Below are 144,179 nucleotides of genomic sequence, written 5' to 3'. Positions count from 1 at the left end.
GCAGCCGCTTGTGTCACTCTGATGCTCTTCAATGAGTTTCTATTAGACATTGGGATGCGTCCCAAACGGAACCCTATTTACTAGTGCCGTATGGGAGGAGCCCACTGCGTCTGGGTAAACCTGCCCTCTACAGTCTGTTAATATCACAGAATGGGTTATTTAGTAAAGATCAAGCCCAGCAGAAAAATATTGGCAGTCTATTTACAATTAATTAACAGCTTGTTGCTGTTTATAACTAACTCCCTTATAATGGCAGTCTGCAAGTTAGCCAAGGTTTAGATCAGAGGAGCTGTTACCAACACAACACAACTGTTACCAACACAACACAACTGTTACCAACACAACACAACTGTTACCAACACAACTGTTACCAACACAACTGTTACCAACACAACACAACTGTTACCAACACAACTGTTACCAACACAACACAACTGTTACCAACACAACACAACTGTTACCAACAACTGTTACCAACACAACTGTTACCAACACAACACAACTGTTACCAACACAACTGTTACCAACACAACACAACTGTTACCAACACAACTGTTACCAACACAATACAACTGTTACCAACACAACACAAATGTTACCAACACAACTGTTACCAACTCAACTGTTACCAACAAAGCTGTTACCAACACAACACAACTGTTACCAACACAACACAACTGTTACCAACACAACTGTTACCAACAGAACTGTTACCAACACAACACAACTGTTACCAACATAACTGTTACCAACACAACTGTTACCAACACAACTGTTACCAACACAACTGTTACCAACACAACTCTTACCAACACAATACAACTGTTACCAACACAACACAACTGTTACCAACACAACTGTTACCAACTCAACTGTTACCAACAAAGCTGTTACCAACACAACACAACTGTTACCAACACAACACAGCTGTTACCAACACAACTGTTACCAACACAACTGTTACCAACACAACACAACTGTTACCAACACAGCTGTTACCAACACAACTGTTACCAACACAACTGTTACCAACACAACACAACTGTTACCAACACAACGGTAGTGACGGCCATGGCGAGTACAATGGAGAAAGTCTTTATGCGTAGAGAATAGCCAATGTCCGTCAGTAACTGAACCTTCTATTCAACTATTGGACATTTCAATTACTACCACCTGTTGACCTGTTGACCTGTTGTGGAGCTAGATAATAGTAAGGAGCGGTGACGTAATGATCCAGATGAATAATAAGCGTGAGAATGTTCTCTTCAATTCTTGTGGTGTTTCCTGACAGACTGTTTTCATAGTAATGTCTTGATTTACAACAGCATGATTCTTTTGTAAAACTGTACGTTGTTCTTTTAAAATGTTCCCATAGGGACTACTGACTGTTGGTCATTTTCACTTGACACACTGGAATACTAACTGCTGTGGCAGTTTTAAACCTGATTGACAGGGATAGTATTTTCTGAATGTGGCACCTAATCTTCCTCCCTATCCCTCTTTTCAGAAAATATGAAAAGAGAGGAGAATTATCTGTCCATATTACTTGGGAGGGAGCTAGATAATGGACCCAGCTGTAAGTACCAGATCTTTTTAGTCAGACATTTTCACTCAGCCTCACAGCCTCAGAATCATGATTTCTACCTTTGTCTTTTCTACCTGAACAGAATAATATAATTACTGGGAGCTGAATGAGGCAAAGCTTCAACACAACAGGATAAAAGGAAAACATTACTGGCTCATGAAGGTAGTCAACAGATGCAGTGGGAGTGTGTTTAATTTTTAATTTCACTTAGTTTATTATCTTTTTCACTTGCTTTGGCAATATAAACATATGTTTGAGAGAGAGAGAGAGAGAGAGAGTGAGAGAGACCAGTTAGTCAGGCTGATTGACGTAGTATGTAGATCTGGTTAAAGTGACTATGCATATATGATGAACAGAGAGTAGCAGTAGCGTAGAAGAGGGGTTGGTGGGTGGCGGGACACAATGCAGATAGCCCGGTTAGCCAATGTGCGGGAGCACTGGTTGGTCGGGCCAATTGAGGTAGTATGTACTTGAATGTATAGTTAAAGTGACTATGCATATATGATAAACAGAGAGTAGCAGCAGCGTAAAAAGAGGGGTTGGGGGGGGGGACACAATGCAAATAGTCCGGGTAGCCATTTGATAACCTGTTCAGGAGTCGTATGGCTTGGGGGTAAAAACTGTTGAGAAGCCTTTTGGTCCTAGACTTGGCACTCCGGTACCGCTTGCCATGCGGTAGTAGAGAGAACAGTCTATGACTGGGGTGACTGGGGTCTTTGACAATTTTTAGGGCCTTCCTCTGACACCGCCTGGTGTAGAGGTCCTGGATGGCAGGCAGCTTAGCCCCAGTGATGTACTGGGCCATACGCACTACCCTCTGTAGTGCCTTGCGGTCAAAGGCCGAGCAATTGCCATACCAGGCAGTGATGCAACCAGTCAGGATGCTCTCGATGTTGCAGCTGTAGAACCTTTTGAGGATCTGGGGACCCATGCCAAATCTTTTTAGTTTCCTGACGGGGAATGGGTTTTGTCGTGCTCTCTTCACGACTGTCTTGGTGTGTTTGGACCATGTTAGTTTGTTGGTCATGTGGACACCAAGGAACTTGAAGCTCTCAACCTGCTCCACTACAGCCCTGTCAATGTGAATGGGGGCGTGCTCGGTCCTCCTTTTCCTGTAGTCCACAATCATCTCCTTAGTCTTGGTTACGTTGAGGGATAGGTTGTTATTCTGGCACCACCCGGCATGGTCTCTGACCTCCTCCCTATAGGCTGTCTCGTCATTGTCGGTGATCAGGCCTACCACTGTTGTGTCATCTGCAAACTTAATGATGGTGTTGGAGTCGTGCCTGACCATGCAGTCGTGGGTGAACAGGGAGTACAGGAGGGGGCTGAGCACACACCCCTGGGGAGCTCCAGTGTTGACGATCAGCGTAGCAGATGTGTTGCTACCTACCCTCACCACCTGGGGGCGGCCCATCAGGAAGTCCAGGATCCAGTTGCAGAGGGAGGTGTTTAGTCCCAGGATCCTTAGCTTAGTGATGAGCTTTGAGGGTACTATGGTGTTGAACGGTGAGCTGTAGTCAATGAATAGCATTCTCACATAAGTGTTCCTTTTGTCCAGGTGGGAAAGGGCAGTGTGGAGTGCAATAGAGATAGCATCATCTGTGAATATGTTAGGGCGGTATGCAAATTGGAGTGGGTCTAGGGTTTCTGGGATAATGGTGTTGATGTGAGCCATTACCAACATTTCAAAGCACTTCATGGCTACAGAATTGAGTGCTACGGGTCTGTATTCATTTAGGCAGGTTACCTTTGTGTCCTTGGTCACAGGGACTATTGTGGTCTGCTTGAAACGTGTTGGTATTACAGAATCAATCAGGAACATGTTGAAAATGTCAGTGAAGACACCTGCCAGTTGGTCAGCACATGCCCGGAGCACACGTCCTGGTAATCCGTCTGGCCCCGCAGCCTTGTGTATGTTGACCTGTTTAAAGGTCTTACAAACATCAGCTGCGGAGAGCATGACCACACAGTCGTCCGGAACAGCTGATGCTCTCATGCATGCCTCAGTGTTGTGTGCCTCGAAGCGAGCATAGAAGTGATTTATCTCGTCTGGTAGGCTCATGTCACTGGGCACCTCGCGGCTGTGCTTCTCTTTGTAGTCTGTAATAGTTTGCAAGCCCTGCCACATAAGATGAGCGTTGGAGCTGGTGTTGTATGATTCAATCTTAGCCCTGTATTGACGCTTTGCCTGTTTGATGGTTTGTCACAGGGCATAGCAGGATTTCTTGTAAGCTTCCGGGTTAGAGTCCCGCACCTTGAAAGCTGCAGCTCTACCCTTTAGCTCAGTGTGAATGTTGCCTGTAATCCATGGATTCTGGTTGGGGTATGTACGTACAGTCACTGTGGGAACAACATCCTCGATGCACACCAGTGACTGATGTGGTGTACTCCTCAATGCCATTGGAAGAATCCCGGAACATGTTCCAGTCTGTGATAGCAAAACATTCCTGTAGTTTAGCATCTGCTTCATCTGACCACTTTTTTTATAGACTGAGTCACTGGGGCTTCTTGCTTTAATTTGTGCTTGTAAGCAGGAATCACGAGGATAGAGTTGTGGTCGGATTTACCAAATAGAGGGCGAGGGAGAGCTTTCTACTCGTCTCTGTGTGTGGAGTACAGGTGATCTAGAATTTTTTCCCTCTGGTTGCACATTTAACATGTTGATAGAAATTTGGTAGAACTGATTTAAGTTGCCCTGCATTAAAGTCTCCGGCCACTAGGAGCGCCGCCTCTGGGTGAGTGGTTTCCTGTTTGCTTATTTCCTTATACAGCTGACTGAGTGCCAGCATCTAGTGCCAGCATCTGTCTGTGGTGGTAAATAAACAGCCACGAAAAGTATAGCTGAAAACTCTCTAGGCAAGTAGTGTGGCCTGCAATTTATCACAATATACTCTACTTCAGGAAAAAAATCTAGAGACTTCCTTAGATTTCGTGCACCAGCTGTCGTTTACAAATATGCACAGACCGCCCCCCCTCGTCTTACTGTGCTGTTCTATCTTGCCAGTGCAGCGTATATCCCGCTAGCTGAATATCCATGTCATCATTCAGCCACGATTCTGTGAAACATAGAATATTACCGTTTTTGATGTCCCGTTAGGATACAGGTAGGATATTCGTGATCGTACCTCGTCTAATTTATTGTCCAATGATTGCACGTTGGCGAGTAGTATTCACGGTAAAGGCAGCTTTCCCACTCGCCTTCTCCGGGTCCTGACCAGGCATCTGGCTCTTTGTCCTCTGTACCTGCGTCGCTTCCTCTTGCAAATAACGGGGATGCTGGCCCTGTTGGGTGTTTGGAGAATGTCTTGTGCATCTTGCTTGTTGAAGAAAAAATCTTTGTCTAATCCGAGGTGATCGCTGTCCTGATATCCAGCAGCTCTTTTTTGCCGTAAGATACGGTTGCAGAAACATTATGTACAAAATAAGTTACAAATGACGCGAAAACCCCCCACATAATAGCACAATTGGTTGGGCGCCCATAAAACTGCTGCCATTTCTTCCGGCGCCATTTTAGAATAGAGAGATGAACCTGGAGAAGAGTCCTCTAAGCAAGCTGGTCCTCGGGCTCTGTTCACAAACACAAACACGCCCCAGGACAGCAACACAATTAGACCAAACCAAATTTACATTTTACATTTAAGTCATTTAGCTGACGCTCTTATCCAGAGCGACTCATGAGAAAACAAAAAGATAGTTACTTGACACATTGGAAAGAAGTAACAAAAAAACTGAGCAAACTAGAATGCTATTTGGCCCTAAACAGAGAGTACACAGTGGCAGAATACCTGACCACTGTGGCTGACCCAAACTTAAGGAAAGCTTTGACTATGTACATTCTCAGTGAGCATAGCCTTGCTATTGAGAAAGGCCGCCGTAGGCAGACCTGGCCCTCAAGAGAAGACAGGCTATGTGCACACTGCCCACAAAATGAGGTGGAAACTGAGCTGCACTTCCTAACCTCCTGCCCAATGTATGACCATATTAGAGACACATGTTTCCCTCAGATTACACAGATCCAAAAAGAATTTGAAAACTAACCTGATTTTGAAAAACTCCCATATCTACTGGGTGAAATACCACAGTGTGCCATCACAGCAGCAAGATGTGTGGCCTGTTGCCACAAGAAAAGGGCAACCAGTGAAGAACAAACACCATTGTAAATACAACCCATTTTTATGCTTATTTATTTTCCCTTTTGTACAGTACTTCAACCATTTGTACATCGTTACAACACTGTATATATATATATGTACATAATATGACATTTGTAGAGTCTTTATTATTTTGGAACTTCTGTGAGTGTAATGTTTACTGTTCATTTTTATGTTTATTTCACTTTTGTATATGATCTACTTTACTTGCTTTGGCAATGTTAACATATGTTTCCCATGCCAATAAAGCCCCTTGAATTGAATTTATACATTTTGGTCTTTCAAGGAGGGGAAGAGCATACTGACCCTTAACCATTGTCTTGGGCCATTTGCAGCCAGAGGTGATAGAGAGCACATAGGTTTGGGCTGAGCCTACACTAAAGTCCTAATATCTTTTAGTGGGATGGGACCTGCCCTGTCCAGAGCCCTCTGTGGTAGACCAGACCATTCCAATATTCCGGGAGATAGCCCTTGGCTTGAGTAAGCCATCGATCAGTGTCTGGGACCTGTGTGAACACAATACTGACATTTATAGTCAGGCCCAGTGATTCATCAGGACCGAAACAAGATCAGGCTGTAATCAATCATGACTGCAACAGGACTGGGTTGACTCAGCCATTCATTGGGCTCTCTTTCGCTCTCTAATGGAATCCGGTCAGCCAGGGAAGACATACAGTTTTGGGCAAAGATCCACTGTGGAATCAAAAATGAAAATCAATAATTAGGGAACATGTTTTAGATCAGGACTGCATTTTGAGTCTGGTTTCTTGAGGGCATTTTTCTAAAGAATACAGTACATGGCCAAAAGTATGTGGATCCCTGCTCGACAAACATCTCAATCTAAAATCATGGGCATTAATATGGAGTTGGTGCTATAATAGCCTCCACTCTTCTGGCAAGGCTTTCCACTAGATGCTGGAACATTACTGCAGGGACTTGCTTCCATTCAGTCAAAATAGCATTAGTGAGGTCAGACACTGATGTTGGGCGATTAGGCCTGGCTCGCAGTGAGAGTTCCAATTCATTCCAAAGGTATTTTAGGAGGTTGAGGTCAGGGCACTGTGCAGACCAGTCAAGTTCTTCCACACCGATCTCGACAAACCGTTTCTGTATGGACCTCGCTTTGTGCACGTGGGCATTGTCATGGTGAAACAACAAAGGGCCTTCCCCAAACTGTTGCCACAAAGTTGGAAGCACAGAATCATTTAGAATGTCATTGTATGTGGAGCGTTAATATTTTTCCTTCACTGGAACTAAGGGGCCTAGCTCAAACCATGAAAAACATATGTCCTGTATTACTAAATGAGTTGAGTTTACAAACCACACACAAGTCAGAGTTATATTTTACATTCCATCTTAAATTATATGAGCTTCACCATAGCCCTTTTGACTCTCAGATCAATTCAGTGTCTATAAATGAATTCTCTGAGAGTCCCTACAAAACAATTCTTAGTATCTTTTATAGCCAAGACACACCCCTCTCAACTCACATGACGAACCACAGATCTTAGGAACAGTTCACAAAGAACATTATACTTGAAAGAGGAGTATCCCATAGCTAGATAGCATTAGCTATAAATTATCGTTCAGTTTGGTCTCCTAATACGAGATTCTAATCTCGTTCTTGGTACCACTTAGTACGAAAACATTACCTCATCCAATGGCATATATCATTTGTCAATTCTAGATATGCCCATCTCAAATACACCCCCTCCTGGACAAGCTCAGAAAGGGGAGTGATTATCTAGGTCATATACCAGGTCAAGATTCATACATCAGAGGGGTAATACAATGATTCCAGACACTTCCATACTCCTCCCCCCAATGGGAAAAGAAGGGAGTGACTAGCATACAGACATAGTGGAGCCCTTCTCCCTTTCTGATATTCTGCATATTATGAAAATAAATAAAACATCTTATTTATCTATGTTACCTAACTAATTCTGATTCAGCTACGACACATCCCCAGACCATTATTCCTCCTCCACCGGACTTTACAGTTGGCACTATGGATTCGGGCAGGTAGCGTTCTCCTGTCATCCACCAAACCCAGATTCGTCCGTCGGACTGCCAGATGGTGAAGCGTTGTTCATCACTCCAGAGAACGCGTTTCCACTGCTCCAGAGTCTTAAGGCCCCACTCCCCCCTATCTGAGATATCTACTGCAGCCCTCATCCTCCACATACAACACCCGTTCTGCCAGTCACATTCTGTTAAAGGTCCCCAAAGCACACACATCGCTGGATCGCTCCTCTTTTCAGTTCGCTGCAGCTAGCGACTGGAACGAGCTGCAACAAACACTCAAACTGGACAGTTTTATCTCAATCTCTTCATTCAAAGACTCAATCATGGTCACTCTTACTGACAGTTGTGGCTGCTTCGCGTGATGTATTGTTGTCTCTACTTTCTTGCCCCTTGTGCGTTTGTCTGTGCAAAAATAATGTTTGTACCATGTTTTGTGCCGCTACCATGTTGTGTTGCTACCATGCTGTGTTGTCAGGTGTTGCTACCATGTTGTTGTCATGTTGTGTTGCTACCATGCTGTGTTGTCATGTGTTGCTGCAATGCTATGTTGTTGTCTTAGGTCTCTCTTTATGTAGTGTTGTGTTGTCTCTCTTGTCGTGATGTGTGTTTGACGTATATTTTATTTTTAATCCCCGTCCTCGCAGGAGCCCTTTTGCCATTTGGTAGGCCGTAATTGTAAATAAGAATTTGATCTTAACTGACTTGCCTAGTTAAATAAAGGTTAAATAAATAAAATGTCCAATGGTGGCGAGCTTTACACCCTTCCAGCCGGCGCTTGGCATTGCACATTATGATCTTAGGCTTGTGTGCGGCTGCTCGGCCATGGAAACCCATTTTATTAAGCTCCCGACGAAGAGTTATTGTGCTGATGTTGATTCAAGAGGTAGTTTGGAACTCGGTAGTGAGTGTTGCAACCGAGGACAGACGATTTTTACACAGTGCGCGCTTCAGCACTCGGCGGTCCTGTTCTGTGAGCTTGTGTGGCCAACCACTCCTCGTCTGAGCTGTTGTTGCTCCTAGAAGGATCCACTTAACAAAAACAGCACTTACAGTTGACCGGGGTAGCTCTAGCAGGGCAGAAATTTGACGAACTGACTTGTTGGAAAGGTGGCATCCTATGACGGTGCCACATTGAAAGTCACTGAGCTCTTCAGTAAGGGCCATTCTACTGCCAATGTTTGTCTAGGGATATTGCAAGGCTGTGTGCTCGATTTTATACACCTGTCAGTGACTGGTGTGGCTGAAATAGCTGAATCCACTAACTTGAAGGGGTGTCCACATACTTTTGTAGTGTATTTATGATCTAAACACAGCTGCAGTAAAAAGCTGAAGGTAAACGTCACTGACGTATGTGTCCAGCTGTTGTACTACAGCTCCTGTCTTATCAATACCATTAAATCCTTTAAAGGTTCAATAATGCAGAAATCGCTCCGCCAAATTTGACTGAGATCATGTCTCATGACGGCCGGTGTGTCGGTAATATGTGACACTGCGATAGCCCTACGTCTAACACACTTCCACAGCTCAGTACTGAGTTCATCAGGAAGCGTATAGGAGATGTTGTTCCCACTGTGACTATTAAAACCCAAACCAGAAACCGTGGACACGATTAGGGTCTGTATTCAATCAGATCCGATTTATCCCACATCCGCATAGCTGTTGTTTTGGCGGTGTCGAAGGTGGAACCGCATTAGAGCTGTCAAATCCACATGTGGCTTCTGGCATTATACCTAAAGCGGACATTGCCATTGGCTGCAAGGTGTCGCATTAAGAGAAATCCCATACAACCTTGTTTACAAGTTTGAACACTGGAATGTGAGATATAATCTACACCTCGATTAGGCTGATAGAAATCCTCATTATTTAGTTTAATGATTAAACAGGTCCAAACCAACCCCTAATAGGAGAGATTAAACAGGTCCAAACCAACCCCTAATAGGAGAGATTAAACAGGTCCAAACCAACCCCTAATAGGAGAGATTAAACAGGTCCAAACCAACCCCTGCTAGGAGAGATTAAACAGGTCCAAACCAACCCCTAATAGGAGAGATTAAACAGGTCCAAACCAACCCCTGCTAGGAGAGATTAAACAGGTCCAAACCAACCCCTAATAGGAGAGATTAAACAGGTCCAAACCAACCCCTAATAGGAGAGATTAAACAGGTCCAAACCAACCCCTGCTATGAGAGATTAAACAGGTCCAAACCAACCCCTGCTAGGAGAGATTAAACAGGTCCAAACCCACCCCTAATAGGAGAGATTAAACAGGTCCAAACCAACCCCTAATAGGATAGATTAAACAGGTCCAAACCAACCCCTAATAGGATATATTAAACAGGTCCAAACCAACCCCTAATAGGAGAGATTAAACAGGTCCAAACCAACCCCTAATAGGAGAGATTAAACAGGTCCAAACCAACCCCCAATAGGAAGATTAAACAGGTCCAAACCAACCTCTAATAGGAGAGATTAAACAGGTCCAAACCCACCCCTAATAGGAGACATTAAACAGGTCCAAACCAACCCCTAATAGGAGACATTAAACAGGTCCAAACCCACCCCTAATAGGAGACATTAAACAGGTCCAAACCAACCCCTAATAGGAGACATTAAACAGGTCCAAACCAACCCCTAATAGGAGAAATTAAACAGGTCCAAACCAACCTCTAATAGGAGAGATTAAACAGGTCCAAACCCACCCCTAATAGGAGACATTAAACAGGTCCAAACCAACCCCTAATAGGAGAAATTAAACAGGTCCAAACCAACCTCTAATAGGAGAGATTAAACAGGTCCAAACCCACCCCTAATAGGAGACATTAAACAGGTCCAAACCAACCCCTAATAGGAGACATTAAACAGGTCCAAACCCACCCCTAATAGGAGACATTAAACAGGTCCAAACCCACCCCTAATAGGAGACATTAAACAGGTCCAAACCCACCCCTAATAGGAGACATTAAACAGGTCCAAACCAACCTCTAATAGGAGAGATTAAACAGGTCCAAACCCACCCCTAATAGGAGACATTAAACAGGTCCAAACCAACCCCTAATAGGAGAAATTAAACAGGTCCAAACCAACCTCTAATAGGAGAGATTAAACAGGTCCAAACCCACCCCTAATAGGAGACATTAAACAGGTCCAAACCCACCCCTAATAGGAGACATTAAACAGGTCCAAACCCACCCCTAATAGGAGACATTAAACAGGTCCAAACCCACCCCTAATAGGAGACATTAAACAGGTCCAAACCCACCCCTAATAGGAGACATTAAACAGGTCCAAACCCACCCCTAATAGGAGACATTAAACAGGTCCAAACCAACCTCTAATAGGAGACATTAAACAGGTCCAAACCAACCTCTAATAGGAGACATTAAACAGGTCCAAACCCACCCCTAATAGGAGACATTAAACAGGTCCAAACCCACCCCTAATAGGAGACATTAAACAGGTCCAAACCCACCCCTAATAGGAGACATTAAATAGGTCCAAACCCACCCCTAATAGGAGACATTAAACAGGTCCAAACCAACCTCTAATAGGAGAGATTAAACAGGTCCAAACCCACCCCTAATAGGAGACATTAAACAGGTCCAAACCCACCCTTAATAGGAGACATTAAACAGGTCCAAACCCACCCCTAATAGGAGACATTAAACAGGTCCAAACCCACCCCTAATAGGAGACATTAAACAGGTCCAAACCCACCCCTAATAGGAGACATTAAACAGGTCCAAACCAACCTCTAATAGGAGACATTAAACAGGTCCAAACCAACCTCTAATAGGAGACATTAAACAGGTCCAAACCCACCCCTAATAGGAGACATTAAACAGGTCCAAACCCCCTCCTAATAGGAGACATTAAACAGGTCCAAACCCACCCCTAATAGGAGACATTAAACAGGTCCAAACCCACCCCTAATAGGAGACATTAAACAGGTCCAAACCAACCTCTAATAGGAGAGATAAAACAGGTCCAAACCCACCCCTAATAGGAGACATTAAACAGGTCCAAACCCACCCCTAATAGGAGACATTAAACAGGTCCAAACCCACCCCTAATAGGAGACATTAAACAGGTCCAAACCAACCTCTAATAGGAGACATTAAACAGGTCCAAACCAACCTCTAATAGGAGACATTAAACAGGTCCAAACCCACCCCTAATAGGAGACATTAAACAGGTCCAAACCCACCCCTAATAGGAGACATTAAACAGGTCCAAACCCACCCCTAATAGGAGACATTAAACAGGTCCAAACCCACCCCTAATAGGAGACATTAAACAGGTCCAAACCAACCTCTAATAGGAGAGATTAAACAGGTCCAAACCCACCCCTAATAGGAGACATTAAACAGGTCCAAACCAACCCCTAATAGGAGACATTAAACAGGTCCAAACCCACCCCTAATAGGAGACATTAAACAGGTCCAAACCCACCCCTAATAGGAGACATTAAACAGGTCCAAACCAACCTCTAATAGGAGAGATTAAACAGGTCCAAACCCACCCCTAATAGGAGACATTAAACAGGTCCAAACCAACCCCTAATAGGAGACATTAAACAGGTCCAAACCCACCCCTAATAGGAGACATTAAACAGGTCCAAACCCACCCCTAATAGGAGACATTAAACAGGTCCAAACCAACCTCTAATAGGAGAGATTAAACAGGTCCAAACCCACCCCTAATAGGATATATTAAACAGGTCCAAACCAACCCCTAATAGGATATATTAAACAGGTCCAAACCCACCCCTAATAGGAGAGATTAAACAGGTCCAAACCCACCCCTAATAGGAGACATTAAACAGGTCCAAACCCACCCCTAATAGGAGACATTAAACAGGTCCAAACCCACCCCTAATAGGAGACATTAAACAGGTCCAAACCCACCCCTAATAGGAGACATTAAACAGGTCCAAACCAACCTCTAATAGGAGAGATTAAACAGGTCCAAACCCACCCCTAATAGGAGACATTAAACAGGTCCAAACCCACCCCTAATAGGAGACATTAAACAGGTCCAAACCCACCCCTAATATGAGACATTAAACAGGTCCAAACCCACCCCTAATAGGAGACATTAAACAGGTCCAAACCAACCTCTAATAGGAGACATTAAACAGGTCCAAACCAACCTCTAATAGGAGACATTAAACAGGTCCAAACCCACCCCTAATAGGAGACATTAAACAGGTCCAAACCCACCCCTAATAGGAGACATTAAACAGGTCCAAACCAACCTCTAATAGGAGAGATTAAACAGGTCCAAACCCACCCCTAATAGGAGACATTAAACAGGTCCAAACCCACCCCTAATAGGAGACATTAAACAGGTCCAAACCCACCCCTAATAGGAGACATTAAACAGGTCCAAACCCACCCCTAATAGGAGACATTAAACAGGTCCAAACCAACCTCTAATAGGAGACATTAAACAGGTCCAAACCAACCTCTAATAGGAGACATTAAACAGGTCCAAACCCACCCCTAATAGGAGACATTAAACAGGTCCAAACCCACCCCTAATAGGAGACATTAAACAGGTCCAAACCCACCCCTAATAGGAGACATTAAACAGGTCCAAACCCACCCCTAATAGGAGACATTAAACAGGTCCAAACCAACCTCTAATAGGAGAGATTAAACAGGTCCAAACCCACCCCTAATAGGAGACATTAAACAGGTCCAAACCCACCCCTAATAGGAGACATTAAACAGGTCCAAACCAACCTCTAATAGGAGAGATTAAACAGGTCCAAACCCACCCCTAATAGGAGACATTAAACAGGTCCAAACCCACCCCTAATAGGAGACATTAAACAGGTCCAAACCCACCCCTAATATGAGACATTAAACAGGTCCAAACCCACCCCTAATAGGAGACATTAAACAGGTCCAAACCAACCTCTAATAGGAGACATTAAACAGGTCCAAACCAACCTCTAATAGGAGACATTAAACAGGTCCAAACCCACCCCTAATAGGAGACATTAAACAGGTCCAAACCCACCCCTAATAGGAGACATTAAACAGGTCCAAACCAACCTCTAATAGGAGAGATTAAACAGGTCCAAACCCACCCCTAATAGGATACATTAAACAGGTCCAAACCCACCCCTAATAGGAGACATTAAACAGGTCCAAACCCACCCCTAATAGGAGACATTAAACAGGTCCAAACCCACCCCTAATAGGAGACATTAAACAGGTCCAAACCAACCTCTAATAGGAGACATTAAACAGGTCCAAACCAACCTCTAATAGGAGACATTAAACAGGTCCAAACCCACCCCTAATAGGAGACATTAAACAGGTCCAAACCCACCCCTAATAGGAGACATTAAACAGGTCCAAACCCACCCCTAATAGGAGACATTAAACAGGTCCAAACCCACCCCTAATAGGAGACATTAAACAGGTCCAAACCAACCTCTAATAGGAGAGATTAAACAGGTCCAAACCCACCCCTAATAGGAGACATTAAACAGGTCCAAACCCACCCCTAATAGGAGACATTAAACAGGTCCAAACCCACCCCTAATAGGAGACATTAAACAGGTCCAAACCCACCCCTAATAGGAGACATTAAACAGGTCCAAACCAACCTCTAATAGGAGACATTAAACAGGTCCAAACCAACCTCTAATAGGAGACATTAAACAGGTCCAAACCCACCCCTAATAGGAGACATTAAACAGGTCCAAACCCACCCCTAATAGGAGACATTAAACAGGTCCAAACCCACCCCTAATAGGAGACATTAAACAGGTCCAAACCCACCCCTAATAGGAGACATTAAACAGGTCCAAACCCACCCCTAATAGGAGACATTAAACAGGTCCAAACCAACCTCTAATAGGAGAGATTAAACAGGTCCAAACCCACCCCTAATAGGAGACATTAAACAGGTCCAAACCAACCCCTAATAGGAGACATTAAACAGGTCCAAACCCACCCCTAATAGGAGACATTAAACAGGTCCAAACCAACCCCTAATAGGAGACATTAAACAGGTCCAAACCCACCCCTAATAGGAGACATTAAACAGGTCCAAACCCACCCCTAATAGGAGACATTAAACAGGTCCAAACCAACCTCTAATAGGAGAGATTAAACAGGTCCAAACCCACCCCTAATAGGAGACATTAAACAGGTCCAAACCAACCCCTAATAGGAGACATTAAACAGGTCCAAACCCACCCCTAATAGGAGACATTAAACAGGTCCAAACCCACCCCTAATAGGAGACATTAAACAGGTCCAAACCAACCTCTAATAGGAGAGATTAAACAGGTCCAAACCCACCCCTAATAGGATATATTAAACAGGTCCAAACCAACCCCTAATAGGATATATTAACCAGGTCCAAACCCACCCCTAATAGGAGAGATTAAACAGGTCCAAACCCACCCCTAATAGGAGACATTAAACAGGTCCAAACCCACCCCTAATAGGAGACATTAAACAGGTCCAAACCAACCTCTAATAGGAGAGATTAAACAGGTCCAAACCCACCCCTAATAGGATATATTAAACAGGTCCAAACCCACCCCTAATAGTTAAACAGGTCCAAACCCACCCCTAATAGTTAAACAGGTCCAAACCCACCCCTAATAGGAGACATTAAACAGGTCCAAACCCAACCCTAATAGGAGACATTAAACAGGTCCAAACCCACCCCTAATAGGAGAGATTAAACAGGTCCAAACCAACCCCTAATAGGAGACATTAAACAGGTCCAAACCCACCCCTAATAGGAGACATTAAACAGGTCCAAACCCACCCCTAATAGGAGACATTAAACAGGTCCAAACCCACCCCTAATAGGAGACATTAAACAGGTCCAAACCCACCCCTAATAGGAGACATTAAACAGGTCCAAACCAACCTCTAATAGGAGAGATTAAACAGGTCCAAACCCACCCCTAATAGGAGACATTAAACAGGTCCAAACCCACCCCTAATAGGAGACATTAAACAGGTCCAAACCAACCTCTAATAGGAGAGATTAAACAGGTCCAAACCCACCCCTAATAGGAGACATTAAACAGGTCCAAACCAACCTCTAATAGGAGACATTAAACAGGTCCAAACCCACCCCTAATAGGAGACATTAAACAGGTCCAAACCCACCCCTAATAGGAGACATTAAACAGGTCCAAACCCACCCCTAATAGGAGACATTAAACAGGTCCAAACCCACCCTGTTATGCTGGTGAATGCGGACCCAAAAGCGACGTAATAGAAACAGAGTCTTTATTCCAGTATTAAACAAACAATGATTCTCCTGGATATTATCAAAGGTAAATCCAAAACAGGAAACTGAAATCCTCTCGTCAGTAGAGAGGAACGACTGGAGACGCGACCACAGACTGCAGGTCGCTTCAGGAAGGCACAGGCCGTAGCTGACATAGACACCTGCTCACACGCAGCATCTGAAGAAGGCAAAAACACGACAGGGCGGAACAAGGACACAGAACAGCAAACATCAAACAAGAATCCGACAAGGACAGAAGCGGAAAACAGAGGGAGAAATAGGGACTCTAATCAGAGGGCAAAATAGGGGACAGGTGTGAAAGAGTAAATGAGGTCGTTAGGAGAATGAGAAACAGCTGGGAGCAGGAACGGAACGATAGAGAGAGAGAGCGGGAGAGGGAGAGAGGGAGGAGGAGAGAGAGGGATAGAAAGAGGGAAAGAACCTAATAAGACCAGCAGAGGGAAGCACAGGGACAAGACATGATGATCAAAGACAAAACATGACAGTACCCCCCCACTCACCGAGCGCCTCCTGGCGCACTCGAGGAGGAACCCTGGCGGCAACGAAGGAAATCATCAATCAACGAACGGTCCAGCACGTCCCGAGATGGAACCCAACTCCTCTCCTCAGGACCGTAACCCTCCCAATCCACTAAGTACTGGTGACCACGTCCCCGAGAACGCATGTCCATGATCTTCCGTACCTTGTAAATAGGTGCGCCCTCGACAAGGACGGGGGGGGGGGGAGGGAAGACGAACGGGGGCGCGAAGAAAAGGCTTGACACAAGAGACATGGAAGACAGGGTGGACGCGACGAAGATGTCGCGGAAGAAGCAGTCGCACAGCGACAGGATTGACGACCTGAGAGACACGGAACGGACCAATGAACCGCGGAGTCAACTTGCGAGAAGCTGTCGTAAGGGGAAGGTTACGAGTGGAAAGCCACACTCTCTGACCGCGACAATACCTAGGACTCTTAATCCTACGTTTATTGGCGGCTCTCACAGTCTGCGCCCTGTAACGGCAAAGTGCAGACCTGACCCTCCTCCAGGTGCGCTCACAACGTTGGACAAAAGCCTGAGCGGAGGGAACGCTGGACTCGGCGAGCTGGGACGAGAACAGAGGAGGCTGGTACCCAAGACTACTCTGAAATGGAGATAGCCCGGTAGCAGACGAAGGAAGCGAGTTGTGAGCGTACTCAGCCCAGGGGAGCTGTTCTGCCCAAGACGCAGGGTTTCGAAACGAAAGGCTGCGTAATATGCGACCAATCGACTGATTGGCCCTTTCTGCTTGACCGTTAGACTGGGGATGAAACCCGGAAGAGAGACTGACGGAAGCACCAATCAAACGACAGAACTCCCTCCAAAACTGTGACGTGAATTGCGGGCCTCTGTCTGAAACGGCGTCTAACGGGAGACCATGAATTCTGAACACATTCTCAATGATGATTTGTGCCGTCTCCTTAGCGGAAGGAAGCTTAGCGAGGGGAATGAAATGTGCCGCCTTAGAGAACCTATCGATAACCGTAAGAATCACAGTCTTCCCCGCAGACGAAGGCAGACCGGTAATAAAGTCTAAGGCGATGTGAGACCAAGGTCGAGAAGGAATGGGAAGCGGTCTGAGACGACCGGCAGGAGGAGAGTTACCTGACTTAGTCTGCGCGCAGTCCGAACAAGCAGCCACGAAACGGCGCGTGTCCCGCTCCTGAGTAGGCCACCAAAACTGCTGGCGAATAGAAGCAAGCGTACCCCGAACGCCGGGGTGGCCAGCTAACTTGGCAGAATGAGCCCACTGAAGAACAGCCAGACGAGTAGAGACAGGAACGAACAGAAGGTTACTAGGACAAGCGCGCGGCGACGCAGTGTGAGTGAGTGCTTGCTTTACCTGTCTCTCAATTCCCCAGACAGTCAACCCGACAACACGCCCTTCAGGGAGAATCCCCTCGGGGTCGGTAGAAGCCACAGAAGAACTAAAGAGACGGGATAAGGCATCAGGCTTGGTGTTCTTATTTCCCGGGCGATAGGAAATCACGAACTCGAAACGAGCGAAAAACAACGCCCAACGAGCTTGACGTGCATTAAGTCGTTTGGCAGAACGGATGTACTCAAGGTTCTTATGGTCAGTCCAAACGACAAAAGGGACGGTCGCCCCCTCCAACCACTGTCGCCATTCGCCTATGGCTAAGCGGATGGCGAGCAGTTCGCGGTTACCCACATCATAGTTGCGTTCCGATGGCGACAGGCGATGAGAAAAGTAAGCGCAAGGATGGACCTTATCGTCAGACTGGAAGCGCTGGGACAGAATGGCTCCCACGCCCACCTCTGAAGCGTCAACCTCGACAATGAATTGTTTAGTGACGTCAGGAGTAACAAGGATAGGGGCGGATGTAAAACGCTTCTTGAGGAGATCAAAAGCTCCCTGGGCGGAACCGGACCACTTAAAGCAAGTCTTGACAGAAGTCAGAGCTGTGAGAGGGGCAGCCACTTGACCGAAATTACGAATGAAACGCCGATAGAAATTAGCGAAACCGAGAAAGCGCTGCAACTCGACACGTGACTTAGGAACGGGCCAATCGCTGACAGCCTGGACCTTAGCGGGATCCATCTGAATGCCTTCAGCGGAAATAACAGAACCGAGAAATGTGACAGAGGAGACATGAAAGGCGCACTTCTCAGCCTTCACGTAGAGACAATTCTCTAAAAGGCGCTGGAGTACACGTCGAACGTGCTGAACATGAATCTCGAGTGACGGTGAAAAAATCAGGATATCGTCAAGGTAAACGAAAACAAAGATGTTCAGCATGTCTCTCAGTACATCATTAACTAATGCCTGAAAGACAGCTGGAGCATTAGCGAGACCGAACGGCAGAACCCGGTATTCAAAATGCCCTAACGGAGTGTTAAACGCCGTTTTCCACTCGTCCCCCTCTCTGATGCGTACGAGATGATAAGCGTTACGAAGGTCCAACTTAGTAAAGAACCTGGCTCCCTGCAGAATCTCGAAGGCTGACGACATAAGGGGAAGCGGATAACGATTCTTAACCGTTATGTCATTCAGCCCTCGATAATCCACGCAGGGGCGCAGAGTACCGTCCTTCTTCTTAACAAAGAAAAACCCCGCTCCGGCGGGAGAGGAAGAAGGCACCACGGTACCGGCGTCGAGAGAAACAGACAGATAATCCTCGAGAGCCTTACGTTCGGGAGCCGACAGAGAGTATAGTCTACCCCGAGGGGGAGTGGTCCCCGGAAGGAGATCAATACAACAATCATACGACCGGTGAGGAGGAAGAGAGTTGGCTCTGGACCGACTGAAGACCGTGCGTAGATCATGATATTCCTCCGGCACTCCTGTCAAATCACCAGGTTCCTCCTGAGTAGAGGGGACAGAAGAAACAGGAGGGATAGCAGACATTAAACACTTCACATGACAAGAAACGTTCCAGGATAGGATAGAATTACTAGACCAATTAATAGAAGGATTATGACATACTAGCCAGGGATGACCCAAAACAACAGGTGTAAAAGGTGAACGAAAAATCAAAAAGGAAATGGTCTCACTGTGGTTACCAGATACTGTGAGGGTTAAAGGTAGTGTCTCACATCTGATACTGGGGAGAGGACTACCATCTAAGGCGAACATGGGCGTGGGCTTCCCTAACTGTCTGAGAGGAATGTCATGTTTCCGAGCCCATGCTTCGTCCATAAAACAACCCTCAGCCCCAGAGTCTATCAAGGCACTGCAGGAAGCAGCCGAACCGGTCCAGCGTAGATGGACCGACAAGGTAGTACAGGATCTTGATGGAGAGACCTGAGTAGTAGCGCTCACCAGTAGCCCTCCGCTTACTGATGAGCTCTGGCTTTTACTGGACATGACATGACAAAATGTCCAGCAGAACCGCAATAGAGGCAAAGGCGGTTGGTGATTCTCCGTTCCCTCTCCTTAGTCGAGATGCGAATACCTCCCAGCTGCATGGGCTCAGTCTCTGAGCCGATGGGAGGAGATGGTTGAGATGCGGAGAGGGGAAACACCGTTAACGCGAGCTCTCTTCCACGAGCTCGGTGACGAAGATCTACCCGTCGTTCTATGCGGATGGCGAGTGCAATCAAAGAGTCCACGCTGGAAGGAACCTCCCGGGAGAGAATCTCATCCTTAACCTCAGCGTGGAGTCCCTCCAGAAAACGAGCGAGCAACGCCGGCTCGTTCCAGTCACTGGATGCAGCAAGAGTGCGAAACTCTATAGAGTAATCCGTTATGGATCGATCACCTTGACATAGGGAAGCCAGGGCCCTGGAAGCCTCCTTCCCAAAAACTGAACGATCAAAAACCCGTATCATCTCCTCTTTAAAGTTCTGATAAACGTTAGAACACTCAGCCCTTGCCTCCCAGATAGCTGTGCCCCACTCCCGAGCCCGACCAGTAAGGAGTGATATGACGTAAGCGATCCGAGCTCTCTCTCTTGAGTATGTGTTGGGCTGGAGAGAGAACACAATATCACACTGGGTGAGAAAGGAGCGACACTCAGTGGGCTGCCCAGAGTAACATGGTGGGTTATTAACCCTAGGTTCCGGAGACTCGGAAGACCAGGAAGTAGCTGGTGGCACGAGACGAAGACTCTGAAACTGTCCTGAGAGATCGGAGACGTGAGCGGCCAGGGTCTCAACGGCATGACGAGCAGCAGACAATTCCTGCTCGTGTCTGCCGAGCATTGCTCCCTGGATCTCGACGGCAGTGTTGCGAGAATCCGTAGTCGCTGGGTCCATTCTTGGTCGGATTCTTCTGTTATGCTGGTGAATGCGGACCCAAAAGCGACGTAATAGAAACAGAGTCTTTATTCCAGTATTAAACAAACAATGATTCTCCTGGATATTATCAAAGGTAAATCCAAAACAGGAAACTGAAATCCTCTCGTCAGTAGAGAGGAACGACTGGAGACGCGACCACAGACTGCAGGTCGCTTCAGGAAGGCACAGGCCGTAGCTGACATAGACACCTGCTCACACGCAGCATCTGAAGAAGGCAAAAACACGACAGGGCGGAACAAGGACACAGAACAGCAAACATCAAACAAGAATCCGACAAGGACAGAAGCGGAAAACAGAGGGAGAAATAGGGACTCTAATCAGAGGGCAAAATAGGGGACAGGTGTGAAAGAGTAAATGAGGTCGTTAGGAGAATGAGAAACAGCTGGGAGCAGGAACGGAACGATAGAGAGAGAGAGCGGGAGAGGGAGAGAGGGAGGAGGAGAGAGAGGGATAGAAAGAGGGAAAGAACCTAATAAGACCAGCAGAGGGAAGCACAGGGACAAGACATGATGATCAAAGACAAAACATGACACACCCCTAATAGGAGACATTAAACAGGTCCAAACCAACCTCTAATAGGAGAGATTAAACAGGTCCAAACCCACCCCTAATAGGAGACATTAAACAGGTCCAAACCCACCCCTAATAGGAGACATTAAACAGGTCCAAACCCACCCCTAATAGGAGACATTAAACAGGTCCAAACCCACCCCTAATAGGAGACATTAAACAGGTCCAAACCAACCTCTAATAGGAGACATTAAACAGGTCCAAACCAACCTCTAATAGGAGACATTAAACAGGTCCAAACCCACCCCTAATAGGAGACATTAAACAGGTCCAAACCCACCCCTAATAGGAGACATTAAACAGGTCCAAACCCACCCCTAATAGGAGACATTAAACAGGTCCAAACCCACCCCTAATAGGAGACATTAAACAGGTCCAAACCAACCCCTAATAGGAGACATTAAACAGGTCCAAACCCACCCCTAATAGGAGACATTAAACAGGTCCAAACCCACCCCTAATAGGAGACATTAAACAGGTCCAAACCAACCTCTAATAGGAGAGATTAAACAGGTCCAAACCCACCCCTAATAGGAGACATTAAACAGGTCCAAACCAACCCCTAATAGGAGACATTAAACAGGTCCAAACCCACCCCTAATAGGAGACATTAAACAGGTCCAAACCCACCCCTAATAGGAGACATTAAACAGGTCCAAACCAACCTCTAATAGGAGAGATTAAACAGGTCCAAACCCACCCCTAATAGGATATATTAAACAGGTCCAAACCAACCCCTAATAGGATATATTAAACAGGTCCAAACCCACCCCTAATAGGAGAGATTAAACAGGTCCAAACCCACCCCTAATAGGAGACATTAAACAGGTCCAAACCCACCCCTAATAGGAGACATTAAACAGGTCCAAACCCACCCCTAATAGGAGAGATTAAACAGGTCCAAACCCACCCCTAATAGGAGACATTAAACAGGTCCAAACCCACCCCTAATAGGAGACATTAAACAGGTCCAAACCAACCTCTAATAGGAGAGATTAAACAGGTCCAAACCCACCCCTAATAGGAGACATTAAACAGGTCCAAACCCACCCCTAATAGGAGACATTAAAAAGGTCCAAACCCACCCCTAATAGGAGACATTAAACAGGTCCAAACCCACCCCTAATAGGAGACATTAAACAGGTCCAAACCAACCTCTAATAGGAGACATTAAACAGGTCCAAACCAACCTCTAATAGGAGACATTAAACAGGTCCGAACCCACCCCTAATAGGAGACATTAAACAGGTCCAAACCCACCCCTAATAGGAGACATTAAACAGGTCCAAACCCACCCCTAATAGGAGACATTAAACAGGTCCAAACCCACCCCTAATAGGAGACATTAAACAGGTCCAAACCAACCTCTAATAGGAGAGATTAAACAGGTCCAAACCCACCCCTAATAGGAGACATTAAACAGGTCCAAACCAACCCCTAATAGGAGACATTAAACAGGTCCAAACCCACCCCTAATAGGAGACATTAAACAGGTCCAAACCAACCCCGAATAGGAGACATTAAACAGGTCCAAACCCACCCCTAATAGGAGACATTAAACAGGTCCAAACCCACCCCTAATAGGAGACATTAAACAGGTCCAAACCAACCTCTAATAGGAGAGATTAAACAGGTCCAAACCCACCCCTAATAGGAGACATTAAACAGGTCCAAACCAACCCCTAATAGGAGACATTAAACAGGTCCAAACCCACCCCTAATAGGAGACATTAAACAGGTCCAAACCAACCTCTAATAGGAGAGATTAAACAGGTCCAAACCCACCCCTAATAGGATATATTAAACAGGTCCAAACCAACCCCTAATAGGATATATTAAACAGGTCCAAACCCACCCCTAATAGGAGAGATTAAACAGGTCCAAACCCACACCTAATAGGAGACATTAAACAGGTCCAAACCCACCCCTAATAGGAGACATTAAACAGGTCCAAACCCACCCCTAATAGGAGACATTAAACAGGTCCAAACCAACCTCTAATAGGAGAGATTAAACAGGTCCAAACCCACCCCTAATAGGATATATTAAACAGGTCCAAACCCACCCCTAATAGTTAAACAGGTCCAAACCCACCCCTAATAGTTAAACAGGTCCAAACCCACCCCTAATAGGAGACATTAAACAGGTCCAAACCCACCCCTAATAGGAGACATTAAACAGGTCCAAACCCACCCCTAATAGGAGACATTAAACAGGTCCAAACCCACCCCTAATAGGAGACATTAAACAGGTCCAAACCAACCTCTAATAGGAGACATTAAACAGGTCCAAACCAACCTCTAATAGGAGACATTAAACAGGTCCAAACCCACCCCTAATAGGAGACATTAAACAGGTCCAAACCCACCCCTAATAGGAGACATTAAACAGGTCCAAACCCACCCCTAATAGGAGACATTAAACAGGTCCAAACCCACCCCTAATAGGAGACATTAAACAGGTCCAAACCAACCTCTAATAGGAGAGATTAAACAGGTCCAAACCCACCCCTAATAGGAGACATTAAACAGGTCCAAACCCACCCCTAATAGGAGACATTAAACAGGTCCAAACCAACCCCTAATAGGAGAGATTAAACAGGTCCAAACCCACCCCTAATAGGAGACATTAAACAGGTCCAAACCAACCCCTAATAGGAGAAATTAAACAGGTCCAAACCAACCTCTAATAGGAGAGATTAAACAGGTCCAAACCCACCCCTAATAGGAGACATTAAACAGGTCCAAACCCACCCCTAATAGGAGACATTAAACAGGTCCAAACCCACCCCTAATAGGAGACATTAAACAGGTCCAAACCCACCCCTAATAGGAGACATTAAACAGGTCCAAACCCACCCCTAATAGGAGACATTAAACAGGTCCAAACCCACCCCTAATAGGAGACATTAAACAGGTCCAAACCAACCTCTAATAGGAGACATTAAACAGGTCCAAACCAACCTCTAATAGGAGACATTAAACAGGTCCAAACCCACCCCTAATAGGAGACATTAAACAGGTCCAAACCCACCCCTAATAGGAGACATTAAACAGGTCCAAACCCACCCCTAATAGGAGACATTAAACAGGTCCAAACCCACCCCTAATAGGAGACATTAAACAGGTCCAAACCAACCTCTAATATGAGAGATTAAACAGGTCCAAACCCACCCCTAATAGGAGACATTAAACAGGTCCAAACCCACCCCTAATAGGAGACATTAAACAGGTCCAAACCAACCTCTAATAGGAGACATTAAACAGGTCCAAACCAACCTCTAATAGGAGACATTAAACAGGTCCAAACCCACCCCTAATAGGAGACATTAAACAGGTCCAAACCCACCCCTAATAGGAGACATTAAACAGGTCCAAACCCACCCCTAATAGGAGACATTAAACAGGTCCAAACCCACCCCTAATAGGAGACATTAAACAGGTCCATACCAACCTCTAATAGGAGAGATTAAACAGGTCCAAACCCACCCCTAATAGGAGACATTAAACAGGTCCAAACCCACCCCTAATAGGAGACATTAAACAGGTCCAAACCCACCCCTAATAGGAGACATTAAACAGGTCCAAACCCACCCCTAATAGGAGACATTAAACAGGTCCAAACCAACCTCTAATAGGAGACATTAAACAGGTCCAAACCAACCTCTAATAGGAGACATTAATCAGGTCCAAACCCACCCCTAATAGGAGACATTAAACAGGTCCAAACCCACCCCTAATAGGAGACATTAAACAGGTCCAAACCCACCCCTAATAGGAGACATTAAACAGGTCCAAACCCACCCCTAATAGGAGACATTAAACAGGTCCAAACCAACCTCTAATAGGAGACATTAAACAGGTCCAAACCAACCTCTAATAGGAGACATTAAACAGGTCCAAACCCACCCCTAATAGGAGACATTAAACAGGTCCAAACCCACCCCTAATAGGAGACATTAAACAGGTCCAAACCCACCCCTAATAGGAGACATTAAACAGGTCCAAACCCACCCCTAATAGGAGACATTAAACAGGTCCAAACCAACCTCTAATAGGAGAGATTAAACAGGTCCAAACCCACCCCTAATAGGAGACATTAAACAGGTCCAAACCCACCCCTAATAGGAGACATTAAACAGGTCCAAACCCACCCCTAATAGGAGACATTAAACAGGTCCAAACCCACCCCTAATAGGAGACATTAAACAGGTCCAAACCAACCTCTAATAGGAGACATTAAACAGGTCCAAACCAACCTCTAATAGGAGACATTAAACAGGTCCAAACCCACCCCTAATAGGAGACATTAAACAGGTCCAAACCCACCCCTAATAGGAGACATTAAACAGGTCCAAACCCACCCCTAATAGGAGACATTAAACAGGTCCAAACCCACCCCTAATAGGAGACATTAAACAGGTCCAAACCAACCTCTAATAGGAGAGATTAAACAGGTCCAAACCCACCCCTAATAGGAGACATTAAACAGGTCCAAACCAACCCCTAATAGGAGACATTAAACAGGTCCAAACCCACCCCTAATAGGAGACATTAAACAGGTCCAAACCAACCCCTAATAGGAGACATTAAACAGGTCCAACCCCACCCCTAATAGGAGACATTAAACAGGTCCAAACCCACCCCTAATAGGAGACATTAAACAGGTCCAAACCAACCTCTAATAGGAGAGATTAAACAGGTCCAAACCCACCCCTAATAGGAGACATTAAACAGGTCCAAACCAACCCCTAATAGGAGACATTAAACAGGTCCAAACCCACCCCTAATAGGAGACATTAAACAGGTCCAAACCCACCCCTAATAGGAGACATTAAACAGGTCCAAACCAACCTCTAATAGGAGAGATTAAACAGGTCCAAACCCATCCCTAATAGGATATATTAAACAGGTCCAAACCAACCCCTAATAGGATATATTAAACAGGTCCAAACCCACCCCTAATAGGAGAGATTAAACAGGTCCAAACCCACCCCTAATAGGAGACATTAAACAGGTCCAAACCCACCCCTAATAGGAGACATTAAACAGGTCCAAACCCACCCCTAATAGGAGACATTAAACAGGTCCAAACCAACCTCTAATAGGAGAGATTAAACAGGTCCAAACCCACCCCTAATAGGATATATTAAACAGGTCCAAACCCACCCCTAATAGTTAAACAGGTCCAAACCCACCCCTAATAGGAGACATTAAACAGGTCCAAACCCACCCCTAATAGGAGACATTAAACAGGTCCAAACCCACCCCTAATAGGAGACATTAAACAGGTCCAAACCCACCCCTAATAGGAGACATTAAACAGGTCCAAACCAACCTCTAATAGGAGACATTAAACAGGTCCAAACCAACCTCTAATAGGAGAGATTAAATGGTCCTCAACACAATCTGAACAAACATCAAAGATGTTTATGTTGTACTGACCAGGTCCCATTGGTGCCCAGCCTCTTGGTGTGTTGTACTGACCAGGTCCCATTGGTGCCCAGCCTCTTGGTGTGTTGTACTGACCAGGTCCCATTGAGGCCCAGCCTCTTGCTGTGTTGTACTGACCAGGTCCCATTGGTGCCCAGCCTCTTGGTGTGTTGTACTGACCAGGTCCCATTGGTGCCCAGCCTCTTGGTGTGTTGTACTGACCAGGTCCCATTGGTGCCCAGCCTCTTGGTGTGTTGTACTGACCAGGTCCCATTGAGGACCAGCCTCTTGGTGTGTTTTACTGACCAGGTCCCATTGGGACCCAGCCTCTTGGTGTGTTTTACTGACCAGGTCCCATTGGTGCCCAGCCTCTTGCTGTGTTGTACTGACCAGGTCCCATTGGTGCCCAGCCTCTTGCTGTGTTGTACTGACCAGGTCCCATTGGGACCCAGCCTCTTGGTGTGTTTTACTGACCAGGTCCCATTGGTGCCCAGCCTCTTGCTGTGTTGTACTGACCAGGTCCCATTGGTGCCCAGCCTCTTGCTGTGTTGTACTGACCAGGTCCCATTGGGACCCAGCCTCTTGGTGTGTTTTACTGACCAGGTCCCATTGGTGCCCAGCCTCTTGCTGTGTTGTACTGACCAGGTCCCATTGGGACCCAGTCTCTTGCTGTGTTGTACTGACCAGGTCCCATTGGTGCCCAGCCTCTTGGTGTGTTGTACTGACCAGGTCCCATTGGGACCCAGCCTCTTGCTGTGTTGTACTGACCAGGTCCCATTGGTGCCCAGCCTCTTGGTGTGTTTTACTGACCAGGTCCCATTGGTGCCCAGCCTCTTGGTGTGTTGTACTGACCAGGTCCCATTGGGACCCAGCCTCTTGCTGTGTTGTACTGACCAGGTCCCATTGGGACCCAGTCTCTTGCTGTGTTGTACTGACCAGGTCCCATTGGGACCCAGTCTCTTGCTGTGTTGTACTGACCAGGTCCCATTGGGACCCAGTCTCTTGCTGTGTTGTACTGACCAGTCCCATTGAGGCCTAGCCTCTTGGTGTTTTACTGACCAGGTCCCATTGAGGCCCAGCCTCTTGGTGTGTTTTACTGACCAGCTCCCATTGAGGAACAGCCTCTTGGTGTGTTGTACTGACCAGCTCCCATTGAGGCCCAGCCTCTTGGTGTGTTTTACTGACCAGGTCCCATTGAGGCCCAGCCTCTTGGTGTGTTGTACTGACCAGATCCCATTGAGGCCCAGCCTCTTGGTGTGTTGTACTGACCAGGTCCCATTGAGGCCCAGCCTCTTGGTGTGTTGTACTGACCAGGTCCCATTGAGGCCCAGCCTCTTGGTGTGTTGTACTGACCAGATCCCATTGAGGCCCAGCCTCTTGGTGTGTTTTACTGACCAGGTCCCATTGAGACCCAGCCTCTTGGTGTGTTGTACTGACCAGGTCCCATTGAGGCCCAGCCTCTTGGTGTGTTGTACTGACCAGATCCCATTGAGGCCCAGACTCTTGGTGTGTTGTACTGACCAGGTCCCATTGGTGCCCAGCCTCTTGGTGTGTTGTACTGACCAGGTCCCATTGAGGCCCAGCCTCTTGGTGTGTTTTACTGACCAGGTCCCATTGAGGCCCAGCCTCGTGGGGTTTTACTGGGATCTTTAGAAACACCCGGATCCAATTTGTACAATACATAATTAATTTCCATGGCAACACAAAGTGAATTGTGCCGTATCAAGCGACACATACGCTGTGAAAGTCTTTGGAGACGAATGTTCACATATGGCTGAATGGATAGATGTTCTTAATTGACAGCAGTGTATGGTGACATTAATTGTAAGCCTGAGACAGAATGTTTTCTGTTCCTGTCACATCTAATTCATCACATACCTCCTGTGGCGGGAACAAAATTATGAAATATTATCACATATTTTCTTCTGGTATGTTCCTTTCGCTAAGCGCTTCTATAGTACGGCAAGTATTTCAGACAGACAGACAAAACTAACAAAACAAGGTTTGAATCTTTAGGGAGAGAGAAAAACCTTAAGTGTTTCACAGTAGGAGTGCTGATCTAGGATCAGGTCCCCCTGTCCTTGTAGGCCGTCATTGTAAATAAGAATTTGTTCTTAACTGACTTGCTTGGTTAAATAAAGGTAAAAAAAAAATAAAAAAAAAAATGTATTGTCAACCTTCTACAGTGGAGCTCAATCAATCTGTCTGCTGTTAGGGATGAAGGACATGAATGTTTTAATGTTCTCCTTCAACACAATCATTCACAACAAACTAATAGCAAGAAATTCAGTGTCCAGCGTAGGTTAGTGAAAGCATAGGAGCAACCAATTTAGATATTTTTTTATTTACTGAAAGACTGTACATGTCATTTTGCTTACAGTGTAAAAGGTCGTGATTCGATTGATGTTAAAGTTAAAAAGAGAAAGGAATGAAATACAAGTATGGTAAAATCACTGGGTGGGAAAACTGTCAATAGCATCCACACAAAATGAATCACTATGCTATAATGACAATGTGACCACCTGACTTCAAACCAGGAAGAAGAAGAAAAAACGAAAAATCTGCCATTTAAAAAAGGATCATGAAAGATTGAAAAGTCTTGCCTATTGACCAAAACTTGTTTTAAGAAAAAAAAGGTATGAAATATGTAGTAGACTTTTATAATATAACATAAATACAGGAAATATTAAAACTATTCACAAGTCAAAAGTATAAAAAAAATCTGAACATAGCCATGTGTAGCCTAGATGTATATTTAAGGATCCAACCCTTTTTTTTTTGCCTAAAATGACATACCCAAATCTAACTGCCTGTAGCTCAGGACCTGAAGCAAGGATATGCATATTATTAATACAATTTGAAAGGAAACTCTTTGAAGTTTTGTGGAAATGTGAAATGAATGTAGGAGAATAGAACACATTCGATCTGGAAAAAATAACATGTTTTTTTTCATCATCTTTGAAATGCAAGAGAAAGGCCACAATGTATTATTCCAGTTCAGGTGCAATTTAGATTTTGGACACTAGATGGCAGCAGTGTATGTGCAACGTTTTACATTGATCCAATGAACTATTGCATTTCTGTTCAAAATGTTGTATCAAGACTGCCCAAATGTGCCTAATTGGTTTATTGAAACAAGTTCATAACTGTACACTCTCCTCAACAATAGCATGGTATTCTTTCACTGTAATAGCTACTGTAAATTTGACAGTGCGGTTTAAGCTTTCTGCCCATATCAGATATGTCTATTTCCTGGGAAATGTTGTTTTTACTTACAATGTCATGGCTAATCACATTAGCACACGTTAGCTCAACCGTTCCGCGCGGGGGGGGGGGGGGGGGGGACCGATCCTGTAGCTGTACCATGATACACTCTATCTCATGATAGAACATAGCCATGTTTTGCCTAGATGTTTAACATGGTACAGCTATCTCATGACAGAAAAACAATCACGTACTAATAGTCAATTGATAAAATAAACAACACATGTACAGTCATTTTTGTGAACAAACACACACAGTACACACAATACACACAGTACATACAGTACACAACCATAAGAAAATAGACAGCAATTTTTGGCAAAAGGAAATTGAAGTATGTATACATTTTATACAGCTATATTTTTTCATAATTTGAATATAATAACACGAAACAGTTAAGTCTTGCAACACACACGTTAGCAGGTTTTAGTCATCCTGAATTTATGTGTATATTTTTCAAGCAGCAGCGGTATGGGCGGCCATCTTGCCTGCGGTTTTGACTCGAGTTTGATTTTAAAGTGCTGGTGTGTGTCGCTGTGTCCTTTGTGATAGTTAAGTGCATTAGTGAGCAAATACAAAAATATCGTTTTCAAGGGGCAACATAACAGAGACGTCGATAATATGCTCTGTTCTTCTCTACTGATGGAAAAGACACAAAATTATTATTTAGAAATGATAAATAAGAACCTATTTGACCAACATTGTGGGGAAATGGATGAATCACCTCCATGGGGAAATCCTCTCTGCTTCAGCGGATAGTGGCATCTGGGACACAGCAGATCATGTCGTGTAATGAAGAGTCCAGTCGATTCAAGTTGATTCCAGTTGATTTTCTTCATTGGGGGATTTAGTCCCAAAATAGATGAAATCAATGGAGAAAACCAGCAAGGCCTTTCCCATCATGCTATTGAGGAGTTTTACCTGACTGCTGTATAGGCCACGATACAGGGACTTAACAGACAACAACACTAACAGACCTCATACAGTAGCCATGCATAATGAGTTGGTGTTGCATCTTGACTATTCCATATTTTTTTGATTGGACGGTGACGAGCTATTTGATTTTTGATTGGACGGTGAAGAGCTATTTGATTTTTGATTGGACGGTGAAGAGCGGGGATGTCCAATGGGTTTGCCAAACGGCTCATTCAGCGTCATGTGACCTCAGCGAAGGCGATGTGATTCTAAAAAAAAAAGGAGGAAAGACAACAGTAACGTAATAAAGATGAGTTACAGAGGGGAAAAAAAGTTATTTTCGTTTTTTTCTCTGAAGAAATTGGGGGTTGAATAGAATGGGGGGTTGAATAGGGTGGGTGAATGGGGGGAGTTAATAGGGGTGAATGGGTGGGAATGGGGGGTTGAATAGGGGGTTTAATAGGGGTGAATTTGGAGGGTGAATGGGTGGGTTAATAGGGGTGAATAGGGTGGGTTAATATGGGTGAGTAGGGTGGGTGAATGGGGGGGTTAATAGGGTGGGTGAATGGGGGGGTTAATAGGGTGGGTGAATGGGGGTGTGCGGAGAGTACTCTAGCTATATGCTACCTTGATAATCTAGATCAACTGTCATATAACCCCTCTCTGTGTCAGATGCAGGATTCATATGGCATTCAAAGAGTATTCTTAATCACTTTACACAACAACACTTATAATTAATAAGGTTTTAGGAATGCTTCATTAAACCCTTAAATGTGGTAGTTTGTTTAAAATGGGACTGAAGACTGCTGCAGTTATTTGTTTCAGTGTTGCTGGGTAAAGACTGAGAGGAGGGAGTCACCCCACCACAGTCTGACTGATGTAGTACAAGAGGTTGGTAATGCCTCACATCTAAGGTTAATTAACATAAACACATTGAACATCTCTTGGCTTCCTAAACATAGCCAACCAGCCATTGACGCAGACCTTTGGAACATCTACATGTTAAAAAGTATAATAAACCCATGTAATATAGACTACACCATAACATTAAATCCAATATTTATTTTAGACAGGTCTAAAGAAACATGATATGAAGAAAATGTAATCAATTTCATTAGAACAGAATAACAGAATAGCGTCCTTGTCCTTATGTTAGGTCCTGATCTGGCTACACCATATGACTGTGGGCTACACTAGTTCATTAAGCAGACAAGATTTGCTTAGAATTCCGTGGCATTATTTTATAGTATTTTATAGTATTTAATAGTATGTTATATTATTTTATAGCATTTAATAGTATGAATACTACAATTGAACTTCGCTGAATAATAGAAAGGATACTTTCTCCAAACTATTCGAGGAAGTGCGTACCTGCGGCTATTCTGTGTTGAGCGGTTATTAACAAAGAAACAGGTACTCCTGTATGCTTCATTTAGAACTATTTATGCAACTTTAGTTGTTTTTTCAAATATTGGGCAATATTTTTTGATTTTTTAAATTCATTCTATGGCTGCATGATGTGGCTAGTTTGATAAAAGTCGTATGATAGGCATGAGCTCTACTTAGTTTTTTTGCGAAGGCTGCACACATTTCATCAGTCTCTCATTCACAATTTGACAAGCACTTGATAATGCCTCGAATTTCCCGGCGGCATCCCATTTGTGTGGCCGTAATGCCCCCTAAAAAAATACATGTATTTTGCGGCCAGTGTCCATTGTGCCCTTGTGCTGAATATAATAATTATAATTCCTTTCTCCCGTCTGCATGCTCAGAAGTACCTCTCACTCACATGGCTCTCTCAGATATCTCAGTTGTTATTAGCCAATGCCTGTGACGTGATCGGGTCCTTCTCACAGGCAATCTCAGGTACTTCCCACAGGCTACAAGTGAAGACAGACACATCGGGGCATGCGTCCTTATCAAATTCCGAGGCACATATTGAAGATGTTAGAAGAACTGTCCATATTTGCACGATTCTTCGTCTGCCTACAAGATGAGTAGGCCTAACAAACAGCAAAAGCACTAGCCTATGTTAATCTACTATCCCCCATAGTACAACAGTTGACCTATTCTATTCCAAACATAGTCTGGGACAGTTGTGGAACACGATAGATCCCAAAATAATACAACCACTATCCTCAAGAAACCTTTTAAAATCAATGAGGCTGATGCAACAGATCAGAACTTTTAGCTTAACATTTTGATCAACTATTAAGCTATTTCTTCACATTATAAGTACTGCAATGCACACACATACATGTCATCTATGCACTTAAATAGTGAATGGAGGTCGCTTTTCCTAAGGTTCATTTTAATGCCACCAAGGTAGCTTATTACTCCTGTTGTAAAGAGAAGCAATGTGCTTAATAATAGGAAAGTAGATACATAAATATAGTAGGCCTAGCCTACAGAAAGCTGATGGGATCCTCCTCTTTTTAATAGAGGCCATCACTCTTGATCTTTCTCGCAATCATTTCATAGCCTATCGAAATGTTGCGCAACATGAGCTCATGGGTTCTCATTAAGTGTTTTATTCGATTTTCGAAAACATTTGCATTGATGTCAGAGTGATTAGAGGGACAATAGAGTGCTGAGTACCACTACTAATGACCATCAGCAGCATAAGAGCTTGGAGAAGCCTTGTTACCGTGACTAAATCATCACGTTGGAGTTTACTGTGATCATGACTCATGACCGCCGGTGTGGCGGTAATGTGGTCACGGTAACAAGCTTAGTCACATCACATAATTCATAGCACCGCTCACTAACTAGTCGCTATATAACAGTATGAACAAATGTTCTTGAGCACCTGAGACATTGAGAACGCTGAGTAACTAACTACTACCTCACTACAGTAGACATTGAGAACGCTGAGTAACTAACTACTACCTCACTACAGTAGACATTGAGAACGCTGAGTAACTAACTACTACCTCACTACAGTAGACATTGAGAATGCTGAGTAACTAACTACTACCTCACTACAGTAGACATTGAGAACGCTGAGTAACTAACTACTACCTCACTACAGTAGACATTGAGAACGCTGAGTAACTAACTACTACCTCACTACAGTAGACATTGAGAACGCTGAGTAACTAACTACTACCTCACTACAGTAGACATTGAGAACGCTGAGTAACTAACTACTACCTCACTACAGTAGACATTGAGAACGCTGAGTAACTAACTACTACCTCACTACAGTAGACATTGAGAACGCTGAGTAACTAACTACTACCTCACTACAGTAGACATTGAGAACGCTGAGTAACTAACTACTACCTCACTATAGTAGACATTGAGAACGCTGAGTAACTAACTACTACCTCACTACAGTAGACATTGAGAACGCTGAGTAACTAACTACTACCTCACTACAGTAGACATTGAGAACGCCGAGTAACTAACTACTACCTCACTACAGTAGACATTGAGAACGCTGAGTAACTAACTACTACCTCACTACAGTAGACATTGAGAAAGCTGAGTAACTAACTACTACCTCACTACAGTAGACATTGAGAAAGCTGAGTAACTAACTACTACCTCCCTACAGTAGACATTGAGAACGCTGAGTAACTAACTAATACCTCACTACAGTAGACATTGAGAACGCTGAGTAACTAACTACTACCTCACTACAGTAGACATTGAGAAAGCTGAGTAACTAACTACTACCTCACTACAGTAGACATTGAGAACGCTGAGTAACTAACTACTACCTCCCTACAGTAGACATTGAGAACGCTGAGTAACTAACTACTACCTCACTACAGTAGACATTGAGAACGCTGAGTAACTAACTACTACCTCACTACAGTAGACATTGAGAACGCTGAGTAACTAACGACTACCTCACTACAGTAGACATTGAGAACGCTGAGTAACTAACGACTACCTCACTACAGTAGACATTGAGAACGCTGAGTAACTAACTACTACCTCACTACAGTAGACATTGAGAACGCTGAGTAACTAACGACTACCTCACTACAGTAGACATTGAGAACGCTGAGTAACTAACTACTACCTCACTACAGTAGACATTGAGAACGCTGAGTAACTAACTACTACCTCACTACAGTAAAACAGCTCTGAAGAACTTGATGCAGTGGAAAAACAGGACCCACAGGTCAATATTGTGGTTGGCAGGAAGGGATTATAATACATTTTCACCAACCACAGTAAGATAACTATGTGAGTGAGTCACTGGTAGAGAAAGACACAGTATTGTCAGGGTCAGTGCTCTGCTTCCACACAACACAGCCTCATGGAAACTGGGGTATTGCATGTTCTCTTTAATGCATTATTTTATGCCAACAGTACACTCTTCCAATTGACTGGTTTTCACTAAAAAGTATATAATTCAGAGAATATATTGATGTGTATCGGTGCATGATATAGTGCTAAGTTTATTCATTACATTAGTAGGGGAGAGTGGGGTAAGTTATGCCCTTTTTTTACATTCAGCATCCCTCCGTCAAGGGAAATATAGTATTCTCTCTGACAAAGATATATACATATATTTCAGGATGTTGTGTTTCCCTGGAAATAATCTGAATTCATGTAAATATTACAGTTTTGAAAACAGAAAAAAGTTTGTCCAATAAAAGTGGAATGGGGTAAATTAAGCATATTGACAGGGTACATTCCGGTACTGAATGAAGTATTACCACTACCGTTTTAAAAACACAATTCGTCATAATCAGAAAACACTTTTTTGTCTTTTAATAATTTGAATCATCTTTTCAACATAAGCTTAACACATAAGAAATAAGTTTTAAAAAAAAAGTTTAACATAGACCAGGCCCTGTTGTTTCTTCATGTCCCAGCGATAATGCCTGAGAAGAAAACACTTCAATTTGCTCGCCTTGCCATTGGCAAACGTTTTGGCTATATTGCCTCGCACATCTACAAGAAGGCACTTTCATGCTAGGTTCAGGACCTCATACTGAAGCTTATAGAGACCCCAACTGATGTAGAGAACAATAAAAAAAATATCTACTTTGGTTCAGATACAAGCATCATGAAACCTGTAACACGATAAATTAATTTGACTTGGTGAAAATATGTTTTTATTTGGACCTACTGTATCTTGCTTAACACTTTTTAAATGTGGTTTCTTCCTTCACAGACTCACAGAATTATTATTATTATTTGACCTTATTGGTCCTGGTCAAAAGTAGTGCACTACCCTATTGGCCCTGGTCAAAAGTAGACCTTTCGACCTTTCATCAACAAACTGTTTTCTCCCACAGGACTGGCTCTTACTGGGTGTGTTTTGCTTGTCGCACCATTCTACATAAACCTTAGACACTACCGTGTGTGAAAAGTCCAGGAGGCCGTTTCTGAGATACTGGAACCGGCACTGGCACCGACGATCACACCACGCTCAAAGTCACTTAGGTCACTTGTTTACTCCATACTAACGTTCAATGGAACAGTAACTGGATGCCTGTCTGCCTGCTTTACATAGCGAGCCACGTGACCCACCGTCTGTACGAGCGATCCATTTTCGTGAAAGGGGCGGTGTACCTAATAAACTGGACGATGAGTGTGTATACTTGTACAGAGTATTCTCAAATTCCACTCAGATTAGTTGTCATTAGCCTAGTAAAATCACATGTTCACGTAAACCAGTGTGATAACACTTCAAATGGACAACTAGTGTGACCCATATTCCTGAGTTCAAAATGTTATTTATATGCTAAAAACAACATTGGTTAGAGTGTGACAGTATAGAAATCCTATACTTTACAGTGCATTTGGAAAGAATTCAGACCCCTTTGACTTTTTCCACATTTTCTTATGTTACAGAGTTATTCTGAAATTGATTAAATCGTTTCCCCCCCTCATCAATCTACACACGATACCCCATAATGACAAAGCAAAATGTTTTTTTTAGACAAGAAAACTGAAATATCACATTTACATAAGTATTCAGACCCTTTACTCAGTTCTTTGTTGAAGCACCTTTGGCAGCGAGTACAGCCTCGCGTATTCTTGGGTATGACGCTACATTGTTTCATTTAGTCCATTTTAGAATAAGTCTGTAACGTAACAAAATGTGGAAAAAGTCAAGGGGTCTAAATACTTTTCAGAATGCACGGTATATCCATAATGTACATAGGGTAGTGGACAGTGTGTTTCTACAGGGTGTAGGGTGTTTCTACAGGGTGTAGTGTGTTTCTACAGGGTGTAGTGTGTTTCTACAGGGTGTAGTGTGTTTCTACAGGGTGTAGTGTGTTTCTACGGGGTGTAGGGTGTTTCTACAGGGTGTAGGGTGTTTCTACAGGGTGTGTTTCTACAGGGTGTAGGGTGTTTCTACAGGGTGTAGGGTGTTTCTACAGGGTGTAGGGTGTTTCTACAGGGTGTAGTGTGTTTCTACAGGGTGTAGTGTGTTTCTACAGGGTGTAGTGTGTTTCTACAGGGTGTGTTTCTACAGGGTGTGTTTCTACAGGGTGTGTTTCTACATGGTGTAGTGTGTTTCTACAGGGTGTAGTGTGTTTCAACAGGGTGTGTTTCTACAGGGTGTGTTTCTACAGGGTGTGTTTCTACAGGGTGTAGTGTGTTTCTACAGGGTGTAGTGTGTTTCTACAGGGTGTAGTGTGTTTCTACAGGGTGTGTTTCTACAGGGTGTAGGGTGTTTCTACAGGGTATAGTGTGTTTCTACAGGGTGTAGGGTGTTTCTACAGGGTGTAGGGTGTTTCTACAGGGTGTAGTGTGTTTCTACAGGGTGTAGGGTGTTTCTACAGGGTGTAGTGTGTTTCTACAGGGTGTGTTTCTACAGGGTGTGTTTCTACAGGGTATAGTGTGTTTCTACAGGGTGTAGTGTGTTTCTACAGGGTATAGTGTGTTTCTACAGGGTGTAGGGTGTTTCTACAGGGTGTAGTGTGTTTCTACAGGGTGTGTTTCTACAGGGTGTGTTTCTACAGGGTGTAGGGTGTTTCTACAGGGTGTAGTGTGTTTCTACAGGATGTGTTTCTACAGGGTGTGTTTCTACAGGGTGTGTTTCTACAGAGTGTAGTGTTTTTCTACAGGGTGTAGGGTGTTTCTACAGGGTGTAGTGTGTTTCTACAGGGTATAGTGTGGTTCTACAGGGTGTAGGGTGTTTCTACAGGGTGTAGTGTGTTTCTAAAGGGTGTAGTGTGTTTCTACAGGGTGTGGTGTGTTTCTACATGGTGTGTTTCTAAAGGGTGTAGTGTGTTTCTACAGGGTGTAGTGTGTTTCTACATGGTGTGTTTCTAAAGGGTGTAGTGTGTTTCTACAGGGTATAGTGTGGTTCTACAGGGTGTAGGGTGTTTCTACAGGGTGTAGTGTGTTTCTACAGGGTGTAGGGTGTTTCTACAGGGTGTAGGGTGTTTCTACAGGGTGTAGTGTGTTTCTACAGGGTGTAGTGTGTTTCTACAGGGTGTGGTGTGTTTCTACATGGTGTGTTTCTAAAGGGTGTAGTGTGTTTCTACAGGGTGTAGTGTGTTTCTACAGGGTGTAGGGTGTTTCTACAGGGTGTAGTGTGTTTCTACAGGGTGTAGTGTGTTTCTACAGGGTGTAGGGTGTTTCTACAGGGTGTAGTGTGTTTCTACAGGGTGTGTTTCTACAGGGTGTAGTGTGTTTCTACAGGGTGTAGTGTGTTTCTACAGGGTGTAGTGTGTTTCTACAGGGTGTGTTTCTACAGGGTGTAGGGTGTTTCTACAGGGTGTAGTGTGTTTCTACAGGGTGTGTTTCTACAGGGTGTGTTTCTACAGGGTGTAGGGTGTTTCTACAGGGTGTAGTGTGTTTCTACAGGATGTGTTTCTACAGGGTGTGTTTCTACAGGGTGTGTTTCTACAGAGTGTAGTGTTTTTCTACAGGGTGTAGGGTGTTTCTACAGGGTGTAGTGTGTTTCTACAGGGTATAGTGTGGTTCTACAGGGTGTAGGGTGTTTCTACAGGGTGTAGTGTGTTTCTACAGGGTGTAGTGTGTTTCTACAGGGTGTGGTGTGTTTCTACATGGTGTGTTTCTAAAGGGTGTAGTGTGTTTCTACAGGGTGTAGTGTGTTTCTACATGGTGTGTTTCTAAAGGGTGTAGTGTGTTTCTACAGGGTATAGTGTGGTTCTACAGGGTGTGGGGTGTTTCTACAGGGTGTAGGGTGTTTCTACAGGGTGTAGGGTGTTTCTAAAGGGTGTAGTGTGTTTCTACAGGGTGTAGTGTGTTTCTACAGGGTGTGGTGTGTTTCTACATGGTGTGTTTCTAAAGGGTGTAGTGTGTTTCTACAGGGTGTAGTGTGTTTCTACAGGGTGTAGGGTGTTTCTACAGGGTGTAGTGTGTTTCTACAGGGTGTAGTGTGTTTCTACAGGGTGTAGGGTGTTTCTACAGGGTGTAGTGTGTTTCTACAGGGTGTGTTTCTACAGGGTGTAGTGTGTTTCTACAGGGTGTAGTGTGTTTCTACAGGGTGTAGTGTGTTTCTACATGGTGTGTTTCTACAGGGTGTAGTGTGTTTCTACAGGGTGTAGTGTGTTTCTACAGGGTGTAGTGTGTTTCTACAGGGTGTAGTGTGTTTCTACAGGGTGTGTTTCTACAGGGTGTAGGGTGTTTCTACAGGGTATAGTGTGTTTCTACAGGGTGTGTTTCTACAGGGTGTAGGGTGTTTCTACAGGGTGTAGGGTGTTTCTACAGGGTGTAGTGTGTTTCTACAGGGTGTGTTTCTACAGGGTGTAGTGTGTTTCTACAGGGTATAGTGTGTTTCTACAGGGTGTGTTTCTACAGGGTGTAGGGTGTTTCTACAGGGTGTAGGGTGTTTCTACAGGGTGTGTTTCTACAGGGTGTAGTGTGTTTCTACAGGGTGTAGGGTGTTTCTACAGGGTGTAGTGTGTTTCTACAGGGTGTAGTGTGTTTCTACAGGGTTTAGTGTGTTTCTACAGGGTATAGTGTGTTTCTACAGGGTGTAGTGTGTTTCTACAGGGTGTGTTTCTACAGGGTGTAGTGTGTTTCTACAGGGTGTAGTGTGTTTCTACAGGGTGTAGTGTGTTTCTACAGTGTATAGTGTGTTTCTACAGGGTGTATGGGGTGTTTCTACAGGGTGTAGGGTGTTTCTACAGGGTGTAGGGTGTTTCTACAGGGTATAGTGTGTTTCTACAGGGTGTAGGGTGTTTCTACAGGGTGTAGTGTGTTTCTACCGGGTGTAGTGTGTTTCTACCGGGTGTAGGGTGTTTCTACAGGGTGTAGGGTGTTTCTACAGGGTGTAGTGTGTTTCTACAGGGTGTGTTTCTACAGGGTGTAGTGTGTTTCTACAGGGTGTAGGGTGTTTCTACAGGGTGTAGGGTGTTTCTACAGGGTGTAGTGTGTTTTTACAGGGTGTTTCTACAGAGTGTAGTGTGTTTCTACCGGGTGTAGGGTGTTTCTACAGGGTGTAGGGTGTTTCTACAGGGTGTAGGGTGTTTCTACAGGGTGTAGTGTGTTTTTACAGGGTGTTTCTACAGAGTGGAGTGTGTTTCTACAGGGTGTAGTGTGTTTCTACAGGGTGTAGTGTGTTTCTACAGGGTGTAGGGTGTTTCTACAGGGTGTAGTGTGTTTCTACAGGGTGTGTTTCTACAGGGTGTAGTGTGTTTCTACAGGGTGTAGGGTGTTTCTACAGGGTGTAGTGTGTTTCTACAGGGTGTAGTGTGTTTTTACAGGGTGTTTCTACAGAGTGGAGTGTGTTTCTACAGGGTGTAGTGTGTTTCTACAGGGTGTAGTGTGTTTTTACAGGGTGTTTCTACAGAGTGGAGTGTGTTTCTACAGGGTGTAGGGTGTTTCTACAGGGTGTAGGGTGTTTCTACAGGGTGTAGTGTGTTTTTACAGGGTGTTTCTACAGAGTGGAGTGTGTTTCTACAGGGTGTAGTGTGTTTCTACAGGGTGTAGTGTGTTTCTACAGGGTGTAGGGTGTTTCTACAGGGTGTAGTGTGTTTTTACAGGGTGTTTCTACAGAGTGTAGTGTGTTTCTACCGGGTGTAGGGTGTTTCTACAGGGTGTAGTGTGTATCTACAGGGTGTAGGGTGTTTCTACAGGGTGTAGTGTGTTTCTACAGGGTGTAGGGTGTTTCTACAGGGTGTAGGGTGTTTCTACAGGGTGTAGTGTGTTTCTACAGGGTGTAGTGTGTTTCTACAGGGTGTAGTGTGTTTCTACAGGGTGTAGTGTGTTTCTACAGGGTGTAGGGTGTTTCTACAGGGTGTAGTGTGTTTCTACAGGGTGTAGGGTGTTTCTACAGGGTGTAGTGTGTTTCTACAGGGTGTAGTGTGTTTCTACAGAGTGTAGTGTGTTTCTACAGGGTGTATTGTGTTTCTACAGGGTGTAGTGTGTTTCTACAGGGTGTAGGGTGTTTCTACAGGGTGTAGGTGTTTCTACAGGGTGTAGGGTGTTTTTACAGGGTGTTTCTACAGGGTGTAGTGTGTTTCTACAGGGTGTGGTGTGTTTCTACAGGGTGTAGTGTGTTTCTACAGGGTGTAGTGTGTTTCTACAGGGTGTAGGGTGTTTCTACAGGGTGTAGTGTGTTTCTACAGGGTGTAGGGTGTTTCTACAGGGTGTAGTGTGTTTCTACAGGGTGTGTTTCTACAGGGTGTAGTGTGTTTCTACAGGGTGTAGTGTGTTTCAGCATGGTGTGTTTCTACAGGGTGTAGGGTGTTTCTACAGGGTGTGTTTCTACAGGGTGTAGGGTGTTTCTACAGGGTGTAGTGTGTTTCTACAGGGTGTAGTGTGTTTCTACAGGGTGTAGTGTGTTTCTACAGGGTGTAGTGTGTTTCTACAGGGTGTAGTGTGTTTCTACAGGGTGTAGTGTGTTTCTACAGGGTGTAGTGTGTTTCTGCAAGGTGTAGTGTGTTTCTACAGGGTGTGTTTCTACAGGGTGTAGTGTGTTTCTACAGGGTGTGTTTCTACAGGGTGTAGGATGTTTCTACATGGTGTAGTGTGTTTCTACAGGGTGTAGGGTGTTTCTACAGGGTGTAGGGTGTTTCTACAGGGTGTAGTGTGTTTCTACAGGGTGTAGTGTGTTTCTACAGGGTGTAGTGTGTTTCTACAGGGTGTAGGGTGTTTCTACAGGGTGTACAGGGTGTAGGGTGTTTCTACAGGGTGTATGGTGTTTCTACAGGGTGTAGGGTGTTTCTACAGGGTGTGTTTCTACAGGGTATAGTGTGTTTCTACAGGGTATAGTGTGTTTCTACAGGGTTTAGTGTGTTTCTACAGGGTGTAGGGTGTTTCTACAGGGTATAGTGTGTTTCTACAGGGTTTAGTGTGTTTCTACAGGGTGTAGGGTGTTTCTACAGGGTGTAGGGTGTTTCTACATGGTGTGTTTCTACAGGGTGTAGGGTCGAGTAGGGAATAGTGTACAGGGTTGAATACCTGCAATGTGATGTACTTCTCCAGTGGGCTCTCCACTCTAGACATGTTCTCCTGTGGGGGGTCTTCACCAGTCAGTAACAGCTTGCCTTTGAAGTTATGCAACACACACACCACCTAGAACACACAGCAGGGAGAGACAGGAGTTATACACCATCTAGAACACACAGCAGAGCGAGACAGGAGTTATACACCACCTAGAACACACAGCAAGGAGAGACAGGAGTTATACACCATCTAGAACACACAGCAGGGAGAGACAGGAGTTATACACCATCTAGAACACACAGCAGGGAGAGACAGGAGTTATACACCATCTAGAACACACAGCAGAGAGAGACAGGAGTTATACACCATCTAGAACACACAGCAGAGAGAGACAGGAGTTATACACCATCTAGAACACACAGCAGAGAGAGACAGGAGTTATACACCATCTAGAACACACAGCAGAGAGAGACAGGAGTTATACACCATCTAGAACACACAGCAGAGAGAGACAGGAGTTATACACCATCTAGAACACACAGCAGAGAGAGACAGGAGTTATACACCATCTAGAACACACAGCAGAGAGAGACAGGAGTTATACACCATCTAGAACACACAGCAGAGAGAGACAGGAGTTATACACCATCTAGAACACACAGCAGAGAGAGACAGGAGTTATACACCATCTAGAACACACAGCAGGGAGAGACAGGAGTTATACACCATCTAGAACACACAGCAGAGAGAGACAGGAGTTATACACCATCTAGAACACACAGCAGGGAGAGACAGGAGTTATACACCATCTAGAACACACAGCAGAGAGAGACAGGAGTTATACACCATCTAGAACACACAGCAGAGAGAGACAGGAGTTATACACCATCTAGAACACACAGCAGGGAGAGACAGGAGTTATACACCATCTAGAACACACAGCAGAGAGAGACAGGAGTTATACACCATCTAGAACACACAGCAGAGAGAGACAGGAGTTATACACCATCTAGACCATACACCAGAGAGAGACAGGAGTTATACAGCACATAGAATACACAGCAGGGAGAGACAGGAGTTATACACCATCTAGACCATACAGCAGAGAGAGACAGGAGTTATACAGCACCTAGAATACACAGCACGGAGAGACAGGAGTTATACACCATCTAGAACACACAGCAGAGAGAGACAGGAGTTATACACCATCTAGAACACACAACAGGGAGAGACAGGAGTTATACACCAATTTACAACAACAAATATTATGGATTTTTCTGACCACCGTACGACCAGCTGGTCATAATTGTGACCTTTATCTGACCAGATGGTAATAATTTAAACCTCTATCTGACCAGTTGGTCAAAATTGTGATCTATTTCTGACCAGCTGGTCATAATTGTGACAACTATATTATGTCCTATATTACTTAGCCTGCAGGTCATAGTTAAGACCTCATCCTAACCTGGTAATGACCAGCTGACTACAGCGTATTAACTACGTACAGTATTACCTACAGACGATAGCAGTTGGATACAGAAAACATTGTTCATGACATTTCTATCTGTTTCCATAGCAACTAATTAAAGTTTAAATCTGCAAAATAGTCTTACATTTAAAATAGATCCAGCGATGACACAAACTAATCTACATCACCATTTTTTTGCATATCTGATTATACAGTAATTATACCATAATTCACCCACGGACACAGAAAGACTGGGACACAGAACATATACAGGCAGATTATTTTATTTGATTAATGATTAAAAAGAGTGGTGGGAGGGGTCAGATCCTCATCAAGGACCTCTGAGCACAGAGGGGGCGATCCCGGAGCGTATTGGCCATCTTGAAGAGTGGGAGGGGTCAGATCCTCATCAAGGACCTCTGAACACAGAGGGGGCGATCCCGGAGCGTAGTGGCCATCTTGAAGAGTGGGAGGGGTCAGATCCTCATCAAGGACCTCTGAACACAGAGGGGGCGATCCCAGAGCATAGTGGCCATCTTGAAGAGTGGGAGGGGTCAGATCCTCATCAAGGACCTCTGAACACAGAGGGGGCGATCCCGGAGCGTAGTGGCCATCTTGAAGAGTGGGAGGGGTCAGATCCTCATCAAGGACCTCTGAACACAGAGGGGGCGATCCCGGAGCGTAGTGGCCATCTTGAAGAGTGGTGGGAGGGGTCAGATCCTCATCAAGGACCTCTGAACACAGAGGGGGCGATCCCGGAGCGTAGTGGCCATCTTGAAGAGTGGGAGGGGTTAGATCCTCATCAAGGACCTCTGAACACAGAGGGGGCGATCCCGGAGCGTAGTGGCCATCTTGAAGAGTGGTGGGAGGGGTCAGATCCTCATCAAGGACCTCTGAACACAGAGGGGGCGATCCTGGAGCGTAGTGGCCATCTTGAAGAGTGGGAGGGGTTAGAGCCTCATCAAGGACCTCTGAACACAGAGGGGGCGATCCCGGAGCGTAGTGGCCATCTTGAAGAGTGGGAGGGGTTAGATCCTCATCAAGGACCTCTGAACACAGAGGGGGCGATCCTGGAGCGTAGTGGCCATCTTGAAGAGTGGGAGGGGTCAGATCTGCAATGAACAGAATCAGCAAATTACAACTTTATCAATTATAGATTTTAAAAGATAACTAGTACAGGACATTCCTGAAGAAACTTTGCTGACTCAAAGCATTTCCATGGAACGAGTTGAAGAACCACCACGGCTGTCAGGGGCATATTTTAGGACTTTTCAGAGGGCCCGCAACACATCCACCTCCTGAGTTTTCTGGCTTTTCATGACACTTTCTGTCAGGATATAAAGAGAATAAAATAAATTAACGATTTGCATAATGTGGACGTGCAGGACACGACTGACCAGTAACACACAGTGAAGTATCTTCAGTCAGAATCTAAAAGGGTTCTTCGGCTGTCCCCATAGAAGAACCCTTTTTGGTTCCAGGGAGAACCCTTTTTGGTTCCAGGGAGAACCCTTTTTGGTTCTAGGTAGAACACTTTTTGGTTCCAGGTAGAACCCTTTTTGGTTCTAGGTAGAACACTGTTAGGTTCCAGGTAGAACACTGTTAGGTTCCAAGTACACTGAGTATACTAAACACCTGCTCTTTCCATGACATAGACTGACCAGGTGAATCCAGGTGAAACCTATGATCTCTTACTGATGTCACTTGTTAAATCCACTTCAATCAGTGTAGATGAAAGAGAGGAGACAGGTTAAAGAAGGATTTTTAAGTCTTGAGACATGTATTGTGTATGGGTGCCATTCAGAGGGTGAACGGGCAAGACAAAATATTTTAAGTGCCTTTGAACGGGGTATGGTAGTAGGTGCCAGGTGCACCGGTTTGTGTCAAGAACTGCAACGCTGCTGAGTTTTTGACACTCAACCGTTTCCAGTGTGTATCATCAATGGTCCACCACCCAAAGGACATTCAGCCAAGTTGACAAAACTGTGGGACGCATTGGGGTCAACATGGGCCAGCATCCCTGTAGAACTCTTTCGATACCTTGTAGAGTTCATGCCCCGACAAATTCAGGCTCTTCAAAGGGTAAAAGGGGGTGCAACTCAATATTAGGACTGTGTTAATATTTGGTATACTCAGTGTAGATCCCTCTGTGGAAAGGGTTCTACATGGAACCCAAAATAGTTATACCTGGAACCAAGAGGGTTCTACGTGGAACCAAAAAGGATTTTCCCAAATGGTTCTCCTATGGGGACCGCCGATTAACCCTTTTAGGTTCTAGATAGCAGGCGTTTAAGATAAGGCCGTCATGGGCAGCTGAATATCATGTCTCCTGGGGATGCAGAGAGAAAACGTGTAATTATCATCAGCATAGCTAGTACAAACCTAGCTCTCACCAACCTAGCTCCTACCAACCTAGCACTCACCAACCTAGCTCCTACCAACCTAGCTCCTACCAACCTAGCTCTTACCATCCTAGCTTCTACCAACCTAGCTCTTACCAACCTAGCTCCTACCAACCTAGCTCCTACCAACCTAGCTCCTACCAACCTAGCTCCAACCAATCTAGCTCCTACCAACCTAGCTCCTACCAACCTAGCTTCTACCAACCTAGCTCCTACCAACCTAGCTCTTACCAACCTAGCTCCTACCAACCTAGCTCCTACCAACCTATATCCTACCAACCTAGCTCCTACCAACCTATCTCCTACCAACCTAGCTCTTACCAACCTAGCTCCTACCAACCTAGCTCCTACCAACCTAGCTCCTACCAACCTAGCTCCTACCAACCTAGCTCTTACCAACCTAGCTCTTACCAACCTGGCTCCTACCAACCTAGCTTTTACCAACCTAGCTCCTACCAACCTAGCTCCTACCAACCTAGCTCCTACCAACCTAGCTCCTACCAACCTAGCTCTTACCAACCTAGCTCTTACCAACCTAGCTCCTACCAACCTAGCTCTTCCCATCCTAGCTCCTACCAACCTAGCTCTTACCATCCTAGCTCCTACCAACCTAGCTCTTACCAACCTAGCTCCTACCAACCTAGCTCTTACCAACCTAGCTCTTACCAACCTAGCTCCTATCAACCTAGCTCCTACCAACCTATCTCCTACCAACCTAGCTCTTACCAACCTAGCTCCTACCAACCTAGCTCCTACCAACCTAGCTCTTACCAACCTAGCTCTTACCAACCTAGCTCCTACCAACCTATATCCTACCAACCTAGCTCTTACCAACCTAGCTCTTACCAACCTAGCTCTTCCCATCCTAGCTCCTACCAACCTAGATCTTATCAACCTAGCTCTTACCAACCTAGCTCTTACCAACCTAGCTCCTACCAACCTAGCTCTTACCATCCTAGCTCCTACCAACCTAGATCTTACCATCCTAGCTCCTACCAACCTAGCTCTCACCAACCTAGCTCCTACCAACCTAGCTCCTACCAACCTAGCTCCTACCAACCTAGCTCTTACCAACCTAGCTCCTACCAACCTAGCTCTTACCAACCTAGCTCTTACCAACCTAGCTCCTACCAACCTAGCTCTTACCAACCTAGCTCTTCCCATCCTAGCTCCTACCAACCTAGATCTTATCAACCTAGCTCTTACCAACCTAGCTCTTACCAACCTAGCTCCTACCAACCTAGCTCTTACCATCCTAGCTCCTACCAACCTAGATCTTACCATCCTAGCTCCTACCAACCTAGATCTTACCATCCTAGCTCTCACCAATCTAGCTCCTACCAACCTAGCTCTTCCCATCCTAGCTCCTACCAACCTAGCTCTTCCCATCCTAGCTCCTACCAACCTAGATCTTATCAACCTAGCTCTCACCAACCTAGCTCCTACCAACCTAGCTCCTACCAACCTAGCACTTACCAACCTAGCTCTTACCAACCTAGCTCTTACAAAAGATAAGTATCAAACAGAAAATAATGTACATTTTGCACATATAACTGACTGTCAATGACTATGGATTTAAAGAGGGGTGGGTCTGCTCTCTCCTTCACCTGGGATGTGGCAGAATAGGTCACTGGTAAGTGGGTGGCCAAGCACTGCTGTAGAGGCCATGAATCAGGTCATTGACATGTTTCAGGAACTGTAAAGACAGAGACAAATCGTGATTAACCATTACCTAAGGTGTTCACTAAGTTAGACTTAGCCTAGCAAGTACATTGACGACAGGATGTTGCCACCCAACAATCTGGCAGTCAGAGGAGTGAGAGAGAGAAACAGAAAAACATGTATTTTTCCATTTCTTATTCAGCAGGCTGGATATCTTCTGTATTTCTGCCCTTTGTTCCTTCTCCTTCCTTCCATCCAAGATAGAAGATTCCTGGAATAAAGGAGAATCAAGAATTGAAAAGGGCAGTTAAGAGTTGTACCATTAGAATGAGTGATGAGGGGGAGTATGAATAGGCAAAATGTATTGTATTGTCAAAAATACACAAATACAAGGATCACTGATTATTCAAGAAAGACTTTACATCCATATTGTGGGGTGCAAGTTTAAAAAAAAATGAGGCTAGCTTACAATGTCTCACACACACACTGTTTCCTGTATTCACGAATCTCTCTCTCTCTCTCTCTCTCTCTCTCTCTCTCTCTCTCACTCTCTCACTCTCACACTCACTCTCACTAACTAAACAGATGTCAAAACATTAGCTAGCTAGCTACAACAGGTACAAATTTAACTTTACCATGTCCATGGAGGATTATAGGGCTAAACTCCACTCCATGGTGTAGGAAATGTATGATGAATTTCACCAACGACGTTGAGCCCAGACCAGGATTTGTGGATTCTAGCCATGACTAGATCGAATCGCTCAAGGTCAATACTTCAGAAAATGTTAATTGTGAAACGCCCACTTTGTACCTATGTTTGTTCTCTGTAGTGGCTTTTTTGTTTGCTGAAATCCATACTTTTTCAATAAACGTTAATCAAATACAACCACAGATTGTTTTCTCATTGCTGTTGCTCTATTTGTTTTCTCATTGCTGTTGCTCTATTTGATTAACGTTTATAGAAAAAGTATGGATTTCAGCAACAAACAAAAAAAAGCGCACACGTACATTATCTTGGAACCTCGGGCTACAGGGCAAGATAGCTAACCACAGTCCATCACTCCCAAAAAGCTAGCGCTGTTATAGTATTGTATGTTATTTAGTTAATGCAACATAGAGGACGGTAGGCTGTTGACACAGTGATGTCATAATGGTGTAGTGGAGGACGGTAGGCTGTCACACAGTGATGTCATAATGGTGTAGTGGAGGACGGTAGGCTGTGACACAGTGATGTCATAATGGTGTAGTGGAGGACGGTAGGCTGTGACACAGTGATGTCATAGCGGTGTAGTGGAGGACGGTAGGCTGTGACACAGTGATGTCATAGTGGTGTAGTGGAGGACGGTAGGCTGTCACACAGTGATGTCATAGCGGTGTAGTGGAGGACGGTAGGCTGTCACACAGTGATGTCATAATGGTGTAGTGGAGGACGGTAGGCTGTCACACAGTGATGTCATAATGGTGTAGTGGAGGACGGTAGGCTGTCACACAGTGATGTCATAGTGGTATAGTGGAGGACGGTAGGCTGTCACACAGTGATGTCATAATGGTGTAGTGGAGGACGGTAGGCTGTCACACAGTGATGTCATAATGGTGTAGTGGAGGACGGTAGGCTGTCACACAGTGATGTCATAGTGGTATAGTGGAGGACGGTAGGCTGTCACACAGTGATGTCATAATGGTGTAGTGGAGGACGGTAGGCTGTCACACAGTGATGTCATAATGGTGTAGTGGAGGACGGTAGGCTGTCACACAGTGATGTCATAGTGGTATAGTGGAGGACGGTAGGCTGTCACACAGTGATGTCATAATGGTGTAGTGCAGCGGTTCCTCTTGCACTTCTTGTTTAGACACATGTGCTTAAGGAAGACTTTAATTAGGTGACTTACTACCAGACACTAAAGCCCCGTTACCACTGGCACTTAAAATTAGGGCCAAATTCGAGCAGACTAGAATGGGTCGAGGGAAACCCGTACCAGACAAGCCCAGTTTCACAACTGGTGTCAGCTCAATTAGAATTGGGGCTTGTGACACCGTTACTATGCAACCACCAAGCTGATCGCTGCTGAATGCTGACACATCATTTAGCTAGCTCATCTGGGCTTGTTGCTGTTAGCTAGAACATGGACAATCAGTACTGCAGTAGTCAGACATGACACAAATTACCACCATAGCTAGATCCTGATGTTAAATAGCAAGTCAGAGTTGAAATAAGCTAGCTAGCTAGCGTGAGCTAGCCGGACTTTAGCTAGTCAAGACGTATTGAAAGCTAGCTAGCTACATCATATCAAACCTGTCGTCTCTTTTGCTTGGTTAGCTAGCTAGCTAATAGCCAATGCTATGGCAAGTAAAGTGGGAATCTAGCTAGCTCGCCTGTTATGCTAGTGACGATGCTAACCGTTTAGCTAGTTAACTAAAGTCAGCGAGCTAAATACATGGCTCTAAGTCTGGCTGGCACTGTCAGGAGTATGGAGTAACGTTAGTTACAGCATGGTGAGGGTGAATTACATTCTTCAACATCTTGCTAGCTAGCTAGCTAGAAACAGTAGCGAAGCCAGCTGCAGTCACATAATGGCTACCTCGCAACATGACATCATTTCACATTTCTGGAGGCAGTGGAAATTTAATTTGAGCTAGCCCACCAAGGACAGCCCAACCTGAGTTGACTTCAAAGTGCCAATGGAAACGGGGCTTAAGTTAAACTTTATATAACCAAACTTTGTATAACCTAACCTTATACACTGAGTGTACAAAACATTAAGGACACCTGCTCTTTCCATGACAGACTGACCAGGTGAATGCCATGATCCCTTATTGATGTCACTTGTTAAATCCACTTCAATCAGTGTAGATGAAAGTGAGGAGACAGGTTTATATAGAAGGATTTTTAAGCCTTGAGACAATCGAGACATGGATTTTTTAAATGTGTGCCATTCAGACACAGGGTGAATGGGAAAAACACAATATTCAAAGTGCCTTGGAATGGGGTATGGTACTAGGTGCCAGGCGCACCGGTTTGAGTGTGTCAAGAACTGCAATGCTGCTGGGTTTTTTACACTCAACAGTTTCCCAACCTGACACTGTGGGAAGCATTGGAGTCAACATTGGAAAGTGTCCCTGTATAATGCTTTCGACACCTTGCAGAGTCCATGCCCCGACGAATTGAGGCTGTTCTGAGGATAAAAGGGCGTGCAACTCAATATTAGGAAGGTGTTCTTAATGTTTTATACACTCAGTGTATAAGCTTGCCTGCCCTAGATTCTCTGTTTGATCCGTCATGACACGAACCGGCATCCGACATAGAAATTACTATAGTCAATCAAATCATCAATCAATGTGAATCACAGACATCTTGTTAAAGTAACATCTGATGCTCAATCATATGCTTGAGCACCAACCTAGGAACGGGTTAGTAGTAGCATCATGGCACATTAATCGACTAGAGTTTAATCGATCGAAACAACTTTCACTTCAATGCAATACCGAGAGGCAGCAATGACGCTCTATATCAGGGTTCTCCCATCATGTTCCAGTTATTACTATAATCTTGTCCTCCGATTGAAAGTGCCACCAGCCATGTTTTTAGCTCGCACAAAGTTAGAATCCATTAGTATCCTCCATGAAAGGTGGTTCATTTCAGCAGTGAGCAGTAACCACTAACAGCACTCAACAGTTTGATGGGTTCAGCTTTAATGGTGCCGTGTCTCTTTAGAGTGAACATCCTACTCTCCTAGCCCAGCCCACTACCCTATTAATCTCAGCTCCCACGTGCTAGAGAGAGAAGAGAAGAGAGAAAAGAGAAAGATAGAAGAAAGAAAAGAGGAGAGTGTCACACCCTGACCTTAGAGATACGTTTTATTTCTCTATTTGGTTAGGGCAGGGTGTGATGTGATTCTATGTTTTCTATTTCTATGTTTTGGCCGAGTATGGTTCTCAATCAGGGACAGCTGTCTATCGTTGTCTCTGATTGGGAATCATACTTAGGCAGCCTGTTTTGCCACCTTAGGTTGTGGGGTGTTGTTTTTGTTAGCTCTGTGAAGCCTACAGAACGTGACGTTCATTATTCTTTTATTGTTTTGTTTGGTGTTCTGAGGAAATAAAGCATCATGAACACATACCACGCTGCACCTTGGTCCACTTCTTCCGACGGGCGTTACAGAGAGGGAAAGAAGAGGAGAAGAGAGAGACAGAAAAGAGGAGAGAGTGACAGAGGAGAGAGAGAGAGACAGAGGAGAGACAGAGAGACAGAGGAGAGACAGTGAGACAGAGGAGAGACAGAGAGACAGAGCGAGAGAGAGAGAATAGAGAGAGACAGAGGAGAAAGAGAGAGAAAGGAGACAGAGCATCTTGGATCTTATTTAGTTCAACTGAGGGGGAATGGGGTGGCTGCTAACATCCACATTATGTTTATCCCGTTCTGTGTACAGTACAGATATGGACAGGTCGATGGCTGGTTCAGACATCTGGGACCAGCCAGCCTCATGAACATCCATTGGACTACAAAGCCAGAACCACACCCCTGGCCCAGTCACCTCCAGAGTGGAACAGGAGCACTAAGATGAAGAGTTACGATGTTGAGTGACAGTAGAAGTTTCCTCTATATACGACGATGTGTGCCTAAAGCTACAATATGGGTGGTCTGCTATGGAGCTGCTGAAGGGAGATGGACCTGGAGGAGTGACGGGTGGTCTGCTATGGAGCTGCTGAAGGGAGATGGACCTGGAGGAGTGACGGGTGGTCTGCTGTGGAGCTGATAAAGGGAGATGGACCTGGAGGAGTGACGGGTGGTCTGTTGTGGAGCTGATGAAGGGAGATGGACCTGGAGGAGTGACGGGTGGTCTGCTGTGGAGCTTCTGAAGAGAGATGGACCTGGAGGAGTGACGGGTGGTCTGCTGTGGAGCTTCTGAAGAGAGATGGACCTGGAGGAGTGACGGGTGGTCTGTTGTGGAGCTGATGAAGGGAGATGGACCTGGAGGAGTGACGGGTGGTCTGTTGTGGAGCTGATAAAGGGAGATGGACCTGGAGGAGTGACGGGTGGTCTGCTGTGGAGCTGCTGAAGGGAGATGGACCTGGAGGAGTGACGGGTGGTCTGCTATGGAGCTGCTGAAGGGAGATGGACCTGGAGGAGTGACGGGTGGTCTGCTGTGGAGCTTCTGAAGGGAGATGGACCTGGAGGAGTGATGGGTGGTCTGTTGTGGAGCTGATGAAGGGAGATGGACCTGGAGGAGTGACGGGTGGTCTGCTGTGGAGCTGCTGAAGGGAGATGGACCTGGAGGAGTGACGGGTGGTCTGTTGTGGAGCTGATAAAGGGAGATGGACCTGGAGGAGTGACGGGTGGTCTGCTATGGAGCTGATGAAGGGAGATGGACCTGGAGGAGTGACGGGTGGTCTGCTGTGGAGCTGATAAAGGGAGATGGACCTGGAGGAGTGACGGGTGGTCTGCTGTGGAGCTGATAAAGGGAGATGGACCTGGAGGAGTGACGGGTGTGTGGGGCAGGAGGGTAGGATGATGTCAGACAGGTACTTGGGTCCAGGGTTGTGGATAGCTTGGTAGGTGTGAATCAGGATTTTAAAGTCATGTGTGAGCATATGGGGAGCCTGTGGAGGTTGAACAGCACTGGAGGGATGTGCTCACAGGGGGAGGTGTGGTTGAGGACAAGTGCAGCACAGTTCTGGACATATTGTAGCCCTCTTAGGCTTCTTGTGCCAACTAACAAGGCATTACAATAGTCCAGACGGCATGGTGTAAAGGCGAGGATGAGTGGCTCAGCTGCAGGCTGTGACAGCATAGGTTGTAACCTGGCAATGTTCCATAGATGGAAAAATACAACTTTGATCACACTTTTGATGTGGGCCTCAAACGAGAGTTGACTGTCAAATGTTCTATCCATGTTGAGAACCTCCCTGGAGGGGAGGACCTTGACACCATCAGTATTGAGTCTCTAGCTGAACCTCCCTGGAGGGGAAGACCTTGACACCATCAGTATTGAGTCTCTAGCTGGAACCTCCCTGGAGGGGAGGACCTTGACACCATCAGTATTAAGCCTCTAGCTGCTGAACATCCCTGGAGGGGAGGACCTTGACACCATCAGTATTGAGTCTCTAGCTGAACCTCCCTGGAGGGGAGGACCTTGACACCATCAGTATTGAGTCTCTAGCTGAACCTCCCTGGAGGGGAAGACCTTGACACCATCAGTATTGAGTCTCTAGCTGAACCTCCCTGGAGGGGAGGACCTTGACACCATCAGTATTGAGTCTCTAGCTGAACCTCCCTGGAGGGGAGGACCTTGACACCATCAGTATTGAGTCTCTAGCTGAACCTCCCTGGAGGGGAGGACCTTGACACCATCAGTATTGAGTCTCTAGCTGAACCTCCCTGGAGGGGAGGACCTTGACACCATCAGTATTGAGTCTCTAGCTGAACCTCCCTGGAGGGGAGGACCTTGACACCATCAGTATTGAGTCTCTAGCTGAACCTCCCTGGAGGGGAGGACCTTGACACCATCAGTATTGAGTCTCTAGCTGAACCTCCCTGGAGGGGAGGACCTTGACACCATCAGTATTGAGTCTCTAGCTGAACCTCCCTGGAGGGGAGGACCTTGACACCATCAGTATTGAGTCTCTAGCTGAACCTCCCTGGAGGGGAGGACCTTGACACCATCAGTATTGAGTCTCTAGCTGAACCTCCCTGGAGGGGAGGACCTTGACACCATCAGTATTGAGTCTCTAGCTGAACCTCCCTGGAGGGGAGGACCTTGACACCATCAGTATTGAGTCTCTAGCTGAACCTCCCTGGAGGGGAGGACCTTGACACCATCAGTATTGAGTCTCTAGCTGAACCTCCCTGGAGGGGAGGACCTTGACACCATCAGTATTGAGTCTCTAGCTGAACCTCCCTGGAGGGGAGGACCTTGACACCATCAGTATTGAGTCTCTAGCTGAACCTCCCTGGAGGGGAGGACCTTGACACCATCAGTATTGAGTCTCTAGCTGAACCTTCCTGGAGGGGAGGACCTTGACACCATCAGTATTGAGTCTCTAGCTGAACCTCCCTGGAGGGGAGGACCTTGACACCATCAGTATTGAGTCTCTAGCTGAACCTCCCTGGAGGGGAGGACCTTGACACCATCAGTATTGAGTCTCTAGCTGAACATCCCTGGAGGGGAGGACCTTGACACCATCAGTATTGAGTCTCTAGCTGAACCTCCCTGGAGGGGAGGACCTTGACACCATCAGTATTGAGTCTCTAGCTGAACCTCCCTGGAGGGGAGGACCTTGACACCATCAGTATTGAGTCTCTAGCTGAACCTCCCTGGAGGGGAGGACCTTGACACCATCAGTATTGAGTCTCTAGCTGAACCTCCCTGGAGGGGAGGACCTTGACACCATCAGTATTGAGTCTCTAGCTGAACCTCCCTGAAGGGGAGGACCTTGACACCATCAGTATTAAGGCTGCCACTGCTGTTGTTGTTACTGATGGAGCCAGTGCCAATCAGTGTGACCTGTGTCTTTTGCAGTTTAACTGCAGGAAACCTCATAGGATGTCCTGCAGGCAGCTGACCAGGAGCGCAGTGCCATTGTTTGTGAATGACATACAGCTGAGTGTCAACAGCATTTAAAGTTAAAGCTCAGTCCGTGTTTCCTCATTATGTTTCCCAGTGGCAGCATGTAGATACAAGACAATAGTGGCCCTAGGACCGAGCCTTGAGGGACCCCCCTGATGGACCACTACCAGGGATTAGGCTGCCATTTTGTACACAACCCATAGTGATGCTGATCCGGGTTCTACAACAAAAGTGGTACGGTGTCCAAAGTTACGACAGCGTCAGAATCACCAAGGAGTTGGTGAACGAGGCTGTCCAAATACGCACACAGTACATTGTGAGGATTGTGATGCTGCTGCAGGACAGGTTCTTACCAGGAAAGTGGCGATGGCCACTCCTATGATGAATCCAGCGATGACGTCAGACCAGTGGTTCCGGTACTCAGCCACTCTGTTGAGTCCCGCGAGGAAAGCCAGATACATCAGACCCAGGGACAGCACAGGCTTGGCTAGCCGCGTTCCTTTGACTTCCACTGTACATGTGATGTAACTCTAGAAGATAGTAATGAACATGCTGTTATCTCCTCACATCCCTGTGGACCTCTTTTATTAAATTAGTGAGAAGAAATCTACAGAAATCAACAATGAATATGCTGTTATCTCCTCACATCCCTGTGGATCTCTTTTATTAAATTAGTGAGAAGAAATCTACAGAAATCAACAATGAACATGCTGGTTATCTCCTCACATCCCTTTACTGACTGGCTGGATATAAACCCATCCTGTATAGAGGTCAATATGGTCATATCTGTGCTGAGAGGTTATACCACGTTGTGTGGTTTCATTTAATTACCTCTATTAGTTTGTCCATACCATCAAAGAGTGGACTGACTTTCAATGGGAACACTTGAGAAACGAGGTCAGCTCTACTGTACAGCATACAATGATTGTCTCATTCAGATTCTGAAAAAGGTCCACGAGCCAAGCATTTGATAATGCTAGCAGCAGCCTGGGATAATGCTAGCACCAGCCTGTGATAATGTTACCAGCAGTCTGTGATAATGTTTCCAGCAGCCTGTGATAATGCTAGCACCAGCCTGTGATAATGTGACCAGCAGTCTGTGATAATGTTTCCAGCAGCCTGTGATAATGCTAGCACCAGCCTGGGATAATGTGACCAGCAGTCTGTGATAATGTTTCCAGCAGCCTGTGATAATGCTAGCACCAGCCTGGGATAATGTGACCAGCAGTCTGTGATAATGTTTCCAGCAGCCTGTGATAATGCTAGCACCAGCCTGGGATAATGTTACCAACATCATGTGATAATGCTAGCATAAACCTGGGATAATGGCACCAATAATATGTGATAATGCTAGCACTAGCCTGGGATAATGTCACCAACAGTCTGTGATAATGCTAGCACCAGTCTGGGATAATGCTAGCACCAGCCTGTGGTAATGTTACCAGCAGTCTGTGATAATGTTACCAGCATTCTGTGATAATGCTAGCACCAGCCTGGGATAATGCTATCAACAGCCTGTGATAATGCTACCAACAGCCTGTGATAATGCTACCAACAGCCTGGGATAATGTTATCAACAGCCTGTGATAATGATATCACCAGCCTGGGATAATGCTATCAACAGCCTGTGATAATGCTACCAACAGCCTGTGATAATGCTACCAACAGCCTGGGATAATGTTATCAACAGCCTGTGATAATGATATCACCAGCCTGTGATAATGCTACCAACAGCCTGTGATAATGTTACCAACAGCCTGTGATAATGCTGTAGACAATGAGGGTATAACAGGAATAACCCCCAATCTCCAAAGTGCTGCTTAATTTAAAAAAAGATGTGTTGTCACAGACACTGGATACAGGTGCAGTGAAATGTGTTGTTTTACAGTAGTTTTGTACTAGCATACACCAAGCTTTACAGTAGCTTGCTAACCACTAAACAACTATGTGTTTGACTGTAGCAAACTAACTGGCACTTACTGCTAATAAACAATGTGCTTTAAAATAGCTTGCTAACTGGTAACAAGCAATGTGCTTTACATGAGCCAGCTAACCACTAACAAACAATGCGCTTTACAGTAGTATGCTAATACCTCTAACCGCTACAAAACAATATTCTTTAACATAGCATGCTAATACCGCTAACCGCTACAAAACAATCTTCTTTAACATAGCATGCTAATACCGCTAACCGCTACAAAACAATCTTCTTTAACATAGCATGCTAATACCGCTACCAGCTACAAAACAATCTTCTTAAACATAGCATGCTAATACCGCTAACCGCTACAAAACAATCTTCTTTAACATAGCATGCTAATACCGTTAACCGCTACAAAACAATCTTCTTTAACATAGCATGCTAATACCGTTAACCGCTACAAAACAATCTTCTTTAACATAGCATGCTAATACCGCTAACCGCTACAAAACAATCTTCTTTAACATAGCATGCTAATACCGCTAACCGCTACAAAACAATCTTCTTTAACATAGCATGCTAATACTGCTAACTGCTACAAAACAATCTTCTTTAACATAGCATGCTAATACCGCTACCAGCTACAAAACAATCTTCTTAAACATAGCATGCTAATACCGCTAACCGCTACAAAACAATCTTCTTTAACATAGCATGCTAATACCGTTAACCGCTACAAAACAATCTTCTTTAACATAGCATGCTAATACCGTTAACCGCTACAAAACAATCTTCTTTAACATAGCATGCTAATACCGCTAACCGCTACAAAACAATCTTCTTTAACATAGCATGCTAATACCGCTAACCGCTACAAAACAATCTTCTTTAACATAGCATGCTAATACTGCTAACTGCTACAAAACAATCTTCTTTAACATAGCATGCTAATACCGCTACCAGCTACAAAACAATCTTCTTAAACATAGCATGCTAATACCGCTAACCGCTACAAAACAATCTTCTTTAACATAGCATGCTAATACCGTTAACCGCTACAAAACAATCTTCTTTAACATAGCATACTAATACCGTTAACCGCTACAAAACAATCTTCTTTAACATAGCATACTAATACCACTAACCGCTACAAAACAATGGCCCTGCTAAGGCCCAATCTACTATGTGGATCAAGGGGGGGAAGAAGAGTCTACAAAAAAAAGATCCCTTTTGGCAATCAATCAGACACTCGAACCAGTCAGAGAATGATGACTTAAAAACCTCTCTAGGCTAGGTGGCGGTTTTCACGTCCGGATGAAAAGTGTGTCCAAAGTAAACTGCCTGCTACTCAGGTCCAGAAGCTAGGATATGCATATTATTAGTAGATGTGGATAGAAAACACTCAGAAGTTTCTAAAACTGTTTGAATGATGTCTGTGAGTATAACAGAACTTATTTGGCAGGGAAAACCCCAAAGACAAACCATCCAGGCAAATATTTTTTTGAGGTCACTCTCTTTTCAATGGGTTGTTTATGTGGATCTAGATTTCTAAGGCACTTGCTTGCAGGTCATATCGCTTCCACTGGATGTCAACAGTCTTTAGAAATTGGTTGATGTTTTTCCTTTGTGTAATGAAGAAGTAGGGTTGTTCAGAACGAGGGTCGAGTCTAGTGTTCTGTTGTGGTTGGAGCGCACGACCTGAAAGCTCGCTCCACTTTGTTTTCGTCCGGTATTGAACGCAGTTTACCCCGTCTTAAATTTTATCGATTATTTACATAAAAAAATACCTAAAGTTGTATTAGGTACGTTGTTTGAAATGTTTGGGCAAAGATTACAGGTAACTTATTAGATATTTTGTAGTCATGTTGCGCGAGTTGGAACCGGTGTTTTTCTGGATCAAACTCGCCAAATAAATTGATATTATGGAGATATAACGACGGAATTAATCGAACAAAAGGACCATTTGTGATGTTTATGGGACATATTGGAGTGCCAACAGAAGAAGCTCTTCAAAGGTAAGGCATGAATTATATCGTTATTTCTGAGTTTTGTGTCACGCCTGGCGGGATGAAATATGATTGTCTGTGTTTGTTTGATGGGGTGCTGTCCTCAGACAATCGCATGGTTTGTTTTCGCCATAAAGCCTTTTTGAAATCTGACACCGGATTAACAAGAACTTAAGCTTTAATTTGACATATTGCATGTGTATTTTCAAGAATGTTAAATATGTACAATTCTGTAGTTTGAATTTGGCGCCCTGCACTTTCACTGGATGTTGGTCAGGTGGAACGGTAGCATCCCATCTAGCCTAGAGAGGTTAAGATGATCTAACACTTCACAGATAAAGACTTCTGACAGAGTTAGATCTGTGAAGTGTAATCCCCCGTAGCTGTAGGCTCTAGGGACGTTAGGAATCCTTCAGAAACACACTGCCATCAGTCTGTGGTACTCTGAACAGGGTTCATATTCACACAGTGTATGAGTGATGATCTGGGATCAGTTTTCCGTTTAAAATTATAATGAATAAGATTAAGATGCAGGGCAGAGTATCCCCCAAACGACCTGCAGGGGTGTAAAGTACTGAAGTGAAACAACTTTTAAGTACTACTTAAGTCGTTTTTGGAGGGTATCTGTACTTTATTTTACTATTTATATATTGGACAACTTTTACTTCACTACATTTCTAAAGAAAATTATGAACTTTTTACTCCTTACATTTTCCCTGACACCCAAAAGTACTCTGTACATTTTGAATGCTTAGCAGGACAGGAAAAGTGTATAATTCACCCACTTATCAAGAGAACATCCCTGGTCATCTCTACTGCCTCTGATCTGTCAGACTCACTAAACACAAATGCTTCGTTTGTAAATTATGTCTGAGTGTTGAATTGTGGCCCCTAGCTATCCATAGATATAAAAAAAAACAAGAACATTGTGTTCTCTGGTTTGCTTAATATAAGAACTGTTAAATGATTTATACTTTTGATACTTAAGTACATGTAGTTTTAAGTACAAGTAGTATTTTTTTTTACTTTCACTTTTACTTGAATCATTTTCTTTTAAGATATCTTTACTTTTACTCAAGTATGAAAATGAAGTTGTTTTTCCACCGCTGACGAACTGGCATGTCCAGAAGAGACAATCAACTGAAGTGACACCAAACTAGACTGTTCTGAATCCATTTTGGATTTCGGCCCTCAGAAGCTGTGTATCCTATTTATAATCACAAAACGGCAGCATGTTTTTAACCAGACGGTCGAGTGAAAGATGAATTAATAAAGTGTTTTTAATGAGCTGATTGTGTTATAGGGATATGTAATGACATGTGAAGCCACACATGACGACACGCTGTCTAATTCGTTTTCAGAGAACTGAGTTTATGGTTCCAAACTCTTGTCTTGAGGATGATTCATTCAAAACGAATGTTGAATATTACATTTCTAAGAATCAAACACGCATACCAGTAGGCTATACAGTATGTATTGTGTGTATGTTCACGCACAATGTTTATCATCAATACGTTTGTCATGATCTGTTGTGATGTTGGATATATTAACCATGTTCCATGTAAGGCCTGCGTCCAAAATCCAGATCTAGGCCGCGTCCAAATGCACCTTATTTCCTGCAGAGTGCCCTAGTCAAAAGTAGTTTACTACCCACAATGCAATGGTCAAAGTAGTGCATTACCCAGAGTGCCCTAGTCAAAAGTAGTTTACTACCCACAATGCAATGGTCAAAGTAGTGCATTACCCAGAGTGCCCTGGTCAAAAGTAGTTTACTACCCATAGTGCCGTGGTCAAAAGTAGTGCATTACCCAGAGTGCACTGGTCAAAAGTAGTTTACTACCCATAATGCACTGGTCAAAGTAGTGCATTACCCAGAGTGCCCTGGTCAAAAGTAGTTTACTACCCATAGTGCCCTGGTCAAAAGTAGTTTACTACCCATAATGCCCTGGTCAAAAGTAGTACACTACCCATAATGCCCTGGTCGAAAGTAGTGCATTACCCAGAGTGCCCTGGTCAAAAGAAGTGCAACATAGTGCCCTGGTCAAAAGTAGTGCACTACCCAGAGTGCCCTGGTCAAAAGTAGTTTACTACCCAGAGTGCCCTGGTCAAAAGTAGTTTACTACCCAGAGTGCCCTGGTCAAAAGTAGTTTACTACCCATAGTGCCCTGGTCAAAAGTAGTGCATTACCCAGAGTGCCCTGGTCAAAAGAAGTGCAACATAGTGCCCTGGTCAAAAGTAGTGCACTACCCAGAGTGCCCTGGTCAAAAGTAGTACACTACCCATAATGCCCTAGTCAAAAGTAGTACACTACCCATAATGCCCTGGTCAAAAGTAGTGCATTACCCAGAGTGCCCTGGTCAAAAGTAGTGCACTACCCAGAGTGCCCTGGTCAAAAGAAGTGCATTACCCAGAATGCCCTGGTCAAAAGAAGTGCATTACCCATAGTGCCCTGGTCAAAAGAAGTGCATTACCCATAGTGCCCTGGTCAAAAGAAGTGCATTACCCAGAGTGCCCTGGTCAAAAGAAGTGCATTACCCATAGTGCCCTGGTCAAAAGAAGTGCATTACCCATAGTGCCCTGGTCAAAAGAAGTGCATTACCCAGAGTGCCCTGGTCAAAAGAAGTGCACTATATTGTGAATAAGGTTTCAGACAGCAGTCTGCTAATATTATTTTCCCTCTGCTTAATACTGTCTCACGCTCAAATCCTTCAACTAGCAGGCTTTCTACAGTGAGTAGGGTGAATCAGCAGAAATCCTCTTTATGTAAAGTAACAGGCTTAGTCTGCTATGAGTCAGTGGAGAATTTCCTTTTCAGCGTTACCATAAAACGCTTAATTAAACGCTGAGTCTCAAATAGCCGCCTGTCCCTTTTAATAGCTGGTCAACTGCACACATTTCAGGAAAATAAACACCTGTTTCAAATAAACACCCGGTGTAAATGAATTATTTACGAGGTTACCATGAATTGCCATGACTTGTTGACAAGGTTTAATGTTTCATTTGTTACATTAAATAATTCAGTCATGACTCGACAAAATGATGGCAATCGTCCGTTTTTATCGCCAGTAAGAAACTGCTATCCATTGGCCGCTAACAGCTGACAACTGCTATCCATTGGCCGCTAACAGCTGACAACTGCTATCCATTGGCCGCTAACAGCTGACAACTGCTATCCATTGGCCGCTAACACCTGACAACTGCTATCCATTGGCCGCTAACAGCTGACAACTGCTATCCATTGGCCGCTAACAGCTGACAACTGCTATCCATTGGCCGCTAACAGCTGACAACTGCTATTCATTGGCCGCTAACAGCTGACAACTGCTATCCATTGGCCGCTAACAGCTGACAACTGCTATCCATTGGCCGCTAACAGCTGACAACTGCTATCCATTGGCCGCTAACAGCTGACAACTGCTCGTTAACTGGCAAGCAAACAAAAAAAAACTGTCAACAACGTTGGAAGTACAGACCCAAAGAAATCGGTTCAACACCCTCTAGTGGCGAAAGTAAGAACCTGCCGAAAATGCACAGTTAAAGAGGAAAATAATTATTCTGTGCTAAAACAAACGAAACATTATACAAACCACATTTACATCAAACATTTTCATGCAGATGAATTACCTGACGCATGAAAAAAAAGTCATAACTGGGATGATGGAAACACGAAATGCGGGTACAATTTTATAAATTCTGACAGAGAATTTGTTCGTTCGACATGGCGGGATCTTTTTATGTCTGTAAAATGAATTATGCGAGAAATGGCAGTGGAAATGCCTTGATGCGCAAATATTGATATAATTAACACAGTGGAGGCTGCTGAGGGCAAAACGGCTCATCATACTGGAACGGAGCCAATGGAACGGCATCAAACACAGAGAAATCATTAATGTATATGATACCAGTCCGCTGATCCAACTCCAGACATTACCACAAGCCCCTTCTCCCCAATGAATGTGTCATCAACCTCCTGTGAATAAAACATCATATGGAAGTAAACTTGGAGTCACGCAATACTATGTTGTGTGGTCCTCCCACTGCGACTCGGGAAAGCATTAGTTTACAGATGAAGTTATGATGAACGTCACAGGGGGGTGAAAGGTCACGGTGATGAGCTTGATGCTCCTTTCCAATAAATATCGAGGGTCTTTTTCTGGTGACATGACGATGGATTTTTGGGTGCCATTTTAACAAAAACAAATAATATGGCTCTTATCCATAATACTCTCATAATGTAGGTAGGCTACCTGCACTGTAGAGCATCTGTGCCAAGGCTGTAGGCACATTCGTTATATAACTCAACAGTTTTTGTTTCAAAACCATCAGTAGATTTAAAAAAATGTGATGGAAACCCATTTAAAACGTTATTATTTGTTCATTCAGTACGTGGGAATTTAACGGTAAAAGTCATGTTTATGTGCACTATGTCATCACGTGCAGACTTTATCCACAAAAAGTCAGTTTGATGGAAACACATGTGTGTTTGTGTGTGTGTGTGTCTGTGTGTGTGTGTGTGTGTGTGTGTGTGTGTGTGTGTGTGTGTGTGTGTGTGTGTGTGTGTGTGTGTGTGTAGAGTAGATGTATGCACTCAGCGCCTTTTACGTGGCGTGTAGGCCTGGAGATGCTAAACATGTTTATGTTCATTAAATGGTCAATTAAATGGGTCAATTAAATGGTCAATTAAATGGTCAATTAAATGGTCAATTAAATGGTCAATTAAATGGTCAGTTACCGTGAGACCGACAGTCTTTTGCACGACAACAACCGAAGCACCAGTCCTAAACAATACAGAGAAAAGACATCTGCATTCTGCGGGCGTCGTGGAAGAAATTCGATTCTACAAAGTTAAATATGAAACGTGAAATCTTCAACACAATTGTATCTCACCACCAGAACACTCTTCCACTCGAATCCAGCGTCCAAAAACGAAAACAAGATTTCCAGACACGAGAGTTATTAAGCCCAATCTGACAGGAATTGATGATCGGCTTATAGGGGGTTTACACACTAACAGGATATATTTAGCAGCGTTCTCCACATCTCGTCATAGCCATCAAAGAAGCAGCTGAATAGCAGCACATTTTAGACCGGCATCTAATAGGCCTACTTACTAAGTCTTCAAGGACTGTTAAAAAGGCCGTTCCTCATAGAATGTCCTAAGATTTCCCAGGGATGTCTGTAATGTCAGAAATCCTACTTTTCTGCACATATCATCAATATGGAAACACTTACTCCAGTTATTTCATTCCGTTAGTTAGTAGTTGTAACACAGCCGACTCAACTATTCAACTTGTATCTTTGGTTCCTACTAATCTTTAGTTCCTACTCACCGCAAGATAGAAGGCTGCATAGACACTGAGAGCAGCCTCTTTGGAGGGGAAGGTTTTGCGTGCGCGCAGGATATCCTCCTGGTTCCCGGTGCAGGCCTCCTGTTGGCTGATGTAGATCAGGGCGTGCTGGCAGCCCAGGGCTGTGTAGTTGGGCTTACACAACGTCAGGAAGTGGGGGGCCAGATTCCCCGTCACCACCTGGCCGGCGTTCACAAAGATGTCCACGGTGAACAGGCCGAACGTGTAGACGCCTGGATAGAGGGGGAAGATAGACACTGGTTAGACCCATGGATAGAGGGGGAGAGAGACACTGGTTAGACCCCTGGATAGAGGGGGAGACAGACACTGGTTAGACCCCTGGATAGAGGGGGAGACAGACACTGGTTAGACCCCTGGATAGAGGGGGAGACAGACACTGGTTAGACCCCTGGATAGAGGGGGAGATAGACACTGGTTAGACCCCTGGATAGAGGGGGAGATAGACACTGGTTAGACCCCTGGATAGAGGGGGAGACAGACACTGGTTAGACCCCTGGATAGAGGGGGAGATAGACACTGGTTAGACCCCTGGATAGAGGGGAGACAGACACTGGTTAGACCCCTGGATAGAGGGGGAGACAGACACTGGTTAGACCCATGGATAGAGGGGGAGACAGACACTGGTTAGACCCCTGGATAGAGGGGGAGATAGACACTGGTTAGACCCCTGGATAGAGGGGGAGATAGACACTGGTTAGACCCCTGGATAGAGGGGGAGACAGACACTGGTTAGACCCCTGGATAGAGGGGGAGATAGACACTGGTTAGACCCCTGGATAGAGGGGGAGACAGACACTGGTTAGACCCCTGGATAAAGGGGGAGATAGACACTGGTTAGACCCCTGGATAGAGGGGGAGATAGACACTGGTTAGACCCCTGGATAGAGGGGGAGACAGACACTGGTTAGACCCCTGGATAGAGGGGGAGACAGACACTGGTTAGACCCCTGGATAGAGGGGGAGACAGACACTGGTTAGACCCCTGGATAGAGGGGGGAGACAGACACTGGTTAGACCCCTGGATAGAGGGGAGACAGACACTGGTTAGACCCCTGGATAGAGGGGGAGGCAGACACTGGTTAGACCCCTGGATAGAGGGGGAGACAGGCACTGGTTAGACCCCTGGATAGAGGGGGAGATAGACACTGGTTAGACCCCTGGATAGAGGGGGAGACAGACACTGGTTAGACCCCTGGATAGAGGGGGAGACAGACACTGGTTAGACCCCTGGATAGAGGGGGAGACAGACACTGGTTAGACCCCTGGATAGAGGGGGAGACAGACATTGGTTAGACCCCTGGATAGAGGGGGAGATAGACACTGGTTAGACCCCTGGATAGAGGGGGAGACAGACACTGGTTAGACCCCTGGATAGAGGGGGAGACAGACATTGGTTAGACCCCTGGATAGAGGGGGAGATAGACACTGGTTAGACCCCTGGATAGAGGGGGAGACAGACACTGGTTAGACCCCTGGATAGAGGGGGAGACAGACACTGGTTAGACCCCTGGATAGAGGGGGAGATAGACACTGGTTAGACCCCTGGATAGAGGGGGAGATAGACACTGGTTAGACCCCTGGATAGAGGGGAGACAGACACTGGTTAGACCCCTGGATAGAGGGGAGATAGACACTGGTTAGACCCCTGGATATAGGGGGAGACAGACACTGGTTAGACCCCTGGATAGAGGAGGAGATAGACACTGGTTAGACCCCTGGATAGAGGGGGAGATAGACACTGGTTAGACCCCTGGATAGAGGGGGAGACAGACACTGGTTAGACCCCTGGATAGAGGGGGAAGATAGACACTGGTTAGACCCCTGGATAGAGGGGGAGACAGACACTGGTTAGACCCCTGGATAGAGGGGAGATAGACACTGGTTAGACCCCAATTCCCTTCATGCCACAAACAACCCTGTCTGCCAAACATCAGCTTAATGTCATTCTCCTCATGACAGCTCTGTTCCTGCATAAAGCAGTGTGATGCTCAAACATACAGGACAGACAGATCCTTTAATGAAACGCTTTCCTCAAAGGACATCTCATAGCTGGACACACACACACACACACACACACACACACACACACACACACACAGTCTTGTACAGCTAACCTTGTGGGGACATACAATTCAGTCCCATTCAAAATCCTATTTTCCCTAACCCCTGACCCTAACCCTAACCCTAACCCGTACTCTTACCCTAACCCTAACCCTAACCTTAACCCTAACCCTAAACTTTATCCTTAACCTAAACCTAACCCTAGCTCCTAACCCTAACCCTACAACTAACCCTAGCTCCTAACCTTAATATTTAACTTAATTCTAACCCTAACACTAATTCTAACCTTAACCCTAAACCCCCTATAAATAGCATTTGACCTTGTGGGGACTAACAAAATGTCCCCAGCTGGTCAACTTTTTGTTCGTTTACTATTCTTGTAGGGACTTCTGGTCCCCACAAGAATAGTTAAACACGTCCACACGCACACACACACACACACACACACATACGAAAGCATGCACGCACACACGCACACACATGCACGCACATATGCAAGCATGCACGCACACCTGTGTGCACGCACATACAGTGGGGCAAAAAAGTATTTAGTCAGCCACCAATTGTGCAAGTTCTCCCACTTAAAAAGATGAGAGAGGTCTGTAATTTTCATCATAGGTACACTTCAACTATGACAGACAAAATGAGGGAAAAAAATCCAGAAAATCACATTGTAGGATTTTTAATGAATTTATTTGCAAATTATGGTGGAAAATAAGTATTTGGTAACCTACAAACAAGCAAGATTTCTGGCTCTCACAGACCTGTAACTTCTTCTCTAAGAGGCTCCTCTGTCCTCCACTCGTTACCTGTATTAATGGCACCTGTTTGAACTTGTTATCAGTATAAAAGACACCTGTCCACAACCTCAAACAGTCACACTCCAAACTCCACTATGGCCAAGGCCAAGAGCTGTCAAAGGACACCAGAAACAAAATTGTAGACCTGCACCAGGCTGGGAAGACTGAATCTGCAATAGGTAAGCAGCTTGGTTTGAAGAAATCAACTGTGGGAGTAATTATTAGGAAATGGAAGACATACAAGACCACTGATAATCTCCCTCGATCTGGGGCTCCACGCAAGATCTCACCCCGTGGGGTCAAAATGATCACAAGAACGGTGAGCAAAAATCCCAGAACCACACGGGGGGACCTAGTGAATGACCTGCAGAGAGCTGGGACCAAAGTAACAAAGCCTACCATCAGTAACACACTACGCCGCCAGGGACTCAAATCCTGCAGTGCCAGACGTGTCCCCCTGCTTAAGCCAGTACATGTCCAGGCCCGTCTGAAGTTTGCTAGAGAGCATTTGGATGATCCAGAAGAAGATTGGGAGAATGTCATATGGTCAGATGAAACCAAAATATAACTTTTTGGTAAAAACTAAACTCGTCGTGTTTGGAGGACAAAGAATGCTGAGTTGCATCCAAAGAACACCATACCTACTGTGAAGCATGGGGGTGGAAACATCATGCTTTGGGGCTGTTTTTCTGCAAAGGGACCAGGACGACTGATCCGTGTAAAGGAAAGAATGAATGGGGCCATGTATCGTGAGATTTTGAGTGAAAACCTCCTTCCATCAGCAAGGGCATTGAAGATGAAACGTGGCTGGGTCTTTCAGCATGACAATGATCCCAAACACACCGCCCGGGCAACGAAGGAGTGGCTTCGTAAGAAGCATTTCAAAGTCCTGGAGTGGCCTAGCCAGTCTCCAGTTCTCAACCCCATAGAAAATCTTTGGAGGGAGTTGAAAGTCCGTGTTGCCCAGCAACAGCCCCAAAACATCACTGCTCTAGAGGAGATCTGCATGGAGGAATGGGCCAAAATACCAGCAACAGTGTGTGAAAACTTTGTGAAGACTTACAGAAAACGTTTGACCTCTGTCATTGCCAACAAAGGGTATATAACAAAGTATTGAGATAAACTTTTGTTATTGACCAAATACTTATTTTCCACCATAATTGGCAAATAAATTCATTAAAAATCCTACAATGTGATTTTCTGGAATTTTTTTTCTCATTTTGTCTGTCATAGTTGAAGTGTACCTATGATGAAAATTACAGGCCTCTCATTTTTTTAAGTGGGAGAACATGCACAATTGGTAGCTGACTAAATACTTTTTTGCCCCACTGTACATACACTCACACACACACACACACACACACAACGGACATGTGTCATAGAGCCAAGAGACGCGGAGACACAATGTCCATGACTGTTGCTCCTAAACCAACAAAGAGACCAGAGACCGTCTCTATGTGGTTAGATAAACAACATGTTGTTTTCCTCAGAGGAGAGCCTGTAGCTGTGTCACGTTCAATCTTCATTAACAAACACTCACATAGATGCACACACACACACACACAGAGACACACAGAGAGACACATAGAAACACACAGAGACACACAGAGAGACACATAGAAACACACAGACACACACAGAGACACACACAGAAACACATAGAGACACACAGAGACACACAAACAGAGACAATATGTCAGGAAGTGAGCCGGCAACCGGAGGCTTGCTGGTATCAAATCCTAGATGACGTTGTGCCCTTGAGCAAGACACTTAACCTCCCACAACAACGACGCCCAGTGTGGCAGCCCCCAGCTATTGACCAAATAAGGGATTTTAATTCTCCACGTCCACCACTAATAAAGTCATTTTAACTCTCCACGTCCACCACTAATAGTGATTTTAACTCTCCACGTCCACCACTAATAAAGTGATATTAAACTCTCCACATCCACCACTAATAAAGTGATTTTAACTCTCCACGTCCACCACTAATAAAGTGATTTTAACTCTCCACGTCCACCACTAATAAAGTGATTTTAACTCTCCACGTCCACCGCTAATAAAGTGATTTTAACTCTCCACGTCCACCGCTAATAAAGTGATTTTAACTCTCCACGTCCACCGCTAATAAAGTGATTTTAACTCTCCACGTCCACCGCTAATAAAGTGATTTAACTCTCCACGTCCACCACTAATAAAGTGATTTAACTCTCCAAGTCCACCACTAATAAAGTGATATTAAACTCTCCACATCCACCACTAATAAAGTGATTTTAACTCTCCACGTCCACCACTAATAAAGTGATTTTAACTCTCCACGTCCACCGCTAATAAAGTGATTTTAACTCTCCATGTCCACCGCTAATAAAGTGATTTTAACTCTCCACGTCCACCACTAATAAAGTGATTTTAACTCTCCACGTCCACCACTAATAAAGTGATTTTAACTCTCCACGTCCACCGCTAATAAAGTGATTTTAACTCTCCATGTCCACCGCTAATAAAGTGATTTTAACTCTCCACGTCCACCACTAATAAAGTGATTTTAACTCTCCACGTCCACCGCTAATAAATGGAGCTTGTCGTCATTTTTATTCCCCTCACACATTAAGACAATGAAGAGTGTTTTTGTAACATCCATCTGCGAATGATAATAGTTTCTCGCAGTATTTGAAAAACACACTCCCGGCCTCACCAAGCCTCGGTGTGAAAGAGCAAAACATCATCATTTGACGATGCCATATTATCTAGTGGAAACGTCATAAAATAATGGGAAAAAGCTGTCCCGAGTTCACTGGTCTGGGAAACTCTGAGGACCCGGAATAGGCTTGTTGATACAATGTTGCGAGTTTGCTAGAGACAGCTTCAGGCCAAACCCAGTTGATTGATAACTTAGTTAAAAAGTTATAGGCATACTGCTGCATTGGCCCATAGGCTATTTCTGAGTACCATGTGCTCATTTCTTTAGCCACCAATGGATTACGGTCTATCAATGTGTCCATATGGCAGAGGCTGGTGCTCTCGTATTAGTTGGACTCTCTGTGTCTCTGCATCTTAATGCGACGTTCAGCTTTGAAGCCCACTTAGCTGGAAGAGCAGAGAAAAAAGGCTTCATTAATGTTGAGTGGCTTTCTGTTTTGTCTCCCTGTCTCCTTGTTTTACATTCTAGTCACTGCTTTCTCATCTTCTGTATTCTTCATTAAAGGGAACGAGGGATGAGACGAGACAAAAGGAGGGGGTGAGACAAGAGATGGGATGAGACGAGACGAGAGATGGGATGAGATGAGAGGAGGGGGTGAGACAAGAGATGGGATGAGACGAGAGGAGAGGGTGAGACGAGAGGAGGGGGTGAGACGAGAGGAGGGGGTGAGACAAGAGATGGGATGAGACGAGAGGAGAGGGTGAGACAAGAGATGGGGTGAGACGAGAGGAGGGGGTGAGACAAGAGATGGGATGAGACGAGAGAAGAGGGTGAGACAAGAGATGGGGTGAGATGAGAGGAGAGGGTGAGACAAGAGATGGGATGAGACGAGAGGAGAGGGTGAGACGAGAGGAGGGGGTGAGACAAGAGATGGGATGAGACGAGACAAAAGGAGGGGGTGAGACAAAAGATGGGATGAGATGACAGAAAGGGTGAGACAAGAGATAGGATGAGATGAGAGGAGGGGGTGAGACAAGAGATGGGATGAGACGAGAGGAGAGGGTGAGACAAGATATGAGATGAGACGAGAGGGTGAGACAAGATATGAGACGAGAGGAGAGGGTGAGACAAGATATGAGATGAGACGAGAGGGTGAGACAAGAGATGGGATGAGACGAGAGGAGAGGGTGAGACAAGATATGAGATGAGATGAGACGAGAGGGTGAGACAAGATATGGGATGAGACGAGAGGAGAGGGTGAGACAAGAGATGGGATGAGATTAGAGGAGGGTAGATGCTGACGGACTGATTTTTACTTCTGTCAGATGCATTACTTCAACAGTGACTCACTAGAGAAGACTCAGACACGACTCAGACACGACTCAGACAAGACTCAGACACGACTCAGACACGACTCAGACACGACTCAGACACGACTCAGAGACGACTCAGAGACGACTCAGAGACGACTCAGACACGACTCAGACACGACTCAGACACGACTCAGACACGACTCAGACACGACTCAGATTAGTAGACAAGTATTTGGCAGTAGATTTCAGAAGCCTGGCAATGTTCCACTTAGTAGCAGCACAGATACGCTGGTCGGGTCGCCTGTCTGTGGAAAGGCTATGTATGGGGTTGAGCTAAATAATTACTTAGCTGGCAATGTAGACGGGGGAAATCGTATTCTTATTAAGCAGATATATTTAATCAAACTGTTCGATATTCAATCAAAAAACAAACATTTCAAAGATAATTAATTTTTTGTGTAATTGATCCTATGTCTTACCATCTGGGTGTGGTGTGTGGTGGGTTGGTGCTGTATGGGGAGACTGGGTGTGATGTGTGATGTGTGGTGGGTTTGTGCTGTATGGGGAGACTGGGTGTGATGTGTGGTGGGCTGGTGCTGTATGGGGAGAGACTGGTTGGGTAGAGACTGGATGGGTAGAGAGAGACTGGATGGGTAGAGGCTGGATGGGTAGAGACTGGTTGGGTAGAGACTGGATGGGTAGAGGCTGGATGGGTAGAGGCTGGATGGGTAGAGACTGGTTGGGTAGAGGCTGGATGGGTAGAGGCTGGATGGGTAGAGACTGGTTGGGTAGAGACTGGATGGGTAGAGACTGGTTGGGTAGAGAGAGACTGGTTGGGTAGATAGAGACTGGATGGGTAGAGACTGGATGGGTAGAGACTGGATGGGTAGAGACTGGATGGGTAGAGACTGGATGGGTAGAGACTGGATGGGTAGAGACTGGTTGGGTAGAGGCTGGATGGGTAGAGGCTGGATGGGTAGAGACTGGATGGGTAGAGACTGGTTGGGTAGAGACTGGTTGGGTAGAGACTGGATGGGTAGAGACTGGATGGGTAGAGACTGGATGGGTAGAGACTGGTTGGGTAGAGGCTGGATGGGTAGAGGCTGGATGGGTAGAGACTGGATGGGTAGAGACTGGATGGGTAAAGGCTGGATGGGTAGAGACCTGATGGGTAGAGGATGGATGGGTAAAGACTGGATGGATAGAGACTGGATGGGTAGAGGCTTGATGGGTAGAGAGAGACTGGATGGGTAGAGGCTTGATGGGTAGAGAGAGACTGGATGGGTAGAGGCTGGATGGGTAGAGACTGGATGGGTAGAGAGAGACTGGTTGGGTAGAGACTGGATGGGTAGAGAGAGACTGGTTGGGTAGAGAGAGACTGGATGGGTAGAGACTGGATGGGTAGAGGCTGGATGGGTAGAGGCTGGATGGTAGAGGCTGGATGGGTAGAGGCTGGATGGGTAGAGGCTGGATGGGTAGAGACTGGATGGGTAGAGAGAGACTGGATGGGTAGAGAGAGACTGGTTGGGTAGAGACTGGATGGGTAGAGGCTGGATGGGTAGAGGCTGGATGGGTAGAGGCTGGATGGGTAGAGGCTGGATGGGTAGAGGCTGGTTGGGTAGAGACTGGATGGGTAGAGCCTGGATGGGTAGAGGCTGGATGGATAGAGACTGGTTGGGTAGAGACTGGTTGGGTAGAGACTGGTTGGGTAGAGACTGGTTGGGTAGAGACTGGTTGGGTAGAGACTGGATGGCCTTGATAACGTTGAAGCTGACTAAGGAACTGAGGTTTCACTGCATCAGACTGCAGCAACATGAAACAGGAAACAGGAAAAGGCTCTGGTGGTAGATCAAAGCTGCAGGTTCAATGGCTCACAAAATGTCTCTCACAGACACACACACACACACACACACACACACACACACACACACACACACACACACACACACACACACACACACACACACACACACACACACACACACACACACACACACACACGTTCACGCACACACACTGTCCGAGGATGGTACAGGTTTGAAGAGGTTAGGCTAAGGTACAGTAAGGATGGTACAGGGATGAAGTTGAGGACACATAAAGTACAACACAGATCTCTTACCAGAAAGGTACAGCTTTTAACTTTTACAAGGAATTATTCAGATGCTGTTGAAAGATAATTTTTTGGGTGCTGGGCTGTAATAAAAACATGCACCAGCTCTAAAGACCAGGGCTGCCTACCGTTGACAAATAATATGTTGGATTTCTCAAACTCTATTAGACTTGAGTTTAGATTATGATCCTGAAGCTGCTTCTTTGTTAACCCGCAATAACACCTCCTAAACACGTGCATGTGACCAATAACATCTGCTAAACACGTGCATGTGACCAATAACATCTGCTAAACACGTGCATGTGACCAATAACACCTGCTAAACACGTGCATGTGACCAATAACATCTGCTAAACACGTGCATGTGACCAATAACATCTGCTAAACACGTGCATGTGACCAAGAACACCTGCTAAACACGTGCATGTGACCAATAACACCTGCTAAACACGTGCATGTGACCAATAACATCTGTTAAACACGTGCATGTGACCAATACCATCTGCTAAACACGTGCATGTGACCAATAACATCTGCTAAACACGTGTATGTGACCAATAACATCTGTTAAACACGTGCATGTGACCAATAACACCTGCTAAACACGTGCATGTGACCAATAACATCTGTTAAACACGTGCATGTGACCAATAACACCTGCTAAACACGTGCATGTGACCAATAACATCTGCTAAACACGTGCATGTGACCAATAACATCTGCTAAACACGTGCATGTGACCAATAACATCTGTTAAACACGTGCATGTGACCAATACCATCTGCTAAACACGTGTATGTGACCAATAACATCTACTAAACGTGTGTACGTGACCAATAACATCTGTTAAACACGTGCATGTGACCAATAACACCTCCTAAACACGTGCATGTGACCAATAACACCTGCTAAACACGTGCATGTGACCAATAACATCTGTTAAACACGTGCATGTGACCAATAACATCTGTTAAACACGTGCATGTGACCAATACCATCTGCTAAACACGTGTATGTGACCAATAACATCTACTAAACGTGTGTACGTGACCAATAACATCTGTTAAACACGTGCATGTGACCAATACCATCTGCTAAACACGTGTATGTGACCAATAACATCTACTAAACGTGTGTACGTGACCAATAACATCTACTAAACACGTGCATGTGACCAATAACATTTGATTTGAATTCGACAAAGTATTCCCTTTTTTTTTGGTGGTACAGAATGTCTTGACTTGTCTACAACAAGCTCACAACATCGCTCCGCTTTGAGCCTTGACAGACCTGTGAGACACGTAGAGAGGGCTGCTCTCCAGGATGGCGTCTCTAACAGTCATCCATGTCGAGACCATAGAGTGGTGCCCTGAAATCTAGCTGATCCCTTCACAATAAGAGCGTGAAGAAAGGCAAGTACTTTTAAGAGCGAGCGTGTTGTTATGTTCTAAGTGTAATCTTTACCCACAGAGCATTGACATGTGAGTCATTATGCAAACTCAGTCTAAATAAAAGACATCGATGAGATGACTCGTTACCTTCCTGTGATGTATTTTCCTGCTCTGAAGGGAAAATAATTGCATGCAAGCAAGCAAGAACACACACACACACACACACAAACACAAACACACACAAACACACACCTGTGTTTCTCGCCTCTAGTAATATGAACTGAATAAAGAAAATCAGGGAAAGATGATCAAATAAACAGAATCAGAGGGCAACCAATCAGGTTCCAGGATAGCTAGGGCCGTATCATTATAGAACAAGAGCAGCCAATCAGAGGATTCCAGGATAGCTAGGACCGTATCATTATAGAACAAGAGCAGCCAATCAGAAGGTTCCAGGATAGATAGGGCCGTATCATTATAGAACAAAAGAGTATAAAATGATGCTGTGTCTCTGTGATATAGTACCTCTGTCTTTGTTAACCTGTAATGGGTTGAAGAGGTACTGTACTGGTGCAGGCAGCTGTGTTCGGCCTGTGTTGAAATGATCCCCCTACCGACTGCAGTCTGCTAGGGTGATCTGCAGAACTAACTGTGAAATCAACATAGTCTTAAAACAATGTGATCCTGTTATACTAAGTTATCCATTTAACATCCTATGTGATTTTTAGAGAGAGAGAGAGAGACAGAGACATGAAAATAATGTATTCTCTCAAGGATCAGGGTGATACTCCTTTGTAGCTGTAGTCTTATCTAAAATAACCACTTAAGGGTGAGAGCAAAGAAGAGGTGACTTTATACAGTCCTGTACCACTTCCTTCAGGGCTCAGTACTGTCCATTCTCTCTCTTCAGGGCTCAGTACTGCCCATTCTCTCTCTTCAAGGCTCAGTACTGCCCATTCGTTCCCTTCAGGGCTCAGTACTCTCCATCCGTTCTCTTCAGGGCTCAGTACTGCCCATTCTCTCTCTTCAAGGCTCAGTACTGCCCATTCGTTCCCTTCAGGGCTCAGTACTCTCCATCCGTTCTCTTCAGGGCTCAGTACTGTCCATTCGTTCCCTTCAGTGCTCAGTACTGTCGATTCGTTCCCTTCAGGGTTCAGTACTGCCCATTCGTTCCCTTCAAGGCTCAGTACTGTCCATTCGTTCCCTTCAGGGCTCAGTACTGCCCATTCGTTCCCTTCAGGGCTCAGTACTGCCCATTCGTTCCCTTCAAGGCTCAGTACTGTCCATTCGTTCCCTTCAAGGCTCAGTACTGTCCATTCGTTCCCTTCATGGCTCAGTACTGTCCATTCGTTCCCTTCAAGGCATGTAACAGTATGTGATTCTATATGAGGAGCCACTGTCCATATGGACCTATTTTGCATGAATTGCACCATGGCTACCGAGCATGTATTGCGCCATGGCTCGGGACAAGTCAGAGAGTCATTGCAACATGGCTAACCAGCATGCATTGCACCATGGCTCGGGACAAGTCAGAAAGGCATTGCAACATGGCTAACCAGCATGCATTGCGCCGTGGCTCGGGACAAGTCAGAGGGGAATTGCAACATGGCTAACCAGCATGCATTGCGCCGTGGCTCGGGACAAGTCAGAGAGGAATTGCAACATGGCTAACCAGCATGCATTGCGCCATGGCTAGGGACAAGTCAGAGAGTCATTGCAACATGGCTAACCAGCATGCATTGCACCGTGGCTCGGGACAAGACACAGAGGATTTAATGCATAAAATATATGCCACTAAAGCAGATGCTTTTATCCAAAGTAGTCTATATATTATGTATGTGTGTGTCAGTGGAGGCTGCTGACGGGAGGATGTCAGGAACGGAGCAAATGGAATGGCATCAGAAATTCCACTGGCGCCGCTCCAGTCGTTACCACGAGCCCGTCCTCCCTAATTAAGGTGCCACCAACCTCCTGTGTGTGGAATAACGTGAATGTATGTCGTTTTAAAAGACTGAGAAAAATGAATTGGCAAACTGGGAACATTTTATTTTGAGAAAATGGCCGATAATGTACTTTCCCATAAATATGACAATTGTCACATTAATTTAATATCTTATTCATATATCACTTCTAAACTGACAAATAAACATCAAATATACATTTTACAAATACATTAGCATCACGGTTAATACATTTGTTTCAAGCAATAGAGAATATGCTTTGAGTACTGGTCTGTAGGACAAATCTGCAGTTTTTGGGCAAATCTTCACATCTCTTTGATCAAAAGGCTTTTTGTATGGCTGGTGAAATGTGCAGAACATTAATCAGCTATGCCTGCCCCATATGTAAGGCCCCTCTTTACTTTCTTGACTGTGTCATGGGACCTGCGCCTACGCTTGATATACTCCATTGAAGCAGCATCAGCTCTCACACAACTCCTCTCTGATATTGCTTCCAGTGTGTCACCCAAAAGTGCTGTCAAGCCAAAATTTGTTTCATCACATTTGATATAGCAGTGGCTCTCTCATTGCACGTGGCTACTGCCATGCTGGCTGCTCCCTCATTGAACGTGGCTACTGCCATGCTGGCTGCTCCCTCATTGAACGTGGCTACTGCCATGCTGGCTGCTCCCTCAATGAACGTGGCTACTGCCATGCTGGCTGCTCCCTCAATGAACGTGGCTACTGCCATGCTGGCTGCTCCCTCAATGAACGTGGCTACTGCCATGCTGGCTGCTCCCTCAATGAACGTGGCTACTGCCATGCTGGCTGCTCCCTCAATGAACGTGGCTACTGCCATGCTGGCTGCTCCCTCAATGAACGTGGCTACTGCCATGCTGGCTGCTCCCTCAATGAACGTGGCTACTGCCATGCTGGCTGCTCCCTCAATGAACGTGGCTACTGCCATGCTGGCTGCTCCCTCAATGAACGTGGCTACTGCCATGCTGGCTGCTCCCTCCGTGAACGTGGCTACTGCCATGCTGGCTGCTCCCTCAATGAACGTGGCTACTGCCATGCTGGCTGCTCCCTCAATGAACGTGGCTACTGCCATGCTGGCTGCTCCCTCATTGAACGTGGCTACTGCCATGCTGGCTGCTCCCTCATTGAACGTGGCTATTGCCATGCTGGCTGCTCCCTCATGCTGCTTTTGCAACACGAAGGCAGTTTTGGGGCATCAAGGACATTTGCATTCTGGGTACTTCCATGCTATATTCTTTACAGGAGGTTATGATCTGACACCCTATGATATACCGGTACCATTTTCTGTGCAACGTCTCTATTCAAAAAAACGTATGTCCTCCAAGGTTTTTGTGACAGGGTGGATCTTCACCATTTTCTATGGGTCGCTGGTACCAGCACCAATGCACACACCTATCCCGTAGTTGGAAGTGAATCCTCTCTTGTGCCAAGTGCCATCGAAGGATATAATGACATCCTCATCCTCCTTCAGTAACTCTGTCATGTCTGGGTCTATATCTGTATCCTCCTTCAGTAACTCTGTTATGTCTGGGTCTATATCTGTATCCTCATCATCCTTCAGTAACTCTGTTATGTCTGGGTCTATATCTGTATCCTCATCCCCCTTCAGTAACTCTGTTATGTCTGGGTCTATATCTGTATCCTCATCATCCTTCAGTAACTCTGTTATGTCTGGGTCTATATCTGTATCCCCCTTCAGTAACTCTGTCATGTCTGGGTCTATATCTGTATCCTCCTTCAGTAACTCTGTTATGTCTGGGTCTATATCTGTATCCTCATCATCCTTCAGTAACTCTGTTATGTCTGGGTCTATATCTGTATCCTCATCCTCCTTCAGTAACTCTGTTATGTCTGGGTCTATATCTGTATCCTCCTTCAGTAACTCTGTTATGTCTGGGTCTATATCTGTATCCTCATCATCCTTCAGTAACTCTGTTATGTCTGGGTCTATATCTGTATCCTCCTTCAGTAACTCTGCTATGTCTGGGTCTATATCTGTATCCTCATCATCCTTCAGTAACGCTGTTATGTCTGGGTCTATATCTGTATCCTCCTTCAGTAACTCTGTTATGTCTGGGTCTATATCTGTATCCTCCTTCAGTAACTCTGTTATGTCTGGGTCTATATCTGTATCCTCCTTCAGTAACTCTGTTATGTCTGGGTCTATATCTCGTTGATCCTCCTTCAGTAACTCTGCTATGTCTGGGTCTATATCTGTATCCTCCTTCAGTAACTCTGCTATGTCTGGGTCTATATCTGTATCCTCCTTCAGTAACTCTGCTATGTCTGGGTCTATATCTGTATCCTCCTTCAGTAACTCTGTTATGTCTGGGTCTGTATCTGTATCCTCCTTCAGTAACTCTGTTATGTCTGGGTCTATATCTGTATCCTCATTCCTTCAGTAACTCTGTCATGTCTGGGTCTATATCTGTATCCTCCTTCAGTAACTCTGTTATGTCTGGGTCTATATCTGTATCCTCATCATCCTTCAGTAACTCTGTTATGTCTGGGTCTATATCTGTATCCTCATCCTCCTTCAGTAACTCTGTTATGTCTGGGTCTATATCTGTATCCTCCTTCAGTAACTCTGTTATGTCTGGGTCTATATCTGTATCCTCATCATCCTTCAGTAACTCTGTTATGTCTGGGTCTATATCTGTATCCTCCTTCAGTAACTCTGTTATGTCTGGGTCTATATCTGTATCCTCATCATCCTTCAGTAACTCTGTTATGTCTGGGTCTATATCTGTATCCTCCTTCAGTAACTCTGTTATGTCTGGGTCTATATCTGTATCCTCCTTCAGTAACTCTGCTATGTCTGGGTCTATATCTGTATCCTCCTTCAGTAACTCTGCTATGTCTGGGTCTATATCTGTATCCTCCTTCAGTAACTCTGATATGTCTGGGTCTATATCTGTATCCTCCTTCAGTAACTCTGTTATGTCTGGGTCTATATCTGTATCCTCCTTCAGTAACTCTGTTATGTCTGGGTCTATATCTGTATCCTCATCATCCTTCAGTATCTCTGTTATGTCTGGGTCTATATCTGTATCCTCATCATCCTTCAGTAACTCTGCTATGTCTGGGTCTATATCTGTATCCTCCTTCAGTAACTCTGTTATGTCTGGGTCTATATCTGTATCCTCCTTCAGTAACTCTGTTATGTCTGGGTCTATATCTGTATCCTCCTTCAGTAACTCTGTTATGTCTGGGTCTATATCTGTATCCTCATCCTCCTTCAGTAACTCTGTTATGTCTGGCTCTATATCTGCATATCCTCTTCTAATTATCTTTGCAGCACTCTCCATTGACTTCCTCCCTCTCTGAATCTCTGCAACTAAAGTGTGTGGGGGGGGGGGGGGGAGTACTTATTATTATTATTATGTCTGTTCGACATTACAGTCATAACTGCAGGACTAAATCTCAGAATGGTACCCTATGTAAATATCAGCATGTTACCCTATGTAAATATACGCATATCAGCATGTAATTTACTTTATGTAAAGCTAATTTCTCAGTAATCACAGTAGGTTACAGCCCTATGACACTGTAGGCCCATGTGACAGTCCCGTTGTATAGTTATGGTTTCCTATCTCTCTGTTTTATTCACTTTGAATACATTTCCTGGAGCCAGGAAATACATATTATTTATACACAGCAAGTCACCTGACAATAATGTGCCACTCTCCCTTTTTATTTACCTGTCATTCTCCTGTCATGTCTCTGATATGAGCTGAGTCACATTGAAGGAATCCCTAGGACTTTAAAAAAAAAATTATTTAGAGTTGCATTACCAAGTCCAAGTTTGTGGGCTAGAAGAAATCAACCTCACATTTAAATCCAATGCCACATCTCCCCTGGAGCACTCCTGCAGCCTGGAGGAAGTGTAAACACTCCTCCTAAATTCATCACGATCACCTTCAGACTTACAGAATCCCTGGTTGGTGGGGTCTATGGTGATTTTTAGTCCAGTGTTTAGACACGTAGGGGAAATCGAATCATCTTCAATTTGGTTTATTTGTGACATGTGGAATAAAAGCCACTGATCGCTGCCAGTTGTCATCTTTAACTCAATTTGCATCTCGCCGCGTTGCTGGGGGCTTCCTCCTTTTCCTCTACCTGTACTACTACTGCCTCGATTGGCTGATCAGGCAAATTATTTCATTCACTGTCTTTCTTGCATTGGCTAACTGAGATCGCCTATTTTTATTCACATACCGTAGGTATATTCTTCGAGATTTTCTCATTTTGTCTCTCTTTACATGGATTCTTCGCGGGAGATATTTTAAAACAAGGAAGTGCTGCGCGACACGTGAGGTATTTTATCCAATCAGGTTGCCGGAAAGGGTATTTTAATGCCAGTAACCAATCGGATGTCAGGAAATGATTCATCTTTCAGCACGAGCCACTACGTCTACAAAGGATATAGCCATGCATGGACTAGCTAACGATATGCTTCGCAAAAAAAGATTATGAATGATATATGACTCAACACGGAAAGTTTTAAAAATAGAGGTTGAAGTTCCACATGAAACATACTAACAAGAATTAAATATAGGCTAGGTGTAGTTGACGGATAAAATTATACAAATCAAGTATTTATATACATTATTGCCGATTTAGTTGTACATTTTATGAGAGTAAGGAAGCAAAATCAAAATTTTTGCCTGTGGTGCCTGGCCTTAATAATGACTCTATGGCGTATCCAGACACACATATTAATTTGACAAATGTTTAGATAATGACTCTATGGCGTACCCAGAAAGCGAAAGGTCCTTTGCACCAGTGGGTTGAGATAGCAGCAGTCTCCGGTCTGGATGGTCTTCTCCTGACCGTCCAGCTCTTTAGAGGAGTATTGTATCAAAAACAGGACTGCCTCTGAGATCATCATCTAGAAAAGAGAGAAAGAGATTATTAACAAATAAGCATCCCTTCTTTAAAGAAAATATCCACCCCCCCAAAAAAAAATCTGCCCAAAATCTGATATTTATGACTCCTCACTTTAAGGAAAACTCCACCCAAAAACTATATTTTGGTATTTGTTTAATTTGTCTATTGTTGATACGGTCCCAAAATGTTTTACTTGTCAGCAATTAAGTTTTCAAGATATGTAACTTTCAAAATACAGAAATGATGCATTTTGCTTTATAATGATGCTGCATTTTGAGTTTTCATTTAAATGTGAAGTCAAAAATATCAGATGGCACACACACTCACACACACACACACACACACACACACACACACACACACACACACACACACACACACACACACACACACACACACACACACACACACACACACACACACACACACACACACACACACACACACACACAGACACACACACACACAGACACACACAGACACACACACACACACACACTGAAACAGTGCTGACTGATTCTTGGATGTATTTTTCTATCCATTTTATTGGTCACATACACATATTTAGCAGATGTTATTGCAGGTGTAGCGAAATGCTTGTGTTTCTTAGCTCCAACAGTCCAGTAGTATCTAACAGTTCACAACAATACACACAAATGTAAACAAATGGAATTAAGAAAATATAAATATTAGGACGAGCAATGTCAGAGTGGCATTGACTAAAATACTGTCGAGTACAGTACATACATATGAGATTAGTAAAGCAGTATGTAAACATCATTAAACTGACTAGTGTTCCATTATTAAAGTGTCTAGTGTTCCATTATTAAAATGACAAGTGTTCCATTATTAAAGTGACTAGTGATTCCATGTCTCTGTACATAGGGCAGCAGCCTCTGAGGTGCAGGGTTGAGGAACTGGGTGGTAGCTGACTAGTAATAGCTTTGAAACAGACCGATGGTCTTGAGATAGAAGCTGTTTTTCAGTCTCTCCGTCCCAGCTTTGATGCAGCTGTACTGACCTTGCCTGCTAGATGATAGCAGGGTGAACAGGCCGTGGCTCGATTGGTTGACGTCCTTGATGATATTTTTGGCCTTCCTGTGACATCGGGTGCTGTAAGTGTCCTGATGGGTAGGCAGTGTACCCCCGGTGATGCGTTGGGCTGATCGCACCACCCTCTGGAGAGCCCTGCGGTTGCGGGCGGTGCAGTTGCCATACCAGGCGGTGATACAGCCCGACAGGATGCTCTCAATGGTGCATCTGTAAAAGTTTGTGAGGGTCTTAGGTGACAAACCAAATTTCTTCAGCCTCCTGACGTTGAAGAGGCGCTGTTGCACCTTCTTCACCACACTCTCTGTGTTGGTGAACCATTTCAGATTGTCAGTGATGTGTACGCCGAGGAACTTGAAGCTTTCCATCTTCTCCAGTGCGGTCCTGTCGATGTGGATGGGGTCGTGCTCCCTCTGCTGTCTCCTGAAGTCCACAACCAGCTCCTTAATTTTGTTGACGTTGAGGAAGAGGTTATTTTCCTGGCACCACTCAACCAGGGCCCTCACCTCCTCCCTGTAGGCTGTCTCGTCATTGTTGGTTAATCAGGCTTACTACTATTAGGTCGTCTGCAAGCTTGATGATTGAGTGGCCACGCAGTCATGGGTGAACAGGGAGTACGGGGAGTACAGGAAGAGGCTGAGCACGCACCCTTGTGGTGCCCCCGTGTCGAGGATCAGCGTACTGGAGGTGTTGTTTCCTATCTTCACCACCTGGGGGCGGCCCGTCAGGAAGTCCAGGACCCAATTGCACAGGGCGGGGTTCAGACTCAGGGCCCGAGCTTAATGATGAGCTTGGAGGGTACTATGGTTTTGAAGGCTGAGCTATAATCAATGAACAGCATTCTTACATACATTTTCCAATCAGTTATGGAACCAATTGCTCTATATGGCAGCGAAGTTTGGGATCCGCTCTCTAATAATGAATTTACCAAATGGAACAAACATCCAATCGAAATACTGCATGCAGACTTTCGCAAGACTTTACTGCAAGTGCAAAGAAAACCTCCAGATAACACATATAGAGCAGAACTGGGCCAAAAACACCTCCTCATTCAAAAGAAATAAGAGCCATCACATTTTACAGCCATCTAAAAACAAGTGACCCCAAAACATTCCATCACACAGCTCTACAATGTCAAGAGATGAAACAAGAGAAGAGTCCCCTCAGCCAGCTGGTTCTGAAGCTCAGTTCACAAACCAACCCCATAGAGCCTCAGGGCAGCCCTCAGAAAATCTGGCCCAAACAAATCATCACAGGGCAAAAAGAAAAATATATCACCTAATGGAAAGACACCACAAAAAATCTAAGTAAACGTCAATGCTATTTGTCTCTAAACAGACAGTACATGGTGGCAGACTATCTGACCACTGTGACTGATAGAAAACTGAGGAAAACACTGACTAGGTACAGACTCAGCACAGTCTGGCTATAGAGACCGGTCGTCACAGGCAAACCTGGCTGCCCAGAGAGCACAGGAAGTGCTCCTGGAGAGAGGTATAAGACGGAGCTACATTTCCTGTAACACGGTGACAAATACTCAGACCTAAGAGAATCTTTCTTTCCCAAAACTATCATTGAGTACAAAGAATTTGAAACTATTAAAGCTGAAGAAGAAATTAAATATTCATTGGGTGAAAAACCAAATATGTGTCCTCCTGCCACAACCTGAGAGACAGCCAGTGAAAAGTGCAAAGTAATGTCAATAATATTTCCCATTTAGTTTTGTCTTTCATAGCAGGTCTTCTCGGTCAGGTTGAGACTGGTCTACTACTACTGCTTTAATGTATTATTATTATTCTGATTAATATTGTTGTTGTAGTTGCTGTTAATTGTAATCCCATTTCTACCACTACTATTATTATTGCTGTTGGTCACACCATTTTTGTTAAATGTATACTTTGACAATGAGAGAGAGAGAGAGAGAGAGAGAGAGAGAGAGAGAGAGAGAGAGACACAGAGAGACACAGAGAGACACAGAGAGACACAGAGAGACACAGAGAGAGAGACACAGAGAGAGAGACACAGAGAGACACAGAGAGAGAGACACAGAGAGACACAGAGAGACACAGAGAGACACAGAGAGACACAGAGAGAGGCCCACGGCCACCAGCATCTAGGTTACACACATTGAGATCCACACTCAAGGCCAACTAAACCACTTCAGCAAGATGTCATACTGTATGTGCTTCACTTTCTCACATAATTTTTTTTCATCTTGACATCAATAGATCTTCTTAATGGTGTATAGTATATTGAAGAATAAAATGAATGAGAATACAGAAGCTTATACTGTAACAGCATAAATACTGCATTATCTATACTACACAGTACTATTATACTACACAGTACTATTATACTACACAGTACTATTATACTACACAGTACTATTATACTACACAGTACTAGTATACTACACAGTACTAATATACTACACAGTACTAGTATACTACACAGTACTAATATACTACACAGTACTAGTATACTACACAGTACTAATATACTACACAGTACTAGTATACTACACAGTACTAATATACTACACAGTACTAGTATACTACACAGTACTAGTATACTACACAGTACTAGTATACTACACAGTACTAGTATACTACACAGTACTAATATACTACACAGTACTATTATACTACACAGTACTCGTATACTACACAGTACTATTATACTACACAGTACTTGTATACTACACAGTACTAGTATACTACACAGTACTAATATACTACACAGTACTAGTATACTACACAGTACTAATATACTACACAGTACTAGTATACTACACAGTACTAATATACTACACAGTACTAGTATACTACACAGTACTAATATACTACACAGTACTATTATACTACACAGTACTCATATACTACACAGTACTATTATAATCAAATCAAATCAAATCAAATTTTATTAGTCACATACACATGGTTAGCAGATGTTAATGCGAGTGTAGCGAAATGCTTGTGCTTCTAGTTCCGACAATGCAGTAATAACCAACAAGTAATCTAACCTAACAATTCCACAACTACTACCTTATACACACACACAAGTGTAAAGGGATAAAGAATATGTACATAAAGATATATGAATGAGTGGTGGTACAGAACGGCATGGCAAGATGCAGTAGATGGTATAGAGTACGGTATATACATATGAGATGAGTACTGTAGGGTATGTAAACATAAAGTGGCATAGTTTAAAGTGGCTAGTGGTACATGTATTACATAAAGATGGCAAGATGCAGTAGATGATATAGAGTACAGTATATACATATGAGATGGGTAATGTAGGGTATGTAAACATTATATTAAGTGGCCTTGTTTAAAGTGGCTAGTGGTACATTTTTACATAATTTCCATCAATTCCCATTTTTAAAGTGGCTGGAGTTGAGTCAGTATGTTGGCAGCGGCCGCTAAATGTTAGTGGTGGCTGTTTAACAGTCTGATGGCCTTGAGATAGAAGCTGTTTTTCAGTCTCTCGGTCCCTGCTTTGATGCACCTGTACTGACCTCGCCTTCTGGATGATAGCGGGGTGAACAGGCAGTGGCTTGGGTGGTTGTTGTCCTTGATGATCTTTATGGCCTTCCTGTGACATCAGGTGGTGTAGGTGTCCTGGAGGGCAGGTAGTTTGCCCCCGGTGATGCGTTCTGCAGACCTCACTACCCTCTGGAGAGCCTTATGGTTGTGGGCGGAGCAGTTGCCGTACCAGGCGGTGATACAGCCCGACAGGATGCTCTCGATTGTGCATCTGTAGAAGTTTGTGAGTGCTTTTGGTGACAAGCCGAATTTCTTCAGCCTCCTGAGGTTGAAGAGGCGCTGCTGCGCCTTCTTCACAACGCTGTCTGTGTGGGTGGACCAATTCAGTTTGTCCGTGATGTGTACACCGAGGAACTTAAAACTTTCCACCTTCTCCACTACTGACCCGTCGATGTGGATAGGGGGGTGCTCCCTCTGCTGTTTCCTGAAGTCCACAATCATCTCCTTTGTTTTGTTGACGTTGAGTGTGAGGTTATTTTCCTGACACCACACTCCGAGGGCCCTCACCTCCTCCCTGTAGGCCGTCTCGTCGTTGTTGGTAATCAAGCCTACCACTGTAGTGTCATCCGCAAACTTGATGATTGAGTTGGAGGCGTGCATGGCCACGCAGTCGTGGGTGAACAGGGAGTACAGGAGAGGGCTCAGAACGCACCCTTGTGGGGCCCCAGTGTTGAGGATCAGCGGGGTGGAGATGTTGTTACCTACCCTCACCACCTGGGGGCGGCCCGTCAGGAAGTCCAGGACCCAGTTGCACAGGGCGGGGTCGAGACCCAGGGTCTCGAGCTTGATGACGAGTTTGGAGGGTACTATGGTGTTAAATGCTGAGCTGTAATCGATGAACAGCATTCTCACATGGGTATTCCTCTTGTCCAGATGGGTTAGGGCAGTGTGCAGTGTGGTTGCGATTGCGTCGTCTGTGGACCTATTGGGTCGGTAAGCAAATTGGAGTGGGTCTAGGGTGTCCGGTAGGGTGGAGGTGATATGGTCCTTGACTAGTCTCTCAAAGCACTTCATGATGACGGAAGTGAGTGCTACGGGGCGGTAGTCGTTTAGCTCAGTTACCTTAGCTTTCTTGGGAACAGGAACAATGGTGGCCCTCTTGAAGCATGTGGGAACAGCAGACTGGGATAAGGATTGATTGAATATGTCCGTAAACACACCAGCCAGCTGGTCTGCGCATGCTCTGAGGACGCGGCTGGGAATGCCGTCTGGGCCTGCAGCCTTGCGAGGGTTAACACGTTTAAATGTTTTACTCACCTCGGCTGCAGTGAAGGAGAGCCCGCAGGTTTTGGTAGGGGGCCGTGTCAGTGGCACTGTATTGTCCTCAAAGCGGGCAAAAAAGTTGTTTAGCCTGTCTGGGAGCAAGACATCCTGGTCCGCGACGGGGCTGGTTTTCTTTTTGTAATCCGTGATTGACTGTAGACCCTGCCACATACCTCTTGTGTCTGAGCTGTTGAATTGCGACTCGATTTTGTCTCTGTACTGGGACTTAGCCTGTTTGATTGCCTTGCGGAGAGAATAGCTACACTGTTTGTATTCGGTCATGCTTCCGGTCACCTTGCCCTGGTTAAAAGCAGTGGTTCGCGCTTTCAGTTTCACGCGAATGCTGCCGTCAATCCACGGTTTCTGGTTTGGGAATGTTTTAATCGTTGCTGTGGGTACGACATCGTCTATGCACTTCCTAATGAACTCGCTCACCGAATCAGCATATTCGTCAATATTGTTGTTGGACGCAATGCGGAACATATTCCAATCCGCGTGATCGAAGCAGTCTTGAAGCGTGGATTCAGATTGGTCGGACCAGCGTTGAACAGACCTGAGCGCGGGAGCTTGTTGTTTTAGTTTCTGTTTGTAGGCTGGAATCAACAAAATGGAGTCGTGGTCAGCTTTTCCGAAAGGGGGGCGGGGGAGGGCCTTATATGCGTCGCGGAAATTAGTATAACAATGATCTAGGGTTTTTCCAGCCCTGGTAGCACAATCGATATGCTGATAGAATTTAGGGAGTTTTGTTTTTAGATTAGCCTTGTTAAAATCCCCAGCTACGATGAATGCAGCCTCAGGGTGTGTGGTTTCCAGTTTACAACTACACAGTACTATTATACTACACAGTACTCGTATACTACACAGTACTAGTATACTACACAGTACTAGTATAGTACACAGTACTAGTATACTACACAGTACTAGTATACTACACAGTACTATTATACTACACAGTACTCATATACTACACAGTACTATTATACTACACAGTACTATTATACTACACAGTACTAGTATACTACACGATAATCAGGGTATCCTATTCTGATATCAACCTCCTTTGGAAAGTGCAGTGGTGTGAAGTACTTAAGTAAAAATACTTTAAAGTACTAAGTCGTTTTTTGGGGTATCAGTACCTTACTTTACTATTGATATTTTAGCCAACTTTTAATTCACTACATTCCTAAAGAAAATAATGTACTTTTTACTCCATACATTTTCCTTGACACCCAAAAGTACTCGTTACATTTTGACAGGAAAATGGTCCAATTCAAACACTTATCAAGAGAACATCCCTGGTCATCTCTACTGTCTCAGATCTGGCGGACTCACTAAACAGAGAACATCCCTGGTCATCCCTACTGCCTCTGATGTGGCGGACTCACTAAACAGAGAACATCCCTGGTCTACTGCCTCTGATCTGGCGGACTCACTAAACACAAAATGCTTAATTTGTAAATAATGTCTGAGTGTTGGAGTGGACCCCTGGCTATCTGTAAATGATGTCTGAGTGTTGGAGTGTGCCCCTGGCTATCTGTAAATGATGTCTGAGTGTTGGAGTGTTCCCCTGGCTATCTGTAAATGATGTCTGAGTGTTGGAGTGTTCCCCTGGCTATCTGTAAATGATGTCTGAGTGTTGGAGTGGGCCCCTGGCTATCTGTAAATGATGTCTGAGTGTTGGAGTGGACCCCTGGCTATCTGTAAATGATGTCTGAGTGTTGGAGTGTTCCCCTGGCTATCTGTAAATGATGTCTGAGTGTTGGAGTGTTCCCCTGGCTATCTGTAAATGATGTCTGAGTGTTGGAGTGGGCCCCTGGCTATCTGTAAATGATGTCTGAGTGTTGGAGTGTGCCCCTGGCTATCTGTAAATGATGTCTGAGTGTTGGAGTGTTCCCCTGGCTATCTGTAAATAATGTCTGAGTGTTGGAGTGTGCCCCTGGCTATCTGTAAATGATGTCTGAGTGTTGGAGTGTTCCCCTGGCTATCTGTAAATGATGTCTGAGTGTTGGAGTGGGCCCCTTGCTATCTGTAAATGATGTCTGAGTGTTGGAGTGTTCCCCTGGCTATCTGTAAATTATGTCTAAGTGTTGGAGTTTGCCCCTGGCTATCTGTCAATACAAAAATATATAATAATTGTGCCATCTGGTTGGCTTAATATAAGGAATTTGAAATGGTTTAAACTTTTACTTTTGATACTTAAGTATATACTTTTAGACTTCTACTCAAGTAGTATTCTATTGGGTGACTTTCACTTTTACTTGAGTCATTATCTATTTAAGGTATCTTTTAATTTTAATCAAGTATGACAATTGAGTATGTTTTCCACCTCTGGGAAAGTGGGATATCATCTCACCTACATGAGAGTGTCAAAACCCACATTTATTTAACAAACAAAAAAATCCCTGCCAAGAAGTTTCCTTTCATTTGAAAGTTTGTTTCTTCAATCCTTCGTTGTTGTTGTTACTAAGAAAATACACTTTATGACCCTGTCATGAAGCATTATGACCATCATAATCATATAAGCCAGAGAGGCCTATCATGTGCATCAATCAAAAAGAGGGTGTCTTGTCCTGCTCCTGAAATCTGCTCCTGCATTCATCCCAGTCATCAGCAACAGAGCATTATGGGTAGGTACATGTCTGACATCAACGTGTATACAATTACAATGATCATTTAATATGGTACATTTCAGAAAATGTTAAATAACATAAACATAGTGTTGACAAGTAGAGTATGATGTCATGGTATGTTTTGCATTGTTTGGTAGGGTTTGTGGTGTAAATATGGGTCATGACAGTGTTATGACCATAGTATGACAGGTTATGACAAGTAATGTGAGCTGTTACTATTATTCTACAATGTATAAAATAGTTCAAATAAATAAAGACCTTGAATGAGTAGGTGTCCAAACTTTTGACATGTAATCTGTCTATCCATTGACAGGTTATGACAAGTAATGTCAGCTGGTATGACATATGACGTGGTTATGACCGTGTCGTAATGTGTTATGACGCTGGGTGACCAAGTAAAGTGTTACCGCATTTGGTAATAACATCTGTTGTTTACACCCGCCATTAAAAAGGACACATGAAGTGAAAATGGTCTCATCTTAGCCTGGGATGACTAATGTTATTTCTATGGTTACTTCCAAGAGTCCTTACGCTGTCCTGTTCAAGATTCTTCTTAAAAAGACGACCTCCGGGCAATTTTTTTGAACTTTTACTGTAGAAAAGCGTTATCGTAGGTAAAAATACAGTAAAGTACACACACTGAGGGGTAAAATAATATGTTTTGTGCTAAAACAGCATTTAAAAAAAAATATGTATTACACAACTGAAAACTTCAAGTAGTTGGTCTGATGGTCTATTGTGACGTCATCAGCCTTCCTCCTTTTGCTTGAGAAACAACAGAGGAGCAATAGAGAACTTAAAGAGGAAATAAGATTAGTGGAGATGTGTGGCTCTAGAGGAGGCAAGCCTTCCCTATTGGGAGGCTAATGGAGCCCAGCTGAGGGTAATAAGTCAACTGGACAATCAGCTCCAACATTTGATTAGGCGGCTGCTGCTGCTCTCATTGGATGGAGTGAACTGGAGACAGCAGCAGACAGGTTGAGGCTGAAAGACTGTGTTTAAGATAAAAGTAGAACTTAAGTTTATTATTTTGTAAGCTTTTATGTTGGGCAATTATGAAATAAAACTTTAGTTTGAAGTGTTAATTCCGCCATCACTGAGAATCTGTACCCTGAGAACCCTCTTAGATCTGAGCCCAGGCTCTGCTACAGGGTCTGTCTGTTTAGACTGACATTACTGGGCTGGTTCCTGGTGTCTGTTTAGACTGATACTACTGGGCTGGTTCCTGGTGTCTGTTTAGACTGGCATTACTGGGCTGGTTCCTGGTGTCTGTTTAGACTGACATTACTGGGCTGGTTCCTGGTGTCTGTTTAGACTGGCATTACTGGGCTGGTTCCTGGTGTCTGTTTAGACTGATACTACTGGGCTGGTTCCTGGTGTCTGTTTAGACTGACATTACTGGGCTGGTTCCTGGTGTCTGTTTAGACTGACATTACTGGGCTGGTTCCTGGTGTCTGTTTTGACTGATACTACTGGGCTGGTTCCTGGTGTCTGTTTAGACTGACATTACTGGGCTGGTTCCTGGTGTCTGTTTAGACTGACATTACTGGGCTGGTTCCTGGTGTCTGTTTTGACTGATACTACTGGGCTGGTTCCTGGTGTCTGTTTAGACTGACATTACTGGGCTGGTTCCTGGTGTCTGTTTAGATTGACATTACTGGGCTGGTTCCTGGTGTCTGTTTAGACTGATACTACTGGGCTGGTTCCTGGTGTCTGTTTAGACTGACATTACTGGGCTGGTTCCTGGTGTCTGTTTAGACTGACATTACTGGGCTGGTTCCTGGTGTCTGTTTAGATTGACATTACTGGGCTGGTTCCTGGTGTCTGTTTAGACTGACATTACTGGGCTGGTTCCTGGTGTCTGTTTAGACTGACATTACTGGGCTGGTTCCTGGTTCCTGGTGTCTGTTTAGACTGACATTACTGGGCTGGTTCCTGGTGTCTGTTTAGACTGACATTACTGGGCTGGTTCCTGGTGTCTGTTTTGACTGATACTACTGGGCTGGTTCCTGGTGTCTGTTTAGACTGACATTACTGGGCTGGTTCCTGGTGTCTGTTTAGACTGACATTACTGGGCTGGTTCCTGGTGTCTGTTTAGATTGACATTACTGGGCTGGTTCCTGGTGTCTGTTTAGACTGACATTACTGGGCTGGTTCCTGGTGTCTGTTTAGATTGACATTACTGGGCTGGTTCCTGGTGTCTGTTTAGACTGACATTACTGGGCTGGTTCCTGGTGTCTGTTTTGACTGATACTACTGGGCTGGTTCCTGGTGTCTGTTTAGACTGACATTACTGGGCTGGTTCCTGGTGTCTGTTTAGACTGACATTACTGGGCTGGTTCCTGGTGTCTGTTTAGATTGACATTACTGGGCTGGTTCCTGGTGTCTGTTTAGACTGACATTACTGGGCTCGTTCAAGACGTGTTACTCGCCTGGCGTTCATTCAAACCAGCAACCTTTCGGTTACAGGTCCAATGCTCTTAACCGCTAGGCTACCTGCCGCCCTTTGCTAACCATTGGAGGTTATTAGTGGAGGTTAATGATGTTTCATATGAGGAAGGATATATCCTGTCTGAATATGAATCCCTTGAAAGTTAGCTAGCTAGCTGTGTGTTGCTCTCGGGCTAAGTCCCCCCCCCCCTTCTCCTTCCTGTCTGTCTCATGACTGACTTTATAAGCACACCACCACCACATCATCTCAGAACCCTAAACTCAAAACATTGTGTGCCCAGAAATGCTAATCACTTATTGGTAGAAGAAGCTGGAGATTTGCATATTGGTCATAAATTAAAGATTGCAATTGAGATTGAGTGGTCAGAGGTTTTAACCACAACCAAACACCAAGAGTTGAAAGGAGGGACTTGTAACCGAACAGAATCACTGATTGGTTTGGGAGAAAAATTATTAATTTATTATGAATTGTTTATTTATTGTCAGCAGCCAAACTACTTACCATTCAAAACATTCAAAATGTGCTAAAACAACCACACAGAACCATGGTACTCTCTCTGAATGAATATAGCTTTAATGACTTGAAAACTTTCCACTTGCACTAGTTTAGGAAAGCCATTTAGCAGGAATTGCTATGCGTTTGGCGGCACCAGGCAAACAGAAGAAAGAGCATAAGCCTGACTATCTCTACCTTGCATTATTCATGTTGTCTCTCTGAGTGGTGTGTCAAGAAGCCCTGTTTCACATTCAGCACCACTCAGCTATGCTCTGCTAAAACGCCGAAAAACTGTCACCACTTCCATACCAGCGGTCCTAAATACTGTCACCACTTCCCTACCAGCGGTCCTAAAAACTGTCACCACTTCCCTACCAGCGGTCCTAAATACTGTCACCACTTCCCTACCAGCGGTCCTAAATTCTGTCACCACTTCCCTACCAGCGGTCCTAAGTACTGTCACCACGTCCATACCAGCGGTCCTAAATACTGTCACCACTTCCATACCAGCGGTCCTAAATACTGTCACCACTTCCATACCAGCGGTCCTAAATACTGTCACCACTTCCCTACCAGCGGTCCTAAATACTGTCACCACTTCCCTACCAGCGGTCCTAAATACTGTCACCACTTCCCTACCAGCGGTCCTAAATACTGTCACCACTTCCATACCAGCGGTCCCAAATACTGTCACCACGTCCCTACCAGCGGTCCTAAATACTGTCACCACTTCCCTACCAGCGGTCCTAAAAACTGTCACCACTTCCCTACCAGCGGTCCTAAATACTGTCACCACTTCCCTACCAGCGGTCCTAAATACTGTCACCACTTCCCTACCAGCGGTCCTAAATACTGTCACCACTTCCCTACCAGCGGTCCTAAATACTGTCACCACTTCCATACCAGCGGTCCTAAATACTAGCTCAGGACAGACGTGGTGACAGACGTGGTGATTCTTCGCAAATGTATTTGTAAAAACAGAAGCTGTATTAGTGTGTATTTTTAGATTATAATTTGGATATAATATTTTATATTATTTTTAGTATATATTTTTATCCAGATTGTGTCTCATATGTATATATATGGTAGTGTAGAAACTATTGAATGCTGTCTTTATCTTACAGATCTGCCCTAAAGATCACTGCGTCTGGAAATGGAAGTCTCAGCCCACAGTGAGGAGACTCTGGGATGCTGGCCTTCGAGGCAGAGTTGCAAAGAAAAATAAATATCTCTGTCTGACGTCTTTGTTCATTTTGCCCATCTTAATCTTTTCTTTTTATTGGCCAGTCTGAGATATGGCTTTTTCTTTGCAACTCTGCCTAGAAGGCCAGCATTCCGGAGTCGCCTCTTCACTGTTGACGTTGAGACTGGTGTTTTGCGGCTATTATTTAATGAAGCTGCCTGTTGAGGACTTGTGAGGCGTCTGTTTCTCAAACTAGACACTCTGATGTACTTGTCCTCTTGCTCAGTTGTACACCGGGGCCTCCCACTCCTTTTTCTATTCTGGTTAGGGCCAGTTTGCGCTGTTCTGTGAAGGGAGTAGTACACAGTGTTGTATGAGATCTTCAGTTTCTTGGCAATTTCTCACATGGAATAGCCTTCATTTCTCAGAACAAGAATAGACTGACGAGTTTCAGAAGAAGGTTATTTGTTTCTGGCCATTTTGAGCCTGTAATTGAACCCACAAATGCTGATGCTCCAGATATTCAACTAGTCTAAAGAAGGACAGTTTTATTGCTCATTTAATCAGAACAACAGTTTTCAGCTGTGCTAACATCATTGCTAAAGGGTTTTCTAATGATCAATTAGTATTTTAAAATTATAAACTTGGATTAGCTAAAACAACGTGTCAATGGGAACACAGGAGTGATGGTTGCTGATAATGGGCCTCTGTACGCCTATGTAGATATTCCATTTTAAAAAATCTGCCGTTTCCAGCTACAATAGTAATTTATTACATTAACAACACTGTAGTTCTGATCAATTTGATGTGCCAAAAAAAGTTGCTTTTCTTTCAAAAATAAGGTAATGTCTAAGTGACTCCAAGCTTTTGAACGGTAGTGTATTTCTCATATTTCTTCAGACCCAGCGAAAGGAACATATAAAGACAGCAAAATACAGCATTCTCTCGATATGTGGCATGGAGCCAAGAACCTGGCCAAGTAAATCCATGCAGTGAGTATTTAATTATAGATATTACAGTATATATTATTTTACTTTTATGATGCGAAGATGTTGCTCCAGTGTTGTAATTGTTATCATATCTAGACAGCACAGATTAAAGGCCAGGCAGAACTCATCCTATGGATTAAGGAGGTTGTCAACCACAGATTAAAAGCAGAACTCATCCTGTGGACGAAGGAGGTTGTCAAACACAGATTAAAGGCTAGAACTCATCCTGTGGCTGAAGGAGGAAGTCACATATTTTCTCAAGAATCCTTCCCCCTATTTAGTAATTGGTTCCAGATGATGGTCCATTACACATGACTGCAGTACTGTCCTCAGGAACCACCAGAACATGTAGCTATTTATTGGTCTATTGGTCTAGGAGGAGAGGGCTGGGAAACCCTGCATTAGGGTGATGGCTGGTAAACCCTCCATTAGGGTGATGGTTGGTAAACCCTCCATTAGGTTAATGGTTGGTAAACCCTCCATTAGGGTAATGGTTGGGAAACCCTCCATTAGGGTAATGGTTGGGAAACCCTCCATTAGGGTGATGGCTGGTAAACCCTCCATTAGGTTAATGGTTGGTAAACCCTCCATTAGGGTAATGGTTGGGAAACCCTCCATTAGGGTAATGGTTGGTAAACCCTCCATTAGGGTGATGGTTGGGAAACCCTCCATTAGGGTGATGGCTGGTAAACCCTCCATTAGGATAATGGTTGGTAAACCCTCCATTAGGTTAATGGTTGGTAAACCCTCCATTAGGGTAATGGTTGGGAAACCCTCCATTAGGGTGATGGCTGGTAAACCCTCCATTAGGGTGATGGCTGGTAAACCCTCCATTAGGGTGATGGCTGGTAAACCCTCCATTAGGGTGATGGTTGGGAACCTCTCCATTAGGGTGATGGTTGGGAAACCCTCCATTAGGTTAATGGTTGGTAAACCCTCCATTAGGGTAATGGTTGGGAAACCCTCCATTAGGGTAATGGTTGGTAAACCCTGCATTAGGGTAATGGTTGGGAAACCCTCCATTAGGTTAATGGTTGGTAAACCCTCCATTAGGGTAATGGTTGGGAAACCCTCCATTAGGGTAATGGTTGGTAAACCCTGCATTAGGGTAATGGTTGATAAACCCTGCATTAGGGTAATGGTTGGTAAACCCTGCATTAGGATAATGGTTGGGAAACCCAGCATTAGGGTAATGGTTGATAAACCCTGCATTAGGGTAATGGTTGGTAAACCCTGCATTAGGGTAATGGTTGGGAAACCCTGCATTAGGGTAATGGTTGATAAACCCTGCATTAGGGTAATGGTTGGTAAACCCTGCATTAGGATAATGGTTGGGAAACCCAGCATTCGGGTGATGGTTGGGAAACCCTGCATTAGGGTAATGGTTGGGAAACCCTGCATTAGGGTAATGGTTGGTAAACCCTGCATTAGGATAATGGTTGGTAAACCCTGCATTAGGATAATGGTTGGTAAACCCTGCATTAGGGTAATGGTTGGTAAACCCTGCATTAGGGTAATGGTTGGTAAAAGATTACATCTTCCACAAGGATAGACCAAGCAGGCAGAACACAGATGGAACCAGGATATAAGTCCCCACTCTATTTGAAGTCGACAGGTTAGAGAAGGAAGTTTAGAACAACATACCTTTTCAAGTCTGCCCAACGCACCTGTTCTCACTCACACATTGGCCACAGGGTCTTTCTGAATTAATATTTACTGAATTGTTTACATCCTCTCTCCTTGCCTCCTCTTCAAAACCTACCGGAGAAGACGGTCAGAGAGGAGTGACCGTGCATCTTCTTCTACCATACGATTAAGAAGTAGGCAAGGATGTGGGATGCAAGAAAAATGTAAACATTGAATATAAACAGGAACTTCTAAGTGTATGTAAGCCATCCAATCGCCTTTCTCTAAACCAATGGGGGAGGTGATGCACAACCTTATCTGTTCTGTTGTACTCAGGTTTTTTGTCTTTTATAACACAATGCATACTCTCAAATTATGTTGACTTATAGCTATAGAAGACTGTATTTTTTATTTTTTTTTAAAGCTCAACGTTGGAGTGTCTACAGACTAAAGACTAAGAAGACATTTTGAGGAAGTGGGTTGGAATCTGGTGGCGGGATACCAAGGAGAAGAACCTTAAGGCCCGAAGACCCTAGAAGACTTGGACTCCTACCACCTATTCCTCCACCAACATCTGAGGAACTGAGAAGAGGCCTAGGTAAGTAAAACACTGAAGGCAGGAATATCAGGTAGAATTTCATTAGACCTCAGAGTGAGTTATAACAAAGCCGGGTGGAGACAATTCCTATACAGTCAATGAATAGTTGTATTTTTATCATTTCACGGTATCGGTCCACTTCTTTCCCTCCCACCTAGCGTTGGGTGAACCTGGAGACCATACGGGAGCTCCAGAAACCTTCTCTAGCTCAGCAACCCTTGGAGAAACCCAGGTAAAGACCCACATACATTCAAACCATTTTACACCAAGTAAATTACAATAACAGAATTTGAAAGAAGCGGGTTTAATTTAGTTTTTGTGCTACATAATTCTTCATAGTAACAATTATATTTGTTCTGATTTATCTGTTGGAATACATCTCTAGATTAACAGTAAAGGCCTTGATAGACCAAGACCCTTGCTGCTGGACCTCTCTCTAAAGACTCCTCTGAAGCCTCCATTATCAAGCAACTAGGGCTGAGACCTCCCTGCCTGCCTCCCAGTCCCAACCCCAAAACACAGCACTTTCTCCATGTACCAGTCCACACACACAGACTGGTGACAGGAACATACACATGGACAGCTGGCATAGTGAAGAAATGGGATGAAATTAGCATTGATATAATGCTGTACAGAGGGCCTGCAGTGCCAGACCATTTTCATAGGTTTACTTTGCTCTGTAAATATAGCCATACTTTTGATAGTGCATTACTTAATTAAAGGCCCACCGGCATCACGTGATCACCCCATTTCAATTTGCCAAGCAGCTCCTTCCTAAAAGCTTCTTCACAAAAAGTGATGTCACTTGCAAACCGAATCATTGGTTTAGAAGACAAATTAAGAGTGACAATGTGATTGTAGTCTATTGAAACAACACAGAGCAGATCCTCTCCCTCCCCCAACAGCAGTCAGTTGCTAGAGCTGCTAGTTGTAGATAAACAGTTCTGGTAGCATGTTTCAGACATGTTCTACTGAAGAGGCATCATCATCATCATCAGTATTGGATCAACTCGACACGAAAAGAGAAGTGACAAAAAAAAGAGGGAAAGTGTTGGGTTTCGTTACAAATGAAATAACAAAAGAGTTGTGTCCTGGAGGTCGCAGACGACTCGCTGATTCCAGCTTTAAGATATTAGGATACAATGGGAACATGATCAAACGCAAGTTAACCCCTTAGCTAAACAAGAAAAATGGTAGCCATCCTTTAATAGGCTGTTTACATTCTAGCTCTCTGGCGCACGCTCATGCCCACTCCCTCATGCTCAAGTGCTCTCTCTCTGTCTCTCTGTCTCTCTGTCTCTCTGTGTCTCTGTCTCTCTGTCTCTCTGTGTCTCTCTCTCTCTCTCTCTCTCTCTCTCTCTCTCTCTCTCTCTCTCTCTCTCTCTCTCTCTCTCTCTCTCTCTCTCTCTCTCTCTCTCTCTCTCTCTCTCTCTCTCTCTCTCTCTCTCTCTCTCTCTCTCTCTCTCTCTCTCTCTCACTCTCACTCTCTCACACATCTATACGCTCTTTCACAACCATAGGTTGTAATATATAAACAGCAGAAGAAGCGGGAGAGAAGCCTGGGGTCATGGATGACTCGCTGATTACCCCTTTAAATATGTCATTGAGTTCATTTGTCCAGGGTTAGTTATGTGTTTTATATTCCAGTTGAAAACTCCTCTGGAATATCGATACCATAACCTAATCATTTCATGCCTCTGTCTTATTTCACTTTCATATGTCTTCTTTTATTGGATATCTCCTTGAAAAGCAAGGTTTGGAGTAAGTTCTCATTTATCTGCATAGACCTGGCACAAGTCATTGGTGTTAGCTGTTGTTTTGAGGGTGACATTTCAACAAATTATGTCAATGGTAAGCAATTTCTAATATAGACAAACACTGTCTAAAATATGTAAAATTGTGCGTTTTTAAAACTTTACATCCAGAGGAAAAACATATGCAAAACAAACTAATGTAAAATGATTTATTCACTTTGAGATGTATAAATAAAATCTGACATTTTCCCATTTTAACATTTGTTGTGCTGGGAGACAGCGCGGTGATGATACTTTTGGGTGAGAAATAAACGAAGAACCTTTTTGAATCTTTGATATGACATGTTGTGCCCAGTAAGAAGGTTGTTGATGTCCTGAAGACATACCTGGCAGCTGTTTGTGTGTGGAGAACGCAAACTGAGGGAGAGGATGTGTTCTGTTCACAGCAAGTGACATGTCAATACGAATGTCGTGCCAATAAGTGTCTGGCAACGGACTCTCTTTGGTCATAACACAAGTATGTCATCATGTGACTCTCTTTGGTCATAACACAAGTATGTCATCATGTGACTCTCTTTGGTCATAACACTAGTGTGTCATCATGTGACTCTCTTTGGTCATAACACTAGTGTGTCATCATGTGACACTCTTTGGTCATAACACAAGTATGTCATCATGTGACTCTCTTTGGTCATAACACTAGTGTGTCATCATGTGACTCTCTTTGGTCATAACACTAGTGTGTCATCATGTGACTCTCTTTGGTCACAACACAAGTGTGTCATCATGTGACTCTCTTTGGTCATAACACTAGTATGTCATCATGTGACTCTCTTTGGTCATAACACTAGTGTGTCATCATGTGACTCTCTTTGGTCATAACACTAGTGTGTCATCATGTGACTCTCTTTGGTCATAACACTAGTGTGTCATCATGTGACTCTCTTTGGTCATAACACAAGTATGACATCATGTGACTCTCTTTGGTCATAACACAAGTATGACATCATGTGAATCTCTTTGGTCATAACACTAGTGTGTCATCATGTGACTCTCTTTGGTCATAACACTAGTGTGTCATCATGTGACTCTCTTTGGTCATAACACTAGTGTGTCATCATGTGACTCTCTTTGGTCATAACACAAGTATGACATCATGTGACTCTCTTTGAGAATCCTAGTGCCCAGGGTGGAACCCAGTGTTCTGTGAATGGGGATCAAGCGTCCCTGATGTTCCAAACACAGCAACTGGGGATGACGACGCGGTTTCCTGCACCAAGGGCTCCATGCCGCCACGTCACAAACTGTGTGTAGTCAGCATGCCGGTACTTCCCGAGGAGTCATCTCCAGGCCCTGCTGCATCAGCCACTGCCAACACGTCAACACCTATACCGCTTGTGCAAACGTAAATATCCGTTGTCTAGGCAGTAATGGGCGAAATGTGGCAGCTGGCTTACACAGAAGTCTGGTCCCTGACCGTAACACTTCCTCTCTCTGTCTGTAGGCATCTCCCTGAAGTTACCAAGGTTACCACCTGGTACATGTGCAAGTGGTGGCTCACCGTGCCGCCGCCGGTAAATCTCTAGGACATCAACAACCAACCCTGGCTCTCGCTGAAACATCAGCCTCACCACGTCCCTGTTGTCTGCATCATCCAGCTCCCTGATGAGGAATTGCTGAATGAACAGATATGCACATAGCCTACTATCATTAAGGCACAATGTGATGTTTCCCTCCACACTCAACTAAAAGGTATTTTTCATATGTATAAAAGGTCTACGATTCATTTAAAGCCAATTCAAACACTACTTTCTATTGCAAGTTGATGAAACTATATCATGTTTCGATTGAATGTAGTATGTGAGAAATACCAAAGACCAAAATATATTCAGACACCAATTATTGTGTTCATACATTAACTATTCAAGAAAAAAATACTTGAATTTAGTTTAATCTATACGCATTTTCAACGTAATGCAAACCTGTGTGGCATCTGGTCTATCCCGTCGGAGAGCCTCAGTGGTTTGAAAATAGTGTAACTGTAATACGCCAAGCTTCCACGACGGGGGAGAAAAATAAAGATATCTCCTATAATATTATTTTGTCTGACTTGACCAGTGAAATAGAGGAATCAATCAGTGTGTATTTCTAGAGCAGTAAGTTGAGCCTGGGAAGTCTGTCTTGACACCAACAGAGACAGCCAATCCAACAGAGACAGCCAATCCAACAGAGACAGCCAATCCAAACAGAGCCAGACCAACAGAGACAACCAATCCAACAGAGACAGACCAACAGAGACAGACCAACAAAGACAGACCAACAGAGACAGCCAATCCAACAGAGACAGACCAACAGAGACAGCCAATCCAACAGAGACAGCCAATCCAACAGAGACAGACCATCCAACAGAGACAGACCAACAAAGACAGACCATCCAACAGAGACAGACCAACAGAGACAGACCGACCAACAGAGACAGACCGACCAACAGAGACAGACCGACCAACAGAGACAGACAGACCAACAGAGACAGACCGACCAACAGAGACAGACAGACCAACAGAGACAGACAGACCAACAGAGACAGACAGACCAACAGAGACAGACAGACCAACAGAGACAGACAGACCAACAGAGACCGACCAACAGAGACCGACCAACAGAGACAGACCAACAGAGACAGCCAGACCAACAGAGACAGCCAGACCAACAGAGACAGCCAGACCAACAGAGACAGACCAACAGAGACAGACCAACAGAGACAGACCAACAGAGACAGACCAACAGAGACAGACCAACAGAGACAGACCAACAGAGACAGACCAACAGAGACAGATCAACAGAGACAGACCGACCAACAGAGACAGACCGACCAACAGAGACCGACCAACAGAGACAGACCAACAGAGACAGCCAGACCAACAGAGACAGCCAGACCAACAGAGACAGCCAGACCAACAGAGACAGCCAGACCAACAGAGACAGACCAACAGAGACAGACCAACAGAGACAGACCAACAGAGACAGACCAACAGAGACAGACCAACAGAGACCGACCAACAGAGACAGACCGACCAACAGAGACAGACCAACAGAGACAGACCGACCAACAGAGACCGACCGACCAACAGAGACAGACCAACAGAGACAGACCAACAGAGACAGACCAACAGAGACAGACCAACAGAGACAGCCAGACCAACAGAGACAGCCAGACCAACAGAGACAGACCGACCAACAGAGACAGACCGACCAACAGAGACAGACCGACCAACAGAGACCGACCAACAGAGACCGACCAACAGAGACAGCCAGACCAACAGAGACAGCCAGACCAACAGAGACAGACCAACAGAGACAGACCAACAGAGACAGACCAGCAGAGACAGCCAGACCAACAGAGACAGCCAGACCAACAGAGACAGACCAACAGAGACAGACCAACAGAGACAGACCAACAGAGACAGACCAACAGAGACAGACCAACAGAGACAGCCCAACAGAGACAGACCGACCAACAGAGACAGACAGACCAACAGAGACAGACAGACCAACAGAGACAGACAGACCAACAGAGACAGACAGACCAACAGAGACAGACAGACCAACAGAGACAGACCGACCAACAGAGACAGACCGACCAACAGAGACAGACCAACAGAGACAGCCAGACCAACAGAGACAGCCAGACCAACAGAGACAGCCAGACCAACAGAGACAGACCAACAGAGACAGACCAGCAGAGACAGCCAGACCAACAGAGACAGCCAGACCAACAGAGACAGACCAACAGAGACAGACCAACAGAGACAGACCAACAGAGACAGACCAACAGAGACAGCCCAACAGAGACAGCCAGACCAACAGAGACAGACCGACCAACAGAGACAGACAGACCAACAGAGACAGACAGACCAACAGAGACAGACAGACCAACAGAGACAGACAGACCAACAGAGACAGACCGACCAACAGAGACCGACCAACAGAGACAGACCAACAGAGACAGCCAGACCAACAGAGACAGACCAACAGAGACAGACCAACAGAGACAGACCAACAGAGACAGCCAGACCAACAGAGACAGCCAGACCAACAGAGACAGACCAACAGAGACAGCCAGACCAACAGAGACAGCCAGACCAACAGAGACAGCCAGACCAACAGAGACAGCCAGACCAACAGAGACAGACCGACCAACAGAGACAGACCGACCAACAGAGACAGACCGACCAACAGAGACAGACCGACCAACAGAGACCGACCAACAGAGACAGACCAACAGAGACAGCCAGACCAACAGAGACAGCCAGACCAACAGAGACAGACCAACAGAGACAGACCAACAGAGACAGACCAGCAGAGACAGCCAGACCAACAGAGACAGCCAGACCAACAGAGACAGACCAACAGAGACAGACCAACAGAGACAGCCCAACAGAGACAGCCAGACCAACAGAGACAGACCGACCAACAGAGACAGACAGACCAACAGAGACAGACAGACCAACAGAGACAGACAGACCAACAGAGACAGACCGACCAACAGAGACCGACCAACAGAGACAGACCAACAGAGACAGCCAGACCAACAGAGACAGCCAGACCAACAGAGACAGACCAACAGAGACAGACCAACAGAGACAGACCAACAGAGACAGACCAACAGAGACAGCCAGACCAACAGAGACAGCCAGACCAACAGAGACAGCCAGACCAACAGAGACAGCCAAACCAACAGAGCCAGCCAGACCAACAGAGCCAGCCAGGCCAACAGAGACAGCCAGACCAACAGAGACAGCCAGACCAACAGAGACAGCCAGACCAACAGAGACAGCCAGACCAACAGAGACAGCCAGACCAACAGAAACAGCCAGACCAACAGAGCCAGCCAGACCAACAGAGCCAGCCAGACCAACAGAGCCAGCCAGACCAACAGAGCCAGCCAGACCAACCGAGCCAGCCGTACAGACAGAACCAGCCGTACAGACAGAACCAGCCGTACAGACAGAGCCAGACACACCACCATCATACACCTGCTTGGGTACGTGCTCTGCCCTTTCAAAAGTGGGATAAAAGAATTAAGAAGGGAAAAGGAAAGCTTCAAACGTGTAGATCAATGAAAGACATTTCTTCTTCAGGGAGACAGGCCTGTGGTGGTTAATGTGGTTAATGTGATTAAAAACCTCTTAGTGATCCCTTGGTGCGCCAATCCCTTTAGCGGGATCGATTTGACAGCATCCAGTGATATTGCAGAGCACCAAATTCAAACTACAGAAATATCAATATTCAAGATTCACGACAATATAAGTGTAATACATCAAAATAAAGCTTAACTTCTTGTTAATCCAGCCGCAGTGTCAGATTTCAAAAAGGTTTAATTGTGAAAGCAGACCATGCGATTATCTGAGGACAGCTTCCCGCAAAACAATCACATAAAAATATTTTTCAACCAGGCAGGTGGCGACACAAAAGTCAGAAATAACGATATAATAAATGCCTTACCTTTGAAGATCTTCTTCTTTTGGCACTCCAAAATGTCCCATAAACATCACAAATGGTGCTTTTGTTCGATAATGTCCTTCTTTATATCCCCAAAATGTCCATTTATTTGGCGCGTTTGATTCAGAAATACATTGGTTCCAACTCGCCCAACATGACTACAAAGTATCTCATATGTTACCTGTAAACTTGGTCCAAACATTTCAAACAACGTTCCTAATCCAACCTAAGGTATCCTAAAACGTAAATAATCTATACAATTTAAGACGGAATATAATGTGTTCAATACCGGATTTAAAAAAAACGTGAAGCGTTCTCCAGTTCACGCACATCAAAACAGTAAAGTCCACTTGGCTTGACACTTAACAATGAACAGCCCTACTTCTTCATTTCTCAAAAGAAAAACATCAACCAATTTCTAAAGACTGTTGACATCTAGTGGAAGCCATAGGAACTGCAACCAGGTTCCTATTAAATATGGCTTCCCATAGAACCTCATTGAAAACACAGTGACCTCAATTTTGTTTTTCCCTGGATGGTTTGTCCTCGGGGTTTCGCCTGCCAAATCAGTTCTGTTATACTCACATAAATTATTTTAACACTTTTAGAACCTTTAGAGTGTTTTCTATCCAAATCTGCCAATTATATGCATATCCTAGCTTCTGGGCCTGAGTAACAGGCAGTTTACTTTGGGCACGCGTTTCATCCAGACGTGAAAATAGTGCCCCCTAGCCCAAAGAGGTTTTAATGAGAGATATGTCTTATTCAGGGAGACAGGCATGTGGTGGTTAATGAGAGATCAATGAGAGACAGGTCTGTGGTGGTTAATGTGGTGAATGAGAGATGTTTCTTATTCAGGGAGCCAGGCAACATGCAACAACTTCAATGGTTTTACTGAGTTACAGTTCATATGAAGGAAATCAGTCCATTGAAATAAATTCATTAGGCCTGTAGACAACAGACAACCCTGTATATAGCTCCTGACCCTGGAACGGACCCTGTATATAGCTACTGACCCTGGAACCCCTGTATATAGCTACTGACCCTGGAACGGTCCCTGTATATAGCTACTGACCCTGTATATAGCTACTGACCCTGTATATAGCTACTGACCCTGTATATAGCTACTGACCCTGGAACTGACCCTGTATATAGCTACTGACCCTGGAACTGACCCTGTATATAGCTACTGACCCTGGAACTGACCCTGTATATAGCTACTGACCCTGGAACTGTCCCTGTATATAACTACTGACCCTGTATATAGCTACTGTCCCTGTATATAGCTACTGTCCCTGTATATAGCTACTGACCCTGTATATAGCTACTGACCCTGGAACTGTCCCTGTATATAGCTACTGACCCTGTATATAGTTACTGACCCAGGAACTGACCCTGTATATAACTACTGTCCCTATATATAGCTATTGTCCCTGTATACAGCTACTGACCCTGGAACTGACCCTGTATATAGCTACTGACCCTGGAACTGACCCTGTATATAGCTACTGACCCTGTATATAGCTACTGACCCTGTATATAGCTACTGACCCTGTATATAGCTACTGACCCTGTATATAGCTACTGACCCTGTATATAGCTACTGACCCTGGAACTGTCCCTGTATATAGCTACTGACCCTGTATATAGCTACTGTCCCTGTATATAGCTACTGACCCTGTATATAGCTACTGACCCTGTATATAGCTACTGACCCTGTATATAACTACTGACCCTGTATATAGCTACTGACCCTGTATATAGCTACTGACCCTGTATATAGCTACTGACCCTGTATATAGCTACTGACCCTGTATATAGCTACTGACCCTGGAACTGACCCTGTATATAGCTACTGACCCTGTATATAGCTACTGACCCTGTATATAGCTACTGACCCTGTATATAGCTACTGACCCTGTATATAGCTACTGACCCTGTATATAGCTACTGACTCTGGAACTGACCCTGTATATAGCTACTGACCCTGTATATAGCTACTGACCCTGTATATAGCTACTGACCCTGTGTATAGCTGCTGACCCTGTATATAGCTACTGACCCTGTATATAGCTACTGACCCTGTATATAGCTACTGACCCTGTATATAGCTACTGACCCTGGAACTAACCCTGTATATAGCTACTGACCCTGTATATAACTACTGACCCTGTATATAGCTACTGACCCTGGAACTGACCCTGTATATAGCTACTGACCCTGTATATAGCTACTGTCCCTGTATATAGCTACTGACCCTGTATATAGCTACTGACCCTGTATATAGCTACTGACCCTGTATATAGCTACTGACCCTGTATATAGCTACTGACCCTGTATATAGCTACTGTCCCTGTATATAGCTACTGTCCCTGTATATAGTTACTGACCCTGTATATAGCTACTGACTCTGGAACTGACCCTGTATATAGCTACTGACCCTGTATATAGCTACTGACCCTGTATATAGCTACTGACCCTGTATATAGCTACTGACCCTGGAACTGACCCTGCATATAGCTACTGACCCTGTATATAGCTACTGACCCTGTATATAGCTACTGACCCTGGAACTGTCCCTGTATATAGCTACTGACCCTGGAACTGACCCTGTATATAGCTACTGACCCTGGAACTGATCCCTGTATATAGCTACTGACCCTGGAACTGTCCCTGTATATAGCTACTGACCCTGTATGACTACTGTCCCTGTATATAGCTACTGACCCTGGAACTGACCCTGTATATAGCTACTGACCCTGTATATAGCTACTGCCCTGAAACTGTCCCTGTATATAGCTACTGACCCTGGAACTCTGACCCTGTATATAGCTACTGACCCTGGAACTGTCCCTGTATATAGCTACTGTCCCTGTATATAGCTACTGTCCCTGTATATAGCTACTGACCCTGTGACCCTGTATATAGCTACTGACCCTGTATATAGCTACTGTCCCTGTATATAGCTACTGACCCTGTATATAGCTACTGACCCTGTATATAACTACTGACCCTGGAACTGTCCCTGTATATAGCTACTGACCCTGGAACTGTCCCTGTATATAGCTACTGTCCCTGTATATAGCTACTGACCCTGTATATAGCTACTGACCCTGGAACTGTCCCTGTATATAGCTACTGACCCTGTGTATAGCTATATAGCTACTGTCCCTGGAACTGTCCCTGTATATAGCTACTGACCCTGGAACTGTCCCTGTATATAGCTACTGACCCTGGAACTGTCCCTGTATATAGCTACTGTCCCTGTTGTAGCTACTGTCCCTGTATATAGCTACTGACCCTGTGTATAGCTACTGTCCCTGTATATAGCTACTGACCCTGTGTATAGCCTGACTGACCCTGTATATAGCTACTGACCCTGTATATAACTACTGACACTGGAACTGTCCCTGTATATAGCTACTGACCCTGGAACTGTCCCTGTATATAGCTACTGACCCTGTATATAACTACTGACACTGGAACTGTCCCTGTATATAGCTACTGACCCTGGAACTGACCCTGTATATAGCTACTGACCCTGGAACTGTCCCTGTTTATAGCTACTGTCCCTGTATATAGCTACTGTCCCTATATATAGCTACTGACCCTGGAACTGTCCCTGTTTATAGCTACTGTCCCTGTATATAGCTACTGTCCCTATATATAGCTACTGACCCTGGAACTGTCCCTGTATATAGCTACTGACCCTGTATATAACTACTGACCCTGGGACTGTCCCTGTATATAGCTACTGACCCTGGAACTGACCCTGTTTATAGCTACTGACCCTGTATATAGCTACTGTCCCTATATATAGCAACTGACCCTGGAACTGTCCCTGTATATAGCTACTGACCCTGTATATAACTACTGACCCTGGGACTGTCCCTGTATATAGCTACTGACCCTGGAACTGACCCTGTTTATAGCTACTGACCCTGTATATAGCTACTGTCCCTCTATATAGCTACTGACCCTGGAACTGTCCCTGTTTATAGCTACTGTCCCTATATATAGCTACAGTCCCTGTATATAACTACTGACCCTGGAACTGTCCCTGTTTATAGCTACTGTCCCTATATATAGCTACTGTCCCTGTATATAGCTACTGACCCTGGAACTGACCCTGTTTATAGCTACTGACCCTGTTTATAGCTACTGTCCCTGTATATAGCTACTGACCCTGTATATAGCTACTGTCCCTGTATATAGCTACTGACCCTGTATATAGCTACTGACCCTGTATATAGCTACTGACCCTGTATATAGCTACTGTCCCTGTATATAGCTACTGACCCTGTATATAGCTACTGACCCTGTATATAGCTACTGACCCTGTATATAGCTACTGACCCTGTATATAGCTACTGACCCTGGAACTGACCCTGTATATAGCTACTGACCCTGGAACTGACCCTGTATATAGCTACTGACCCTGGAACTGACGCTGTATATAGCTACTGACCCTGTATATAACTACTGACCCTGGAACTGACCCTTTATATAGCTACTGACCCTGGAACTGTCCCTGTATATAGCTACTGACCCTGTATATAACTACTGACCCTGGAACTGACCCTGTATATAACTACTGACCCTGGAACTGACCCTGTATATAACTACTGACCCTGGAACTGTCCCTGTATATAGCTACTGACCCTGGAACTGAGTCTGTATATAGCTACTGACCCTGGAACTGAGTCTGTATATAGCTACTGACCCTGGAACTGTCCCTGTATATAGTTTACTTACTTTCTCGTGTTCTTATTTATATTTCTTGTGTGGTTTTGTTCTACTTTAATTTATTTTATAGTACTACAGTGTTATTCATTCCTGCAATGTTGTGATAAGAGCTTACAAGAAAGACACTTCTCTGTACCCGTACACATGACATTATAACTTTTAACTATCTACTTCCCCAGAGCCAGAATGTCACGCCCTGACCATAGTTTGTTTTGTATGTTCTATGTTTTGTTTGGTCAGGGTGTGATCTGAGTGGGCATTCTATGTTGTTTGTCTAGTTTGTCTATTTCTATGTGTTTGGCCTGATATGGTTCTCAATCAGAGGCAGGTGTTTTTCGTTGTCTCTGATTGGGAGCCATATTTAGGTAGCTTGTTTTGTATTGTGGGTTATTGTTCCTGTTTTATGTGTACTTGTGTTCACGTTACGGGACTGTTTCGTCGTCGTTTGTTTGTTTATTATTTATTTTTTATTTTTTTCAAGTATTCTATTAAAATGAATACTCACCACGCTGCATCTTGGTCCTCCTCTCTTTCGACGGACGAAGATCGTGACACAGATGAACTTGTGGATACTATGTTGAAGTATTTACGTCCAGTATGAAGGAAGTCAGAGGTAGTTTCACGAGCCAATGCTAACTAGCTTAGCTGTACCCAATGCTAACTAGCTTAGCTGTACCCAATGCTAACTAGCTTAGCTGTACCCAATGCTAACTAGCTTAGCTGTACCCGAAGTCCTCCAGTCTTTGTGCTAAGCTAGTTAGCATTTACCTGCAAAACTAACTCAAACGTCCCACGTACTGGATGCAGATACATACAAAATGGTTTCCATGAGTTTATCTGTTCTCTGGGGAAGCAGATAAAGGGCTTCATTGCCAACATCCCCAAGTATCCCTTTAAAAATCGTCACATCGTCACAGTGTTTGTATGTGCATGTGTTGTATTTTGTTTAGAATCGAGCACAATGTTAGTTGTCATGTTTTTGGCGTCTAATACAAAAGCATAATCCACACACACACACACAACATAAATACTTATAATCTAATACTTGTAAACTAAACGAGTATTTGCATCTTAATGTCAGGCGATTATAAAAAACAAAACACAAATGGATCAACTTCTGGAGTGTTCTGGAATGGACCAATTTCTTAATTGAACAGATTGAATATAAAACTACGCATGTTATACGTGACGATTATAATGCAACTGCCCTGATCAATCTAGAGAGGCTGTAGCGTCTAACAGTTTGAGAGTGTCTATTTACTGTACACACCATTTACTGTATATAGGCAACCCTATGTGTCTAATAAACTGTAGTACATTTACATCCCAATGTAAATCAAATAAGACATCTCTAAATAGCACATTTTAAGGAGGCAATATATATTTTCTGCTAACACTACTATATAGATCACACACACACACACACACACACAGTATGTGGCAGCTAGAGAGTTTTTCCACCAACCAGGGATGGAAATGAATGTGTGATTCTGTTTTAGGACACTTTCCTTCGGTTGGTAAAAAAAAAAAAAAAGTTTATTGGGAAATGTGGACAGGTGTTGCTGTTACCAACAAAACCCAATTATGTTGTCAGTGTCATATAATGACTAGATATACAACACGGAGATATGTTTGTAGCCCTATATCACAACACCATGGCTTAACACTGACGGAGTGAAAATAACTTTAAAAAAAAAAAATGATATGGTTGACGGGATCTGAAATATGTACATGAAATCACAACGCATGTCTGAATGGAGACTGGAGACGCCCCGTCGAAACATTACATGAAAGAGGAGTTAGATATGACTGACAACCATTTGGTCCTCGACACTCAGTCCAATAGGGGATCATGTGGAGCATCAGCCTCTGAAACAACTATATTTCACCCACATCCATAGAATCTGTCTGTTTCATGCCAGTGGAAGTAATCTTCTCTTTCTTGAATAGGGAACAAACGCAGTTGGGTAGAGGGAATTTCCTCTATGTGCATTCTGCCAATCAAATGCTGAGATGTCATCTGCGGTGACATGAATGCATGTCATTATGCATGGAGAACAGTGGCCAGACATTCTGTTGGTTTTGGCTTACAGTTTGGCTTGCAGTAAAGAACCATCATTCTTCATTTTCAACAGTTTTCAAATATGTAAACTCGACACCCAACGTCTTATCTCATAGGCAAGACGAAGCGATTTTCTAAGGCATTATTAAACCTTAAAGATATGACAAAATGTGATCATTAGACATACCTCCTACGCTCAGTAGCTGGGGTTATAAGAGTCAAAAATAACCAAGGTATTATCGATACTGTTATACCCGATGTGTTATTCTACACTGTCTTGCAAGAGAGGGTTTCTAGATATAGAGCCAGTTGGCTGAACGAGGACAAGGTAAATATAAATCTAGCTGGTTTTTCTACGCATCGGCAGGACAAGACGGCAGAGTCTTGTAAAACTCAAGGTTGGGGGGGGGGTTACTTTGTTAACAACTGTTAACATCTCTAATATTAAATATTAAAGTCTCAATGTTTCCACTTGCCCGATTTAGAATACCTCAAGATAAGCTGTAGACCATACTATTTAACAAGATAGTTTTTTCATCTATACTGAACAAAAATATAAATGAAACATGTAAAGTGTTGGCCCTGCCATCTAAGACCTCTATACCTGCCGGTGTCAGAGGAAGGCCCAAAGAATTGTCAAAGACTCCAGCCACCCAAGTCATAGACTGTTCTCTCTGCTACCTCACGGCAAGCGGTACCACTGCACCAAGTCTGGAACCAACAGGAACCTGAACAGCTTCTACAGCCAAGCCATAAGACTGCTAAACAAGACTGCTAAACCAGGCTGCTAAACCAGACTGCTGAACCAGACTGCTAAACCAGACTGCTAAACCAGACTGCGAAACCAGGCTGCTAATCCAGACTGCGAAACCAGGCTGCTAAACCAGGCTGCTAATCCAGACTGCTAAACCAGGCTGCTAAACCAGGCTGCTAATCCAGACTGCTAAACCAGGCTGCTAATCCAGACTGCTAAACCAGGCTGCTAAACCAGGCTGCTAATCCAGACTGCTAAACCAGGCTGCTAAACCAGGCTGCTAATCCAGACTGCTAAACCAGACTGCTAATCCAGACTGCTAAACCAGGCTGCTAAACCAGGCTGCTAATCCAGACTGCTAATCCAGACTGCTAAACCAGGCTGCTAAACCAGGCTGCTAAACCAGACTGCTAAATCAGACTGCTAATCCAGACTGCTAAACCAGACTGCTAATCCAGACTGCTAAACAGCTATCGGGACTGCCTGCATTGACCTTTTTAACAACAAACAATCTTACACTGACTTTACCCTCACACACACACTCTACCCTCACACACATTGACTCTACCTCACACACACTGACTCTACCCTCACACACACTCTACCCTCACACACACACTCTACCCTCACACACATTGACTCTACCCTCACACACACACTCTACCCTCACGCACACTGGACTCTACCCTCACGCACACTGGACTCTACCCTCACGCACACTGGACTCTACCCTCACGCACACTGGACTCTACCCTCACGCACATTGGACTCTACCCTCACGCACATTGGACTCTACCCTCACGCACATTGGACTCTACCCTCACGCACATTGGACTCTACCCTCACGCACATTGGACTCTACCCTCACGCACACTGGATTCCACCCTCACGCACACTGGACTCTACCCTCACGCACATTGGACTCTACCCTCACGCACATTGGACTCTACCCTCACGCACATTGGACTCTACCCTCACGCACATTGGACTCTACCCTCACGCACATTGGACTCTACCCTCACGCACATTGGACTCTACCCTCACGCACATTGGACTCTACCCTCACGCACATTGGACTCTACCCTCACGCACATTGGACTCTACCCTCACGCACTGGACTCTTACCTGGTACTCCCTGTATATAGCCATGTTATTACCTGGTACACCCTGTATATAACCATGTTATTACCTGGTACTCCCTGTACATAACCATGTATTACCTGGTACTCCCTGTATATAACCATGTTATAACCTGGTTCTCCCTGTATATAACCATGTTATAACCTGGTTCTCCCTGTATATAGCCATGTTATTACCGGGTACTCCCTGTATATATCCATGTTATTACCCGGTACCCACTGTATATAGCCATGTTATTACCCGGTACCCACTGTATATAGCCATGTTATTACCCGGTACCCACTGTATATAGCCATGTTATTACCCGGTACCCACTGTATATAGCCATGTTATTACCCGGTACCCACTGTATATAGCCATGTTATTACCCGGTACCCACTGTATATAGCCATGTTATTACCCGGTACCCACTGTATATAGCCATGTTATTACCCGGTACCCACTGTATATAGCCATGTTATTACCCGGTACCCACTGTATATAGCCATGTTATTACCCGGTACTCCCTGTATATAGCCATGTTATTACCTGGTACTCCCTGTATATAGCCATGTTATTACCTGGTACTCCCTGTATATAGCCATGTTATTACCCGGTACTCCCTGTATATAACCATGTTATTACCTGGTACACCCTGTATATAGCCATGTATTTACCTGGTACTCCCTGTATATAACCATGTTAATACCCGGGAACCCCTGTATATAGCCATGTTATTACCTGGTACTCCCTGTATATAACCATGTTATTACCTGGTACTCCCTGTATATAGCCATGTTATTACCTGGTACTCCCTGGTACATTGTAATGAAGTCAACAAAAACAGGACATTGTAATGAGGTCATCTAGAACAGGACATTGTAATGAGGTCATCTAGAACAGGACATTGTAATGAGGTCATCTAGAACAGGACATTGTAATGAGGTCATCTAGAACAGGACATTGTAATGAGGTCATCTAGAACAGGACATTGTAATGAAGTAATCTAGAACAGGACATTGTAATGAGGTCATCTAGAACAGGACATTGTAATGAGGTCATCTAGAACAGGACATTGTAATGAGGTCATCTAGAACAGGACATTGTAATGAGGTCATCTAGAACAGGACATTGTAATGAGGTCATCTAGAACAGGACATTGTAATGAAGTGATCTAGAACAGGACATTGTAATGAGGTCATCTAGAACAGGACATTGTAATGAGGTCATCTAGAACAGGACATTGTAATGAGGTCATCTAGAACAGGACATTGTAATGAGGTCATCTAGAACAGGACATTGTAATGAGGTCATCTAGAACAGGACATTGTAATGAGGTCATCTAGAACAGGACATTGTAATGAGGTCATCTAGAACAGGACATTGTAATGAGGTCATCTAGAACAGGGCTGTAATGAGGTCATCTAGAACAGGACATTGTAATGAAGTCATCTAGAACAGGACATTGTAATGAAGTCATCTAGAACAGGGCTGTAATGAAGTCATCTAGAACAGGGCTGTAATGAAGTCATCTAGAACAGGGCTGTAATGAAGTCATCTAGAACAGGACATTGTAATGAGGTCATCTAGAACATGACATTGTAATGAAGTCATCTAGGACAGGACATTGTAATGAAGTCATCTAGAACAGGACTGTAATGAAGTCATCTAAAACAGGACATTGTAATGAGGTCATCTAGAACAGGGCTGTAATGAATTCATCTAGAACAGGGCTGTAATGAAGTCATCTAGAACAGGACATTGTAATGAGGTCATCTAGAACAGGACATTGTAATGAGGTCATCTAGAACAGGGCTGTAAATGAAGTCATCTAGAACAGGACATTCTAATGAGGTCATCTAGAACAGGACATTGTAATGAGGTCATCTAGAACAGGGCTGTAATGAAGTCATCTAGAACAGGATTGTAAATGAGGTCATCTAGAACATGACATTGTAATGAAGTCATCTAGAACATGACATTGTAATGAAGTCATCTAGAACAGGGCTGTAATGAAGTCATCTAGAACAGGGCTGTAATGAAGTCATCTAGAACAGGACATTGTAATGAAGTCATCTAGAACAGAACAGTGTAATGAGGTCATCTAGAACAGGACTGTAATGAAGTCATCTAGAACAGGGCTGTAATGAAGTCATTTAGAACAGGGCTGTAATGAAGTCATCTAGAACAGAACAGTGTAATGAGGTCATCTAGAACAGGACTGTAATGAAGTCATCTAGAACAGGGCTGTAATGAAGTCATCTAGAACAGGGCATTGTAATGAAGTCATCTAGAACAGGGCTGTAATGAAGTCATCTAGAACAGGGCATTGTAATGAAGTCATCTAGAACAGGACATTGTAATGAAGTCATCTAGAACAGGACATTGAAATGAAGTCATCTAGAACAGGGCTGTAATGAGGTCATCTAGAACAGGACATTGTAATGAAGTCATCTAGAACAGGACATTGTAATGAAGTCATCTAGAACAGGACTGTAATGAGGTCATCTAGAACAGGACTGTAAGGAAGTAATCTAGAACAGGACATTGTAATGAGGTCATCTAGAACAGGACTGTAATGAAGTCATCTAGAACAGGGCTGTAATGAAGTAATCTAGAACAGGACATTGTAATGAGGTCATCTAGAACAGGACATTGCAATGAGGTCATCTAGAACAGGACATTGTAATGAGGTCATCTAGAACAGGACATTGTAATGAGGTCATCTAGAACAGGACATTGTAATGAGGTCATCTAGAACAGGACATTGTAATGAGGTCAAATAGAACAGGACATTGTAATGAAGTAATCTAGAACAGGACATTGTAATGAGGTCATCTAGAACAGGACATTGTAATGAGGTCATCTAGAACAGGACATTGTAATGAGGTCATCTAGAACAGGACATTGTAATGAGGTCATCTAGAACAGGACATTGTAATGAAGTGATCTAGAACAGGACATTGTAATGAGGTCATCTAGAACAGGACATTGTAATGAGGTCATCTAGAACAGGACATTGTAATGAGGTCATCTAGAACAGGACATTGTAATGAGGTCATCTAGAACAGGACATTGTAATGAGATCATCTAGAACAGGACATTGTAATGAGGTCATCTAGAACAGGACATTGTAATGAGGTCATCTAGAACAGGGCTGTAATGAGGTCATCTAGAACAGGACATTGTAATGAAGTCATCTAGAACAGGACATTGTAATGAAGTCATCTAGAACAGGGCTGTAATGAAGTCATCTAGAACAGGGCTGTAATGAAGTCATCTAGAACAGGGCTGTAATGAAGTCATCTAGAACAGGATATTGTAATGAGGTCATCTAGAACATGACATTGTAATGAAGTCATCTAGGACAGGACATTGTAATGAAGTCATCTAGAACAGGACTGTAATGAAGTCATCTAAAACAGGACATTGTAATGAGGTCATCTAGAACAGGGCTGTAATGAATTCATCTAGAACAGGGCTGTAATGAAGTCATCTAGAACAGGACATTGTAATGAGGTCATCTAGAACAGGACATTGTAATGAGGTCATCTAGAACAGGGCTGTAAATGAAGTCATCTAGAACAGGACATTGTAATGAGGTCATCTAGAACAGGACATTGTAATGAGGTCATCTAGAACAGGACATTGTAATGAAGTCATCTAGAACAGGGCTGTAATGAAGTCATCTAGAACAGGACTGTAAATGAGGTCATCTAGAACATGACATTGTAATGAAGTCATCTAGAACATGACATTGTAATGAAGTCATCTAGAACAGGGCTGTAATGAAGTCATCTAGAACAGGACATTGTAATGAAGTCATCTAGAACAGGACATTGTAATGAAGTCATCTAGAACAGGACTGTAATGAAGTCATCTAGAACAGGACATTGTAATGAGGTCATCTAGAACAGGACATTGTAATGAAGTCATCTAGAACAGGACATTGTAATGAAGTCATCTAGAACAGGACTGTAATGAAGTCATCTAGAACAGGACATTGTAATGAGGTCATCTAGAACAGGACATTGTAATGAAGTCATCTAGAACAGGACATTGTAATGAAGTAATCTAGAACAGGACTGTAATGAAGTCATCTAGAACAGGATATTGTAATGAAGTCATCTAGAACAGGACATTGTAATTAAGTCATCTAGAACAGGACATTGTAATGAAGTAATCTAGAACAGGACTGTAATGAAGTCATCTAGAACAAGACATTGTAATGAAGTCATCTAGAACAGGACTGTAATGAAGTCATCTAGAACAGGACATTGTAATGAGGTCATCTAGAACAGGACATTGTAATGAAGTCATCTAGAACAGGACATTGTAATGAAGTCATCTAGAACAGGACTGTAATGAAGTCATCTAGAACAGGATATTGTAATGAAGTCATCTAGAACAGGACATTGTAATGAGGTCATCTAGAACAGGACATTGTAATGAGGTCATCTAGAACAGGACTGTAATGAAGTCATCTAGAACAGGACATTGTAATGAAGTCATCTAGAACAGGACATTGTAATGAAGTCATCTATAACAGGGCTGTAATGAAGTGCTCTAGAACAGGACTGTAATGAAGTCATCTAGAACAGGACATTGTAATGAAGTCATCTAGAACAGGACATTGTAATGAAGTCATCTAGAACAGGGCTGTAATGAAGTCCTCTAGAACAGGGCTGTAATGAAGTCATCTAGAACAGAACATTGTAATGAAGTCATCTAGAACAGGGCTGTAATGAAGTCATCTAGAACAGGGCTGTAATGAAGTCATCTAGAACAGAACTGTAATGAAGTCCTCTAGAACAGGGCTGTAATTAAGTCATCTAGAACAGAACTGTAATGAAGTCATCTAGAACAGGGCTGTAATGAAGTCCTCTAGAACAGGGCTGTAATGAAGTCATCTAGAACAGGGCTGTAATGAAGTCATCTAGAACAGAACAGTGTAATGAAGTCATCTAGAACAGGGCTGTAATGAAGTAATCTAGAACAAGACATTGTAATGAGGTCATCTAGAACAGGACATTGTAATGAAGTCATCTAGAACAGAACAGTGTAATGAAGTTATCTAGAACAGGACATTGTAATGAGGTCATCTAGAACAGGACATTGTAATGAGGTAATCTAGAACAGGACATTGTAATGAAGTAATCTAGAACAGGACATTGTAATGAGGTCATCTAGAACAGGACATTGTAATGAGGTCATCTAGAACAGGACATTGTAATGAAGCATGTCATGTATCAACGATGGCATACCTCACAAGGGGTTCTAGTTGAGCCCAGGGAAACTTTTAAAATCGGAGGCTGTGTTTCTAAATCTGATTCAAATGTAAGTATTGCACTAAGTGTGTGTTGTGCCACCATTGAGTTCAGACTTCTAGTCGTGCACGGACTACATAACTCATTTGTATGTTCGATCTAGGACTTTTATATCTATGAATTCATCAACCCTGATATAAAGATACAGAGTACATTAGGTGTCAGTAACATTAAATGCCAGTCTGAATCAACATGTATACAGTAATTGCTTGCTATGGCAACTCGAGACAGGAATCAATTGCTGTCAGCAAGTATTGTGATTTATAGTCGAAGCTCAGTGTATTTTCATATGCAATTTCATTGCCTATCAACATATAATTGGTCACGAAATGTAAACTCTATTGTAACAGAAACTAATCTATGACCATTAATATATTCTTCTGCAGTCTATTCCAATACACACCCATCATAGAAATAGGGAATATAGATCAACTCACCACAAGTGTAGGGACCCCTGCCACGAGCGCATACAGTAAATTCGGTGGGATCGCGCTGGACTCCTCCGGACCGAGGTAGGGCTTCACGTAGGCATTGTCATAGCAGAAGAACCCTTGGACGTGCACGTTGAACGTGTCCGTGTACTCAAAGTAGTATGCTAGCATGACCGTCCCCGCCATGATCACCAGCTGAAAATAAAGCATGTTCGTGAAAGGTAGAGGAAAGGACATTTAACAAATCACTTCACTGAGGAGAGAAAGCCCTGCCATTCATGCCGCCTTCTCCGCCCTAGCCTAGCGCAACAGCCTGAACATAACAACTCCGGTCAGCACCGCATGTCTCCTACTGCCACTAATGCTTGTTAAAATGCATTGCCGGTAATATTCACAGAGCCTTTTTCTGTCATGGCACACCGAGTTGGTCCTGGAACCGGAATGAACAAGACAGAGATGAAAACTTGGTGAGTGGGAAGGAGGGAGGGAGCGCAGCCGTGGGTCTGATTCTAGGATGAATGTGTGTGTGTGTGTGTGTGCGTGTACAGCGGCAGTCGCGTTTCGCTCCTAGTTACCGTGAGCAGCATGACAGAAGGAGAGAGCGCTGCACTTCGTCTACCGGTTGAGCACGGGCAGTGAATGACTGACTCTGAGCAACTCGTTAGAGCGTTAGATTCGGCTCCAAATCATCGTAACCGTCGATCTAAGACGTGCGTCAGCATTAGTACCCTTTGGAGAGAAATTTACCAATCCTGTTAATATTCATTTTATGCGCGTCCGCATGTGTCCAAAAGACTCCAATAACAGAACGCAGTAATTAAATCTGATGTCAACCACACTAGTCTACACCCCAGACAACTAGATTATTTGTACATGTAACCCAGACAACTAGATTATATTATACTATTGTACATGTAACTCAGACAACTAGATTATATTATATTATTGTACATGTAACCCAGACAACTAGATTATATTATACTATTGTACATGTAACCCAGACAACTAGATTATATTATTATTACATTGTACATGTAACCCAGACAACTAGATTATATTATACTATTGTACATGTAACCCAGACAACTAGATTATATTATTATTACATTGTACATGTAACCCAGACAACTAGATTATATTATTATTACATTGTACATGTAACCCAGACAACTAGATTATATTATACTATTGTACATGTAACCCAGACAACTAGATAATATTATTATTACATTGTACATGTAACCCAGACAACTAGATTATTTTATTATATTGTACATGTAACCCAGACAACTAGATTATATTAGGCTATTGTACATGTAACCCAGACAACTAGATCATATTATATTATTATGTTATATTATTTATAAAATACTAAAGAAAGGTATGTAAAAAATAACTTTGGGCACATTTTTCAGAAGAAAAGGTCATCTAAAAATGTATAATATGTCTAAGTATAACCACAGTCTGACTTTCAGGAAATGGCAGTTAAAGTCAAGTACATTGAATTTAGAATAACAAACAGGAAACAACTATTTAGACTCATCCGCCATCTTTTGGAAGATACTACATATAGTCCAGTTTGTAACATCCTCTATGAAATGGGCTTTTAAATGGATGTGCAATTCAATGTAGTGAGTGTTGAAATGATGGATGTACTGTATGTCCATTTAAAAGTGGTTACAATTCATGACTTTTTGATGATGGTAGTATGATAAACTACTAAATATACATATTTTCATCAACTTTTTGACCGTTTTTATTATGACTTTTGAAAATACTAATATTAATGGACCAAACCCCCCCCCCCCCCCCCCCCAAAATATATAATTTGATTAATACATGCTAAAGGTCATTTCAGCCTGTGGTGCTTGGTCTTAAGGCTAATGTATAGTTCTCTTAGGGTTAATTCTCTGACTGGTTGCCTCAAATTCTGAGGCCAATCTTTACCCATTATTCCAGATGTCCAAATGTGCGTTACAGATCAGGGGTCTTTTAGCCCGGAACAAACTCTCTACAGATCAGGGGTCTTTTGGCCCGGAACAAACTCTCTACAGTTCAGGGGTCTTTTGGCCCGGAACAAACTCTCTACAGATCAGGGGTCTTTTAGCCCGGAACAAACTCTCTACAGATCAGTTGTCTTTTGGCCCGGAACAAACTCTCTACAGATCAGTTGTCTTTTGGCCCGGAACAAACTCTCTACAGATCAGGGGTCTTTTAGCCAGGAACAAACTCTCTACAGATCAGGGGTCTTTTAGCCAGGAACAAACTCTCTACAGATCAGAGGTCTTTTAGCCCGGAACAAACTCTCTACAGATCAGGGGTCTTTTAGCCCGGAACAAACTCTCTACAGATCAGTGGTTTTTTAGCCCGGAACAAACTCTCTACAGACCAGGGCTATTTTAGCCCGGAAGACACTCTCTACAGATCAGGGGTATTTTAGCCCGGAACAAACTCTCTACAGATCAGGGGTATTTTAGCCCGGAACAAACTCTCTACAGATCAGTGGTCTTTTAGCCCGGAACAAACTCTCTACAGATCAGTGGTCTTTTTGCCCGGAACAAACTCTCTACAGATCAGGGTTATTTTAGCCCGGAACAAACTCTCTATAGATCAGGGGTATTTTAGCCCGGAACAAACTCTCTACAGATCAGGGGTATTTTAGCCCGGAACAAACTCTCTACAGATCAGGGGTATTTTAGCCCATTCGGCTCAAACTCTTTTTGAAAGGCCAGACAATGAGTAGCCGGTGAATCACAGTGGTCCATTACTTGAGCCGCATCATCGCACTGCTGCACAAAGATCCAATCATCCCAAAGGATCTACACATCTGTCCAATTACTGATGAGGAATAGGACATGTCAGCTTTGAAGATTCAGTGTTGAGGAACAGGACATGTCCGCTCTGAGGAGTCAGTGTTGAGGAACAGGACATGTCAGCTCTGAGGAGTCAGTGTTGAGGAACAGGACATGTCCGCTCTGAGGAGTCAGTGTTGAGGAACAGGACATCATCACTGATTAACACTCTTCATATTTTCAAGCATGGGTATGCTTGTCATTGGCAAGAACTAGGGAGATTTTTGGGATAAACATAAATGGAAGGGGGCGTGGTTATGGGGTTGAACTGAACGTGTTTTTGGTGCTCTCCTGCCAACTTCAACTAAATTCTTGTTCTCTCCATGTAAATCTTCGTAACACAAACAGCAATTCCCATGGACAATTTCAGGTGTACTGTATCTACAACCGACTCAAGAAGAACAACTCGCCATGACAACGTGCTCCAGGCTAGGCCAGTTAGTCCTGCATGCTCAGCTAGCCCCTTACACCATGAAGAGTCCGTCGCGGCAACCAACCAAGTGGTGTTGGAAGCAATCTCTGACATGAGGGTGGACTTTTCTACCAAACTCTTAAGGTGTCCTTCCAGGGATTAGTGAAGTTAAACGTGGCCTTCAGGCCTACTCCTCGTGCTTGGACGAAGCAGAGGAACTCATTAGCACAGTGGAAGATACTGTCGTCACTGTCAAAACAACACCGGAAAAGTTGGAACAAAAGTTGGCCGACTTTACTTTAAAACTCTGTCGAAAACCACCACAACTAAAGGTTAATTTACCCTAAAAATAGGAAAATGGTGACGCAGTTGCGTTTCTCGAGAGATGGTTTGCCCGAGGCATTGTGGCCAAACATTTTTCCAGACCCCCTGTGCATTGAAAGTGCCCATCGGCTTCCAGCTCCTACATGCCACCCTTCTCTCCGAGTCCTTATCATAAAGTTTCTCAACATTCAAGACAAAGTCAGAGTGATGCAAAAAGCCAGGGCCAAGGACAAAGTGAAGTACGACGGCTGAGATCATGTGCTTCCCTGACCTATCTGCGGACCTCTACCGAAAAAGAAACCGATGGGGTCAAACGCCAGCTCAGGTCCCTCAACATTGCCTATGGAATAGACTTTGTGAGAAGACACTTTGTTTTGTTTAGCGTCGCTTAGGTTAGACTGCTCCCTTTACAAGATCAGTCGTCCACCAGAAAGCACTTCATGATTAGGCAGAGGTGGGAGGGGAAGCTTTGGATGTCTTGGTTAGGGAGACAGGAAGAGCATCCGAGAGCGACGTATGTTTGTTGTTGAAACGCTCTTGAACGCTGAACGAGAGACCTTGGTTAATTGTTTTTGTAAAGCTGCCAGTGTTTTTATATACTTTTTATTTTTATTTTGGATCCTGCGTCTCTGTTGAGATTAGTTGCTGTGAGCGCTGCTGTCTGTCCCGGGATCCCTTCAGATTCTACAGAAGGGGGAGAGATACGGAAGCCCAGCTAGCCTAGCTGGCTCAGCGGTCTCAAATGGAGGTCGCTGTTGAATGTTTCCAGCACTGCAGGAGCTGTGTTTACTTTGCTTTGTTCCGGGACAATGTGGACCGTGCTGACTTTCAATGGAGCAACTGTTTGCTTGCGGAGGACTACAGGAGCAAAGTAGCTACTCGTAGCAAGCAAGTAGAAAACCTACACAAGCTACTGGAGAATCCACGCCTGCTTACTTTTCCCTTTTCTTCCACCCCAGTAGCCGGACACCGCTCTGGTCTGGTGGAAGTGTTGCCGTATTGTCGGCTCTCCACAGCCGACTGGCCGGTGCTCAGCAGGGTTCCATCCTCGAAGAGGTCTCCTCCTTCCCTGGAGAACGGAGCTGTTCTCGACCCAACCAACCAGCCATGGAGGTACGTCACTTACCGTGGAAGTCAAAGACAGCGTCCTCTGGAAACGGGGGTATCCTTGGAGATGTTGAGCCCGGACCGGCGCCTTCTTCCTTAGGGGCTTCCCATTCCAAATCGGATCCGGTGGTACCTACATCTTTGTCCTCTGTTCTGTCTCCCTCTCAGGTGGTATCTACCTCGGGTTCAGATCCTCGGAGCTCCCACCCTTATTGGACCGTGAGGCTGCCTGAGAGACTGGCCCGTTTAACATCACCAGCTGTCATCATTGGCAGCTCTATGGTGAGAAACATCTCGGGTTCCCAAGGCAAAAACCCTGTTCTACCCAGGAGCACGAGTACAGGACATCACAAGGCTGCTTCCGACTGTTCTACCCAGGAGCACGAGTACAGGACATAACAAGGCTGATCCGACTGTTCTACCCAGGAGCACGAGTACAGGACATAACAAGGCTGATCCGACTGTTCTACCCAGGAGCACGAGTACAGGACATAACAAGGCTGCTTCCTACTGTTCTACCCAGGAGCACGAGTACAGGACATAACAAGGCTGCTTCCTACTGTTCTACCCAGGAACACGAGTACAGGACATCACAAGGCTGCTTCCTACTGTTCTACCCAGGAGCACGAGTACAGGACATAACAAGGCTGCTTCCTACTGTTCTACCCAGGAGCACGAGTACAGGACATAACAAGGCTGCTTCCTACTGTTCTACCCAGGAGCACGAGTACAGGACAAAACAAGGCTGCTTCTGACTGTTCTACCCAGGAGCACGAGTACAGGACATAACAAGGCTGCTTCCTACTGTTCTACCCAGGAGCACGAGTACAGGACATAACAAGGCTGCTTCCTACTGTTCTACCCAGGAGCACGAGTACAGGACAAAACAAGGCTGCTTCCGACTGTTCTACCCAGGAGCACGAGTACAGGACATAACAAGGCTGCTTCCTACTGTTCTACCCAGGAGCACGAGTACAGGACATAACAAGGCTGCTTCCTACTGTTCTACCCAGGAACACGAGTACAGGACATCACAAGGCTGCTTCCTACTGTTCTACCCAGGAGCACGAGTACAGGACATAACAAGGCTGCTTCCTACTGTTCTACCCAGGAGCACGAGTACAGGACAAAACAAGGCTGCTTCCGACTGTTCTACCCAGGAGCACGAGTACAGGACATAACAAGGCTGCTTCCTACTGTTCTACCCAGGAGCACGAGTACAGGACATAACAAGGCTGCTTCCTACTGTTCTACCCAGGAGCACGAGTACAGGACAAAACAAGGCTGCTTCCGACTGTTCTACCCAGGAGCACGAGTACAGGACATAACAAGGCTGCTTCCTACTGTTCTACCCAGGAGCACGAGTACAGGACATAACAAGGCTGCTTCCGACTGTTCTACCACAGATACCGGGAGTGGACGCTGTCGTAATCCATGTGGGGTCAAACGACATCAGGAGGGCTAGCTTGGAAAATCTGAAAATGGATTTTAAAATAACTGATTTTAGCACTAAAAGACTCCAAAAAACAGCCAATCGTTTCAGGTTCAGTACCATCGTTGGGCCGCGAGTGTGAGAGATTCAGCAGACTACTGGCATTACACATCTGGCTAAAAGACTACTGTAGCTCTGCTGGAGTTACTTTTATTGATACATTTGACACCTTCTGGAAACAGAAGATACTCTACAGGAATGACGGAGTCTATCTTGGCTCCTGGACTCTGCCCACGCATTTCAAGGCCGCGTTGAAACAATTACTTATCAATGACGCAAGACTAGCTCAGCTAATCCTTAATATTGTGACAACGAGTCGTCATGATGCTGCATCAAATGTACATTATCCCAGGGGCGTTGCCAGACACAATGTAAGTAACTTAATTTATGTCCCCCTAATTGCCCAGAATACCTTTGTTATTGAATGCAGTAATCATGTGCCTATGAACCAGAGTTACACTGTTAGCACTGTGGCGGTGTACCCTAGTAGCAAGACCACTTTGTGCAGCTCACCTTGCGCCATCAAGCCTACACCTGATAAGCTTCCCAGTAAAGCATTAAAAACAATCAAGCAATCTAGAAAAGTGCTAAAAATAGCTCATATTGACATATGCAGCCTGAGAAACAAGGTCCATGAAGTCAATAACTTGCTTGTAACAGATGACATTCATATTCTGACTATCTCTGAAACTCACTTAGATAATACCTTTGATGATACAGTGGTAGCAATACATGGTTATAACATTTACCAAAAAGACAAATGCCAACAGGGGCGGTGTTGCGGTCCATATAAAGAACCACATTCCTGTAAAGCTTAGAGAAGATCTAATGTTAAATACTGTTGAAGTAATATGGCTACAGGTTCATCTACCTCACCTATATGCCATTCTTGTGGGAAGCTGCTATAGATAACACACGCACTATACACACACGTACACATGGATTTATGCATTGCAGATATGTGGTAGTGGTGTATGGGCCTGAGGGTACACACTAGTGTGTTGTGACTTCTGTAGTGATTGTATTGTAATGTTTTTAAAATTGTATAACTGCCTTAATTTTGGCAGACCCCAGGAAGAGTAGCTGCTGCCTTGGCAGCTAATGGGGATCCATAATAAACCTCAGGAAGAGTAGCTGCTGCCTTGGCAGGAACTAATGGGGATCCATAATAAACCCCAGGAAGAGTAGCTGCTGCCTTGGCAGGAACTAATGGGGATCCATAATGAACCCCAGGAAGAGTAGCTGCTGCCTTGGCAGGAACTAATGGGGATCCATAATGAACCCCAGGAAGAGTAGCTGCTGCCTTGACAGGAACTAATGGGGATCCATAATAAACCCCAGGAAGAGTAGCTGCTGCCTTGGCAGGAACTAATGGGGATCCATAATAAACCCCAGGAAGAGTAGCTGCTGCCTTGGCAGGAACTAATGGGGATCCATAATGAACCCCAGGAAGAGTAGCTGCTGCCTTGGCAGGAACTAATGGGGATCCATAATGAACCCCAGGAAGAGTAGCTGCTGCCTTGACAGGAACTAATGGGGATCCATAATAAACCCCAGGAAGAGTAGCTGCTGCCTTGGCAGGAACTAATGGGGATCCATAATGAACCCCAGGAAGAGTAGCTGCTGCCTTGACAGGAACTAATGGGGATCCATAATAAACCCCAGGAAGAGTAGCTGCTGCCTTGGCAGGAACTAATGGGGATCCATAATGAACCCCAGGAAGAGTAGCTGCTCCCTTGACAGGAACTAATGGGGATCCATAATAAATACAAATGGGGTTCAGTGTTTTACTGTTAGGATAGATTTGTTTGTTTGTTTCAACAGATCGTTACATATTTTCGTAACTACAAAATACTAATGTTGTCCTGGTGGTTACTAAACATATTTTAGATATGTGTTTATGCTATAGCTTATTCCATGTTTACATTTTTGGTTAAATGACTTCAAATGCAAAACTGAAATGTACTTTGTGGAATGTCCGTGGAGTTGGTAAACTATCCAAGCTTAAACAGGTTATTACTAGGATTAAACAACTTCATTCATCTATTTTATTCCTACAAGAAACTCATTTGTTGAAGGATGAGCTACTTAAAGTACGCAGGAGATGGCAAGGACAAGTAATAGCATCCTGTTTCTCCTCTCATTCTCGTGGTGTTATGGTTTTCATTCACAAATCTGTTCCATTTCAAGTGGGATAATATTATAACTGGTGAAGCTGGAAAATACATTTTGAAACAGGGAACTCTTTTCAATGACCGTATTAATCTGGTTAATGTTTATGGTCCTAATGATGATAATCCCAAATTCTTTGATAATTTATTGATATTGATAACCTCCCCTTCTGGTAATCTAGATTGCTCCTCTGGTTTAGACTCTTCCCACTAGCAGAGTATAAAGAAATTACAACATTTCATTAAGGACTTAAATCTACGTGAACCTTGGAGGACTCAGAACCCGAGTGAAAGGGAGTACTCATGTTACTCATCGACAATTAAATCATATTCTGATATAGACTACCTTTCAGTTTCTTGCTCATTTGCATCCCAATTTAGCAGGAAGTGGATATTATAGTGTTGTTTTGAGCGACCATTCCTCTTTGTCATTATTCTATTGGGTACCACAGTATGAGTCATAATACCCATAAAACCTAGCGGTAAAACCAGGATTATAATTTTTTTTTTCAATCCAACATTTTTCCACAGGGTATTTTAGAACTACTGCATATTAGGTCTTTGTTTCGTGTAGGCTTCGTGTAGGTTTCGTGTTTCGTGTAGGCTTCGTGTTTCGTGTAGGTTTCGTGTTTCGTGTAGGCTTCGTGTTTCGTGTAGGCTTACCCTGGCCTACTCTCTCAGACAAGGTCACTTTTATCAATATAGATATGCCTGTCATTTCCCCCCAACACAATGAAATGCTAATTAGCCGTTAATGTGGCTATCCTACAGGTACTACACACCCTGTCCTAAGCTTTGACGTAATCAGTCAAGGCGCAGAGTAGAAAAATTTCCACATTTCTCCATGCAAACTCTCATTGACAAGTAACCTAGGCCGTATATAGTATAGCCTTTTTAATTTCTTGTGTAAATAAATGATATTGTGTATTTCTCATGTGTATTCTTATTTACCATTGTTTATTTACTATATTTTTTTGTAGTACCTTGGCCTTTTGTAGCTAACTGGCTAAAATTGTATTTGATTTGATGTTCGCTCGTGAATAAGTGTGACTTTTCCGACCTCTGTAAGCGAGATGCGTCGCAGGAGCTGTGGGTTAAGGTAAGCCCTGTTTGCTAGCTGATAAAAAAAATATTTTGGTTTGGTCAAAGATCTGTGGTTAGCTAAGACGCTTTTTGAAAATTAGCTAGATAAGCACTGACTGTAGTTACCGGTGGAGGCTGCTGAGGGGAGCTGACCTTGGACCTGGTGCCAGTAAGGATGGTCTTCACGGAGGCAAGAACCTCCCTCCTTGATATAGAAATCCTTTGACTCAATGGTCAGGTCCCTTCCACTATAGGGACGCTTGACCTCCACCATTGCTGTCATGGCCACCAGACCATTCTGTGAGGCACCCAGGATCCCAGACCCCAGTGACTCAAAGCACTGACTCCTGCACATCCATCCCTGTAGACATGTTTAATGCCTTGATGCTCTCCTCCTCACTTTACAGACAGCACCCCATCTAACCACTGGGATCTGAGGACCCTTTTTAGTAGCGAAGGAAGTAACCCACTTGGTCCTAACCGCTGCTCCATAATTGCTGGCCTTCAACCTCCCTCTCCTCATGGTGTGCTAGTTGAGGGTTGGGGCGCTGTCCAACTGTTGCCTGCCGTATAGCCTCCTGCTGCTCCACCGATAGTGCCATGCCAGCCAGGATGCCTGCATGCTCAAGGTGCCCTTGTTTTTTTTTTTTTAACAATGTCCGTTACAGACAGGGATGACAGGGAGGGTAGCGGTTGTCAAGGAGACATGCCATTCCACTGAACCTACCTCAGAGACGGTTCCTTAGCCACTGAAGATCGTCCTCTGTGGGCTCTCAGGACAGAGAGTTGTAGTCTTCAGTCCTCCTCTGTGGGCTCTAGGGACAGAGAGTTGTAGTCTTCAGTCCTCCTCTGTGGGCTCTCAGGACAGAGGGTTGTAGTCTTCAGCCCTCCTCTGTGGGCTCTAGGGACAGAGAGTTGTAGTCTTCAGCCCTCCTCTGTGGGCTCTCGGGACAGAGGGTTGTAGTCTTCAGTCCTCCTCTGTGGGCTCTAGGGACAGAGAGTTGTAGTCTTCAGTCCTCCTCTGTGGGCTCTCAGGACAGAGGGTTGTAGTCTTCAGCCCTCCTCTGTGGGCTCTAGGGACAGAGAGTTGTAGTCTTCAGCCCTCCTCTGTGGGCTCTCGGGACAGAGGGTTGTAGTCTTCAGTCCTCCTCTGTGGGCTCTCAGGACAGAGAGTTGTAGTCTTCAGTCCTCCTCTGTGGGCTCTCAGGACAGAGAGTTGTAGTCTTCAGTCCTCCTCTGTGGGCTCTAGGGACAGAGGGTTGTAGTCTTCAGTCCTCCTCTGTGGGCTCTCGGGACAGAGAGTTGTAGTCTTCAGTCCTCCTCTGTGGGCTCTCAGGACAGAGAGTTGTAGTCTTCAGTCCTCCTCTGTGGGCTCTCAGGACAGAGAGTTGGAGTCTTCAGTCCTCCTCTGTGGGCTCTCGGGACAGAGGGTTGGTGTCTTCAGCCAGGTACAGGTCCTCTACTAGCTGCACCTGGTTGGGAACAGCTGGCTTCCTCCACTCGTATTTCTCATCAAGTAAGGCCGATATTGTGAACCTCCAAAATAGGCTGCATGGCTACATTGATGAGCTCCACGGAGGCATTCACATGTGGTAGAGAGAATCCCCTGGTCACCTATAGAGACCTGTCAACAGGAAGTGGTCACCTCTAGAGACCTGTCAACAGGAAGTGGTCACCTCTAGAGACCTGCCAACAGGAAGGAGGTTAAGTGAGACATGCCTTTCAGTGCATGATTTTGAACACCTTGAAATGTATTTTTTTTAAAGAAATGTGCTATATAAATAAAGTTTGATTTATGACATTACAGCTGTAGAATATTTAATAAACTGTAATTTTCACATGAGGACAAGTGTAGTTTTTCCATAAACGTTTAATGAAATAACTTAAAATAGATCAAGACTATGTGAATGCATGTACCAATCGATAATCAATAAATACGTTTAAGACATGTCTCTGGTCATGAAACTACAATACAGGCTGGATGTCAATAGATATTTTTGATTACTTCTCATCAATGACAACATTCTAGAACTGAGTTATCACTCATCTAAGTCTGGTATCCTGGGTAATCTGGTTAATGATTGTCACGTTCTGACCTTAGTTCCTTTTATATGTCTTTATTTTGGTTTGGTCAGGGCGTGAGTTGGGGTGGGCATTCTATGTTGTTTTTCTATGTTTTGTTCTGTTGTTATATTTCTATGTGTTTGGCCTAGTATGGTCTCAATCAGAGGCAGGTGTCAGTCGTTGTCTCTGATTGGGAGCCATATTTTGGTAGCCTGTTTTCTATTGTGTTTTGTGGGTGGTTGTTTCCTGTGTCTGTGTTTGCACCATACGGGACTGTTTCGGTTGTTTGTTTGTACTTTTGTTATTTTGTTCAGTGTTCTGTGGATTTATTAAATATTCTCATTATGGACACTTACCACGCTGCACATTGGTCTAATCCTTGCTACTCCTCCTCAGACGAAGAGGAGTACCGTTACAATGATTCTATAATTGATTAAGTGACTCTTTCCTTGTAGATTGTTGACAGCTGTATAAAATAGGGTTTCATATTTTTCCTAGTATTTTACAAATGTTCCATCCTGAGAAAAAAATCACTTTTCTCCCTGGTAACCCGGTATTTCATTCAAAAGCATATAAATATGTCTGGATTTCATTAGAGCTTTGATCAGCATGAAAATTCAAACCTGATGCTACCATATATTAAATACATTTAATGAGCCCAATACCTATATGATATAGACTACTGCACATTACGCACAGCAGAAAAGCATGAAAGCCCATTGATGTAGCTAGCTATAAACTCTCTTGGGTAAATAAATGAAACTCCCTCCACTAGGTTAATCGTTTGGAGTGTGAACTGTATTGTACTGTATTATACTGTATTATACTGTATTACTGTATTTTACTGTATTATACTGTATTATACCACATTATACTGGATTATACTGGATTATACTGTATTATATGGACTGGAATTACGCACCTCGTTCAAACCATGATGAAGCAGAGGAGAACGTGATTCTGGTGCATCACATGCGGCCTACAAAGTTACAAGTATAGGCTAGTTAATTAGATTTGAATGTTAAAATATAATAGGGCCTATTTGTATATTTAGTAGGCTGACGCATATGTACTTTTCGTAACATTTCCCCTAATGTTATTAGCCTCCCTCCTCTTTCTATATTGTTGTTTCATTCCTTCCTCGCTTTCAACAGTTAAATGAAATACGTTTCGTTGTCCTTATCTTCATCATTCTAATGACATCCTTGAATAATATAGGACTAGAATTAGATGCAGAAGGCTTACACTTCTCTTCATGAAAATTGAATGGTTATGGGTCTGAATCAATAACTGCTATAGCCTGAATATATTACCTTAAAGAGGCAGGCTAGTGCATTTACATATCAATCTAGAACAGGATTATCTATTTTGGTTGCAATTTGAATGGAGTTGATGGGGGGGAGAGAAAGAGAGAGAGAGAGAGAGAGAGAGAGAGCGAGAAAGAGAAAGAGAAAGAGAGAGAGAAAGAGAAAGAGAGAGAGAGAGAGAGAGAGAGAGAGAGAGAGAGAGAGAGAGAGAGAGAGAGCTGCAATTAAAACAATTATAATCTTTACAATTAAAAAACAAGGTGACCCCCGAAGGCCAGATGGAGATGGGTAAATTAAACGCGCATTCTGTCTTTATATTACTGTAGCATAGGCTAGGCTGCTACAAATGTAGGCCTACTTGTCACCAGAAAAAAAGTTACAATGGTGAGATGATAGGTCTACATGTATTGTGGACTGTACTCCATACTGAGATGGGCTGTCTGTCTCCACCCTGAGATGTGTTGTCTGTCCCCACCCTGAGATGGGCTGTCTGTCCCCACCCTGAGATGTGTTGTCTGTCCCCACCCTGAGATGGACTGTCTGTCCCCACCCTGAGATGTGTTGTCTGTCCCCACCCTGAGATGGGCCGTCTGTCCCCCACCCTGAGATGGGCCGTCTGTCCCCATCCTGAGATGGGCTGTCTGTCCCCACCCTGAGATGTGTTGTCTGTCCCCACCCTGAGATGGGCCGTCTGTCCCCCACCCTGAGATGTGTTGTCTGTCCCCACCCTGAGATGTGTTGTCTGTCCCCACCCTGAGATGTGTTGTCTGTCCCCACCCTGAGATGTGTTGTCTGTCCCCACCCTGAGATGTGTTGTCTGTCCCCACCCTGAGATGTGTTGTCTGTCCCCACCCTGAGATGTGTTGTCTGTCCCCACCCTGAGATGTGTTGTCTGTCCCCACCCTGAGATGTGTTGTCTGTCCCCACCCTGAGATGTGTTGTCTGTCCCCATCCTGAGATGGGCTGTCTGTCCCCACCCTGAGATGTGTTGTCTGTCCCCACCCTGAGATGTGTTGTCTGTCCCCACCCTGAGATGTGTTGTCTGTCCCCACCCTGAGATGTGTTGTCTGTCCCCACCCTGAGATGTGTTGTCTGTCCCCACCCTGAGACGGGCCGTCTGTCCCCACCCTGAGATGGGCCGTCTGTCCCCCACCCTGAGATGGGCTGTCTGTCCCCACCCTGAGACGGGCCGTCTGTCCCCACCCTGAGATGGGCCGTCTGTCCCCCACCCTGAGATGGGCTGTCTGTCCCCACCCTGAGATGGGCCGTCTGTCCCCACCCTGAGATGGGCCGTCTGTCCCCCACCCTGAGATGGGCCGTCTGTCCCCACCCTGAGATGTGTTGTCTGTCCCCACCCTGAGAAGGGCCGTCTGTCCCCACCCTGAGAAGGGCTGTCTGTCCCCACCCTGAGATGGGCTGTGTGTCCCCACCCTGAGCATTGATTCTTCATGCAGAAGCCGTTGAGAAGCCAGATTTAGACATTGCATATAACTGAACAGTTACAGTTCACGCCATGCTGTTCATATAAATAATGTATTACACTTTACCAGTTTCTCAAAAAAATTGTATCCCTGGAAAAGGAGTGGTTTTGGGTGGTAAATCTCGGTAACCGGGTTCCCTCCATTCAACCCTTGTATAGAATAAATCAAAGTTTATTTGTCACGTGCGCCGAATACAACAGGTGTTTCACCTTACAGTGAAATGCTTACTTACAGGCTCTAACCAACAGTGCAACCTGTTTGGGATAGGGGGCAGCATTTTCACTTTTGGATGAAATGCATGCCCAGAGTAAACTGCCTGCTACTCAGTCCCAGATAATATATGCATATTATTAGTAGTATTGGATAGAAAACACTCTGAAGTTTATAAAACTGTTTGAATGAGTATAACAGAACTCATATGGCAGGCGAAAACCTGAGAAAATCCAACCAGGAAGTGAGAAATCTGAGGTTTGTAGTTTTTCAAAGCTTGGCTTACCGAATACACAGTGTCTATGGGGTTAAGTTGCACTTCCTAAGGCTTCACCTAGATGTCAACCGTCTTCAGAAACTTGTTTCAGGCTTCTGCTATAAAGGAGGGGGGAATGGGAGCTGAATGAGTCAGTGGTCTGGCAGAGTGTCTCAGGCTCGTGACGCGCGCTCCCGACAGAGTTAGCTCTCGTTCCAGTGCTTTTCTACAGACAATGGAAATCTCCGGTTGGAACATTATTGATGATTTATGTTAAAAACATCCTAAAGATTGATTCCATACATCGTTTGACATGTTTCTACGACCTGTAATGGGAACTTTTCGAGTATTTGTCTGGACGCAGTGCTCGCGGCTCATGAAGATGGATTACTGGGCTGAACACGCTAACAACAAGTGGCTATTTGGACATAAATGATGGACTTTATGGAACTTTATGGAACAATTCAGTCATTTATTGTGGAACTGGGATTCCTGGGAGTGTCATCTGATGAAGATCATCAAAGGTTAGTGATTAATATTATCTATATTTCTGCTTTTTGTGATTCCTATCTTTTGCTGGAAAAATGGCTGTGTTTTTTTATACTTGGCCCTGAACATGTTTTGCTTTCGCTGTAAACCCTTTTTGATATCGGACACGATGGGTAGATTAACAAGAAGTTTATCTTTCATTTGCTGTATTGGACTTGTTAATGTGTGAAAGTTACATATTTCAAAAAAATATTTTAGAATTTCATGCGCTGCCTTTTCAGCGGAATGTTGTCGAGGGGTTCCGCTAGCGGAACGTGTGTCCTAGAAAGGTTAACCTGTTAGTGAATAGGGGGCGCTGTTTTCACTTTGGGAAGAAATCGTGCCCAAATTAAACGGCCTCGTACTCTGTTCTAGATCATACGATATGATATATTACGATATATTATTATTACTATTGGATAGAAAACACTCTGAAGTTTCTAAAACTGTTTGAATTATATCTGTGAGTAAAACAGAACTCATTTGGCCGCAAACTTCCAAACAGGAAGTGAAAATTCTGAAAATGGGGCTCTGTGTCAGGCCTTGCCTATTCAATTGCCTTTTATTTATGGATCTGTATGCACTTCATACGCCTTCCACTAGATGTCAACAGGCAGTAGAATGTTGAATGGGGTGTCTAGCTTGATGTGAGACCGAATGAGAGCTTTTGGAGTGACAGGTCCGCCCTATTGGCAGTATTTAGCCGCGCACCAGGGAACCCCACATTGTCTTCTGAAATGCGTTAGGTATACACGACGAAATGCTCCGTCTTGGAATTTATTGGATACATATGAGAAAAACATCATAAAGATGGATTTTTTGATCATTTGCTGTACAACATGTATTTTTCATAAATGTTTTATGATGAGTATTTATGTATTTCACGTTGCTCTCTGTAATTATTCTGGCTGTTTAGGTGCTATTTGTGACGGTGGCTGCAATGTAAAACTACGATTTATACCTATAAATATGCAAATTTTCGAACAAAACATAAATGTATTGTATAACATGATGTTATAAGACTGTCATCTGATGAAGTTGTTCAAAGGTTAGTGATTAATTTTATCTCTATTTGTGGGTTTTGTGAAAGCTATGTTGGCGGTGAAAACATGGCGTTGTGTGTTTGGCTATTGTGGTAAGCTAACATAAATATATATTGTGTTTTCGCTGTAAAACATTTTAAAAATCGGACATGTTGGCTGGATTCACAAGATGTTAATCTTTCATTTGCTGTATTGGACTTGTTAATGTGTGGAAGTTAAATATTTCTAAAAAATATTTTTGAATTTTGCGCGCTGCGAAGGCAACGGAATGTTGTGGGTGTTCCGCTAGCGGAACCCCGGGGTGAGAAAGGTTAATCCACCTATCATATCAGATTTTGAAAATATATTTTACAGCGAAAGAAATCCAAGCTTTTGTGAGTGTAGCTTTCAATGCTATAACAGCTTAGCCTTATATTAGCTTGGTTAGCTTGGTCACGAAAGTAAGAAAAGCAATACAATTAATCGCTTACCTTTGATAATCTTCGGGTGTTTCCACTCCCAGTTACACAACAAATGTTATTTTTGTTCGATAAATATGACTTTCATCACAAAAAAAACGCCATTTGGTTTGCGCATTATTTTGAGAAAACAAAAGCCGTGTTCCGTTCGACAAATCCCAAAAAGTATCTGAAATGGTCGTAGAAACATTTAAAAAAAAAATGTATAATCAAACCTCAGGTTGTCTCTAACAAACATAATCGATAATATTTCAACCGGAGCATAACCTATTCATTAAGAGAGAAAAGGAAAATGGTGAGCTCCTCCCACGCGCGCAGGAAATATTCAGAGGACACCTGACCTCTTTTGAAACATCTCGCTCATTTTTCAAAATAAAAGCCTGAAACTATGTCTAAAGCCTGGTCACAGCCTGAGGAAGCTACAGGAGGGTATTTCTCTAGGAACAGGGTTAGAGAGCCCTGATGTAAACCTACAGGAGGGTATTTCTCTAGGAACAGGGTTAGAGAGACCTGATGTAAACCTACAGGAGGGTATTTCTCTAGGAACAAGGTTAGAGAGACCTGATGTAAACCTACAGGAGGGTATCTCTCTAGGAACAGGGTTAGAGAGCCCTGATATAAACCTACAGGAGGGTAGTTCTCTCGGAACAGGGTTAGAGAGCCCTGATGTAAACCTACAGGAGGGTATCTCTCTAGGAACAGGGTTAGAGAGCCCTGATGTAAACCTACAGGAGGGTAGCTCTCTAGGAACAGGGTTAGAGAGCCCTGATGTAAACCTACAGGAGGGTAGCTCTCTAGGAACAGGGTTAGAGAGACCTGATGTAAACCTACAGGAGGGTATCTCTCTAGGAACAGGGTTAGAGAGCCCTGATGTAAACCTACAGGAGGGTAGTTCTCTAGAAACAGGGTTAGAGAGCCCTGATGTAAACCTACAGGAGGGTATTTCTCTAGGAACAGGGTTAGAGAGCCCTGATGTAAACCTACAGGAGGGTATTTCTCTAGGAACAGGGTTAGAGAGACCTGATGTAAACCTACAGGAGGGTAGCTCTCTAGGAACAGGGTTAGAGAGCCCTGATGTAAACCTACAGGAGGGTAGCGCTCTAGGAACAGGGTTAGAGAGACCTGATGTAAACCTACAGGAGGGTATCTCTCTAGGAACAGGGTTAGAGAGCCCTGATGTAAACCTACAGGAGGGTAGCGCTCTAGGAACAGGGTTAGAGAGACCTGATGTAAACCTACAGGAGGGTATCTCTCTAGGAACAGGGTTAGAGAGCCCTGATGTAAACCTACAGGAGGGTAGTTCTCTCGGAACAGGGTTAGAGAGCCCTGATGTAAACCTACAGGAGGGTAGCTCTCTAGGAACAGGGTTAGAGAGCCCTGATGTAAACCTACAGGAGGGTAGCTCTCTAGGAACAGGGTTAGAGAGCCCTGATGTAAACCTACAGGAGGGTAGCTCTCTAGGAACAGGGTTAGAGAGACCTGATGTAAACCTACAGGAGGGTATCTCTCTAGGAACAGGGTTAGAGAGCCCTGATGTAAACCTACAGGAGGGTAGTTCTCTAGGAACAGGGTTAGAGAGCCCTGATGTAAACCTACAGGAGGGTAGCTCTCTAGGAACAGGGTTAGAGAGCCCTGATGTAAACCTACAGGAGGGTAGCTCTCTAGGAACAGGGTTAGAGAGACCTGATGTAAACCTACAGGAGGGTAGCTCTCTAGGAACAGGGTTAGAGAGACCTGATGTAAACCTACAGGAGGGTAGCGCTCTAGGAACAGGGTTAGAGAGCCCTGATGTAAACCTACAGGAGGGTATCTCTCTAGGAACAGGGTTAGAGAGCCCTGATGTAAACCTACAGGAGGGTAGCTCTCTAGGAACAGGGTTAGAGAGACCTGATGTAAACCTACAGGAGGGTATCTCTCTAGGAACAGGGTTAGAGAGCCCTGATGTAAACCTACAGGAGGGTAGTTCTCTCGGAACAGGGTTAGAGAGCCCTGATGTAAACCTACAGGAGGGTATCTCTCTAGGAACAGGGTTAGAGAGCCCTGATGTAAACCTACAGGAGGGTAGCTCTCTAGGAACAGGGTTAGAGAGCCCTGATGTAAACCTACAGGAGGGTAGCTCTCTAGGAACAGGGTTAGAGAGACCTGATGTAAACCTACAGGAGGGTATCTCTCTAGGAACAGGGTTAGAGAGCTCTCTTCTAAGTTAATGAACTAGTGCACCTTTCTTCTGTCCTGTGGAACTATACTGTATCTCTCTCAGCAAACTAACGCCCTTCATTTCCCCCCTTTCTATACATGTGGAACAGTGTAGGCTGCTGAGGGGAGGAACAGAGGGAATGGAAACACATAGAAACCATGGAAACCATGTATCAAATACTTATGTCATGCAATAAAATGCAAATTAATTACTTAAAAATCATACAATGTAGGTTTCTGGATTTATTTATTTTTTGATTCCGTCTCACAGTTGAAGTGTACCTATGATAAAAATTACAGACCTCTACATGCTTTGTAAGTAGGAAAACCTGCAAAATCGGAAGTGTGTCAAATACTTGTCCTCCCCACTGTATACAGATATACGTAGAAGAATAAGGTTACAATGCCGTCTACTGGTAGTCACGGGAAGTGCAACCTAAAATGATTAGCTGTGTCTTTTAGATCCCACCACTAGGGGGTGGTATCTTCCTTCATACTGAAGACAACACTTATCCAGCAATGAAGAAACACATAAGGAATATGATGAACTTGCACCAAGAGTGGATCTCATTTTTCCCCCCTCACATCCTCCCACCTCGTCTCCTTCTCAGAGCACATTGGAGCAGAAGATTCATTGACTGGTTCCTCCCCTCAGAGTGGGATCTCCTCCTCCAAGGCATTTTGAGAAGGAGGCAAGGAGAGATGATGCAAGGAATTGAGGAGAGAGAATTGAGAGACAGCCAAGGAGAACACGCCGTTGATGCTGATCTATGGTCATGGGTGTATTTTATCCCCTCGTGGTTTCAGTAAAGGTTTGGGGAAGGTAAACTGATCCTACATCTGTGTCTGTGGGTAACAGAGACACCTCCATGTTTTCTCATTAGCACAACACAGCATAGTGCACTACTTTTCACCAAGGCTCATAGGGCCCTGGTCTACAGTAGTGTACATATAGGGAATAGGGTGAAATAGGGCTCTGGTCTAAAGTAGTGCACTATATAGGGAATAGGGTGCCATAGGGATCTGATCTAAACAAATGCACTATATGGGGAATAGGGTGCCATAGGGCTCTGGTCTAAAGTAGTGCACTATATAGGGAATAGGGTGCCATAGGGCTCTGGTCTAAAGTAGTGCACTATATAGGGAATAGGGTTCCATAGGGGATGCACTATGGTGATCATGTAGGTGATATTTGTATTGATGGGTCATTCCTCCAATTTGGTGCCTTTTGAGAAGTTTTGTAACTTGGTAAATAAATTTCTACTAATAATGTTGATTTCGCCAAATGTTTACATTCTGTAATAAAGAGAACATGTTAAACTTTATACAAAACATGTTTTCCCTTGTCAAGAGGTTACATGAACAGAACAACTTTAGTAAGTGCCAAATAAAGTAACAGAGTTGACCACAACATGGTTGACGATTTCCTCTTAAATCAGACATAAATCCCCGTGTGACAGGGGGAATGGAAGCTTGTTCTGTGCAACAGGGAGGGGCAATTGAATGCAAGATTCCCCCCCCCCCCCCCAAAATGTCTATCATGTCTCTCTATGGGTAACAGGCTGACGTGTTGTGCTCAACCCGCTTCAGTTTTCCACCACAAAACACCAGACAACAGTAGAACCAGCTCACCTGATTTGACTAGTAGATGTTCAATGTCTCTTTTGAAAGAAATACAAAAAATAATATATATAGTTTAACTACACTGCTCACAAAAATAAAGGGAACACTTAAACAACACAATGTAACTCCAAGTCAATCACACTTCTGTGAAATCAAACTGTCCACTTAGGAAGCAACACTGATTGACAATAAATTTCACATGCTGTTGTGCAAATGGAATAGACAAAAGGTGGAAATTATAGGCAATTAGCCAGACACCCCCAATAAAGGAGTGATTCTGCAGGTGGTGACCACAGACCACTTCTCAGTTCCTATGCTTCCTGGCTGATGTTTTGGTCACTTTTGAATGCTGGCGGTGCTCTCACTCTAGTGGTAGCATGAGACGGAGTCTACAACCCACACAAGTGGCTCAGGTAGTGCAGCTCATCCAGGATGGCACATCAATGCGAGCTGTGGCAAGAAGGTTTGCTGTGTCTGTCAGCGTAGTGTCCAGAGCATGGAGGCGCTACCAGGAGACAGGCCAGTACATCAGGAGACGTGGAGGAGGCCGTAGGAGGGCAACAACCCAGCAGCAGGACCGCTACCTCCGCCTTTGTGCAAGGAGGAGCACTACCAGAGCGCTGCAAAATGACCTCCAGCAGGCCACAAATGTGAATGTGTCTGCTCAAACGGTCAGAAACAGACTCCATGAGGGTGGTATGAGGGCCCGACGTCCACAGGTGGGGGTTGTGCTTACAGCCCAACACCGTGCAGGACGTTTGGTATTTGCCAGAGAACACCAATATTGGCAAATTCGCCTTTGGCGCCCTGTGCTCTTCACAGATGAAAGCAGGTTCACACTGAGCACATGAGCACATGTGACAGACGTGACAGAGTCTGGAGACGCCGTGGAGAATGTTCTGCTGCCTGCACCATCCTCCAGCATGACCGGTTTGGCGTTGGGTCAGTCATGGTGTGGGGTGGCATTTCTTTGTGGGGCCGCACAGCCCTCCATGTGCTCGCCAGAGGTAGCTTGACTGCCATTAGGTACCGAGATGAGATCCTCAGAGCCCTTGTGAGACCATATGCTGACACATGCACATTTGTGGCCTACTGGAGGTCATTTTGCAGGCTGCTGGTCCAGGCGGCATCCCTAGCCGCATCCTCAGAGCATGCTCAGACCAGCTGGCTGGAGTGTTTACCGACATATTCAATCTCTCCCTATCCCAGTCTGCTTTCCCCACTTGCTTCAAGATGTCTACCAATGTTCCTGTACCCAAGAAAGCAAAGATAACTGAACTAAATGACTATCGCCCCGTAGCACTCACTTCTGTCATCATGAAGTGCTTTGAAAGGCTAGTTAAGGATCATATCACCTCCAACTTACCTGACACCCTCTGACCCACTTCAGTTTGCTTACCGCCCCAATAGATCCAAAGATGATGCAATCGCCATCACACTGCCCTATCCCATCTGGAGAAGATGAATACCTATGTAAGAATGCTGTTCATTGACTACAGCTCGGCCTTCAACATCATAGTACCCTCCAAGCTCATCATTAAGCTCGAGGCCCTGGGTCTGAACACCGTCATGTGCAACTGGGTCCTGGACTTCCTGACGGGCCGCCCCCACGTGGTGAAGGTAGGAAACATCTCCACTATGCTGATCCTCAACACAGGGGCACCACAAGGGTGCGTGCTCAGCCTCTTCCTGTACTCCCTGTTTACCCATGACTGCGTGGCCACACACTCCTCCACCTCAATCATCAACTTTGCAGACAATAAAACAGTAGTAAGCCTGATTACCAACAACAACGAGACAGTCTACAGGGTTGAGGTGAGGGCCCTGGCGGAGTGGTAACAGGAAACAACCATTCTCTCAACGTCAACAAAATGAAGGAGTTGATCATGGACTTCAGGATTCCAATCACTTTAATAATGTTTACATTGTATTCAAGTCACTTTAGTAATGTTTACATATTGTTTTACCTACTTCATATGTATGTACTGTGTTCTAGTCAAGGCTGATCCTATTTAACTATTGCTATACATACAGTATACTATTATATCCATGTTTTCTTCAGATATACTACATATTCTATCCATCAACTGTCCATAATGTCTGTACATCACATTATATATATATATACATAGACTCCGGCAACTCCGACATTGCTCTATATTTCTTAATTCCATTCTTTTACTTTAAGATTTGTGTATATGTTTGTGAATTGTTAGATACTACTGCACTGTTGGAGCAAGGAACACAAGTAATTTGCCACGCCCACAATAACATCTGCTAAATATGTGTATGTGACCAATAACATTTGATTTTATGTCACAATCAGATCAGAAACATAACACTTTTTCTGCAAGGACATTTAGCTTTTGATGTGATTTGATTGGTGTGAAGCCAAATGCAAAATGTCCTCCCTTGTTGTTTTTTGCTGCGCCAGAACCACCCATAGTTGAGCTCAGCTCAATGCTGATTATTTCATAATTTTATTATCAACTGAGGTGGAATGCTCTGCGACAACATGTCATACTCATTTTGACCAGACAGCATCAGATACATGAGCTACACACACTGAGACAGAGGGGTGCTGTTTCTGCTCTGATGAATTAAAGGACAATTAAGAAAACACAAGACAAAAGAACAATCTGAGATACTAAAAATATTGTGTGGCTACACTGGCATGGAATCGTCCAACTGTCAGAGTAGTAAACCATATTAATTGTCTTCACATACGAACGCGATACAGATTTTCAGTGAATCATAATTTTTGTCAAAGTGAAAGTAGTGTCTGAACTGTAATCAAGAGAGGGCACAACGTTCATCAGACCTTTCTAATTGATAGAATTTCCATTCAAGGCTTTTCTCAATGCCCTCCCAGCCAATAAAACCCAAGAGGGTGTCAGGATCTTTATAGCCCTCAGATTGCGTTGGTCTTTCCACCATGGGTGCTTTGTAGACGGCTGGACAAACCTGCCTTGTATCACACGTAGCACGACCCTTCTCTGTCCACCACTGAAGGAACTTCCTGGGGTCAGTGATGTCCAGTCCAGACTGAAGCGAGGTCTCTCTCTTTTTCACATCTGTCTCGTGTCTCTTTATTTTAGTCAGATGTTCCTCCATTTTGATGTTGACAAGACCATCCCTCCTGTCTATCTCTCTCATCGCCTGCTCTTCTCTCTGCTTCAGCTTGTTGATTACTTCCTCAAACTGGGTCCTGATTTTCTCCTTGACTTGTCTGGATTTCTCTCCTCTCTTAGAGATGTTTCTTTGTTGACTTTCTCTTTTATGTTGCACTTTGTTCAAGTCTTCCTTCAGTAGAGCTAATGCTGAGACCACTTCTGTCATCAGATCCTCCTGTGCCTCTCTCACAGGTCTGAATGTGTGTCCTCTGTGGTCTCTCCCTTCCTTACAGACCAGACAGATCAGCTTACCGTCTGTCACACAGAACAGCTTCATCGTTTCTCCGTGCTCAGGACACTCATCTCCTCTCTCTCCTGTAGATCTTTGTCCTCCGGTGTTCTCCTGTCTACTCTGCTCCAGTCTCAGCTGGTCCGATATGTTCCTCACCAGTCTATTGATCTGGAAGTTTCTGTCCGTGATTGGAGCTCTACACTCAGGGCAGCGGAGTGGGAGTCCAGCCTTCAGGCTCTGTTCAAGACATCTCTTACAGAAGATGTGCTGGCAGCTGAGAGACACAGGGTCAGTGAAGATCTCTGTACAGATGGCGCAGCAGAGGTGGTCGGTCAGGGTAGAGGAAGATGTAGCCATTCTGGAGCTGACTGTGTTGCGTTCACTGTTCACAGAAAGAGAATGAGAGGAAGTGAAAGAGAAAGTGTGTGCTTTAGATACGAGGCTTTATGACTACGCCCTCTGTTTGCCTTCGGGGGTGGATACTTTAAAGACACAGTCAAGCTAATATTTGATTTGAAGCCCTTCCTAAAAATCTCTTATCTTAAGGGACTTTGAATCATTCACATATAAGGAAGAAACACAAAATATTTTTCACTTCTGAAATGAAATTGCAATTTTACCAACGGGAGGTGAAATAGTATGAAATGACAAATAACAATAATGTGGTAAGAACATAAATGAACATGTATCTTTGTGTTGGAGA

At 44.3% G+C, this 144,179-nt stretch overlaps 1 protein-coding gene across 1 annotated transcript; it reads right to left on the bottom strand.

Annotated features, from left to right (window-relative positions):
* Nucleotides 1-29,163: 29,163 nt before the first annotated feature.
* On the bottom strand, nucleotides 29,164-119,971 carry LOC139531483 (phospholipid phosphatase-related protein type 5-like). Its single transcript, XM_071327974.1, has 6 exons — nucleotides 119,471-119,971; nucleotides 81,804-81,936; nucleotides 64,712-64,962; nucleotides 55,808-55,984; nucleotides 42,373-42,486; nucleotides 29,164-31,286 (listed from the first exon to the last, which is right to left on the bottom strand). Exons 1-6 carry the CDS (start codon nucleotides 119,699-119,701, stop codon nucleotides 31,257-31,259), a joined length of 936 nt encoding a protein of 311 aa, XP_071184075.1. The 5' UTR covers nucleotides 119,702-119,971; the 3' UTR covers nucleotides 29,164-31,256.
* Nucleotides 119,972-144,179: the final 24,208 nt, after the last annotated feature.

Source organism: Salvelinus alpinus, chromosome 10, assembly GCF_045679555.1.
Source record: "Salvelinus alpinus chromosome 10, SLU_Salpinus.1, whole genome shotgun sequence".
Taxonomy (NCBI): Eukaryota; Metazoa; Chordata; class Actinopteri; order Salmoniformes; family Salmonidae; genus Salvelinus; species Salvelinus alpinus.
This window is presented reverse-complemented; position numbering and strand designations above follow the sequence as displayed.

Coding starts and splice junctions, on each gene's coding strand:
- LOC139531483 (XM_071327974.1), bottom strand. CDS start 119,701: ATGTCCTTTCCTCTACCTTTCACGAACATGCTTTATTTTCAGCTGGTG. Junction 55,985..64,711: donor ATGCAGCCTTCTATCTTGCG/GTGAGTAGGAAC, acceptor ACTATCTTCTAG/AGTTACATCACATGTACAGT. Junction 42,487..55,807: donor TGGCCATCGCCACTTTCCTG/GTAAGAACCTGT, acceptor TGTGTGTTCTAG/GTGGTGTGTGTGTTGCATAA.